This window comes from Trachurus trachurus (genome assembly GCF_905171665.1).
Source record: "Trachurus trachurus genome assembly, chromosome: 1".
NCBI classification, from domain to species: Eukaryota; Metazoa; Chordata; class Actinopteri; order Carangiformes; family Carangidae; genus Trachurus; species Trachurus trachurus.
Genome location: NC_139891.1, coordinates 5,130,067 through 5,249,829, shown reverse-complemented (window position 1 = coordinate 5,249,829; position 119,763 = coordinate 5,130,067). Strand labels below are relative to the sequence as shown.

Genomic DNA, 119,763 nt, shown 5'->3' with positions numbered 1-119,763 from the left:
GGAGCACCTCTCCTCTGGTGACATACAGGGAGTAGCAAGTCTCTTTTAACAAGGAGTCTCTGAAAAAAAAAAAAAAAAAAAAAAAACATCCCCACATCTCATCTCGGCCAGCAAGTTTTTTTTCCATTTGTGATGAATTTTTGTCTGTTTTGGCCCAGACTCTGTACTTCCTGAAAATAAATGAAATGCTACAAAGGCAATTGAAATATGTAGTAAGTCTATTTATTTTTGCATCTGAATTGATTAAACAGAAAATTGGGTCACAATAGACACACACACACGCACCACGCACACACACAAAACAGAACTTTCAGCAGCTCCCCTGCTAACACACACACACACATCCTCTCCCATACAGTTGGGACAACAGTCCTGGTGAAATTCCTTGGCACATTATCAGTGTGTTGAAAGTACCTGACTGGTATGTGACAGTGGCAGTTACTGACAGTTCCCCTTTAAAGTGTGGGGGGTGGGCAAGTGGTGGCTGTGGTGTGTGTGTGTGGGGGGGGGGCTAAAGGGTTGATGCATTTGATACGAGTCCTGCTGAACACTTTACGGGAGCTGTCAGTGAGCCGAGAGGTTAGGTGGTGCTTATCGATCAAACACCCCTCCAGCCCTCCGTCCATCCCCTATCTGCCTCGCTGACCTTCATGTCCTGGAAAGGCGTGTCTGGGTGGGGACATGGTGATGGTCTGTAGACGGGGGTGGACGGAGGGCTTTGTCCTGTGGTTGTCAATGCATTTTCATATCACAGATTCTGTGCAAAGACACTTTACTGTATCATGAGTGTATTTTTCTGAATGTGTTGCCACTTTTTAAAACTACTGTACTATCCAACCTGTGCAACTGGTGCCTGTGTAAGATACAAACTGATTCATTTAAACTTTATTATTATTATTATTATTATTAATCAATGAATTATTCTTACTTTTTAGTTCAGGAAAATAAAAGATAGAGAACTGTAGCCCTATATTGTAATAACACCAACATTATGTATTAAAATGTAATCAGTGGTAAAAAGAAAGAAAGAAAGAAAGAAAGAAAGAAAGAAAGAAAGAAAGAAAGAAAGAAAGAAAGAAAGAAAGAAAGAAAGAAAGAAAGAAAAATATCTGTATCTAAGTACTAGATTTATTGTTAACAACAGTAGTATAAAGTACAAAAATATCTCGAAAAAAAAAACCATTCCTGTTTTTGCAGCATTATTGTGACTTGTACCTGCATCGCTACAGCTATAATCAGCATTTAAAAACACATACAGTATTGTAGCTTTTTAAAAGGAGACAGTAATAAAAAGGACACTGGTGTTTATGTCCCTACACAGTCCCTACAAGGAATGCAACTCCTGAATATTTTTTATTATTGATTAACATCCTAATTATTATTTTTTCAGTCAGTTAGTATAGTATAGTCAATAAAATGTGTGAAAACAACTGTCTGAAGATGAATCATGCTTTTTACAATTTCCCTTAATCCAAGTTGTCCTTTTCAAACAGCTTCTTGTTTCGGCCCTGCAGTTAAAAACACAATAGTTACAATACAGCAAAGTTTTTGGCATTTTTCCAAATTTTCCACCACTGAGATGAAGCCTGAGTGTCAGTACTAACAATAGCCAGAGTTGCTGACTTTGTCCCAAAGTAATTAAATCTATAACAACTCAGCCAACATTAGTATTTGTTTACACTGGCTTCATGCTGTATACGAACTAATGTTGGACTGTATTTGTTAATCTTTACTAATTCTGAAAAGTAACTACAACTGCCAAATACATGTAAAAAAAAAGAAAAAAAAAAAAGATCAAAAATACCATATACAACATCTCCCTCTGAAACCAAAATCTGAATCTCTGAGTTACTCTACACATCTTTTCCCAGTGCTAACAAATTTGGATTTGAACCAATCACACGCCTGCTTTCCTGACCTCCACACCACTGCTGCCCCTGTTCACACGCTCATTGCGAATGAAAATCTCTTCACAATTAGCATAATCATTTCACAATTTCACAAAACAACACCAAAATTACGCTCACACTCAAATCACAGCACGCACACGAGTCCGAGCGTCTGACGGGATCTGCTGTTATCCTGAAAAACGCAGCTTTTTAAGTTATTCTTTCTTCAAATTCTGGCGCAGGGCCACAGCTTTTTTTTTTGCTGCAGAGGTGGACGCCGTGCATCAGACCAGCAGCATGCAAAGAGGCTGTGGAGAAAAAAAAAAGAAAGTGCGACAGAGGGGACACCCAGTCATCTTGTGGTTGACCGTAACCAGTGTTTAGCCTGGACAATCTTTGGCCACTGGTCATTACAGCACCATGCTGGGCCCGCTGTACTGCTGTCAAAACACTGTGCTTGGCAGCGACTGTGCATAACAGAATGTGACTGGAGAAAACGTGTGGAATTGATGTGGAAGTTTTGACCTATGAACTGATTGTTTTTGATGAGCCACTGACTGTCTTCTTTCTGCCCACTAGGTTATATGAGAAGCATTTTTTTTTTGCAGTCAAGTCAAAATGTATGAGTGTGAGGGAAACAGCTAAAAGTGAACACATGGGGTCGGATGTGTGGGTAACTGGCTCCCCCTACTGTCTCCTGGGTTTTTTCTCAACTAACTGAGGCCTCTGTGTTGGATGGATTTATATTACTCCAGAGGAACAGTTTACTTCATGTGTTCAAGCAAAAAAAAGTCAACCAAGTGCATTTGAAGACCTTTAGATAAATGTTTTCACATCTGTATGTGTGTGCATGCTCATCTTTACACACCCTGCACCCTTTTCCCTCCCTCTCTCCTTCCTGATCTATAAATACTCTCTCATCAGCAGAGGTTGGCTGCAAGAGGCGTCGACCCCGGCCTCTCTCCGTCCAGCAGAGCAGTGATTTATGGGGGCTCAGCCTGGCGCTAACCTTGCACTTGGGCCCTGGCAGTATAAATGATGGCAGGTCAGCGGCAGCGTGGATGGAGGGGAGAGAGACTCTCTTTCTCCACCTCTGTCTCTCTCTCTCTCTCTCTCTCTGTCCTGTAATCATCAGTGTGATGGAGACATCATCATCATCTCTTGGGAGTATAAATAGTGCTGGATCAGGTGACAGTGCCAGCCCTGGCCTTTGATGGGAGCTTTAATTTCATGCCTAATTTCTCTCGGCACAGATAGGATCGATGCTGCCCTGCTCGTGCTCCCCATCCCTCTGCTTCCCTCTGCTGCAGAGACGGAGAGAGCAAAGAAGGACGAATGCCCAACACTGACTGATGTGCACGCCGAGAACATTTAGCTTACCTGTAAACACACACCTATGTATCGACATCCTTCACGGGACGCGGCCGTGCTGACGAATACAGACGAATACCATAGGTGCAAAAAAAGGAACCACATGGAGAGTTCCCTTTCTGCATCCCACAGACGCCACGAAGAATCAATACAGCTGAAACAGATAGCTTTGGAAATAAGAGCAACAAGCAAAATATAGCTGCCCACCTGTGTGTTGTGTGTGTTACACATTGCCATGGTGATAAATATTAGCCCCCTGTCCGCAGTTGCAGCCCCAGGGAGGCATTGAACTCTAGCCCCTCCATAATGACTTTGTCTACCTATCGATCCGGCTATGATCCATGTACTGTAATTCTTATATCATCAGCCCTGGCCCCGGCAATAACTCCAAGTCATATTTCGGGGCCTCTCGTCCACTTGACAACTTAATGATGCAGGGGTCCTTGCCGAGTTTGGACTATTCCCCCCTCCTCCTCCTCCTCCTCCTTTTTCTTCTCCTCCTCCTCCTTTCTCTTTTCCTATACTGTTCCTTCCCCTGCAGGGCTCTAATTTCTCGTTGTTCTCTGAGACTAATATCAGCGAAGGCACAGAGAGGCTGCTCTCTCTAAGGACTTCCCACTCTGAGCCACATATCTTCTCCTTTTCACCTCTGTGTGTTAGCAGTATAGCAGAGGGTTAGTGTCTGGGACTGTTGTGCATCTGTCTCCGATTTGGAGCACAGCCCCTGCAGGCTCCCGAGGAGACTCAGGCGTCCCTCTTTAGATCCTGCTCTTTTTCTCCCTCTGAGTCGGGGCCATATTTCATTGTCATTTCAACCCTCTGTTCCTATAGCCTGGATGTAATAGCAGGAGATATATGGGCCCCTACTTCTGCAGGCTTCCCATAGCTTCCTCAGCCTTTTATAAAACACTGTCAGAGTGACAAAACAGCAGCCCTTGGGTATTGGGGCACAGATGCCCCCTCATCCCGAGGCAATTTCTCAATATCCTGCACTGATCCTTTTAGCAAAGAGATAACATCTGGGTCCTTGGACAGGATAAGTTGGAACAGTCATCCTGGAAAGAGTCGTAGCTCATCGCTATAGCTCTGTCTACCCGTAAGCCATAGGCTGTCTGTCAGCTCTGTTTTTATAAGAGCTGATTTAGGGAGCAGCTCTTTAATCCTGGGCCAGCAGAAAAACCACAGGAGCATGCCGGACCGATCCATACTGATACTGCTAATCAAGGAGCTTCAACCTGTCGGAGCAGGAATCTGCCCAGACATTTCATAATGGAGGGGTAAAGAGAGATGGGAGAGGGGTATGATTGGGGAGGAGGGGGGGGGGGGGGGGGGGGGGGTCATTCATGTCTCTAATGATGTTCCACCTGGCCGCTGAGACACATAACAACCCTGCACCTCTGAGACAGCCAGGGCCCTGATTGAGATGTGAGTGAGCGAGGAGGAGAGGGAGGGAGCAGATGGGCTCTGCAGACAATTAGAGCTGCATGTTCTGTTGTGGTTCCTCCACTTTGTTCCTGACACTCACTTCATCCTTAGTGACATCTGTCCTCTTTTTTTCTTTCTTTTTTTTAATGTGCCACTGCAACTACCTTCATTTTCCTTCCGGCTTTCACAATTCAATCTTCTTCTCATCTCCATCCCAGTCTCTCCTTCCTCTCTCCTGTGCTCCACATCTCTCCATCTCTCCCTCTCCCTCTCTCTCTCATCCTGCCTGCCACCACCACCACCACCCCTCCCTCCCTGCCTCCCTCCCTCCCAGCCTTAATTGGGAGTCAGGGAGAGCAGTGGAAATCGCATTAACGCGGGCCCTGCCTGGGTGTGCCATCCATCTTCTTTTTTATTACGCCGCGCCGGGGCTGCCTGGGCGCTGCCGTTCGATTTGTCACCGGCCTCGTTCGCTGATAACAGGCATTTGTCATCGCCTTGCCTCCCTGTTAATGTTATCATCTCCTCCCTGACAGCCGCCCTCCGTCGGGGAGCGCCGGCGACAAAGCACATCCGTCAAGCGAATATTTCCACGGCTAAGGGGACCGCACACTGCAATAAGCCACATTAAAGCACTTATGAAGGGTGCAGGCTCGTGCAAGCGCGCGTGTGCGTGCGCGTGTACCCGCTATGCGCACACACACCGGTGCCGCTGGCTTGTGCGCATACACATAGCGCGCGCGCGCGCAGGAGCGTGTAGTGCGCTTGTCGAGGCGAGGTGGGGGCCGACAGAGAGAGGAAGAGGCAATTTGTTGCAATTAATTACGCAGTGAGTGTGGCTTTGTTGTGTGGGAGAGCATTTTATCTGTTGGAATGCTTCTTTCGCCAGACTGTGATGCTATTTGTTTGATTTATCGCTCTTGCCTGCCCGAGGCGGAGTGAGCTCGCGTTGTGTGAGTGTGTGTTTTCACATGTGCACGATACTGTGGCATTATCCACAGAAATATACTGTAGTCTCAGTGACAGGGAGCCCTTTGTTTGGGAGTGACGTTACATATGAACAGCCACACTAGTGCCCGTATGCGGCCATATCTCTCAGGACTGAAACTCTTCTGACCATTTGTCATGCAGCAGCAAATCAAACAGCTCCAAAGGTTGACCTTCCATCACCCAGTTTGCCTGCAAAATGCTGTGACACCCAGATTTACTGTACAGCCAGGGCCGTTGTAAGGTGAAGATAATTCTAGGGGCCCAGCGCCCAGTGGGGCCCACAAAAAACCCCATTAGTCTAATCTTTGTATGACTGAATTATTCTGCATAAGACCCTGACTAATACTCAGTAATGCTGCATTAGCGTCAAAACAAAGTAGGCTAAATTAAAGCAGAAGTAAGCGATCCGGTCGTTTTGGCTAATGCTGCGTTCCAGGCAGGCTTTTGAAACCGTACCGTACCACGACTTTGTAGCGTTCCAGGCAACCCACTCGTGTTTTTCCGACCTGTTTTACCTATGAAAGTTCACTATAACGGCCACTCGTAACTTCCGACCCGTGAACTCGTACCAGATCGAACTGGTACGACTTCACAGGTCGGAAAAACACGAGTTACAGGTTGCCTTGAACGCACCATAACGTCTTGTCAGCCGATGGAGTTAGCAGCCCCCGCCCTCGTCATGGATCTATTGGTCCTCGTCCCTATAGACCTTTTCAGAGAGTATAAACAAATACAGGTGTTACCAAGGATACTAATTAAGGCTCCATTCCATTTAGTGTACCAGAGCGTTTTCTAATGAGCCACACCTGTCTTTGTTTATACTCTCTGAAAGGGTCTATACGTCACCACATTCACGCGCATCCCTTGGCTGCACACACAGCCCTTCATGCCGTTCTCTCTCATTGGATAAAACTTGTAGGATACGAGAAAAGGTTTCTCCTCGACTCAGAGCAGAGCAGAGTGACTGAGAGACCCGTGTTTCAGACCAAACACTCTATGTAAGTGATTGCTGTCGGAAGATACAACTATTTAAGACTTATATTAACACAAATATATCGCTTACTTCTGCTTTAATGTTGCACTGTATTTAAATTAATGTTGCACTGTATTTTAACTTTTAACTTATATCTAGGTTGCTCCTTTGTCGTGTATATTCATTGTCTAGACATTGCAGGATATATTTTATCATATATTTTCCTCTTTGTATCCTATTTATTTTCTTTAACTAAGTTATTTTCCTCTGGAGCGGCCTGGCCGAATAATTTCCTTCGGGATGAATAAAGTTATATCTATCTATCTATCTATCTATCTATCTATCTATCTATCTATCTATCTATCTATCTATCTATCTATCTATCTATCTATCTATCTATCTTTAAATAAGAAATGATAATACATACGTAGTCCAAAAAAAACTGGAAAAGTTAGGGGCCCACTTTAGTATTCTTTAAAGGGGCCCAGAATTCCTAGCAACGGCCCTGTGTACAGCACATACACCACACCCCCTAAACAATCCAGATGTGATATGCTGATGTGACCTGGTCCCTTCTCTTCTCTCTCTCTCTCTTCCTCTCTCTCCTCTGTGGTGTCAGGACGAGCAGGGATGTGACAACATTTATCCATCCTGCCTCAGTCGGGGGTTTGCCGGGGCCTTCTGCAGGGGGCTGACAGATGGATCAGCCAGCCTAAAGGCAGTGGGAACGGATGAGAAAGAGCCGAGTGCCACTTCTCCATCCTTCAACGTACTGTATGACTCCCAGATTTGCTCTGCACCATCACATGGTATACAGCAAATTTGCAACCTTGGCAGAGATCGACACAGTTGTGATGATGATGATGGCCCTGTCAGCTAGCAGTGAGGCAGTGGTGCTGTTGCTGAGACTCCTCATTGTGATCACAGCATAAGAGCAGGTCATAAGAAATGCACAAAAAATCATTAGTTATAACTCTTCCTATACTCTAGAAGACACCCGATACCTCTCCAGGGCAAAAAAAACATCACCAGAGACCCCTCCCACCCCAGTCACGTCCATTTTGAACTCCTGTCCTCGGGGAGGCGATACAGGTTCCACAAAAACACGCACCAACAGACTTTTGCACAGTTTTCTCCCCAAAGCCATCCAATCTCTCAACAAACACACACAACTCCACATATATCAATCCATATCATACATATCAACACTCAAACACACACATCTGCTGGCGAGTTATCCGTGATTTCCAGAATGTTCTCTCTCATGATACCACACCTTCCCACAGTGCAATAGGAAGACCTCTTACCTTCTGTGTTAGAGCTGCAGAGCATCTCCAAAAGCCATGTGCAATATAAAACATTAACATCTACAGACTTGGTGACTCATTAAAAAGCAAGATACCCAGGAGCATTTAAGAATAAATTCACATAATTTATCAATGCATTGTTATCAATAGGAGAGATATATATTTGCTTTCACACTCAGTAGCGATTCTGGAGCTTTCGATCAATTTTAATTTCATCAGTTGTTGTGGTTGGTTGTTGTTTGTGTTGGACAGTCGACACGACCAAACCTTCATCAGCAGATGAAGGTCATGTGATATGATTGAAAGCCTCTGAGCCTACTGAATAGACCTAGTGAGATCTGTTCTCTGAGCTGCCGTTTCCAATGATTATTAATTTAGCATGTTCCAAGTATGTGATCTATTAACCCTTAATAAAGCTGTCAGTTACATTACCACACATAAACCCTTTATAGAGTCAGGAGTGCCGTATAAGTGGTACCTTCATTTGCTTCCCCTTCTACAGTTTGAGTTCAGCTGGAATAAACAGCTTCTTCAGGCTTTCACTGTTTCTTCTACAATATTCTTTTATTACACCAGTACTGGGAATCATCGCGGCTGTGATTGTCTGAGGCCCACACTTTATTGGGGTATTTGTTTCCTGATATATGGGTATTTGTGCTGTAATTGCAAGTGTTATTTTTGTTTATGGTTGTTTTTGGTGAGAGGCAATAATGCCAGGTAATGATATTCCTCCATTTTAATTTTCTACGTTTGGAGCCAAGTTCCAGTTATTGGCGTCACAGATAAATGAATGAGAAGCAGATGCTGGCTAGCTTTTGTATTTGCAGTTACTGCGCGGTAAACTTATGTAGAGTATAGCCATGAACATTATTATTTTTAGCATGATTTGCTTATGAATACAATGAAGATAAATAAGTAAAAACAAAAGCAAAAGACACCCACGTTCATACCTCTACATTTTATGTAACATCTCTCATTGTCACTCCACCATATATTACACAGATTGGGCTTGTAAAACACATAACAGTTAAAAACACCTGAACAAACTTGTACAGCTATTTTGGTATATTGATATATTAGAACTCTTTGAAAAGCTTTACACATGCATATGCAAATATTTGTATAAGAAATATGAAATGACTACCACAGTAGCCACAATATGCAGCTCTCTTATGTAAAAAAAGAGACTAAAAAAAAAAATCACCGAAAGACAAAACATACACAGGCTCAAGCTATGGATCAAGACATTCACCTTGAGCTTAAGATAAACGGTTTTCATGTTACTGGATACATATATTCACTCTGTATCGAGCAACAAAAGGAAGTCATTCAACACTGAATACAGACAATAAAGTGATCATGAGACTTGTTGCAGAGGAAGTGAAACTAATACAGAGATTATAACTCACTGTGAGAAACCAACATAAAGTATACACTGTAAAATGCAGAGGAATGGATTAAAATGTCCTTCGTGGCTGATTTGAAATGCATGACTGCTTGACCTTCACCTCACATAATGTATAGAAGTTACATTTTGACCAGAAATTGACGGTCTAAAACATCATTCATGGTTTCAATAGAGTGTTGACTGTTAAGAATAAGCCCATCTTTCATTTTGTGTGTTTGCGTATGACGCATCCATGTAGGTGCATTGGTCTTAGTAGTTTTCACATGATGCAGCAGATCTCCTTGGAACCACAGTTCTTCCTTTTTCCTTTCCCATACTTCGAGGTGAAACCATCACAAACATGAAGGTCCACCTCCTCTTCCCTCCTCCTGGGCTTTTACTTCTCGTCATGCTGGCCGAGCGTTCCGTAGCCGTTCATCATGGCCAACTTCAAATGACCGTTGGTCAGCTCCTCTTCAAGTATGTTGTTCTTGGCGGCAAACATCTGGCTGATCTCCATAAATGTTTTGTTCTTAGTCTCAGGAACGACGAAGATGGTGTAGACGGCGACTCCCAGGCAGATCGCAGAGAAGATCAGGTAGCAGTAAGGACCTGTCGCTATCTGTAGTGGAAGGACACAGACAGTGCAACTGTGATTAAAAGAATACAAACGGTTGATCAAAGTCATTTCAAACTTTCTTCACAAAGTGTGAAAGAGAGGCAGAAGTCAGCTGACAGTTTCCATCTCAAAACAACTGAGACAGAAACAGGATCCACAGACAGTGACGGGCGACACTGAGACTAACGAGAACAAATTAAAGAAGAATTACAAGAACTTCAGAACATGAAAAGTAGGCCAGTGTTGGTTTTATACATCAAAAAAGAACTTTTGATTAATTTCATGGATTATCTTTATGGTCAAGGACCCAGATATGAACTCCTAATTGATTTTCGGCGTCTTGGTGAACATTAACTATTTGCTAGCTTTCAGAGTTGTTTGGACATGTGGACAAACAGTTATCTTTCTAAACATCCAGCAGAGTAGGTTCAACAAGTTCCCAACCTTTTTTGGCTCTTGACCCCATTTTGACATCACAAATTTCTGGCGAGCGTGTCAATCAAGATGAGCCAGCTCAGATATTTTTATATGTTGCATTTTATTTGAACTCGATTTATATTCGAGAAAGTGAAAGTATATACAGTTGTTTCAGATTGTGTGTGGTGATTTTAATCGTAATTTTAAAAAGAATAATAATTAGTTAAAAAAATATTTTTATCAGTAATTTATTTTAGCAATTACTAGACATTTCAGGCGACCCCATTTGAATTCCAGGCGACCCCACACGGGGTCCCGACCCCAAGGTTGAAAAACATTGAACTACACCATTCAGCCATGTTTTTAAAGCAGAAGTAAGCGGAATGTTTGTGTTAATATGAGTCTTAAATAGTTATATCTTCCGGCAGCAATCACTTATATAGAGTGTTTGGTCCGAAACACAGGTCTGTCAGTCACTCTGCTCTGCTCTGAGCCGAGGAGAAAACTTTCCTAGTATCCTACAACCTTCATCCAATGAGGAGAGAGAACGGCATAAAGGGGCGGTCCTCTCTGTGTGTGCAGCCAAGGGATGCGCGTGAATGTGGTGACGTAGGGACGAGTGCGGGGACTGCTAACTCCATCTGCTGACAAGAAGTTAGCCAAAACCACCGGATCGCTTACTTCTGCTTTAATCTATACTGACTGTGAGATGAATACCATGTTTTGCTCTGTTTACTGTAGGTCACCACCTACTGTTCTATCTGTTTCTTCAGCAACCAACTAACTGCTAATATCTGGGCAGGTAGCACAGTGATAAAAAGCTAAAAAAATATATATCTGCTTGTGTTGAGAGTAAACCAGGAGGGTTGTGGGAAAGTTATTGGACAGAAACAAAAGCTGAACGTTGCTGAAACGCTCTGTAAAGTGGAGGGGAGGTGCAGAGTTAGGTCACATTTCTGTGGGATTGTCACAAGATATTTGAACCACTGCTAAAAATATTGATTGGTGCAGCTTAAAGGAGGAAACGTAATATTATAAGGATTTGTTTTGGGCTCCCACTACTAGAGACAGTGCTGTTAGATTTGAGACCCACTGGTTTATTGACTAATATTGACTACAATAAATGAATAAATACAACTATGACAAGTTGAAATGTCTGCTGTGATTGAAAATGTAGGATTCAATTCAATGTTGTTGCTGTCGTAGTCTCTCAGATTTACTGTTCTTTCACCTTGATGAACTGTCTCTAATTATATGTCACAAAACAATTCAGAGAAATATGACTGGATTTAAATTGGAGTAAAAAGTACATTTTGCCTTCTGTCCATATACATGCAAGGATGTAATGGATCAATACATCCAGTACTTACAGAGTTAAATAAGAAAATTAAACATCAGCTCTTGTATGGATGATTTTGATTTGATCATATGCTGTTTTGGCAACAAAAAAGCAGCCAACATACACACCCTGATTTCCTCAATTAAATAGAACGTAAGAGATGAAAGCTTTACAAAGCCATATATTTCTATTTTTTACACAGGAACATTGACCTTGACATCTCATAGCAGCTACTAGTTAGAGGCTTTGATGTTGAAGGCTGTGTTATGGAAAACAGAGTCAGATGTGAAAATTGTTATCAGTTTTAGTACAAACGCAGATGGTCCAGGATAAGACATTTGGCCTGTAGCTTCACACTGAGACCAGAGGCAAGGAGAAACTGCAAAAGCCTGTGACATCTCTGAGAGTCTCTGTGTTTTTCATTTCTGCTGCCATGTAGATTTTCATCCACACTTCCCACATCACACATCATTGTCACTGAAGGACGGCTAGGTCGCAAATTTTAATTGGTCATTTTATTGGTATTTGGGGAGTCACCTCTCTTCAGACTAAAGCAGACAGCCCGTGTCATTATTGCGCCGTGTCTGACACTGCACGAGGAGCCACAACAGACCCTGAGGTGAAAATCCTGAAAGCTACTGTAACAAGGCTACAGATTCAAACAACCAAAATATTTGTTATCAAAATTATACCCAACAAGTCACATGCATTTCCACAAGATGCCTTCTTTGAATCATCTGATGAATGAATGAAACTAAAAGCAGAGTTGTTGTTTTTTTTTTCTCTGACCTCCAGGAAGGGAAAGACGAAGCCGATGGTGAAGTTGGACAACCAGTTGAGGCAGCCGGCCACGGTGTAGGCGGCAGGTCTGTGTGACTGCTTAAACAGCTCCGCAGTGATCAGGAACGGGACACCAGCTACGCAGAGGGAACAAAAAAAACAAACCGATTATTTCTGATATCTGTTATTTTGACAACAGCAACTTTTTCATCTGGTTCACCCCACATCCACTTCATCCATTGGTTTGATCTAACTAGGCATCCTATCAAGCTGTCACAATACAAATCACATTTAATCACTCAGCACAGTTGTATGAATCTATTGGGTGTTGTGAAATTAACATCAGCGTCTTCATTCATCAATTAGTTTATCAATATTCCCACGCAGGACTATTCTTTGGCAGTCATTCAAAATAAACAGAACATGAACAGAAATGATAAACATTCCTCAAGCCCCAGTGCTATTATATTACTCTCCTTTTTCTGCGTGTACTTCATTATGACTTCATTACTCAGCGATCATAGATTGACAAGAGAGGAAGACGTTTGTTAAGTTGGCAGAACTCCAAGTACGAACCACAAGTAACAGAACAGCTTCAGTCTGGACTTGTGCAATTCATTAGTATGATATATAGGATCTAGGAGATGTTGTCTTTGGCTTTAAACACACAATTCTTCATTGTTAGACATAAAAGCTATGCGGGAGAAATATACATTAGTAAAAGCTCTAATGACGAGCTTTCTGAATGATATCCTCATTATCTGTGCATGATAATTGCATGGAGGAAGGTTTAATATCATCAAGCCAATAACTAGGCCATAATTTGTCAACATCTGTGGTATGTATGGGGGGTGTCATTGTGCACGCAAGGTTTTCGTGTGAGGCGGATCGTATTCATCACGGCTAGCTTACGAACAATGAGCCATTAAAAAGTCTAATTGCAGCAACAGGAATCCTGGTCCGTGTGCCGAAGTATAGATTTTGCCGACTTGACGGATGATGCTATGTAAACCAGATTCATTCTAATTCATCTTCCTCGCAGGTCCACTCAACGTGGCTCCCAATGTTGTAAACTATTGCCTCTTAATTCACTTCATTCAACTCATCCAGAGTACAAATGACTGTGGGAATGGATGTAGTGTGGCAGTTATAATTTCCTAATTTACAAGACTAATGAAATACAATATCTCTTCACAGTCAGGAGGAGAGGAGGAGGGAGGGAGGGAGGGAGGGAGGAAGAGAGGAAGAGAGGGAGGGATGCTGGGGTTTAGGTTCGGTACATGCTATTGTGAAAGCGTCCAGCAGGGAGCAGTGTTACCTTACACACAGGAGCGCCCCACCATGTGAGCTTGGACAGTGTTTTCAGGTGGGATACAGGGAGGGTAGATTCACTAAAATGATTACCTGGGCCTATGCAGAAGCCAGCGATGATCCCAACTACACATCCCACGCTGATGTAGCGCATGAGGGCCATCTCCGACTGTGATTGGTCAAACACAAGTCATGAGTCTCAAGTCACGAGTTGTGAACATTAGTGAACAATTTGCACAGTTTTCTTTCACAATTATTCATTTAACCATACTTGATCATCCTGACTATATGTAACATATGAGCAGCATGATTGGTACCATGTGGGGCCCCTGACATTCACTTTGTAATTACACATAATTACATTCTTGTTTGTACTGTACTGATGGGTATAAGTCAATAGGGGTTTCCCAGTGTCACTTACAGTACTGTCAAGAAGGTATTTGGTAAATGTTTACTCTTATTCTTACAGTACATCCAAATTCTTAAAGATGTTTTTAACTGAATAAATGAAATTAAAAATGAAAATGAAGAAAACTAAAATGTTGACTCAGTGAGTTTTAAGGTTTTAGTTTGTGTAAATTATGTTAATTTGTTATTGTCCTCAGTCACATTAAAAATCATTGCACTCTCTGTCCTCCACCACAGTCTGAAAGTTAATATACAGTAATATATTCCTGCACCAGCAGGACATCAGGTGACACTGTACCTGGAAGAGGACGGACATAGTGATCCCAACACAGCACAGTCCCATGAAGAGGAAGCCGCCAATCATCAGAGGTCTTCTGCCCACGCGCTCAATAGTAAAACACTGGAAGGTGGACAAAGAGGCAGGAGCAGTTGTGATTGGCTGGCAATATTAAGACACCATTAAAAAAGAAGAAAATCTTTTATCCTCATTTCAGCTGGTTCAGTAGTAGTAGTATAACATACAGGTAATTCATGAACTTTTTGGAAAAATGTGGCTGACTTAAATTATAAAGATGCTAGTGTGATGAATAAATAAAGTCAAAGTAAGAAAAAGACATGCTAAGATCTTATAATAATAACAATTGTTACATAACTTTTATCTGTTTAATGTATATTGTCATAGGAACACCACAGACCAGAGCCACTACAGCTGGTCTATTCAAGTTTGCAGTGCACTACTTTCTGCACAACATAATAAAGAACAATAAAAAGACACACAAAACACTACAGGTCCATCTTTAACCATCTTTACTGTTTCAACCTGTTCCTGGAGTCAAAAATATGTTTATGTTTTGCCTGATCAAAGCTCGAAAACTTGGCGAGCAAATACTTGAAACTCTCCATGATGCACAAACATTTTCAATAACCCCCCATTGTTAATTGATAAGGTGCTCAAGCTCTATTCAAAATACAGACAAAGCGGTATAATAATGTTAAACTTGGCGTGTTTAAAGTGTATTAATGTCTACTCACCCCCAGAACTCCAGAGATGACCTCGATGGCACCAGTTCCCACTGTTGTGTACTGGATATAAGGTTCTGGGATTCCCGCGTTCTTAAATATGTCATTCGTATAGAACCAGATCTAAAATTGAAAGTGACATGAGGTTTTTCATTATTTTGAACACACTAGACAACTGAAAGATGCACACACACACACACACACACACACACACACACACACACACACACACACACACACACACACACACACACACACACACACACACACACACACACACACACACACACACACACACACACACACACACACACACACACACACACACACACACACACACACACACACACACACACACACACACACACACACACACACACAGCTGCCTCGAAACTCAAAGTTTGTCTTTTTTTTCCTTCATCTCAAGGAGCCACAAAGTCGCCCTGCTTGTTTGGCGTTTCCACGTGATTCATCATCATGATCATTATCATCAGGCCGAACATCACTCATGCATTTGAGATACAGCTTTTCATCAGTATGGACTCTTGACAAGTGCTCCCCTTGAAATTAATTTGTGTATTCTCATTAATCACACTTTGCTGATGCAACATCCATCATTTATGAGGTGTGGACAAGCTCGTGATCGGTGCAGTTAAATGCTGTCTTGTTGATTTAGTAACCATACATGGAGGATTTCATCACCATCGCAGCACATAACGCAAACAAGGAACCATCAAAAGCTAGAAACATACACAACAATTAGAGAAAGTTTAAAAAGTTGGGACAAGTTTTGAACATGTTTTAGCGGAAGAGTATATACAATAGTAACTCAAAGTGAAATCCCATATTGTTTGTATCAAAACAGCCATTTTGCACCCACACAAATGGACAGTCTCAGGAACACTGTGCTGTTTGACATCCATGATGGACAGATCGTGGATGTCAAACAGCTACATGGGGCTATTCTTCATAAGGCTTGTGGTGGGAGCACATTAAGGAGAGCAGCCCTGCAACATTTTCTTGGAGACTTCCAGCTATTTCAGCCCAAACACAACACAACTCAAAAAAGTCACAACTCATTTCTCAGGTCTTCCTGGTTTATTAGGCCCTTCTGAGACTGGCTAGCTAATCAAGTAATCTGAGACTATCTGTAACCAACTGGCAATTGACTTTACTCATTCATTTCCCACCAGCTTCCCATTTTCTGTCTGAAAGAAACATGTATGTTACACACCAAAGACAGGATCATAACTTTGCAGCCGCCCTGACTCTGACAGTGTCACATGCCACCACACCTACACCATAAGCAAAAGTATACACTCATAAAATATACACTCACGAAAGCTGTCAGGATAATCTGCTCTGAAAACAATCGTGCGACCAAATGCAAACAAATTATTTCTAAATTTATGAGCTTCACTTCCAAGAAATTAAAAAGACAAATAATTCTGGCAAAGAAGAGGTGTGACACTGTTTATGTAGGGAAGTTGGACAATATTTATTCCTAAAGGTGTAGGACATTCGTCGGCCTTCTTCATCAGATTTCAGTGGAACATAAAGGCCCAAGCCACGCAATTTCAAGTCCACTTTCACCCTCCACTTCTCAATATTGTTAGGACGGCACACAAAAGGAAGTGTTGCTGTTTAGAACAGAACAGCTGGCGTCTTGGGACTCGGCAGGGTGTAGCTTCGCTGGGAAATGATACTAGCATGTGAGCCAGAATGCCTAGAGCTTCCATCCACATGGAGCAATGAGTACAAAGATGAGTTTGACTTTGTGTGTGAACGGGTGGACCTTCTCATGTGGGCTAACACTGAGGGGGAGGACCAGGAGATAATGAGGCGTGGTGCTGTTGCCCCCTGCTTAGTCACTCAGTGGCTGAGTGTGCGACTGTGATGTATGAACAGGAGGAGGTGCAGATGGGAGGAGCACAGCTGGGAACTGCAGCAATAGGGGCTCTCACTCTCTTATGATAACTGCACGGTCCTTGTACCTCAAAATATTAAAGGGATACACCAACATTTTTTTTTCCGTGTCTTGCCTCACTCCCGCGTCCATGACCAGCAGATAGACACCATCCTTTTGACTGTGCGTGCAGTAACAAGGGAGATAGAGCCCGTATCGCCCGTAATTAGCTTAGCTCAAACGCTGGATGTGCATAGGTAGTGTTAGCCTGCCTCCTACCCGAGCCAAAATCAGCAGTCAGAAGCTGATTTCATTTTAGCTCTAAACTCTGTAAATATATCACTTTATCGACATTTCAAACATTTTTAGGTGAGAAAGTAGCCGTTTAGATCAGCAGTGTGTCGTTAATTTGTCTAAATACCAGCTGTTTACAATTTTGTTCGGACGAATTCGGTGCTACTCAAGCTAGCCGTTGTGACCAACACACTTCCGGTTACTTTCACAAAAATAAAACACCTGTTGCCCTTTACATACAGAAAACCATGACAATAGAATTTGTGCTTTTACTTTGAAACTCTGAGACGAAGATCGGCCCGCCGGTTTCCGTTTAGAGTTGCTGAAGAGTTTCTCTGATGACTTTAGGTGGAGGCAGGCTAACACTACCTATACACTTCCAGCGTTTGAGCTAAGCTAATTAGCGGTGCACCAGCTCTGCCCGTATCTCCCTTGTTACTGCACGTACAGTCGAAAGGATGGTGTCTATCTGCTGGTCATGGACTCGGGAGTGAGGCAAGACACGGGAAAAAAAAAGGTTGGCATATCCCTTTAATATTTTGAGGTACAAGGACCGTGCAGTTATCATAAGAGACACACACACACACGCAAGCACACAAAAACAAAACAGGCTGAGGCCCACAATACTTTTTTCACGCACCGCATCAATTCCAGAGAGCTGCATGCCGATGTTGACCACCACAATGGTGATGACCTGCCAGCGGACACAGCGGTCCATGAGCAGGCCCCGCACAGAGATGGTGGAGACGGAGGACAAAGACCGTTGCTCCTCCTGCATCTCTTCAACTTCAGCCTGGATGTTTCCTTTAGGACGATACCACTTCAGGGCTAGAGAGAGAAGGACACGCTTTTAAATGAGACAAAGATCAAATTAAGATGTAACTTTATGTTATATTCTTGACCATTTTAGCTTAAATTCTTGATCATTTTAAACCAGAGCAAAAGCCTCGACTGCCAAACCAGAGGTGGGGAAAGTACCAAGCTACTTTCAGTCAAAGTATAGGCTACTGTTCATAGATAGTACCAAATGCTCAAAGTCGTTCACTCAAATGTTTACTTGAGTTAAAGTAGGTAGCCTATTGGGTAACACTTTACAATAAGGGTCCCTTAATTAGCGTTAGTTAGTACATTATTAAGCTTTAATATATAAACTAATGTGTTAATTAATGCTGAGTAATGCATACATAATGATAACTAATTACATTATTCAACTTTTATTATTACTTAATAATTTATTAAAGCAGAAGTAAGCAATCCGGTGGTTTTGGCTAACTTCCTGTCAGCCGATGGAGTTAGCGGTCCCCGCCCTCGTCTCGCCGTCACCACATTCACGCGCATCCCTTGGCTGCACACACAGAGAGGACCGCCCCTTTATGCCGTTCTCTCTCCTCATTGGATAAAGGTTGTAGGATACAAGGAAAGTTTTCTCCTCGGCTTACAGCAGAGCAGAGTGACTGACAGACCCGTGTTTCAGACCAAACACTCTATATAAGTGATTACTGTCGGAAGATAGAACTATTTAAGACTTATATTAACTCATTGAGTGCCAACCACGTAATTTCTCGTTTTTCGTTCCCATGCGTTGAGTGCCAAAAACGCGATTTTTCGTTTTTTGCTTTTTTTTTAAATTATGAAAATAGACACTTTAATACACATTATATGTAAATTTGGGGACTCTACGACGAGGAGAACTGAAATAGATGACGATCAAAGTCACATGACAGCTCATGATCTGGAAGTTTTTATCATAACTCGGCTTTTGCAAATGGAGTTCTGCATGCAGATGCAGCGCAGCTGCTCTGCTCTCACCTGCGCTGCTGCTCTGCTCTCACCCGCGAGGCTGCAGCAGCTCGGAGCTGAACCAGGAAGCTCTCAGCCGACTGTCCCGCCCGGTCTTCACCTCGAGCAACACCGTGTCCTCCCAAAAGTCCCCCCGCGGTAAAATCTGATGGTCTCTGGGCCAAAGCGGTCTTCCCGAGGCGCTGTGGCCGACAGACCCTCACGTTCCGTGGCTAGAGGCTGTGACACGGCACGGTGCGTCTGTGTTATTGTTGTTTAGTGGCGCCCCCCCCCCCCCCCCCCCCCCGCCCCCGATGGTGGTTTTGTGAATAGAACAACAATTGTTGTATATATTTATCTTACACAAGCCCTTTGATCCAAAAATGCGAGTGTCAGAAGAGCGACAGACACAAACAGAGCACCTTTCATAAAAGACGCTCTATCTCCTTTTCTAGAAAAAAAGGAGGGATTTTGGTGAAACCCAGCCATGTTTAGCTTGACTTTTCTCAGGAACAGAGGCATGTAGAAACAAACGGTTTGTGGTCATTTGAAGCATAAAGTTAAACCTTTCAATTGAGCTACAGTATGTGTTGGTGGCAATAATATAGAATACACTATGGCTCTACATAAAAAGTCAAAAATGGTCTAAATTGCCGGTACACTTGACTAAAACTTTGGAAAGGAGCGCGGCACTCAATGAGTTAACACAAACATTCCGCTTACTTCTGCTTTAACTAACTTTGAGTAGTAAACATTAATTAACTGCTTACTAATAGGCTAAATTAATTAATGTGTTTCCTAATCCTAAGTAATACATAATAATGATTGTTAATATATCTGTAAACAGTTAATTAATGCTTAATAATGTACTAACTAATGTTAATTAAGGGACCCTTATTGTAAAGTGTTACCAAGTATTGCAGTGCTTGATTTTAAAAATACTCAAGGATTCAAAAGTTGCCTCCATTTTTTTTTTACAGGAACACATTGTTGCACAGAGGATTTACAAACCCTAATGACTATGAAACAACCTAATGAATACAGTGATGTACTTGTTGAACCTGTCAAATAAAAATGCTTGTAGGAGAACATACTAAGATTACATGTATCAACCTGCTTTTTTGGGGCAGTGGTGAAGTCTGGTCATCACTTCCTGATAAAAGTTGTTTTCCTTTACTTCTAAATGTTTCAAATGTGAACTTAAGATAATGCCAAGGTGCTCAGGTGAAGCATCCTCTTCCTCATCTATATCTAACATAGCATGATTAGGACAATGACAGGTTCAAGCGAGAGTTGGCTGGGATGGGTCCGTTTCAAAGCCATATGTACTTTATAGAAATGTAGCGGAGCCAAAAGCACAATATTTGTCTATTAAATATAGTGAACTAAAGCTTCCAAAAATAGGACACTCAAGTGAAGTAAACATATAAAAAAATAGCCTAATACTTTGTTACTGTTTATTTCTGGTTATGAGACAGTCTTAACCCCATGTAATAAAACAATACAATAAAAAATAAAAAAAAATTTGGAGGGAGGAGAAAACAGAATATACTTTCTAACCTGCGATGGTGGCATGGACATTTCCTTTCTCTATCAACAGGTACCGTGGACTCTCTGGAAACCATGGCAACAGCATCAGCTGGGCCAGCGTAGGAAACACCACCAGGGACAGGAGCAGAGGCCAGTGCTCTTCCTTTATGGAAAGAAAACATGACACTCTCATCTCAGCTTGAGGCAGGACTAAACATAGGATGGGCTATCTGAGTTTGGGTTTACGCCTCAATATCGTACCTTTCCCATCAGTTCATGGAGCCCCAGGACCTGAGCGATGAAGACCCCAAGACAAATGTGGATGCTGGGAACGAGGCCCAGGAAGCCTCGCAGGTTCTTGGGAGCGATCTCTCCGAGGTACATAGGCACCACACTGAGAGAGATCCCTGTTGGAAGGAAGTGTAATCAACATGGGCAAACACTGGCAAATACTGTATAAGTCATGAAATGGAAAAAAAGAAAAAGAAAATCAGACTTTATGACTGTATAATGGCTGCAAAGCACAAGGTTATGCTGTGAAACACTGTAAAAACATTGGTTCATAAGATTCAGAGTTCTATTGTATATTTCTATACTATGGCCAATGTTAGCATTAACAGCTGTTTACTCATCTTGACTAAAGACAAATACAGAGATAGAAAGCAATACTAATGTAAATTCTGTTTTGCTTCTATTTCCATCACTTCCTTTCCTCTGCTTCCTTTAAAGGGATAGTTCACCCAAAATTCAAATTTCACTCATTATCTACTCACCCTCATGTCGACTAAGGGCTGGGAGAATTTTCAGAGTCCTCCATGCCTTCTCTGAGTTACAGGGGGCTCCGCGCAGCAGTATTTGTACATAATGGTTGTGAATGGATACCAACTTTCTTCGTCCACAAAGACACACGAAAAAACATCCAAATACCTCCATACTGCTCGTCTGTAATGTCCCTCTTGTATTGAAGGCCTGACATGAGAAATTGTTCCGAAAAAAATGTAATAAGTCTATATTTTAAGCTTGTTTGTAGCGGAAGCTCCCTGTGTCTCAGTTCACTGCTCTTCCTGTGTCAGTGCAAATCTTGCGTGATTTGCACTGACCGGCGGAACAATTTCTCATGTCGGGGCTTCAATACAAGAGGGGCATTACAGACGAGCAGTATGGAGGTATTTGGATGTTTTTTGGTGTGTCTTTTTGGACAAAGAAAGTTGGTATCCATTCACAACCATTATATGGACAAATACTGCTACGCGGACCCCCCCGTAACTCAGAGAAGGGAGGGAGGACTCTGAAAATTCTCACAGCTCTTAGTCGACATGAGGGTGAGTAGATAATGAGTGAAATTTGAATTTTGGGTGAACTATCCCTTTAAGTACCTTCCCTAGAAGTACTGTAGCTCTGCTCAGGGGGCAAATCATAACTACTGTAAACACAGTGATGGCTGAAACTGAAGATAAGACTAGTGAATGAAAAGCTGTTAATGCTTATGCTGGCTAGGTAGCAATAACAAAACTTCAGGCTCCTTCAATATAAATATGCCAAATGGGACACAATGAAAATAAGTCCCAGATTTTATTTTTCATTTTTACACAAATGACAATCCAATTAATGAAAAATAGCTTACTAAACAAAATAATCTCATTTTTATTGTCTTTGAGGACCTGACACGTACCTGAGTGTACTCCTGTGACGAAGCGTCCAAATATAACCATTGCTGGCATCCTGCACCACCTGCTAAAGCCCATCAAACCTCCTCCTATAAACACCAGCACACTGGATCGGACCAGCGTCCCTTTCCTGTTTGGAAACACAGTGACCCGTCTTAACTCAAATTTCTTAATGAACAAGATGCTTAGAACTATGAGCAATAAAGGCATTAATGATGATGGCATTTTTACAGAAACATGGATTGAGCCTGAGTGCATATACTGTACAGTAAGAAGAAAAAAGAATCAGCCACACGTACTAACCTTCCATATGTGGTTACAAGTTTGCCCACCAGAAGGGCCCCCGTCATCCCACCAATAGCAAAGATGGAGACAGTGAGCGAGTACAAGACGGTGAGGTGCTCCTCATCTGGAGTCCAGTCGTATATTTCTATCATTGTTTCATTATAGAAGTCTTTGATGAACTGGTGGAGGACAGAATAAATTAGGTTAGTTATAATAGATATAGTATAATACCTTTATTATAATTCCATAGCCTACTGTACATGGGTATAATTTCTCATGGTGATATTTTTGTCACTGTCAAACATTCTCTTTTGTTTTTCCAAAAAATTCTATTTTGCCCTTTATAAGACAGAATTTAAATGCTATAATATTAAATGAATCCCCATGTTATGCAAAAACACAATACTGCAAAAAGAAACAAACAAACCAGTGTAAGTCTTGTAAGCCTGAGCTATTGCAGTATGTACATGACTCCAAACGACCTGGTGCACATATGAATCATCAACTACCACATCATTAATTATTTCCCACTGTGTCACACATCTAAATGCATTAGTTTTTCCTCAACACTGGATTGGAGCTGCATTGGGGGATGGGGTGAAGAGATGCGGGCATCTTCATGTGACAGGAAGTTGATCAAGCCCCCACCATCAAAGTCAAATCTAATTTGATGAGGAAAAAGGTCATAAACTGCGTGCTTGATAAAATGAACGTGGTTATCCCTGTGGTGTGACAAAAATGCTCCGTGAGAGTCAACAACAATACACATCAGTTTCCTTTCAGGTTGATCTGACAGTGAACACTCCACTGAGATCAGACTGGGCTGGACAATCTATTACATTTAATCCAATTCATCTCAGGAGACACAAGTCATTCACACTCTGAAGACTGAAAACAGGGGAGAAAAAGAAAGATCAGTTTTAGTATTACTACTCATCAAAACGCTTGCATTGGTTTGTATACTATAGTGAGAACATGTTCATATTTATTTATTGTTTTAATTACTATCTTGACAGGTCAAGGCTTCATTATGTTAACCAGCTGATCTGGTGTGTGTGATCCACCTGCTGTTTTATAAGAAGGCCATCAGGCCAAATATTTCCATTTAGAACAAATTAGAGTGAAACTGATGAGCACTGATGAGGAATGTGTGACCTTGTCTAGACAGCCAGTGGATGATACGATAAGACATGCTCAGTCCTGACACTAAAACTGCAGTGTGCTCCTGGATTTAATGGTGTCACCGATCCGATACACTGGATATCTGTATTGGCAGGAATATCAATCTTATTAAGACAATCCGGTTTGACATTAAAATCCATGTTAAATAGACATTGTTCACCTACCAACTACATTTTGTTTACTCTTGTGTGTATAGTCTTGCCTTATTTATCATAATTTTCAATTTCCTCTTACTCTACTCTGTTATTATCTATTCATTTATTGTGTCACAAAGAAAAGTAAAAAGGAGAGGTGGTACAATGTTCCTGCACACAAATATAGCCGGGGAAGACTCAAGATGTCACAGACACATGTGACACAGTAAAATAATCGACAAGTGCTCATAAGGAAAAAGGAGAATTCACATATGATCATCTGCTTTGTTTGTACTTAAAGATCATATGAGCTTTATGGAAATTTGTAGGAACAATACAATCATTTCATATTAGATCTTGACTTTCACTCTTGTGCTTGAAAGCTGTACGTAAATCCAGCTTCAACCTTTAGCCCAAAATTAAATTACCAGGCCAATATATCTTAATCAAGGCTTATTGAAACAAAATTATTTAAAAAGATTGCAGAGCAGATTGTTGTCTTGGTACTAAAACATCACTCCTTTGTTGTTGTGGCTATCTGCCATCATTTAACAGTAGAGAAAAGTTTAGTGCTCTGAAAATCTTATTACTACAACACACAAAGCCACAACATAAGCATTTCAAGTATACAATAAAAAACTACTTCAATTTTCTCCCAGCTGAGCTCCTCTCTAACTGATCCTTATGCCAGATCTTATGTTAGATTTGAGGACACAAAAACACACAGCAGTGAACCTAGCAAAGGGCACTGAAGTCACATGGACCATGGTTAAAGATTTGACCTCACCAGGCACCATAATAGTAGATTATTCAGATTATGTGTGACACAGAGGCATTGTCTTCATTTTAACTGTGATGATGCTATTTCGGCTGCAGCTATTTCTGATGCTAACACTGCAGTTGGGGGCAATAAATTACAGTAGGAGTTAAGATACAGATACAAACAAACAATTTCACATTTCTGTTGGGTAAATAGTTTGGGAGTGAGTAATACGTAAAGGGAGACAGGGTAGCTTTCCTTTGCTTCTTTGTGCTGAGATAAACAAAGTAAACAACTGAAGCTTAGTTGTAAACAAATGCAGCATTTTAAACTCTTCACAAAAAAGGCAAACACTTTTCTCAAACTGTCTCATTAGGTCTTAGTATATTTAAAATGTGAATTTTTCCTGTTTTGGACATGATATTGGACTATGAACACCATGGAAATCAACAAATGGCCAAGCTGAAGACACTGAATAGGTTTAACCCTCCTGTTGTCCTCCTGGGTCAGGGAAGGAAGGACGAAGGGAAAGAAGGAAGGAAGGAAAGAAGGCAGGAAGGACAAAGGGAAAGATTGGAGGAAAGAAGGAAGGGAAAAAGGAAGGAAAGATAGAAGGAGAGAAGGAACAGATTGGGTCAAAAAGGAAGGAAGAAGTAAGGACGAAGGGGAAGAAGGAAGGAAGGAAGGAAGGAAGGAAGGAAGGAAGGAAGGAAGGAAAGAAAAGGGGAAGGAAAGAAAGATGGAGGGATGGAGGGAACAGATTTGTTCAAGGAAGGAAGGAAGAAGGGAAAGAAGGGACAAAAGAAGGAAGGGAAAAGGAAGAAAGTTGGAAGGAGGAAACAGATCAGGTCAATTGGATCAAAGGAGGAAGGAAGAAGTAAGGACGAAAGGAAGGAAGGAAGGAAGGAAGGAAGGAAGGAAGGAAGGAAGGAAGGAAGGAAGGAAGGAAGGAAGGAAGGAAGGAAGGAAGGAAGAGGAAAAGGGTTGTGGAAAGAAGGAAGGGAGAAAGGTAGGAAAGAAGGAAGGATGGAAGAAGGGAACAGATTGGGTCAATTTGACCCAGAAGAACAACAGGAGGGTTAAAGCAACACACAGTGGCTCCTCCATGTTTTTGAAAAAATAAAAGCACAGAAATATTTGAAAAATCCTTAATTAGATGAGATTTACACATGGACTAATAGCTTTAAATGAGAGATGCCAAGCCCCCCCGGTTCTGCATCGATCAACTGGTTGAAAAAGGAATCAAAATGAGAACAACAAGTTGGAAACTGTCCATGTAAATTCTCCATCAGTGATAAAGAGTGTGAGGTGAAGAAAGTTGGAAAGTGATGAATGAATCACATGCTAACCAGACCCAAAGCAGCAGATGCAACTCTTTCCCTTCTTCCTCACACACCAGAGATGGGCTCCACACTGGACCATGTGAGCTTCAGTGTGGAGCCATCCATGGCCAAACAGGAATGGTTCAGGGTTTAGTCACTGTACTGTGACAAATCCAACATCAGAGGTACAGTACAGCAAAGAGCACATGATGGGTCAGAACTACAGAACATTGATGACATGGTCAAGTCCACATGACTCCACATGACAATGACATACAATCTGTTCTCCACTGGAGTCACTAACATCTTAAAGGGCAGTTACATCTTTGGGAAGATACTGTCACCCCTAGGGATGTCACGATTACTTGTTTTCACAATTGATTGCGGTATGGGCTTTATGCACAGCTCTACTACTTCCTGAATTAAGGCAGCTCCTTTATTTCCTGTCTTACATTGTTGGACCGACTGATTAATCCAGGTGTGTCTGACCTGCCAGCAATGGTCAGACACTAATCAGTTTGTCCAGTAATGTAAGACAGGAAACAAAGGAGCTGGCTTAATTTAGGAAGTAGTAGAGCTGTGCATAAAGCCTATTAAACGCCACAATTAATTAATCGTAAAGATTCCTAAATACCGTTACTTTCCAAAATAGATTATGTTGTAAACACGGAGGCAGATGTGTGCCAAAGTAAATGTAAATGTAAGAAATACTGGTCCATTTACCTAACATAACATATAAGTGGTAGGAATTTAAATGTTAGTGTGTAATTTGTGATAAAAAAAAACTAAAACAAACGAACAATCAAAATAAACTTAAACATTTGGTATAGATGACAATTGATGATTTGAGTATTTAAACACTTCCCCTGGAGGATTAATAATTGGTTATATATTAACAGTAGCTAATTAAAATATTTAGTATAAATAATTATTAATGTAATTATATTTCGGCTGTATTTGATTTTACACTTTCATATGTTGTGAAATGAATTAATGTCTATTGTGATAATCGTAATACCGTGATTATTTCTCTGACAATAATCGTACAAAGAAAATCTATAATCGTGACATCCCTAGTCACCCCAGTGTTCACTGATGCTACAAGAAAGTGGGTTGATGACGACAACAGCAATGAGAATTAGGATTATTATGATGATGATGATGTTTCAGTGACACAAACCTGCGCGGGAGAGTTGACCACTGCCAAGTTGTAGCCATAGAGCATGGAGCTGCCCAGGGAGGAGAGGAAGGCCACCGCCAGCAGTGACTTTGTGAGATGCTGAGGAAAAGACAAGGAAAGAGACAAGTGAGAATGAGAGGAGAAATGTCCAGAGGCCTCAGAAATAAAAACCTGAGCTTGAATTCAAAATGAGATCACATCAGGTGATCTGGAACGTATAGGCATTAAGTTAAAATATCCAAGTTTTGATACTAGTCATGGGATTTTCTTGTGTAACATACTTTAAACTGAATAAAATAAATAGCTTCATGGGTTCTGCAGATAAAAAAAAAAAGATGTACTGGGCTAATTTAATAATTAAGAAATAAATGTCAAGTCCCATTTCATTCTCCGGACATGTGTGTATAGCCTGCACAGCAATTAGCTCATTGTATCAGTATTTAACAGCACCGTACTAAGGCTATAGGTTACACTTATAAGTCTGTGAGCTTTGGACTCTGTAGCGGATCTGCACTGCCACCGAGCAACATGTGACTGAATCAGAAGAAGTGAAACAAACCCGTAACTGGACACAGGCCATGCAGATCGCATTTGCTTGCTCAAATTTTATCATAAGCACTAAGTTTAGCTCTGAGAGAGGGACATTGAAAGAGCTGAACAAGCCTCAGCTCATGGTCAGTTGCAGCCAGATTAACTATTCAGGCCCTTTTTGAGCCACCGTAAAAGAAATGATGACATATGGGGTTTCAACGGGCAAAATTGGGGACATACAAATGTTAAACATCACAATAAATATCCAAAATCACGTGAGTCCTGCTCAGACTCAGTCTACTGTATTTTCATTATGAATGGCCTGGAGCGAACCTCTTGGCCACCATCCTAAATTCCAGCACACTGAGCTTAGCTGACCTCCAAGGCAAAAAGGTCGGCAGGATTATAGTGTGTTTCTGAATGTCCATACCTTGGAAGGAGCATGAAGAAAAACTAACACAAACAACCACACAAATATCTGCACCCAAAACAACGTCTCTGACAAAGATTTACAAACCCACCCTGGTCTTTACATACTAAGATGTTGTAGGATGTTGATAAGCTCAGTCAGAGCAGAGGCTTCCTGCTCTGACTGAACAATGACAGCACAGATGCCTTCAAGAAACCTAATTTAGCCTGATGGAGAGAATTAGACGACTACACGTGAAAATAGCTCCTACCAGACAATGCTGCCCAGTCAACATCAATTTAGCCCCATTATCTGTCAGATGTGCAGCTCTTCACATGTGGTATCACTTTGGTCAAAACTCTGAGCAACAGTGTTACTCACTGAAGTCTTAGTCATGTTAGTTCATGTCACCTTACTGGTTTATTTCTAACAGCTTCAGATTCAATGACATGCAGGCTGTTTTGGATGTGTGAGTCTTGGACCTCCTGCCAAACCTGTTCATGTCAAAGATCTAAGACAGCCTCTTCTATGAGCAATAACCCTGCACCATGGCGAGTGGTTAAACACACTCTGAGTGTACTGTATTGCCTGTCAAAGTTGGGCCATTTAAAAAGTAGCTGCGGGACTAAAAAAAAAATGCATCATGCATCAGAGATTTGGTGTGAATTGATCACTCACCGAGTTGATTTTTGCATTGTTTTCCACGAGCAGTTCCTCCGCCATTTAATTCATAAATAATTCCCCCTCACGTGTGATGTGCTCGTTAGAGTCGAGGACCGGCCGCACAACTTTTTCAACTCTTCGCCCTGCATCCCTCATTTGTAGCTCTCAGCCATGCTCCTGACTCACAGAGGAGGCGTGTCGTGTTAATGGGCGGAATCAACAGGCTCGTCAAACTCCCCCAGTCTCCAATCGCCGGCGTCCCGGCAGTGCGTCGTTTTCCCCGCTCCATCAGCGATCACATGAGCCAAGAGGTTCATCCTGCGCCCCGAGGTGCGCACAGATATCATCAAATAGCCTCAGGCTAACAATGTTCAGGTGCGTTTCAAAGACTGGTGAACATGAGGGCGACGGCTGAGACCCAGGGGCACCCTCACCTAGGAGGGCAGGGGGTCTTCACCTAAAGTCTTCAGAAAGGCTTTATAAGTAAATATTCATTTTGAATATAACACATTTTACTATTTATTTATTAAATCATTTTCATTTGTGTTTGATAACATTTTAATAATAAGTTATAATGTGATTTCATTTGACATTACCCTACTGCTTCAAAAAAAAAAAAAAAACCCTCACTGGGACATTTTGCCACTAGCCATAGCATCACTAATTGGCTAATTACTTGTTAATTATCATGACATGCCTAAAGGTCATTGTAGCCAGTGAGGACAAATGTGCTGTATGGACTGTTTGCCTTCATTCAACTGGTGTCACGCAAGCTATTGTTCTCAGGGGTCACAGGATTCATATAGAATAATATAATAAAGTCTTACCTCTTCAGCCCCACATGGAAAGAACCTATAGGTTTTAATATAGGTTTGAATATATGTGACATACATAAAATTGGCTGTTTTCATATATACGCATATATGCTAATATACGTATATGGTGCATATTTGCACAGATAAACTGCATATAGGTTTCATATGCGCATATATCCTCATGAGGATAGGATATACGCACATATGAAACCTACAGTATATGCAGTTTATCTGTGCATATATGCTGCATATATGCACCATATATATTAGCATATGTGTATGAAAACGGCCAATTTTATGTATGTCACATATATTCAAACCTATATTAAAACCTATAGGTTCTTTCTGTGTGGGGCACCCTAAACCAACCTATTATAACATATTATATATTGGAACAATCTGAATAAAGAAATCACTTTTACAGATATTGCAGAGATGCAAACTGCAGCGAGGGGCCACAAGTACAGGGGTCACAAGCAAAAAAAAAAGAAAAGAAGGTTGGGAACCACGAGTGCCATGATAACCATATCTAATGTGCCAGTAGGACTTGTCAGGTCGAGATCTCATGGTGCCTGGATGCATAGAGAGAATATGACACTTACAACTGTAATTCTACTCTTAATTGTTCAACAATACATAAACCACCCAACTTCAACCTTCTCTTCAAGACAAATGACATGATAATTGATTTATTGATTGATGGACAGGGCCCAAGCTCTGTGATGCTAAAAGTAACCAAGGTTATAAAAGGATAGAAGGGTTAGATATGTTTTTCATTTCACTTTTTAATCCATAAAATTAAATATTGTAAGAAGGGGGAAAAAATATTAGGGTAGAGAACACACTAACACATTGAGTTCAGGCTCTTTTATCATGTTTCATGTATTTTCATACACAATATTTTAGTATGTAAAACAGTGAGAGATTGAGAGAGGTTTTATGAAATGTTGATGAGGGCCATGTTCCTGTTTTGTCCTAATTGAGTGGTCACATCACGATGGGATCCTTTGATCAAAAATCATTTTTTACAGACTTTTAGGTTCATCCTGGATTTTTTTTCTCATTTACAGTCTGAGCTATTTTAGCACTTATATCGCTAATGTTTCTTTTCTGTCTTTTGATTTGAAATATTCACAATGAATAATTCAAATAATGGAATTTAAACTTGCGAGAACAAAGGGAATGGCAAAGCCTCCACACTTATAAGACCTTTTTATCCCACATAAGGAGCAGGTTTTGTCTTGATGTGAAGACTGATAATGCTCTGCATCACTTCTTCACGCATGACTTTCTTGCTTGTGTTCCTGCCTGACCATCTCTTAATGCGCTTTGGTCACACTGTCTCCTGCTTCACATATGACTCCGGCACTGCAGTTCTTTGCTGATTTCATGGTATGATGAATTTTTGTTGTTTTTAAGGCATCCGCATGACACACTTGAGGGGGAAAAATCCCTACACTCCTGAATGGTAAATATTGTGAAAAGAGAAAAGAGACTTGCACTGTATACTCTGTTTTTCTGTAGAGCAGGTGGTGCTGGTGCTGCTCTGACACAACTCAGCAAAGACTAGTGTCTCTTTCAAAGGACAAAGTGTGGCTCTTGACGTGTATAACATACAGTAACTGCACACAAAAGGCTGAGATGTCATTTATCACAGGGATGAAATAATAAAAGGGTGCGATGATGATCGGCAGAATTCAGTGGCAGCTCTTTCTATTACACCACTAAAGTCCTCAAGTAACACATGCTAATGTCTAACCCCTGTATTGTATATCATCTGCCTAATGCCGCCTCCATTACTCTCCTCCCCTCTGCTGTTGCTACCTGTACAGTACACATTCATATACATGTGGCCTTCGATACACAGCCAATGGACCTTCAGACTTGTGCTGCTATAACTTTAACCCAACGAGCCAAGTTGAGACTATCATGCAAGTCAAATGGCTTGTGTCATATGACTTCTATCACTGTGAAATGTCTATGGCATCATGCTGCTTATGGGTAAAAAATCAATTAAACTACGAACATACCTCTGACACCATGCAGGAAGAGGAGTCGACAATCGCTGCAGTGCAACAGAACAAATCACTCAGAGGACAGGATGAGTGAATACAGAATGATCAATCTCTCCCATACATAACGACAAACTCATTAGTCATAACCTTTTAAAATATATATTTATTTAAAATCAGTGAAATTGTTATTGGGATTTAAGCTTGAGCATGTGTCGGCAACGTGTGTCCACCAACTCCTGGGGGAAATTATACCTGCTCTGTAGCTGCTCAATGTTCCAGTAATGTGTTCAGAAGCTAGTTGCTATCTGTCTATCATTTGGTTGTGGGCAGGTAGAGATCAGCTGCTTTATCTGAGCTTTTTGGCCAAAGGACTGTGGCTACAAACCACACCAATGAGAGCGGTGAGAGTGAACCGAAACTTTAAAGGGATAGTGGCATTTTTCTTAAAGTGGGGTTGTATGATCTACAAATAGCCCCTAAGTACTTTAATTGCAGTAGAAGACTCTCTGCACTCCTCCCCCAGAGATTTACAACATACAGTGTTGTGAATGGACCAAAGAAACGGCCTATTTTTGCGGCCTAAAAGAGTCAAAGTGCAGGAAAAACGCAGTTTTTATTTGGACCTAACCAACTCACATACCCCTCCGCCCAGGGTTAGCGCCCGCCGATCAGCAGTTGGTTAGGTCCAAATAAAAACTATGTTTTTCCTGCACTTTGAAGGGCTGGAAAAAATTATATTATAGCGAACAATGGAACTGTGTATTTTTTTTTTTCAGGTAAAACCTCTTTTAGGCCACGAAAATAGGCCGTTTCTTTGGGTCCATTCACAACACTGTATGTTGTAAATCTCTGGGCAGGGCTATGGGCTGGCGTTGCTAACGGGAGGAGTGCAGAGAGTCTTCTACTGCAACTAAAGTACTTAGGGGCTATTTGTAGATCATACAACCCCACTTTAAGAAAAATGCCACTATCCCTTTAAAGTTGAATCCAAAACACTGAGCTGAAAGAGCTTTGAAGAGCTCAGATGGACTGCAGCATGGTGATACATTCCTTCAACAAGTGACACATTTCACATCACAGAGATAGTAACCCATTGTTAAAATTGAAATATTGATTAGTGCAGCTTTAAATACTTCCTGTTGCTTCAGGTCAGGTGGTTGCATACAACTTGGTTTGGCTGTTACAAAATAAACAAAACAAAAAAGTGATGAAAATATTTCTGTGATGAATCATGTAAATAATTTATGTGCCATATCAGATGTTTGCATAAAATGTGACAAGGAAAAGGGCACAATTTTACACTTTTTGTGTCAGTGTTCTCTTTCTCAATAAAGACATTCTGTGAAGAAGTGAAACAGTTTATGGAGGAAATATTAGAGATAAAAATAAATTTAGAATCCGACTTTTCCTATTAGTATCTACCCTGTAAAATGAAAAAGAAACAACGATTATTCTTAGACATAGACCTGTTGTTGGCCAAAGAGTCATTGCAGTTGCCTGCATCTACATCTGGGGCCCTTCTAGACATGTTCTTGCAAATAAAGACTTATCCCAAATAATAGGAGCACCTGGGATGACCCGTAGGTAGCCCTCTGCAGTTCACTTGCCCGCTTACTAACATAAATGTGTAACGTGTACGAGCAGGGTACAATTAGTTAAAGCAGAAGTGAGTGATATATTTGTGTTAATATAAGTCTTAAATAGTTATATCTTCCGACAGCAATCACTTACATAGAGTGTTTGGACTGAAACACGGGTCTCTCAGTCCCTCTGCTCTGCTGCCGAAGAGAAAACATTTATCGTATCCTACAGTTTTTATCCAATGAGGAGAGAGAACGGCATGCAGGGCTGTGTGTGCAGCCAAGGAACGCCGTGAATGTGGTGACGTAGCGACGAGGACTGTTATGGTGCGTTCAAGGAAACTCGTATTTTTCCGACCGTGAAGTGGTACCAGTTCGATCTGGTACGAGTTCACCGGTCGGAAGTTACGAGTGGCCGTTATAGTGACTTTCACCGGTAAAACAGGTCGGAAAAACACGAGTGGGTTGCCTGAAACGCTACAAAGTCGTAAGTTGTGACTTGAAGCTGTAATTTACGATTTCAAAAGCCTGCCTGGAACGCAGCATTAGCGAAAACGACCGGACCACTCACTTCTGCTTTAATGTGTATACCCCCTTTTTACTTATTTATTATTTATATTATTATTTTATTGTGTATTTAAGTTGTATTTTTAAGTTGTTTTTATTTTCTTCCCTTTCTCTATTATTTACTTATGTGGCTGTTTAGTTGTTATGTCTTAATCGTAGGTGGGTGAAGGTATGGTTTGGGGCAGGAGCATTATGTCTCAGTGGTTGTGTGTTATTTTGTTTGGAAATACATATGAATATATTGTTAGGGGGCAGAATATGTAACAAATGTGCATCAGCAAAGTAACCAATTCCAACATTAAACATTGTATTTTAAATCATCAGACCATAAGAAAATAAAGATAGGTGAATCTACACAGAGAAACAGCCCAGATGCTGATTCCTCCTGCTGTAATACATCAGACAGAAAGGATTGCATCCTAGAGCAGGTTCACCAGTTAATCTGAATTGTTGAAATAAATGAGGAGGCTGAGCTCTGTGTCTCCTGATGAAGCTTAATCAATGTCAGGTCTCCACTCATTTGTTGCTCACAGGCATCATGGATCAAGGCCAAGATTGGAGGTTGTAACAGACACACTCACAATCAGCCACCAATTTCAATAACACAATTACAGCATATTATTTAAACAGTATCATATTATTATTATTATTATTATTACTATAATTCATTCATTCTGTTACCGACATATACGCCCCCTCACAGAAGACACCGTGGGGCTCATGTGATTTTGGTGTTTGTGCGTAGTCAATTTTCTACCTAAGAACTGAAAAAATAAAATTACATAATTCACTTCCTTTCTTGCCCAGACTCCCACAGCAATCTAAAGTCTTGATCTTTACATAGAAATGGCATTCTTCCAGCCTCTGTTCCCATCCTCACTATCTAGTTGCATCAGTTCAAGTGAGATGTGAATGAAAAAAAAAAAAGCTGTGAAAAGAAATGAACATATTACCGACTTAATTTACAAGAGGGACATCTCATGATCGGGATCAGGATTTGGAACTATGTGATTTAATTTCTCAACAGAGAATGAGATGCCATTTGATAAATCACCCATCAATGCCAAACAGTAGGGGATGCTGCGCTGGGAAACAGGATATGTGCACGTGCATGTGCATATGTATGTGTGAAAATTACAGTGTGTGTTTTTGTTCATCAGGCAGTTTTGGGTCTCTGTATGACTGAATTTTTATAGTGGGTATCCTCCCAAGCATTTGTGTGTGTAGCAAGTGCAGAATAACCTCACATTAGCAGCCCATTATTTCAATAAACCTCCTCCTGCATCCCGTTGACAGATCATCTGCCTAGAAAAGCAGATATTGTGGCCTTTAATCAGTCAGCCCCCTCCGAGCCGCCGTAGTCTCTTGTGCAGTATTTAAATTCCTCATTTACTCTGTTGCAGGCGGGACGTGCCTGTCCCCCATTGTTCGCTCTGAATAAACTGGGGAGCTGATCGTGTTAAGTGCGGCCATGATTGATGGCAGCTGATGAAATCTAATATACTCGCCCCATGCCATCGTTTAGCAGAAATAGGATTAGAGAGAAAGACTCCAACATGAGCTGATAAAAGGTGGAAATATACTTAATGTTGCTTTCTCAGATTTCGAAAATTGACCAGTTCTGGCTGTGGTCGAGCAGCTCCAACAGAAGCCCGGGACATTAACCGCTGAGTGATGGCTGTGTTTCTTGGTGTGTGTGATGAACACCAGTTAGGGAAATGAAGTGTGCATCTGTGTGAGAGTGTGCGAGGTCACTCGGCGCAGTTTATGCATTTAAAAAGCATGAAGTGGAGTGACTGTCATTAACCAAGCCGCGATTCTGTGCTAGTTGTTTTCACAATTGTTAACTCAGCTGTAGCAGTTTGCCTTGTGTTTGTTGCGGGGTCAGCTGCTCATAGCAGAACATTTTTAATGTGGTTTAATTTGCATGCATATTCAAGACCTGTGTGTTTTTTTTTTTAAGTGAAAAAGCACATGATAGTGTGACACCACAGTTTCATTGTGCTGATGAATATCTAAGAGGCGGAGAGCTTTGGAGGATTGTGGGACTGAGGAGCTGTGATTTTAGTGACCTCTTGTGGGATGTGAGTCTCAGTTCACAATGGCAGCGTGGCTGTGATTGTGAAATGAAACAAAAGACAAAATGCTGTGTAAGGTTTGGTTCAGAGTGGTGGTGTTTCTTGCTAAAGGATTAATGGGCACGGTGGCAGACAGACAAATGTGCCAAACTGCACACACGCTCAAGAGCCCACTTGAAAGAGCCATAAGTCTCGGCGACACCCTGTCATCCTCTCTCTCCTCTCTTTCTTCCTCTGCTCTGTGTTTTACCCACTTCACAGCTACATTAGCACTTGATTTGGGTGTAATGGATCTCCCTCCTCCCCTCTTGCCCCGTTCCCATTGGCTGCGGCTGGCCTCCAGCCCAGCCCACCTGCTCCTCGGCGCTCTCCTTAATGTGACTGGCAGAGGATGATGGATCACCCCCTGTCACTTCCACCTCCTCCTCCAATCAACAACCAGCCATGGAAATTGATTGTTCTAATTTGCTCTCATTATTATTATGATATTAAGCACAATATACAGACACAGCTCACTGTCAGATCTGGGCAACGCCGTCATTAGTTACAGGGGCTGGAGAATACGCCTCGGCGGGGTTTTCTCCCACAGACGCCAAGATGTAAAGGAATCACTGAGCGTTGGAGAAACACACTGCTTTTTCTTAATAAGATTTGCCATGCAGCCCCTCACTGAGGTGATGTAGCATCTAATTAAGTTCAATTCGGTGCATCTGGGAAAGATGGGGGGAAAAAAAGAAGATATGATTAAGTTCCTCTGTGTCGGATGCAGAGTGTTCACGTGCAGCTGCTGGATCAGAGGAAATGGGAAGTGCCAGCGTGAGAAAAAAAAAAATCTCATCCTTACATCTGCAGTAACTGCGAACGGTACAAATTACAGTAAAATACTATTAGGACTGCAAAACTGTACACTATGAGAGTGAATGGGGGGCTGGATGAGAGTGACAGGTTGCAATCAAGGGGAAAAAACACTGATAATATATACGACACTGTGAAGAGCAGGTTCGGTCAGTGACTTTGTGGATGACCTCTCTCATCCTTCATCTCCTAAATCTCTTTTGTGTTCATCATTAGGCCTGAAGAAGAACAACCAAAGGTCAGCAGTATTATCATTCAGAGAGCTATACCCCCCCCCCCGCCCCAACCCCCACCCCTCTGCTGTATTCACAAGCCTGGTTTGAGATGGTACAAATGAGACTCCAAAAGGCCAAAGCAAATACCATGGAAATCTGCTGATCCTAATATTACCACAGCAGCCCCTCCAGCTGTATACGACTCCTATGTTCCACAGACCAAAGTGTATCCCCAGCCATGCTGTTACCAGCCCAGACTATATTGGATAGTGCTTACATTAACACACAGTGTCTAACAAACCGCTTACGCTCCTTTAATTGGATTACAAGGAGAGCTGCATTCCCATTGGTGAGATTAGGAGGATCCGGGCACGGAGCCCACTCCCCCTCCTCTGCGTGAGCGAGGCATCTGATTCGTCGTCATCCCTAACGACCTGCAGATGCCAGGTGTTTGATTGGTGGAGTGGCGCTGGCATGGGTGTTTATTGGTTCATGACAGTGTAATAATGGGGAGATGCCAAGTCGACTGTCAGGGAGTTGAAGTGTCTACTCTGATCTGGAGGTGATTAATGAGGCTATTTATTTATTTACTGTCCTTAAATACAGTTTGTTGAGATACTTTCTAACTAGATTCAAAGGTCATCTTGGAAACACAGAAGAAACTCAAGCATCTATTGTTGGTGTCGTTCTTTTTTTGGTTATGCATGTACATATGACACACAAAAATGTTTGCAACAAAATAGAGAAAAATTATGTTGTTTTATTTTTTATTTTGCTGGTATGTTGCCATGCAGCCAGCAGTGCTGTAGCTACCAATGACAACATCGTGTGCTTGGGGAAGTCTAGATCCTGCACTGAAAACCTTCAGTGCACGTTTCAGCTGATTCCAGTATTTTTGACTTATTATACTGTATTTACATTTCACCAGACATGAACAAAATTGATGTAAGCTGTTTGCACCAGAAACGAATAACTTCATTTTACAGGTGATTAATTTATTACAATTTCCAGGGAGAAAGTAGTTATCAGCTATTCTTAATTTCTGGGGGGAGGTCAGGATACAAACAAGACATTTAAATAAAACTTGCAGAGAATAAAATTAAGCAGCAAATAAAATATAAAAAAAATAAAAACTTCAACTAATTAAGCATGGCAAGAAACTTAATAGTGATAATAAGAAATAAATGATCTGAACACCCCTATGAGTGATTCAAATAATATCGTAGGGCTACATGTGTGTTTAGTTATTTTGTTGAATGAACTGAAAGAGGGCAATAGATTTAAGGGTAACACTTTACAATAAGGGTCCCTTAATCACCGTTAGTTAGTACATTATTAAGCATTAATATATGAACTAATGTGTTAATTAATGCTGAGTAATGCATACATAATGATAACTAATTACATTATTCAACTTTTACATTTATTAACTAGTAAACATTAATTAACTGCTTACTAATAGGCTACATTAATGTGTTTCCTAACCCTAAGTAATACATAATTATGATTATTAATATATCTGTAAACAGTTAATTAATGCTTAATAATGTACTAACTAATGTTAATTAAGGGACCCTTATTGTAAAGTGTTACCGATTTAAGCGAATGCATCACAACATTATTCAGCATTAGCTTTCAACAGTTCTTCTGCTTGAATGTGAATGTGCGTGCGTGAGCTCGAGAGACTGCAGCATCCGACCTTCCACAGTTTGACCCCCGACCTCTGACCTTTGCTGTAAATCTTGTCTTTTTCTGGGCCTTTTCGTCACACATTACCCAAACCTCTGACCACTAACTTATGTGGAGTCCTCGGCACAAGCTGCTGAAAACCTGGCAGCTGCTGGCCTCCTGTGAAGGAGGACCCTCTCCATCATGACGCTGACACCTTAACTGTCCTGCTCTGGCTCAGTGAGGAAGGCCCCCTGCTACCACACACACACACACACACACACACACACATACATGCATGCACACACACACACTTTTGGTGGTGAAAGGACAAACACAATGACACAAACTATGTGCTGTCATTCTCTTTTCTTACCACAGGTGCAAATGTAAATGCATGCACTTGTGCACAAACTACAACAGACGCACACCCAGGAAGCCATGTGCACAAACAAACACACGCAACACAAACTGTGTTTGAATCACAGTTCCCACACAACACACACTCTCTATCTACACGATCGACAGAAACAATTCTCCTTTTGATACCCTCTTTCACTCACACACACACATGAATAAACAAACACACAGTGGAGCTCAGCTACTATGCCTTCATGTACTCTGGCCTGTCCCTGCAGGTGACCTGACCCTCACTGTCCTGTTTGTCAGGGAGAGAGGAGCCAATTCAGCCAGATGGCAGCAGCGCCGAATGGCTGCGAACAACAGGCTGAGTTAATATGTAGCTTTAACCATTGTCTCCTCTGCCTGACAATGGAAAGCGAGCGGGGAGGGATGAGCTTTCACCGGAGCTGCGGCTAAAGATGGACTCGGTGTGTATTCTTGGAGGAGTTCATAAAAACAGAAGTAAAACCCACTTGATTCATCACTGTCTCATTTGGGCAGGAAAGCAAACGGACAGCAGGGGGGATTCCTACACTGTGCTAGTGTTGTACCTCCATAGGGAGGTTTGAAGATGGAGTCAGCAGAGAAAAGCACAAAGCCACCTCATTTTATTTGTTTTGATAAAAACCTATTCAATTATGTATTGCAGCTGAAATCCAAGAGGTGTGTTGTTCGTGTTCAAGAGTAAATGTCATGAAATATATACAATCAATGTTATAATTATGTTCCTACATTCGAGTTAAATACAAAAACTGAGATCAAAGTACTTTCTTTCCTCAATAACTGCTGCAACAACACCCACTAACATCCCCATTGTCAGCCTCCGTTCCTTGGCGCTATCACTTTCCTAAAGATGAGGGTAATTTTCTATGCAAATGGGCCGCTGTCATTGTCCCCGCCTCGTTAATCTGGGCCTGGGCTCCTTTGACAAACCCCTCTCTGATTGATGAGGCCCTGACAGCTCCAATGTGTGCGTGCATTTTCACAGATTGACATCATCATTAAGGAGCGAGAGCAGGGCCTGAATCACTGCAGATTTACTCCCCATCACCTCCTCCCCTTCTCCCACACACACATACAAATTCACGACGCACACACACGTGCGCGCGCGTGCACCCCGTCTTAGCATGCATACGCAAATGTACAAGGGTTGATGCTTGTGTGCATGGAGGAAGACACACAAAAGCAGGCTCGCCATCCGTCTCGCAGCTGAGGTTTCCCTTCTGTGCCCACAGAGTTGGGCAGGCGGCAGAATGCAAAGCGCTCACTCATTGGCTGCCTGAATCTGTCATGTTGAAGTTAATTGGTGTAGGCTTTAAGCAAATTTCCAGCAGCACCCCCAGTCACCGCGCCACTTGATGGGTGAGCCACTGTCATATGGCACCTATTGATTCACCCAGGGGATGAGATGACTCCCACAATGCTCGCTATGTCAGTGTCACCCTCTCAGAGAGCGGCCGATAGCCCGTCTCCTCCCTGTCTGCTGATACAGATACCAGACAAAAGTATTTTAAATCACGCTTTATTCATATTCCTTCAATCTGGAGGGGATCCACAGGCTGGATTTTTAGTGTTTCAATCGGCTAAAGTCCATTTTAGAGTTCATTTGAAAATGGAAAAATCGTTACCTAATCCTATTCTGTCTCTTGCCCCGAGCTACAACAATAAGAAACATGGCGTGTGCTGGCAAAGCAGAAAAAAAAACACCCGACAAGAGACACAAACACTAACTGAGTGGAGGCAGCTGCAGATGAGCAAATAAAGCATTCAATATTTATGACTGAAATTAAAACCAGATAAAGATGTCACATATTACCGCGTCCCCGCCCTCCTCTCCTCCCTCCCAGGCCTCTGGCCCTGACTCTGGTGCTCACAACTCTCTACTCGCTCTCAGTGCGAGTGAAAGGGAAGCATTATTCCTTCCCAGGCCAATGTCTTCAAAGACAGTAATGAATGCAATGCAGTGACCCAGAAAATGGACTTTAGAGAAGGAGAGGGAGAAAAAAAAGCAATCTTGCGTTTGTGGCGGAGCATTATCACTTTACTCCCCTCCCCTCATCCTCTCCCCTCCCGGGCTGGTGTGTGCGTTTATGTGTCTGTCTCTGTGTGTGTGTGTGTGTGTGTGTGTGTGTGTGTGTGTGTGTGTGTGTGTGTGTGTGTGTGTGTGTGTGTGTGTGTGTGTGTGTGTGTGTGTGTGTGTGTGTGTGTGTGCACCTGCCATTATGTGTGTCTCCAAGGGCCTATGTGCCTGTGTGCGTTCATGTGAATTTGTATGAGTGTGCACACTTGTCTGTGATTGTGTGTGTTGCATGCATATGTGTGTGTGTGTGTGTGTGTGAGCTGAAGTCTTCATCAAAAGGGAATGGGCACAGGCTGACAGGCAGGCCCATTGTGGGGTTAATTAAACACTTCAGGTTTAACACCCCGTCCCTGTCGTTAACCCAAACACTGGCTCATCACTCATTCCCGCCACACTTCAGTTAGAGAGCAGGGGGGACAAGGAGGGGACAGGAAGGGAGGGGGACAATGGAGATGTCACTGTGGGTGGGGGGCGTGGTGGTGGTGGTGGTGGTGCTCGGGTGATGTGAGGGTATCGGAGGCAGTGGAAGTGGTTAGTTTTTTATCAGGAAGAATCTTTTTGAATGTTTTGATAAGACTGGCAGTGAATGTGTCATCTGTGTTTGATTAAAGAGCAAGAATGAGTGAAGTTACAGACAGGGGATTGAGCTTCCATTAAGGCCTACAACACTGTGATGAGAAGTAGAGATGGTAAAGTAAACCCATAACCGCCTGTCCACAATGAAAATAGCCAATGTTGCTGATGACCAAAGACTAAATTCAAGATTCTGAGGGCGCCAGAAATTTAGGATCAAATTCGAACACTTTGATCTTGACTACACCCCTTGTCCACTGATCAGCCAATCAGATTTCATAATTTTCATCATTATTATTATTTTTTACCATGCATTTATTGCACAAGATGACATACCTCAAATTGTAAAGTCTCACACAGATGTGACATGGCTCTAAATAAAACAATATGACCATGAGTGTTGCTCTAAAGGTGCCCTGACCACATGAGTTCAATATCTCTTCTCGGTGTTCAATTAAATTGAAATCTGACTGAGGAACCAAAGGCATATGGAAATATTCAACTATTGCGAGCCCTTGTGTCTAATACATAAACAATTTCATAAAAACTTTCATAAAAAGCCACAAAACCTATATCACTAGAAGAGATGTCCTATGTGAATGTAAAATCCAGATATGTGTCCCTGCTCTTCTCACTTGTTTGAAGCTCAAATGGAAAAAGATGATGAGACACTTTTCATCGCACCAATCAGCACTAGTCTGTAACAACATTTGGATCAAAACATGACGACAGCCGTGGGGTTGTTTGTGTATGTTGCCAAAACTGTTAATCACATCTGATGAAACCACACTCACGCAGTACTAATGAAACCAATCAGCTCAGTCTTTGAATGTTAAATGCCAAATGAGTAGCCTACAACCCAGGCATGTCTTGAACTTGGCAAGCAATTATTCAGTCACAAATATTTCATTGTTGATTGGCTATTGATTTGTAATCTTATTTTCAGGGGCTTTCATTTATCTGAATTAATTTATCCCTGGGTTTGAAGTCGGATCAAAGCAGACAAGATGCAATGAAGGATCCGTCATTTAAAAAAAAAAAAGTTATAACTTCTCTTTTGTTGCATATATACGTATATGCATATAAATAGTAGCAAAAGGAAGAGGAAACTAATGTACAGTAAGAAAAACATTTATTTTGCTCTTCTATTCCTCTGCAACACATGCAAGTGAGGCATTGGTGGCTCTGGTCATCTGTGGGGGAAACTATTCCCGCCTGCAGTGTAATGGACCCTCACACCACTAGATAGCAGTAGTTTACACCACAGACAACTTAACCAGTCCACTCAGTTACCGCATGGTCCTCAGACACAGTGGTGATCAGCTGACAGAGCCACTGAATAAATGAAATGATATATGAGTGTAGGGATTTCACAGTATTTCAGGCGGTATCTTACTTACTCAACTACATCAGCAGCTACCATTAAATAAATGAAAAATTAATGAGGTAGAATTAGTCTAAGGTAATTTGACTATATTACTATGTTTGCAACTATGAAAACGCACAAACCTTAATTATCTCTAATGATATGAGAAGCTTAATCAAGATCATGAAATATGGATTATTGAATTTGCTTGAAAAAAAAAGTTGTTGTGAATAACGCAGAACTTTCCTTCTTCCCGTCAATGCAAAATGAAAAACACAAGGCTAACAGAGGTACAATAAATCATTTATTTTTTTTTCTAATGTTACATAGATTAGTCTCCAGTAAAACAGTTTGGCTCTGGATAGGAGAGGATTAACCTTTATTGTCTCCCTTAGGACAGGAACACACAAACTCTCATTCACACACAACATTTAGCCTACATTTCGTTGCCTGTTCCCTCTGACCTCTCCGGGTTGCACCATGACGTTATGGAAAATCTAAATGAGAGGTAGGCTTTTTATTCATTTTATATTGATAATGGTAATTCATCTGCAGTCTATGTTGTGTGGTGTTTATCAATGAATGGATTTTGGTACAGACTGTCGGTAGCCTTTTCTAGAAATGAAGGTAGCCAAAGTTGGTTTTCACAACCCAGCAACCCTAATGCTGATGATATCAATGCCTTGGTATTGTGGCTTATAGTTAATCAATAAGGCGTTCAGCTGGACACACACACACACAAGAATCATTTTTCTAAATTTACAACCATTGGTTTCAATTTCGTTAAGAAGCTATCTGTACAAAAGCTAACTTTTATTTCACCAATACACAAGGTGTTTTTACAGCTGTAGGGGTTGTTCTTCTGGCCAATGAAGTAATGACAAAGTAAACTGGGAGCTGTAAACAAGTAAATTCATCAACCGAGACACATTTTGATGTTGTTTTGATGGACTTTTTCTAACATAATTAAAATTAGCCGGGCAGATGTTAGCGAAATAGGTTCATACGTCTAATTTTGGTATTCCCACAGATTCATTAATGATAGCGCAGTTTTTGTTGCCATGTTGTCATGTGTCTGTGTTATCGTGCAGGTTTGGTGAGATGGAGCCCATGATGCAGTCTTTCCATTAGCCATTAGCCCATTAGCCCGTTAGCACTCAGGCTGTTGGAACAGCTTGAACGTGTGATGCTAATGCTTCAGGGATCCAACCCAAACTGGAGCCTTGGCAAAAGGCCAAATAGGAGGAGTGGTGCTACAACTTCCTACCTCCCTCCCTCCCTCTTTCACTCTTCCATTATCACCTCACGTTTGTCAGTTGTTGTTTGGTCTTGTTTGTCTTCTGTGGATCCCTATGCTTTAGCATCTTTAAGATACACTTTTCATTGGAGGAGCAGCTCTGTTTTATCCCCATGCCATATGTTAGTAAGGAAGACTAATGAACATGTCTATCCAAATGTGGTGGAGACATTTTTCTCCTTCAATTCACTCGCTGTTGCCCACTGCAGTTTATCCACGGTTTGTTTTCCAAGCATTTCTCATAAAAGTGATTTATCAAAAACACTTAATACCGAACTGCCGATGTTTCATCCTGAATGATTCCAAAGGCTGAAGCTGGTGGTTTTTATGGCACAGGCTGGAAAGGGTACCTCTTGGGGCCATGTTGTGTTAGCCTCTTGTAAAGTAGTAAGACACACACACACATACACACTCTACCCCCATTGGCGTTGACTGGGGATGGGCGGCAGGGAAATGTCAGGAGGGATAGAGGTCATTGCCTTCCAAAGGGATAAACACACATTCCACATGGCTCCCCGCCGCGTTATCATTTACTGCCCTATCGGACACGTTTTGCCGCCTCTGAATGTATTTATATTTATAAACATATTCTTTATTTATTTTCTCCAAGGCCACTGTGCCGAGGAAATGATACTGAAATCTAACATTTGGAGAGCCATCGTGACTGCCAGGATGCAATTTGTGTTCCATCTCCGTGGAAAAAAGGGGGCCGTGATGCCCCGGGGCGGCCATTTCGTTCCCTGCAGTGACATTTTTAACTGGGTGCCTGCAGGACACTGGGACGCAGCCTGAGCCACGCGCTCCTCGTCATGGCAGACAGCCTGCGCACTGCACCGTGGACACACTGACTGTCTTTCTAAGGCTCTTAGTCTGACTCAATATGCTGGACCAAGGTTGGCTTCAAAAGGCTACGGATGCTGCAAAGAATCTTTATGGGTTTAAAGGATTCACAGGTCACTTTCCGTGCGTGTGTGTGGGTACATGCGGTGGATCTTTTATAAGTTTAGGGAGCTTGTTAAAAGTATAAAATGAAAGTCAAGTGAGTTCTGCACAGGCCGTAATCACATGTAGCTCAAAAAGCTCACTGAATCCATGAAAACAAACGCCCCTGATGCCCATTTTGCCAATTTTTCTCTGCAGCTCAAAAGGCACCGTTCATTTTTTTTTTTTTTTTTGTCACCTCGTCGTGTTTTCTGTCGGTAAACAGACCTCCATCAGCAGCCAGGAGACTTTAATGGCTGCAGTAGCTTCTTTTCATTAACAATGATATATACCACTTTTGTGTGAGTTCCCTGTTCCAGCCTGTATTTATCAAAGCAACATTAGGAGTGTATCAGCATCAATTTGCCTTCATGAAGCATGGAGGCTGCATTCCACTCATGTGTGACCATTATACTAATGAGGTTAATGGTTCAGCTGTGCTTACCATAAGATGGATGCCCCCCAGTGGAACCTGCCCCTTTGTGGATGTGTGTGCGCGTGTGTGTGTGTGTTGTTGTGTGCATCTGTGAGCTGAGCGAGTGTGTGTCTCTACTTTGGCGTTGCACAGAATGACAACGCTAGTGAAAAAAGTTTTTCGTTTTTTTATTGGTTTCCCGACAAACAGGTTTCTGCATCATGACATTTCATGGCCATCAACAATTCCTCTGCACACACACACACACACACACTTAGCTGGAGTCTCATTATCAGTCAGAGCTATGTATGGCTCTCCCCATCGTCCAGAATTATCTTTGAACTTTACAAACTAATGTGATGAACTAATGACTTCTTGTAGGCTATTACGAGAGGGCGAATTACTGGTGTCTATTTTTTGCTAATTACAAATGGTAAAACCAGCGAAGCCTTTTATAAGCTAGGATACTGTTTATGCCCTACCACATGCTATTCAGTCTAAAAGTGAAACAACCCTCAGGATTGAGATTGCACCATTTCTTTAACAGATGGGATGCCCCAGCCATCTGCATTGTCTCCAGCGTTTTAAATGTGTTTTGGTTTGAGAAATGCTCTATCTGACTTTACCTGCAAACATCCTCTTCAGCTGCTTTATAATAACACGAGGGACCCTTTAGAGATATGAGTCCCATAATTCAAACAAACTGAGTGGAAAGTGATTAAAGAAATACACACCCCAGTTATTGATTTTAACATTTCGACATAAATAATTATGAGGCCTCAGATTGGCTTGTTTTAGTTGAGTTTCTAATTTCAATTTCTACATCCACAATGGTGTTGTGGGCCAATAGTTGTTTGCACACAACCCCAAATCCACAGTATTGCTTCTTAATTAGATTTACAGGATATTAAAAACACAGTAGGTGCTCCTAAACGATGATCATTGGAGACAGTGCTGAAATAGCAGGCTATCATACATCTTTTTTATATTGCCAGTCGAACCGTAACAATATCTGTTTTTGTTTTTATAAATGTATTCAATTACCACCACCACCGCCCAAAATATGAAATACGTCAAATTAAGAGTGCGGATTTGGAAATACATGCGGCTGACTATTATCAATTGTATCATCTTCAGAATGGAGCCTTAATGAACAAAACGAAGTTGGCCTCATTTACTGTTAATGCAGTCAAATGCTTTTTCTCAGTGGGTGCTGCCCAATAAGCTGAGGAGAGGAAGGGCACTGGGTCTCTGGAGGGGTACAACTTTAATTGGATGATCTGAAAGTCCTTTCTCCCAATTCCAAATGTAAACAAGGCGTGTCATGGCACATCTAACACCAAATTAAGAAACCGCCCCAAAATGCCTTTCAGAAGTTTAACAGCTTCTCTCTCTCTCTCTCTCTCTCTCTCTCTCTCTCTCTCTCTCTCTCTCTCTCTCTCTCTCTCTCTCTCTCTCTCTCTCTCTCTCTCTCTCTCTCTTCCTCTTTCTCTCTGTGTGGCACCTAACAAACATCAGTGTGTTCAGTCTTTTGTTTTTTTCGTGGTAAAACAGAAGCAGGGCTGCTCAGAGCAGGACCATCCACACTGTCAGCCAAATGCCATTTTGAACCAGTTAATATTACCCTCAACTGGTTTTGATATTGGAAACAATGTCACACTGCCTACTTTTTCCATTATTGATTGACCTATAAATTCTATATTTATTCAGAGAACTAGTTATACAAGGTCTAAATATTGTGAAGAATTCCTATCACAACTCTCCACAGCACAGGGTGATGTCTTCTTCTGCTTCTTGTATCCCTCCAGTGGTGCAAAACCCAGAGAGGTTCAGTTCACAATGATGTAAAAAGAAAAGCTGTAAATGCTCTCATTCATGAAGCTTGAACCAACATGTCTTTTTTTCTTTCTTTCTTTCACTCTCTCTATTTTCTTAATCAATAATGTACTTTATAAATAATTGTTTCTAATAAATTGATAGTAAGTGATATTACTTGTTGATTAACTTTACTGTTACTTTGTTTTTTGTGTATTTCAAGACAAGCATGTTAGGATAGTCCACAGATGATAATAATAATAATAATAATAATAATAATAATAATAATAATAATAATAATAATAATAATAATAATAATAATAATAATAATAATAATAATAATAATAATAATAATAATAATAATAATAAAACATAAATCAATAAATAATTATAATAATAATAATTAGTTTATTATTTGCATATTATTGGTTTGGTCACAATATTACATTCACATGTGTAATTACTGAGGATTCTGAAAGTCAGATGAAGATGATTTGCCAACTGAAATGTATGTGAAACAGTACAGTCTTATAAACAGTAATAAAATGGGTAGTCGATAACATTTTTTTGCTTTGTGCCGTCATCGTGATAACTTCAATGTTCTTCTTAAGAAAATAAATGAATGAATGAACAAACAAATAAATGGGGCTATTTCTTTCTTACTTTTCTTTTCTTTTCTTTTTTTTAAACCAGAAATCAATAAAAGGGTAAACTAAGGAAAAAACTTGAAAATGCTGTTTTACAAATTGTAGCACAGGACAGATTTTTTTCTTTCTTTCTTTTTCTCTGATAAAGACTGTTGTTGCAATTGTTGACACAATATGTTCTTACTGTTCAGATACAACTTACCCACTTATGGCAGAGGAGACTATAATGGCAAGAAACCACAACAGCAGAAAATACTGCCGTTAACTAGCAGCTGGGTAATTTTATCCTAGAGCTATTTAACATCCGTGATGTTGATTTTTGTTGTTGTTGTTGTTGCTGCTGTTTGAGACTCAGACTTTCATTTGTACTTTGGGAGTGTTACTTCCTAGTTTATGCACTACAGCAAAGAATCAAAGTCTTGGCCAAGGACTGTGATTCACTTACTGTATTTGTTCTGTAATGCTGATCTCAGTGCATAAGTGAAAACACACTGTTCTTGTGCTGTGATAATGCTTTTTAAGCTATTCATAGGAGAAATATAAAAATGTTAAAGGCTACCCAGTTATATCAGATATAGAAACCTATATCTGATCTATTGTGTCAGTTTGTAGACCAACGCTGGTTCCAGAGGAGAAAACCAAATGTCTCCTGTGCTGTTGTGTTGCTCTCCTTGTCTACATATGGGTGATAATATTGGGCCTTTAAGTTTGTTTCCCAGTGCCTCAGCGAATGTGTTGAGGAGCTGAGCTAAAGAGTGCTGAGGCAGTGAGTTAGCTTAGCCGACCCTTGGGCCTTTAAAGCTGCTGAGCACAGCACAGCACTTTGTGCACACGCACACACACACACACACACACACACACACACACACATACACACACACACACGGCCCTGAAAGCACATAAAAAGTTTTCAACCCCTGAAAACACTCGTGTATGCACAGCTCTATCTCAGCTGAGTAATTTAACAAGACTTATATCAACGTCTCAAGGATGTGAAATATGCAATCGACAGACAACCAATTGTACAGGAAGAAAAGTGTTCCATAAAGTTCATGCTGGTGCCTGGTTTATTGGCTCTTTTAGGATCAGTGAAACTCATAGCCAATGGGAGGGCTGGAACACAGACGGCATATTAATTCATCGCTATTCGTTAGGACCTCCGCATGTGCTAAAGATGGTAATCTTAAGTAATTTGTTAGTGCTGCATCGGCGCTTTGACTTTTTAGAGAGCTGCTTGACAGCAGCGTTAGCCCCTGGGCTCCCGTCTTGCAAAAAAAAAAAAAAAAACGATGCTCCAATTTGCAATTCATACACATTGGGGGAAATGTTTAATTCCATGGCCGTTATTCAACTCAGTTCATTAATTAAAGAAAAAACGCTACCATTCTCTTCTCTGCTTTCCCGCCATCTTTTTGATGAGCTTTCTTCAGGAGTAATTGAGTCCGTTAATTAGACAGAATTAGGCTCTAATTATTCCAAAGGCCCAGTGCCGGGGGAGAGAAGAAACCAAATGTGCCATATTTCATCGCCTTGCCACTCCAACAGCTCTCACTGAATCCCCTTTAACTCTCTTTGATGTCCCCTACACTGCCGGTTTCACAGGAAATGGATTAGATATCAGGCCTCTTAATTCTGCCGCTCTGCTCAACAGGAGAGCTCTTTTGACATTTGTGCTCACTTCTCCCTGATTCCAAGCCTGTGCTGCAGTAAACGCATTTCATTACAATGGGGTGTTTTATTTTCTCTTGCTCAGTCTTTATGTTATATTAAAGGGGACGGGCATTCGTCTTGTTTATGTCCTCCCTCAGCCTCTCAGTCAGTGGCAGTCCTTTGCTATATCACATTTTTACAGCCTTACCTTTAAGCGGCTCTTTGTCACGCTGAGCTTTGGATTTAAAGATACGGAATTCATCCTTTGCAGAAATATTCAAAAGATAAGCTAGCTCTCTGTGTACATGACATACCACTGGTGTTGGAAGAAACCCTGGCAACTCATTTACTTAATAAACACTCACAAAAACCTGCACATGGTGGTCAAAATATATAAAAAAAAAAGGCTGTTTTGTTGACATCCTGTGTGTGCAAATAAAAGAACAGACAAATTCTGAGGGTTGTCAGAGTCTTATTTGCATGTAACATCTTCTAAATGTGCAAACCTGCCTTGGGAAAATGGTTATAAAGATGTTTTTTCTTAATTTGTGAAAATTGGAAATACAAAATCACAGAGAAATCAAATCCCAGTGGTCTTATTTTTACATAACTTGTTCTAAATGTTCGCCATCCATTGCAGGATGTGTCTACACTCGTGGAATTAAGTCCAGAAACCTGGAAATCCGTCAGACAAGCTTTGCAATCAGTCAGCCTTTGCTCATACTATTAATTCCCCACATTATAAATTGAAGGACACTAGAAAAATTAGACATTTCCATCCCCACTAAGTGTTCTCCCTCTTTCCTCTCTTCCTCTTGCATTAATCTAAGCAGTATGTTAAAAATGGTGAAACATTGTCTCCAGTTTCTACCCATTCAGAGGCTGGGCAGTAACAATGCAGCACTTTAGCACCAAAACCAACCAGAATACACACACACACACACATGAATACACACACACACACACCCGGGAGCATCCCCGTACACAGCTGCACTGCCGGAGTCTCTCATGCAGATGTTGAATTGGACAGACCACCCTGAAGCGCCGGGGCTCACAGAACCACAAGTCTCTACGCTGCCAAACCTGCTGTGATGGATCAGCCCGCTCTCATGCCAACTACGACGAGTGAGAGACGGCTCGCTCCCATTGGTCCATCTCCAGCCGTTAATGGTTGTTCCCAGATTGTAGCATGAAAAGGCCCTTTAGCTGCTCTCATAAATATGGTAAAGAGGTAAAAAAAAAAAGATGAAAAAAAAAATGAGACTGATCCATCACAGGAATTATGATGGTTTGCACACACATGAGCTCAGATTTTAATCTCTGGTTGTAAAAAGGAAAAGAATACAATAATAACAGTTGATAATAAAACAATTTACATAGTTTTATATTAATAACTTAACCTTCCAGAGTCAAAAGACTCACGATGAAGCTTCTATTTCAACTGTTTATGGCACTTTGGTTCTCTGATCCAAGCTTTCCCTTATGTTCAAGGGTAAAACTGTCGCCTTGTATGAAAACAGCCATAAACCAAGCATTGTTCAGAGGTATTTTCCTCTATTTTCAGATGCCAGATGCTGCATGTTATATGAAATGCCCCCGTCGTATTTTTCACCGTGACAGCGCCGCAGCTTACTCTAAGGGGACTGGGGTTAGTTTATCCTCAACTGGTGTATTACTCTTTGAATGTCTCTAAGTTAAACTGCTGGTGACAGCTTATCAGTCAATGTAATGCACAATGCCTCTATGTGTGCGGAGCAGGGGAGTAATTCAATATCCCTATATGATTCAAGGCAAAAAGAGGGAAAAAGAGATTTATGCCTCCAACGGTGGCAAGGGACATTAATGTTGGCGGAGTCTGAACTTCCCGCAAGAAAAATCTATCCCGGGCATCAGTCTTCCATTTGTAATTTATTCTAATATTAAATTGTGTTTACCAGCAAAGACAAATGGAGAGCTCAAACACATGCAAATCTGGGTGTGAACGGAGATAGAAAATAAGGACAGTAAATAATATTAACAGTTTTTACTTTTTTTCTGCTTTGTGTTGGACGCATTTCTTCTCTATTTTTTTTTGTCTGCTGTGATTTCTCTCTCGGCTGTGTTTGATGACTTCTCTTCGTTGAAAGACGGAACAAACAGTTTCTCTTCTCTCTGTGATGTCGTCCCCAGTTATTCCTCTCTGTTTGCCCAGTGTGACCATTTGGGACCCTCTTTGTTTTTGCACCTCTCCGAGGCCACGCTCTCTCACAAGTGGCCCAAGCTCTGTGTTAGCCATGAAATCCCACCATCGTGACCTCCGACCTGCGACTAAGCTCTTTCCTCAACACCAGCCATGATAATAAACATGAGTATCAGAGAGCACACCACCGTGGACTTCATGTGTGTGTTCGTGTGTGAGCGCATGCCTGCACAGCTTCACCTTTCTCTGGGTGTGTTTTCTTCCTTCTGCTGCTTGTAATCTGACTCAGAACTTTGCATGTGCATCTCAACAAAAAAGTGGCAGCGGACTGAAATAGCACGCGGGGGCCAAGTCGCACATACTGACACAAAGCACGAAAGACTTCTCCATCACTTCCAAACGTGAATTTTTGACATTTTTTCTTTTTAATCCGCGGAGACCTCGGTGTTTACGAGCCGGGTCATCATTGTTCATCTCATTGGAACGACCTCGCCCCCCGTCACCATTTCAGACTCTGAGGAAGAAGAGATCAGAATGGGCTGCTCTCGTTTGAAACGCTGCACCTGTTCCACCACATGTATGAACATAAAGGCCTGATTATCTATTTATACATTCAACGTATAGATCATTGGGGAATGTTTCGGTGGCCAAATGTTTACAGTGAATACCACATAACAGCAACGTCAAACAGTTTAAATCTGACCTCTGTTGCATGTCATGTCTCTCTCTCTCCCATGTTTCCTGTCTGCCTCTTCACTAATAGCTGATGCAATAATGCAAAAAAAGATGTTTCTATATGAGGCATTAAATGAGTTTTACCTTTGACCTAGACATTGTTGATAGTGTTTGTTGATGCTAATCTCTCAGATCTGTCTATTTTAATCATTCATGATTGAATGACTAAATGACACTTTAAAACATCACTGTTTGAATGGCTAATAAATCATTTATTAGGAACCACTTCAGTGCATTTGAACCAGTATCCAAACTGGCTTACCATTTAGACAGTCACTGTTTAATGTCATAAGCCTTCTTCTTCTTTTTTTATTTGTAGTTAAAGTCAATGACCTATCAGGTTGTCCAGTTAGTGAGTGATTGTTCTTGAGTTATTGTCAACAAATTATGAAAAGACTAAACCCAAGAATGCATTGATCAAAGTAAATAGCATCACCCTGATACATCTTATTTCTCTGTGCCGTAGGCCCCCATTAGTGAGCAAAAACTATTAAAACACATCAATGAGCGACACTGTTGCTCCGGGCGACATGTTTTTTTTTCATTATGATGAACATCTGCACTGTAGTTTATTTTGAGTCAGTCCTGTTCACAGCTTCTTGTTGCTGCAAAACCTCACTAGAGCTAAAGCACTATTGCTCCGCTGCTGGAAATAGATCCTAAATATGTTTTACTTACTTCTGTTTGAGTCATATTCCTTAGAGAGTGCCCAGCTGGAAGGAAGCATTTATTCTTTCTTTTCTTCTTTTCTCTTTTTAATGACAGCTATCTGTGACCCATCTCTAAAGAACCATTACTTCTGTGTCAATTAATGAGCTTAGAGTTGTTGATGTCAGTTTCACCATGACGTTTGTAGTAAAAAAAACAAAAAAAAAAAAAAAAAACAAGGGTTTGACTACTAAAACAATCTTCAGCTGTTAATGTTGATATTAATGCAGGCAGCTTCTTTCAAGAAATGATTAAATGCTCTATGAGGTCAGGCTGATGACATATCTCAAAGGTGATATGCTGCAGGCAAAATAATCATCACAACCTGACAAGTTGTTTCTATCAGTAGGTTGATTGTTCAATAGGAATAACAGGTATTAAAATGAATATGAGCTAAATTAGCCTTATAAAGCTTTTTTATTTTTACTGACTCATTATCATTACTTAGAAGATATGTGTCCTTTTTTCTACACTATCACATATTGTATGATTTGATAAATCTTCACTAATTTACGTAATCTCTTGAAAACATGAAACAATAGCCTGATATTTTGAGGATTATAGATTTGCTTTGATTGACTATTTGCTTAACTCTAACTCAACCCTAACGTTAAGCACCGACCCAAAAATTAGCCCGGGGGCCACGGCTTTTATCTCCAATCAGACAACATGTCCCCAATTAGCTGGTCTTTTGTCTGAAATTTGTCCCCAAATGTACAAAGGTAATCTCACACACACACGCAAACCACCCACTTGGGGGTGAGTATGCAGGTGTTTGTAAGTACAGCACCATAAGTTGTGTGGTTCCTCTGAGCAGCTGATGAAACACAGCCAGGCTCCACCATTTAGAGTCAGTAATGAACTGCACATAATCAGATTAGCTAGTTCCCCTTATCTAAACATCTACAAGTGTTACTAACCTAACCTAATGCCATCTTATAGCCTGAGAAAAATCAACACCAGGCTCATGCTCTTAAAGTGTCCATTGTCCATTTATAGGCCATTTAAAATAATAGTGGATAACACACGTTGTTTCCAATGGACTTTTTGGAGAGCATGCCCGAAAGGAAAGCAGATACTCTCTTAATCCAGCTGCTACAGAAGCATCATTAATTCCCTTAATGAACCTGTAACCTGAGAGAAGTTAACCTGTGAACTTGTCATCCCGAACACGCATTTTTCGGTGAATCACAAAAAAAAAAGGGCTTATCTCTCATTCGTAAGGAACTGGCAGTGGAGCAGATTGGTTTTCTGGGGGGATATGAGTGCGGTGTGGTCACGGCCGTTAGTGAAGGCATTAGCAGAGTGGCGCAGCCAGGCCGCTTCCTGCCACGCAGGGTTACGGTGTCACGCCTTGAGCTCTGATTGAGTTACAGTCCAGAGAGAGAAGGTCACGGTGCCTCTCCAGCACGGCTGCCACTCACATTTGCCACGACTCAGGAGGTACAAACACTCTCATATGTGGAAATTACATACACACCTTACAGTCCCTCAACGAAACCTGAGGTCATAAAGAAATTGGCATGTGTATAAGTTGTTTGTTTGAGGGTGTTTTATAGTGCTAGATCGCAGATTAGATAGTGTTTGGTAGGGCCTGGTTTCACACTTCCGTCCTGGGTAGGTAGCCTACCAACTTAAATGAATCTGTAGCTGTAGAACCAGTATAAAGCTGCTATCAAACACTTTGTCAGATTTGTAGCTATACCCTCAAAGGAACACTCTGCCCAGTACAACAGAAAAGCTATAAACGATACAATTTTTACAGAAATGTCTAATATTCAGTAAGTTCATCTAAACTCATTTGTTCAAAATTCACATTATAACAACCCATAATTAAAAGCGTGATTCACATTTGTCTCAAAGTCTTGTTTAATTCTATTACAAGAAGAAAAACAACCAGAAATTGTGTGGTGAAATGTGCCATCGCTGGCAGTTGCACCATGCAAGTAAAATCCAATATTACTGTGTAACTCTTACACACACACTGTTTGGAACTGGACTCTGTTTGTTAATGACGCACTTAGATATATGACACAACTAACAAAAGAAGCCTAGTAAAATGTTAGTGTCACACTTTTTGAGCAAATAACCAGTTTATCAAGAGGCAGAATATTTATGTGGCTGTATTTTGGCTGGAAATACGTGGAACATACCAAGCAAGCAAATGGATGTAAAAAGAGGATACGAGGATACATTTTAATACCATTTTCACTCAAGCTAAATCTAAGCTAAGGTTTTTGGGTTAAGTATTTATACCATCTGTTCATTATAATTTTGCAAATGTTAGACTATTGGATTTGTGGAAAGTTCTTTTGCAGCTGCTTTAAAGGGACAACGAGGAGTTTGGTTATAAAAAAGTCTCACGTTAATGTGGATGAATCTACGTTACCCACACTTGTTAATGGGCCCATTTTCGATAAATATATCGTTTTGTCTCTATCGTTATTTTGTTATTATTAGTGGTGGCGGAAATGCTGGTCGAGCCGACCAGCATTTCCTTACTTTCGGTTTTGTGGTGAGTCATGAGAATAACGCCGCCGAATCTCCGTTTATGGTCGGAACTACGACGGTATCTGATCGTCTTTGAACCTCTGACTTTAATTCTTGATGAATGAAAACATGAGTCTGTCTTGCGCCGGTCAAAGAATTTCACGGTGCGCGCGGAGGCTCATAAATGTAGTGTGAAAACGCTTCGCTTTTCCAAAACTCCTCGTTGTCCCTTTAAGTAAGACAACATTTACATTTGGAAAGTTTGACTAATTTTGGAAAATCAAATAAAGTAAACTAATTTGGTTTCAGGACTTTCATGCATTGTAATGGTGCTGGTATCAAAAATATATAAACAAAAAGTGTGGATTGTAAAATTACTGACAGCACAGCTCTGTGAGATTATTACTGGAGTGTGACACAATTTGTAGTAGGCTAGATGGGTTGTGACTGAACTGAACTGAACTGTCCTTAAATCTACAGTAACAGTTTCTCCTTTAACGGAGAACCTGCTGTTTCCTATATTAAAAGAAAAAACAGTTTTATTGCCTTAGAGGCAGTGATGATCATGTATGTGGGACAACATTCACAAATAATGTGTTGTCCAGTAGTTTGGAGGACTTGTTTGTTTGCCTAAGACTTTAAAATACAGCCATCAGCAAACGATGCATTATTCCACTGACAAACAAATATGGCATAAATCAGCTGCTGTGATCTCGCAGAAAAGGAGAGTGCTAATTCTCACTGTGGTGTAGATGCAGCTGCATCTCACGTGCATGCACATACACACACATATACATCCGGTGATTGAGTTCTCTTCTCTTAATAAACCACTGATTCAGCATAAATATAACCATTGATTGGTGACTTAATTCCCAATTCAAATTATCATCCTGGGTCCCTATCCAAGGTTGACATGAGCCTTGAGCTTCAGTGAGACTAAATTATACACCAGTCTGTGTTAGCCACCCCCACCCTACATCTCTCTCTCTCTCTCTCTCTCTCCCTCTCTGTGTGTGTCTCCCTCTCTCTCTTACCCCCCATCTCTCTCTCTCACACACACACACATGCACACACACACAGTTCCCAGTTCCCCCATCTTTCTCCCCTGTATACCTCTCTCTCGGTGCAGCCCAGGTGCTGATACAAGCAGAAATCCTCCACGCCCCATCGCTCCCAGAACACATACGCACTTACAGACACACACAAACACACATACAAACTAAGCGCACACACAAAAACCACCCACCCACTCACACAAACACACACACATATGCACACACAACTCCATTCCTCTTCAAGAAAAGCCGAGGGGAGGCAGCATTCGTCTCCTCTCTATTTGCTGTGTTAGCATGGATGCAATATGAAACACAGGAACACTGTAGTTTTTTCTGTTAAGGGATGATGCTGCTGTAAGCTGGCTGGAGTGTGTGTGTAGGTGTGTGTGTGTGTGTGTGTGTATGTGCGTGTGGTGGTAGAAGGGAGAAAATAAGAGATTATCACTGTGATGCATTGCCATTGGCGCCTGTAGTCTTAAGTCACCCAAGGTTGTGGCCCTTCTCCCTCAATGAGGATGTAGTGGCCAATAACAGCGCTTTGTCAGTCCAAAGACAGAGAGAGTAGAAGGAGACAGAGAAAAGACAAGTGGGGGGAGAGTGAAAAGTAGTAAACAAGAGAAAGGAGGAAAAAGAGGAAGAGGAGGAGTGGATTGAGTCTGCTATTGTCTCTGCTTCATCAATATCCTCTTATATAAATGTCAGCTGTACCATTTCCCTCATCACTGTTTCACCACCCCACTGGCTTTATCCTCTGGTACAAGGGGAGGGACATCACTCTCTCTCATCTCTCTTTATCGTTTTTCTCCCTCCCCACTCCCTAAATCGCTTTACTCTTTCTCCCCTCTTTTCCCCTCATTTCTCTCCGCCGTGTTTCTTTCCCTCCTTTCTTTCTTTCTCTCTCTCTCTCTCTCCCCCACTCCATGCGCCTCTCTCCCTTTATCATTCTTTATCTCTCCTCTTCCCTCCCTCTTTCCTGTCTCTTTGCCTCTCATGGCAATGCGTCACTAGCCTGCCCCCATGAAACAAGTCAATTTTCTGCCAGCTCGGCGGATGAATAAATCTCCCTGGCTCTGCTCAGAGCAATGGGGATATTTATCTAAGTGGAGTGTGTCCTCCTCGGCTCAACGCCACCGACTTCTCATCTAAGGCCCTGTTTAAAAAAAAAAAAAACAGAGGAGGAGGAGATGGAGAAAGCAACTGCTGAGGAGGGATGGTAAAAAGGTAAAAGAGGTGATGAAATGAAAGCACAAGAGAAGCAGAGAAAGTGTTGGAAGAGTGGGATGAGAGGACAGAAATAAAGCTGTGGAGAGAAAGAGAGAAGGAGGGAGAGCAATTAGGAGGTGAAAAATATGAAAAAGATGGATAGAGGGGGGGAAATAAAGGCGCAGCCTCGAACAAAGCCTATAAAGCAGCAGCGCGGCGGAGAAGTGAAGCAGGGGCATTAGTCGAGCCTGCTCGGGTTTAAACGGCAGGAACAGGCACAGATCTGGATGAATGGCAGCCCTTCTCCTCCAGGCCACACTCATCTGTTAGGGAGAGAGGGAGAGACACAGGTTTTTCCGAGGCTTGCTGTGACGAACACTGCATGGTAGTGAGACAAACAAGAAGACAGAAAAACTAGAGGAAGTGGGAGGATGGGTATATGAGACTGAAAATGATGATGGATGGATGAGGATGTTGTGGCATTTCTTTTTTTTTTTTTGCTCCATGATGATAATACCGATAAGTAAGAATAAAGGAGCGGCAGAAACCAGATTGCTCTGATTAGCAGGATAATCAGCCACAAGGAGGATGAGGAGTCTGAGCTCTACTCATATCTCTTAAATTTTTAATGCCACTGTTGTATTTTGCAGTGTAACAAGTCCAAAGATTTAAAAAGCTTAGGGCAGCAGCGGGGGCATTTGCAGGAAGGAGGGGGGTCTTGCTAGCTACTTGCCACAGCATTAAAGAAAAGTAAATAGCTGTTGTGTCTCATTACCATTCATTTTTAAAGGGGACTGTTAGTATAATGAATGCCTGTGCTATCTTCTCTGGGTCCTCCTCCTCTTTCAGTATTAAGAAGAGTAATACTATCTTTCACGCTAGATAAAGTGCTAGCAAATATTTCCTTGGCAATTAAAATGGTCAATTTTGCTTATGCACAACAGGCGCCATATAACACCAACTTTTGGACTTAATTACCTACAATAACAGTGTGATGATCTACTGGGTGTGTGCTTCTTTGCTGGGAGAGCATGATATGAAACAAGACGCTTTTAAAAAACTCATAAAGACAAGCCCAGGCCCTGTGGAGCATATAATGTGTGAGTGTGTGTGGGAGTGTGCAGTCTTTAATTTGTTTGCACACACACAAAAACAAGACTCGGAGACAAAGATGAGCACCTGCATCTACACACATACACACACACAAAAAGTCACAACAAGCCTGTTTTTAATTGTGAGATAAGCTCTGGTTTCTGAATGTGGCATCACTCTTAAACAAACCATTTTAAATTGCTGTGTAACCAACCAACACTGACATGCTTTTCAATTATATCAGGGTTAAAGGTTGAGAACCTGCCTCACCCCTCTCGCCCCAGGTTTTCTGCTGTTAATGTTCTTACCAATGGTTATTACCATGAACACTTTTATAGAGGATGTCATCCAATCCCTTTTAAAACCGGTTGTAAAATGAATGCTGATTCTGTTGAATCTGCCATGGAAATTGCTGAATTAACGCGTCATTTGACACAAATCAGATGTTTGTTTTTTTTTTCTTACATTGTAAAGAATGCAAGCACATTGCGAGTTAATCGTTTAAAGGGTCAGTTCGCAAATATTGCAAAAAAAAGATTGTGTTGCAATTTCCCACACCAAGGAAATGAGGGTGGATGGACTTTAAGTTACTTTTAAACTTTTCAGTGGCAATGTGTCCTCAGTGTGACCAATTCTTCTTCAAACTACTTTTGACCAAAGAAATAGTCCGTATGAAAACTGTTTAGTTTAGTTGATTATCTAATGTAATGTTTCTTGAAGTGAACTTTTCAACAGGGATCTTGCGGTGCTGCAGTTATAATTATAGCTCCATTCACCTCTGTTTTATTGGACAGAAGCATAAAGTTAACTCTAAAAATCTGTAAATGTAAAACCAAAACTGGATGTCCACACAGCAGCATGCTGTATAGCAACATTTATCATTATTATAGACATACGATTCTGCTGTTAATAAGTATATATATATATATATATATATATATATATATATATATATATATATATATATATATATATATATATATATATATATATATATATATATATACACAAAAAGGCCATATATATATATATATATGGCCTTTTTGTGTGTAAGCTTTCAACTGACCTACTGTAAATGTAGCCTACTCTTTTTCTTTTTCACTTTTTCTTTTTTCTGTATGCGTGTGTCTTCCTTATGATGTATGTACCTCGTCAGACTCACTATATCCTTTCAGCAGTAATAGACCAACTCTGTTATACTCTATATTATTATTTGGTGTTATCACTTTATTAAAAATACAAAAGACAACTGCTTGTTGTTTCATCATTTATTTATTCATTTCTCCTTTAAGGAAATACATAATTTCCACGACATGTGTCTTTTTGTGATGTGGGTGAATTGACGCATTGTTTACATATTAAAGTGAAATGATTGTGTGTTACTACACAGAGACAATCTGGCAGCACATATGTTTATGCACATTTTTCAATGGAACACGCTTAAGAAGGTGCTATAGGTCGCCATGTGTAATATTTATGTTGTCGCTGCATTAGCATGATGAATGCAGACACTTTTCATTAGAGACAAATGAAAGCTATTCTGACACAATTATGGCAAAAACAATAACAACGCTGTGTGAGCCACTCCATGATTGATAATACTGCAGGGGGGATTCAGTGGTGTTGGGCTTAACCAGGCTTTCCCTGAGGGGTTTTCCCTCGGCATTAGTCAGACAAATCCCTTTGTCAACCTCTCCCCTTGCCATTTTTATTCATAAGCGTTTGGCCCTAAGAAAGACATCAAACCAAGAATACAACAAGAGGTCAACATCGTCTTTGCGCAATGTTAACCTCTGCATTGATGAAGCTAATTCACATTTCCTCAGTCCAGCCTACGGGGGTTCAGGAGGGGAGGGGGAGGAGGAGCAGAGGGAGGCAGCATGGTGTGTGTGTGTATGTATGTATGCATGTGTGTGTGTGTGTGTGCGTGTCTGCTTGTGCCTCTGTGTGTGTCAGCGGCCACTTTGTAGTGAGTCTCCCTCTTGACCCGGGCCCCTCCACATGGGGTTTGTATTGATAGAGTTTGCTGAAAGGAGGGGAAAGTGAATGTTGTCTGAGCTCATTGAAATGACAATGGGGGCATATGGTTGAGTGTGTGTTGGTGTATGGTCATGGCAGCCACCATATTCCTCTGTGCAGGGTTGCCAGGTGCTTCATGAACGGACCCACTGAGAGTCGACAAATCATACACAAATGCAACAGACTGGCTCGTGGCTCTTCTGCCCAACAGGGGGCTGCTCTGTGGCTGTTTCTCTCTCTCTCTCTTTCTATCTCTCACTCTGCCTTTCCCTCACAAGCTATGATCAAAATTATCTGTTATAGCATTGCAACAGAAGCATTTAAAAAGAAATCACACTAAAGACGACTGTCAGAGTCACTATTCATTATCTGTTTATCCTCCTGATCAGAGCCCCCTTTCTTCGCCACCGTAAAAACCCCACAGAGAACAAGAGAATAAAGATAACCTGATGTAGTAGCATCCCCTCCCACACAAAGGCACTTCTTCTGTCATGAATAGTCAGCTCCACCCTAATGACTGTTCAATACAGTCTGCAGGCTGCAGATGAACGGCCAATCCACAGCAGCATCTGCTGCGGGCCTTACTCGCCAGACGCCAGCCTTGTAAGAGGGCCATTGCAGGCTAATTGAAAGACAGAGGCCATCTCTCAAAGACAGTGCGCGTGTGCGTGTGTGAGTGTCGGCTTGACGTGAAGAAGAGTGAGGAAAGAAAACGGAGGAAAATAATTGACAAAAGGATGGAGGGAATGAGGAAGAAGAAGGAAGCGAGGAGAAGAAGAAAGAGAGACATTCCTCTCGTCACAGAAAGAACAGCTGACCTGTCAGCATTTTGTTCCCATGCGGCCATATTGGAAAAGCCCCTATGGGCATTGAATTAACACAACCCAAAGCCACTTCATGTAATTAGAGTGGCCCCGTGGTCTTATCCTATTTTAAATACATGTTTGAATTATATAAGCTGTGGTTGGGTGAAAGATGGCTGACATACCTCTGCATTATTGATTCTCCTTTCTGGATTGGCTGAAGCCTGATCAGATATCCTGAATGATGATGGATCATAGGTCAGATGATGACACCGTGCGTTTGTTCAAGTATTACAAATCCACTTGGTTCCACAATGGTAATCAAAGGAAGTGCAGCTGGTATTTACACTTCTGAATGTGACTAATTGGATTTTCAGTTGTTTTCCCACCTCAAGGTTTCTTTATCCTCCTTTGTGAGACTTTGCATCAAAATAAATAAATAAATAGAATAAAAACAGCCTGCACCAACGAAAACTAAAGGATTGCTGTCATAATTCTCCCCAGTTCTCCTCTGGCAGTTTTTATTACCAAAGGCGGTGAATAATCTTTTCCACCCTGGCCATCCCAAATAACACAATCCTTCAGCATCACTGCTTACTGTGTTTTATGGTGAAGTGTAGATGAGAAAGAAAGAACATTTAAATGAAGCACTATCTGCCGCTGCGCTATGGCACTCACGGAGGGATTCATCAGCAGCCAGTGAATATAGAGAAGCACAGGGAGAAGTGTTCACTGAAAACATGTGGAAACGACTGTTAATCTGATGGCTTTTAAATGAAGAGGACAGATTGTGAAAAGACAGGAGGGAGAAAAAAAACAAACAGGGAAAAACATGTTTTCAGAGATGGGGTTGTGGTCAAAATTGCTCTGGCACAGACTCGTTTCCAGTGGCCACATATGTGCAGTTTCAAATGTGCTTTCTGTAAATTAGGAATGCTTATGTTCGGGATGCGCCAACTACAAGTGTACAGGCCCCAAACCACACCAGTATGATCAGGGGCATGAAGCCAGTCTGTTACTGGCTGGCAGAGGAGGGGGGAGAGCAGCAACTGTTCCACCAGGTAATACACAGGAAGCAGATTTTAGGTGGTGCAGGTTTTATTGCCATCATGAGTAAAGAGAAAAAAAAAAGAAAAAAGAAAAAAGAAACATGTTGGCACCCTCTTAGCATTAAAACATTAGTGTCAAGCTATTTATTGAGTCCATGGTGGTGAGTATATTTTGTACTACTCCAGCCAGAGAGCCGTGACAAGGTTTCTTTAAGCAGAGAGTAACTCTACATTATACACTCCCCATGTGGTAACTTCTGCACTTCTTGTATTTCCTGGGAGACTGTGCACCTGTTTTTGCTTTTCCTTGCATGGGGATAAGGTCGTGGCTTGTAATTTATTGACTGGTGTGTTTGACTCAATCTTTATGTTTCTTTTTTTTGCTTATTTCTGTGGTTTGTTTGTGGGGTTGGACACAATCAGTAAGTCAATGTTTTTTTTTTTAAAAATAACTATTTCTGTTCAGTTTAGGGAGAAATAAAAAAGTGCAGATCATTTTTCACAATTAAAGGGTCAGTTCACCTAAACCAGATATGGTCATAATCAAACAAAGCATACACATTCATTTATGTACTGAAGTGTAATTTTTACAAACTTGTAAGTTTAGTATTTCTGTTCTCACCTACTTCACACTTGTACTCCCCCATTATATCAATCTGACAGCTGGTTTCTTTGCCAATTAAACCTTAACAAATAAAAATGTGATTTTGTTGTGAGATCTGAAACATGTTTGTACAAGGTAGTTAAAATGTAATGAAAAATAAATGCTATTAATACATTTACAATCTTAAACGGCCAGAGTGTTATTTGCTGATAACATACGACTCAATTTGAGGACTTTTGATATTATTAGAGAATTTTTACATTACAATATTTATATCATAACTATTTATGTGCACTTCATTTAAGACTAATAATTTGACGCCCATTAGGGCTGCAACCATTTTTTTTTTTTTTTTTTTTTTTTAGATTTATAATTTCCATCTCTGGGATTTATATGGCCACTTCTAAACAATAGAAGTCAATGTATATATATATATATATATATATATATATATATATATATATACATATATACATATAGGAACTTGGCTTTGTATGACCAGTAGCTTATGATGCCATAGTTAATTAAAATGAGGAAGTGTTAGTGTTTTTTGAATTTATAGATTTAACATTTTATTTGTAAAAAAAACAAAAAAACAAAAAAAACAAATAGAAAAGACTAATAAGATATTTGATGTTTTTTCATTCCCTAAGAGCTTTTGTTGCACCCCCACCCAATGTGCCAGTGTTTTATCATTACTGTAACGTATTATGTTATTTGTAATTATGGTCTCCACTCAGTATAAATCAGAGTTTGAAGACACTGACACATACAACTATGATTGCTTCAAACCAATAGAGGTAGATGAGAAAATGTTTATTGCAATTGTGGCGAGCAGACCCCTTAACAAGACACATGTGAAAGTCATTGCACCCCCCACCCCCACCACTCTGGAGAAAAGTGTTTGGTGAGCGGTCCATGTGTATCACAGTGATAATGGTGCTGCTTATGATCCACTGTTCCAGCAGCAGCACTGGCCCTGCACTGCGAGGCAGAGGCAGAGGCAGAGGCAGGCAGAGCCGGGCCGTCAGGGATTTGTCAGAGGCCTGTTATTACATCTCTAGCCACATAAAATATGGCTGCCTCTCCAGAGATCCAACTGCCAGATAAATCCACTCTCCTCCAACCAGACTGGCCCTCGCGATGAAACCATCCAATGGTGTACCTCAGCCAGTGACCTCTGGTAATGACGTGTGATTTATACAGTACATGTTTTAAACAGAGAGACACATCCGAGCCAGGCCCTCTCTCTCTCTCTCTCCCTCTCTGTATCTATATCTGGTGTCATGTGAGATAACAGGCAGGCCTTTGGGAGACTAGGAGACATGACACCCATCTTTGGGGTCTCACAAAATGGCTACTATGTGGCTAGTTTCCCCTGCAGCTGTCTGATGGCAGTCTGAGCCTGCAGTGAGCGCTGTCCTGCATGAGGTCACTAACACATATTGCAGGATGGCACTTTAAGCTAACAGACCGCAGTGTGGAAGGCCTAAATCAACACCTGGTTGGAAAGAGAAGGAGCTGTTTTGTTCTGTAAATGCACGATGAATGACGAATGGCAGATCACATGGATACTGTCAATACATTAAACTAACTCCTCTGGATTACGGCTAACCAGAGATCTTTAGAGTTTATGACACGTTTGAATACCAGTCCAACAGCAACATCCAATCCAGCACACCTTCCAAACAAACCAAACAAACTCAACTATAGACCCATAAGCATCCATTAGACACGTCGGAGAGCAGAGATCATGAGTGATCATATGAGTGTTTGACAGAGTCAGTGATGTGGTGTGTCCTGTCCCCTACACAGTCTAGTAGCTTAAGAGATTAAGTTCTCTGGCTAAAGGAGAGCTGAGAGGCCGGGCCGTGTCGTTGACCTTGGCAAGCCGGAGACAGAGATGATGACACACCACTACAAATATCTGTCTTTAATAAACAGGGCTGGTGCAGCACTGAACACCACGACCCTCCATCTACAACCTGCCTCCACCTGGAAACACACTCATTTTGATGAACAGCGAAGAAACGTTGCCCTGGACTTTATAACGCCCCTGTGCACCACTTGATGTGTTTTATAGTTTGGTTATTTAAAAAAAGATAAAGAATAAAATTACAACATTTGTAATAAACCTTTTTTTTATTGTTTATTATTTATATTTTCATTCTCAATTACCAACTGGGTTATAAATGTGTTAAGTGGTGAGTGATGAAATATAATGGTTTTGTAAATATTCATTTTTGAAAGTGCATTGAATTGTCAGTTAGGTTACCAGTTATTATAATATTATTAAATGAAACTAGTTTAAATTAATCAGCTGATAATATAATGTAGAGATGGCCTGCCAAATATTATTGTCACCATTGTTGTTATTATTTAATCAGCCTGTTCATTTCTCCTGCATGGCTTTTTCAACAGTGTTTTTCTCTTTTTTTAGTTACAGTGGAGACATTTAGTGGGTGTTTGGGAAAGGTAAACAAAAGAAAAAAAAAATCTGTGACAAACAAATGTAGCGAGTTGTATTCCAGCAATACATCAGTTGAACACCTCCACTTCTAAAACCAGATCTCACCCCCCACCAGCAGCAAACACACACTGTGGAAGCTTTAAAGTGGCTGCTGCTGCTTTTTGCTTCCATAACCTAATAGAAAAAAAAGAATAAGAAAAAAAGAAGTTAAAACGGAGGCTGAATCTCTATCTCTTTTTCTCTTTCTTTTACTCATTCTCTCTTTCTTATTTTTAAACGACAAGTAAACATCTCATTAAAATTAAGGTCTTCATACTCATCCAATTGTTGTTTTAATCTGAATTAATATAATCGGGGGATGAGGGGGCAGACTGTCAAAATAAAATGTCTTTACATCACTTTTTCGTTAGTTTGTGTTTCCAGTGCTGCCCCCTCTGAGCCCTGTTCAGAACGTGTGGTCGGATAATATCAAATTAATTATATAAGATGCTGTGATCTCAAGCACAGGAACTGGATGGTAAAATACACATTTGACATAATTTAAAAAAAAGAAAAGAAACAACAACATTTAAAGCAACAAAAAAGAAAGAAAGAAAAAACAATCGGCAAAATCCAAATATGAAAATGTGACCATGCACCTCGCATCATCACCATCATCACCATCATCATCATCATCATCGTCCTGTTATTTATTTTCTCCGGCGCGTCCATTAGTGACGTGTAACTATAAACATTGCGATACTGACTTCCAGCCTCTGACATCATTATGAAGCTAAACAAATAAAGCTTTCTATCTATTGAAATGACAGCGGCAGCATTAACAACGAAGGACACCAAATACTGGCTGCTAATAATGATGTTAATAATAGTAATAATAATAATTACTATTACTATTATAGCCTACTCTTATGTGAGAGGTTTATAATGAGCAAAAGTTCATTTTTTTTCCACTTTGAAATTACCGACAATTTTGCTATAATAAAGATTAAATTCAAATTGAAACGACATGAGATGAAAAACAATCATTTCCTCCTGTGCGTTAAAAAAAGATCATTTTGTTTAAAAAAAAAAAAAAACACCACAGGCTTCAGAGCCCATAATTCGTCCTGCTGCATAAATTCGTTTTCTTATTCGATTTTTCAGAGCAGCACCAAAATAAAGCCATCATGTCAAACCTGCTGGAGGACGCGGGGAAATTTGAGAGGAGATGAACTATTTCTCGGATGATATAAAAGGAGCCCTTTCGCCTGAGTTATGGCCCGGATTTGGCGTTGCTGAGAGGGATGCATGCTGCTCCTTCTCTCCCGCCCCAGAGGAGGTATCATCAGAGCTGATATATGGCCCAGCTCTACATTACCTTTATAAAACAAAGGATCATCCACGCTTTGGGTCGAGGGAAATATCCTTCTAACTAGAGCTGCGGCACCTAAACTAACGCTTGAGCCGACCTGTCTTTTTTGACACCATCCGGATAATCCAAATAGTTTTCAATAAAGGACTAGAAACTCCTGCTGCTCAACTGAAACTCAAGTTTTACGCGTAAAAACGCTTAAATAGGCTACACGCATTGTGATTTCTCTCCCCCTCATCTCTCTCTCTCTCTCCTTCTCTCTCTCTCTCTTTCTCTCCCTCTCTTTCTGCTTCCCCTCATTTACCCCATATAGCCTACCTATTCCGGTATCTCACCACACGACTAAATTAGACCAAAGATGATAAGAGCACAAAGCATTATAATTCCGCCGGGCTCCTCCTCCTTCCAGCCATGCGTCCTAATTAATGGGACACCCCCAGTCGCAAAAAGCCCTGCACTGGACTGCAACATAGTCAAAGAGTGAAAGGGAAGAGGGCGAAAGTGCCACTGGAGATAATTGATTACCTACCAATCAATGATAACTTGTTAGTAATCGTCAGCTCTTTGGACCTCGCCATTTTCAGGGAGGCATCTCACTCCTGCGGACTTGCTGCTCCCGAGGATCGACACTTTGGAGACACCCCGTTTTGGAATAAGATTTTTCTTTTCTTCTTTCTCCCCATTCCGTGTCTTTTCTTTGTTTTATTTTTTCTAAACCCCCCCACCCTCAAACTGTTATGTGACTTTTCCCCCTCGTTTTCAACCGCTGAATATTTTTTCAACTTAAGTCCAGTATAAACTCTGCCGCACAACCAATGATGACATCCAAAGAGGTGGCCAAATGTGATGCAGTGGAAAACAGGAGGCGAAGTCCGCTGGACCACTTGCCGCCTCCTGCCAACTCCAACAAGCCGCTGACCCCCTTCAGCATCGAGGACATCCTCAACAAACCGTCTGTGAAACGAAGTTACACAATTTGCGGCACAGCTCACCTCATTTCGTCTTCTGACAAGCACCGATCGTCCAGCATCCCTCTGTCCAGCCGGGCTCTGCTCAACCAGACCTCCCCGCTCTGCGCGCTGGAGGAGCTGGCCAGCAAGACCTTCAAGGGGCTGGAAGTCAGCGTGTTACAGGCTGCAGAAGGTAAATCTCCATCCCACTGAAAACCATTGAGATATACTCCTTTTTTTAAATGCTCTCACCCCCTTTCTTATCCAAGGGCCTAAACCACACAGAAAATGACTTTTTGCTTGCTCTTTATATATTTTTTGCACTTTATGGGCTGATGGAATATATGAATTAGCCTAAATGGAGCAGCCAGAGATATTTTTCTTTTGAATTCAGGAGTGCTAGTTTTCATTTAGAGATGTCTAATCGGACAAAGGCGTGATTTTCTCTGCTGATTCCTCAGCAAAAATGAATCGCCACCGCTTTTATTTAATATTAAGGCCTCGTGTGTGATGTTCTATATTTCCCGGTGGTGCCTATGTAATATTCCTGTAATGTAATCACCTGTTCTATAAGAGCTTAGGGCTTTCTGTGTTTAACAGATCACATTCATGGTTATAATTTTTCGGTTAGGATCAGGTTTGCGCGCGTCGGTGCAGCAGTGCACCTGCATGAGCCGGTGATTCTGACTGAGCCCCCCCTCTCTCTCCCTCACAGGCCGGGACGGGATGACTCTGTTCGGCCAGAGGAGCACCCCGAAGAAGCGTCGGAAGTCTCGGACGGCGTTCACCAATCACCAGATCTACGAGCTGGAGAAGCGCTTCCTGTACCAGAAGTACCTGTCCCCCGCCGACCGGGACCAGATCGCGCAGCAGCTGGGCCTGACGAACGCGCAGGTCATCACGTGGTTTCAGAACCGCAGGGCCAAGCTAAAACGGGACCTGGAGGAGATGAAGGCCGACGTGGAGTCGGCAAAGGCCGTAGGCCAGGTCCCCTTGGACAAGCTGGCCAAGCTGGCGGACCTGGAGAAATGCGCCAACGGCACACTGGGCCACCCGCGAGGCGAGTCCCCCGCGCGGGGAGGCCAGCAGGAGCACGAGCTCGCTCAGAAACTGCGGTCGTCGCCGCTGTCTCCGTTCTCAGACCACACAACTAGTAAAGAGTGCTCAGAGGACGAGGACGTGGAGATTGATGTGGATGACTGATGGCGCAGCGTGAGGCTGAGAAGTCCATCACACAAAAGGACGATTTAAAACCCTCCCGAGGACTTGTATCTTATTGCTTATATTGTATACCATATCTCAGAACATGTACCAAAATGTAATGACTTTTATATCGGCACAGATAGACCTATTCATAGTGAAGCATGAACACAGAACAAGAAATATGCAGTGGTATTTTACAATGTATTCGTTAGCAAACTGTAACTTCTTGCAATCAAAGCAATATGGTCTGAAATGACATGAACTTATTATTTTTTTACACTATAGACCAACACACCCGCGCGCGCGCACACACACACACACACACACACACACACACACACACACACAAACACACCTGTTTCAGTGCTTTTCCTAAAGGCCTACCCCTCACACACACACACACACACACACACACACACACACACACACACACACACACACACACACACACACACACCACTATCAAAGTGCTCCAGTTTTCCATGTTTTTGCATGTAAATGCATGATTTGATTTGTGATCATTATCTATTTATTTTTACTTTATGATTATTACTTTTATTTTTTAATTTAAATGCTTTTGTGTTTCCTGTGAGCCAAGTCGCCATTGAGTCTTTTCTTTTTTTTTGTCACTGCCGGCTCTCCTTCTCCTCCTCTTCCTCCTCCTCTTCATCATCATCATCATCATCAGCACCTGACTGTAACCCTTGACTTCAGCTCACTAGGTTCCGATGCTGCGGTGCATGATGATGATGATGATGATCGGAAAAGGCAAACTGGGACATTCACAGCTCCGCGTTTTATGGGAATGCTCAAAGCGATGGCGAGAAACAACAATTCATATTGCGGTGATTTTGACAAGCTATAGGCTACTTTTTAGATTTATTGTTTGAATACAATAGATTTACAGTTATAAATTTGTTATGTTTTGTACACCTGTAAGTGCCTTTCTAAAATCAGGACATTATTTGAAAACCAATGCACAGACTGTAATGTATATAGGCTACTATGGGAATAAAATGGCTTTTCTGAATATATTTTTTTTCTGTTGCAATTCTTGAATTAATATGGAGGTTTTTATTCTGGATATAATAGCCTGGGGTCTTCTTTATTATTGCAGACAAAAAAATATTTTGAAAACACGCTCTCCTTGCCAAATGTGGGCGGGTAAGTGTATCAAAAGCGGCCCATTTAGAGTTATTATACTCAACTATTTTGTCCCTTTGTGTCTTTTCTACTAGGATGCTCTAAACATTTTGTGGCCGGGAATCTCACGTCCCCTTTCACATCCTAAATGCGTATCGTGGCTTCTTGACCCTTAGACGTGTTTCTCCATTCGTGACAAAAATTTATGTGAGAAACACAAATCTGGTGCCGGGGGAAAAAAGACGAGGATGCCACAAAAACACAAAGTTTTGGGCCAGTTTCTCCGGGCCTTTATAGACCTTTTTTGTTCTGCGGGACTGGGCCGTAATTTTGAGCGTAAAGCATGAAAAGTGGGGACAAATGAGCAGCGTTCCCTGATGGGACGAGCCACAAAGGAGCAGGGCCGGTCCCCCGCAGGCAGCAATACTGAGACAAGTGTGTCCCACCGCACAAAAAGGACGCAAACGTTTGGAGGCCATATGGTTTTTGAAATTTCCTCACAATTTCAGACAATTTGATGGATTGAGTTAACCCTCCATTTAAACAGTTTAACTGGGTGCGAACAAAGGCCATAATGCCTACATAGACTCTCCCTTCATGAGGGCATCTGCGGCTATTAATGTCTAGCCCTTTTCTTTGCCTGGCGTTTTGAACAAGTCAATGAATTACAATGAAACTGGCCCTTTTTGTAGCCGCCTGTCTTTCTCTGCTTTTTAGCTGTGGAATAATATGTTTGACTTCTGTCCAAGAACGTTTCCAAACAAGAAATGGATTTTGTTGCAAGTGTTTTTAATGTTAAGTAGGGAGCCATAAAGAGTTTAGACTGTGACATTTATGCCAAAGTCTGGTTAGGAGCCTTTTGTTTGTTTTCTTCTCATCTTTTTCTTCTTCTCCTGCCTCTTTATTTCTTTTGTCTTTAAGGAGTTTAATGAAGCTGAAAACATGGTGATGTGAGAGAGAGAGTCAACTCAAAAGGCTACCTCCCGTTTAACCCTCTTTGTTAACAGAAATGATAAGTAGAGCTGTCTTCTTGTGAGGTGTTTTATAGTGTTAGTGTTTTTGTTTTTACAGCTTTTGTAGTTTTACTTTAGTAATATAGCCTATAGAAGAATATAGTTATATAATTCCCTGTTGTATTTCTCTCTCTCTCTATATATATATATATACTATATAAACATTTAGTTAGGTGAAGTTAGCGTTTTATAACATATTACATGCTGTAATATGTCATAAAACGCTAACTAAATGTTTTTTTAATCAAACGACGTAAACTTTGATTCTATACCTACCTCAAAAGAAAACTAAATATTATTCTTTGAATACTATATTGATATTGCATGTGTGTGTGTGTGTGTGTGTGTGTGTGTGTGTGTGTGTGTGTGTGTGTGTGTGTGTGTGTGTGTGTGTGTGTGTGTGTGTGTGTGTGTGTTTCTGCAGCCTATTCTGAATCAAGCATATTTATGAAGGGAGAGAGTGTTAAGGCAGCCTAAGTTTATGGATTTCACTTGCTTATTTTATGAGGGCTTGTCAGGCGGGCCCGCTGATAAGTAATACTACAGTCTGAGGGACCACTTCGTGGTAATTAATCTGGAGGTCTTAAGTGTATTTCAGTATTTCACTTCAAGATGGAAAAAATCACTACTTCAATCGTCCGGAAAATTGAAGTTTGATGCATGAGTCCCTACTGAAACAATAGTACAGCCCTCTCTCTTCATCTCTCCCCTCCCCTTTTTATTCTCTCTCCCTCTCTCTCCCTCCCTCTCTCTCCCCCCTTCTATGTCTGTCTATTTTTCCTCTCTCTTTTATTATTTGCACCTTGTTGACAGTCTCAGGTACAAAGTGTAGATTAGACACTGGTCAAATGCATTTCAGCACGACATGGAATCAATTAGTTTAATGTTTGCAGGAAAACAAGAAACACAATAATATATATCAATATAAACTGTCTATTTTTATTTTTTTATTTTTTTATTATTATTATTGAATAAGTATAAAGAGGATGTCTGTAAATTACTTTATATTTGCCTGCATGGAGTTAAATCACTCTATATATCTAAATAGAGCTGAATTGTAGAGTTTTAATCATAGCCTTCCTGTGGAGCCAGTTAATACTTCAAACTTCAATTTTACGGGCGATTGAACTAAGCATGTTCCTGACAGAATTGATGTATGTATTAATTTCCTTTAACTGTTGATTAATTAGGCTGCGCTGAAGGCTCAAATGGAACGGTTTGTTCACAAATTTGCATATTAATCAAATTCTAGTTGATCATTCAAATAATCCAGGCTATGTGATTTTTTGGCTGAAGCTCTAAAACATATAACAGGAAAATCAGTAAATATGCACATTCCCCACTCATACTGCAGTGTGTCCTCCAGATTCAAACATTAGCTACTGTAAGAAAGTCAGCCTGGCTGTTTGGACATTGCTTCTCTAGTCGTGCTGCATCAAATCCACTGATAGATCAAATAACAGCAAAGTCATGTGTGCCTGTGTATTATAAATAAACAGTGAAAGAGAAAGGAAAAGGAGATGCAGACTGGCTAATGCACAAACATTTCTGTTCTGTTTAGTAGTAATAACTTTAATAGACTGCCAGCTAGTTCATGTGGAAGTTACTCTGCCGCAGTGATACAGTCTTTGAGGCAGCAGCAGGTTTCAGATCACAGGCGCCTGAAGTTTGTGGGATGTTAAATATTACAGAGAGGCAGCAGAACTATAAAAAAGATCAATTTTATAAATGCTGAAACAGCTTCCAAACTGACACTGTGAGATGTAAAAACCAAATAAACAAAAGGCTTCAGAAAACAACGTGCAGATCGATGTAACATGAACCATGCAGTTAATTCAGCCAAATAACTTAAATGCAAATGTAGGTTTCAAGTGTAGAATGAACAAATGTTATAATTCTGACCTTAGGTGGTAAAGTTATAAATAATAACTTGATAACTTGAAAACTTGATTTTATAGAACAAAACACTTATGATGATAAATGAACAGTGGGGGTGAACATGAGGCGTTTGTGATGTAAGTGGAACTGATCTGGGGGCACATCCCAATCTAAGTTATCCATCATTTAAATCAGGAGTCAGACCAAAATGCTGGTTGTGAAAAACTGGCTGTGACATGAAATGAAAAACAGGGGGGGAGTGGTGGAAAAAAAAACAAGGAAGTGCAGATGTTTAACAAGAGCTGCAAACTCCAGTCAGCTGCTTGGCCACTGAGGAGAGAGGCAAACAGAGACACCTGCTGGTGTTTATTTGACAGTGAACTCCACTACACTGAGCAGTTAATCAGCCATGGTGCCTGTGTGTGTGTGTGTGTGTGTGTGTGTGTGTGTGTGTGTGTGTGTGTGTGTGTGTGTGTGTGTGTGTGTGTGTGTGTGTGTGTGTGTGTGTGTGTGTGTGTGTGTGTGTTTTACAGAATTCAATAATTACTACATAAATATTTCATTTTGCAAACATATTTTGCAATGCATCATCACAGTTGGTCTGATTTGACAGGTTGTGGAAGATTAAAGCTGCTTTAGAAAATGTATGAAAAACAAGTCTCATGACGTGCTAACAAACTTAACTGCTGCTATATGGTTTCCCCCAAAGTAAATTTAGTCTTGTTCTGAAAATCTGCAAAATTATTGGCAATTAAGTTTGACTTGGGTGAGAGTTCAGTACAGTCTTTATAGGCTTAGTGGACAGTTTCTCCCTCTCACTCTTATTAAGAAATGTCTTATCAGACTTTGTGAGCCAGTAATAGCCATCTACCATATTCATGGAAATCTTACTCCTCTGGTGGCAGTTTCACCCTACTGTGCAATGCTGTATGACTGCCCAGCTCATTTGGACCCAAAAGGACAGTTTGTGCACACTCATTAACAGACCTTCACTACATGCTCCCTCTAACATCTGATGAACACATCCACACTGTTTTACAGGCTCCGTGAATACGACACTGACAAAAAAAAATTAACAGCATAATTCAAATAGTCATTGTGCCTTATGTGTACCTACTAGCCACAGAGTTGGATAACATCATTCAAGTTGTTAAACTTTTACTTCACCAGAGAAAGAATAAATTGTCAATTTAAATAGTTGCAAAATGGAGTTTGTTGGATTATTGTTGCTAAAGCAGTTCTCTGATTGGGAATGAGCTCATTTTACCTTTGGTTCCCTGTAGGATATAGACAATTTTTCAATCATGTAGCCTATTGTATAAGACTGATCTTCAACATAACTAGCCGACAGGCCATAGTAGAAGGTAGTGGGGATAAATACAGGATTTCTGCATTTCTGTAAAGATGCATCCCGTGTATTGTCTTTTACAGGTAGGGAAGCAGCAGTTCTGTACTGACTTAATCAGTTCCCCAGAAACTACAGCCTCAGTGGAAACCTGCCAGACAAATATTTGGCAGTGGAGTTTCAGACCTAACGTGCAAATCATACATGTAAACCACAGACTGTATAAACCAAGGCTATAAACACTGGTAACCTACTTGCTGGGTCCTGCGCAGCTTCAACGCAGCACTGAAGCGCCTCATCACTGCGCGCTGTCGCAGGCCACACGTCATCAAAGTTGGCGGTAATTTGAAAAGGAGGCGACTGTTGTTGTGGTCCGCTGGCTGAAGAGAAAATACAAGTTATGGTAAGACTACAGGGCCTTTTTCCAATTCACGTGATTCACACATGTATATAATAACATTGACTGCGATGTTTGCTAATTCATTACCGGAAATATCCGCTCTGTTAACTCAAACTCACACATTTTCATCGACCCACGGTGAGCTGAGTACGACCAACCAACCAGACCTGACCAGCCCACTGTGCCAACTTTGCCTGCGCTTTACTTGGTCAACATTTAAAAAAAAAAAAAAAAAAGGAAAAGACTTGAAACGGAGAGTTATTTGACTTGTTGTGTTTCTGTGTGGAGGCCGAGATGCAACTAGGCGGCAAGCCAGCGGCTGAGCTGTCGGAGGCTGCGCAGTCTGAGCTGCTAGAGCTGTGTGAGGAGCGGTTCGCTCAGCTGGAAAAGGTAAATGACCCCGCGTCTAAACCAAACCAGACTGTGCAGGCTGTCCTTTAGCCAAACACGAGAGGAGTGCATGAGAGGTATAAAGTGCAAACTGTGCGTCTCTGTGTTGCAGCTTCAGCATGAGATCATCGTGTGTGAACCAGATTCCTGCGAGAACACACAAGAGCAGGTGAGGTCACTGATCACTGCCTGCTCATTTATGAACTTCTCTGTCTCTGCAGTGTCCTCCTGATGGCACAGATAATGCATGGAAACCATTCAAATGAAAAGTTTTAACAAAGAAGTTGGAGTTTGCTAACACTTTTCTTGATTCATATGATCTGTTAAATTGCAGATATCAATGGAAAGTGTAGGCCTATGTTGTTATTATTGCAGCACAGTGAGATGTGTTTCAGGGTCATTCCATGAAAACTGTTAAGTTTGGGTCCCCAACATTCAAAGAGGTATAGGAGGCATAATAAAACTGTCAGTAATACTTTCAGTGTCTGAAGCCATTAATTAAAGTTTACTTTCTAGCATGAGGTAAAATAAAAGTAAATAATAAATATACAATTTGCACATATATAACTTTTTGTGTTAAACTACAGTCATTTTCTCATGTCCGCTCTGACCATTTTTCTCATTCATGTAATGTAAAACTTAAAAAACATCAAATAAATCTCAAACATTTATTGTTCTTATAGTTAGAAATACTTTCTTCTTTATACGAAATATGTTAATTATATTAAAATGTCATATTTTTTTATTAAAATAGCATAATTTCTCCATGTCCATCAATTTCATATTCCACCCCGTCACACCAATGTAATTTTGCGCCAAAATGCAATAAACTTCCTGTAAGGAAACAGGAAACAGGGAGTGACATCATTCAAGAGTTTGAAGGAGGGAAGTGCAAACAATGATGAGTTCTGATTTTTCTTTTAGAACATTTTTGGTAAATTTTTCTTTCAAAACCTTCTCCGTTAAGCATAGCATATCCACCCTGTCACACACAAAAAGTGGGGAAAACAATTTTTAAATCAAAATTTCAAATTACATTTGTATAAATCCTTAATTTTACGATGTAATTCCATGCTAACTGCAGTGTTAGCTTTTAGCACATCCAGGATTTCGGCCATATTGCTTTAGATTTTCCACCCCGTCACATTCCACCCCGTCACACACTAAAGTGACGGGGTGGAATCAGTGGCACTGTTCTTCATATTGAATTAGTATAAAATATTTAAATCTCTATCACTTTCACATTTCCCTCCCCCAGCATCAAATTAAACACTTTGTTCTGTGTTATCAGTATGTTCTTAAATTTTGTCCATTCCACCCCGTCACAATATTCCACTCCGTCACACATATATTCCACCCCGTCACAGTGTGATTTAACAAAAAAAAAAAGATTTAAAAAAAATAATTTAAACAAACTATTGGTGTTTTTGAACAAAAAGAATACTTCTGAAGTGAATAACTTTTTGTTTGTCTTATTTTAATCTAAAATTACTGTTCAATTTGTTAACCTTTGTCCTGTGACGGGGTGGAAAAAGAAACTCTGATTTCGGGATTTTAATGTGATAAAAGACCGTCAGAAAAGGGTGTCTGAGCTTGAAAAATATGTTTTTTTGCAAGTGTTACATGTTCTTCATGCAATGAAACAAAAAAAAACAAAAAACGTTTAGATCAAAAAACTCAAATTTCCAAAGCCCAAATTTAACAGTTTTCATGGAATGACCCTTCAGTGTTGTTTCATTCAATCGTCAGTCCAAATACCGGTACATGAAGTTTCAGTATAAATCATTACATTAAAGGGATAGTTCACCCAAAATTCAAATTTCACTCATTATCTACTCACCCTCATGTCAACTAAGAGCTGTGAGAAGTTTCAGAGTCCTCCGTTCCTTCTCTGAGTTACGGGGGGGTCCGCGCAGCAGTATTTGTCCATATAATGGTTGTGAATGGATACCAACTTTCTTCGTCCAAAAAGACACACCAAAAAACATCCAAATACCTCCATACTGCTCGTCTGTAATGTCACTCTTGTATTGAAGCCCCGACATGAGAAATTGTTCCGCCAGTCAGTGCAAATCACGAGAGATTTGCACTGACACAGGAAGAGCAGTGAACTGAGACACTGGGAGCTTCCGCTACAAACAAGCTTAAAATATAGACTAATTTAATTTTTTTCGGAACAATTTCTCATGTTGGGGCTTTAATACAAGAGGGACATTACAGACGAGCAGTATGGAGGTATTTGGATGTTTTTTTGGTGTGTCTTTTTGGACGAAGAAAGTTGGTATCCATTGACAACCATTATATGGACAAATACTGCTGCACGGACCCCCTTGTAACTCAGAGAAGGCACGGAGGACTCTGAAAATTCTCACAGCTCTTAGTCGACATGAGGGTGAGTAGATAATGAGTGAAATTTGAATTTTGGGTGAACTATCCCTTTAATGTAACTGCAGCCAGGGAATGTTTAATATTTCTGCTTTGAACGATAAATTAGCTGTCAAAAAAGTTTTCATTTAATTTCCCATAATCACCTAATCATTTAAAGCAGAAGTGAGTGATATATTTGTGTTAATATAAGTCTTAAATAGTTATATCTTCCGACAGCAATCACTTACATAGAGTGTTTGGTCTGAAACACGGGTCTCTCAGTCCCTCTGCTCTGCTCTGAGCCGAAGAGAAAACATTTATCGTATCCTACAGTTTTTATCCAATGAGGAGAGAGAACGGCATGCAGGGCTGTGTGTGCAGCCAAGGAACGCCGTGAATGTGGTGACGTAGCGACGAGGACTGTTATGGTGCGTTCAAGGAAACTCGTATTTTTCCGACCGTGAAGTGGTACCAGTTCGATCTGGTACGAGTTCACCGGTCGGAAGTTACGAGTGGCCGTTATAGTGACTTTCACCGGTAAAACAGGTCGGAAAAACACGAGTGGGTTGCCTGGAACGCTACAAAGTCGTAAGTTGTGACTTGAAGCTGTAATTTACGATTTCAAAAGCCTGCCTGGAACGCAGCATTAGCGAAAACGACCGGACCACTCACTTCTGCTTTAATATGCATTAGATATCATTTTAGAATACAACCTTTCAATTAAATGGTCGAAACTCAAGATGTCTTTTTTGGTCAATTATTTGGATGTAGAAGGAGGTGGAATTTGATATTTGTGTCTATCAATAACTTAATATCTCTTCAATACCTTCAGTGGTTGTCTAAATGTGTTGTGTTTTGTGCATATTCAACATCAACAGTCAGTAAATCGACTGACGGCAACAGAAGCTGAACGGAAGAATTGGCAGGCAGAGAAACCAAAATGTAAGTCCTCGATAAAAACACTGCGATGGAAGCTGTAACCATAATCTAATATGAATCTTTGCAACTGAGGTATGACTATCACAAATCATTACCACCAGATTTCATTTCAGATTTTGTGTCCTTATCATATTGTGATTTAATTGTTTTTAAGTCACTTTGAAATTACAATTGTTACATCTGCTGTATGCTGTGTTTGATATGACAAAATCTGCATTCTTAAAATCTATTTACTTAATTTGCACCGTTCAGTGTTGGCAACAAATTCAGAAGTTTTACTACAAGCTGGAAAAGAGGAGGTATGTTTATGTATTTATGCAAACTACATCATTGAATATAATATATCTCACTAAAATGCCAAATAAAAGTGTGTTGCTTTAGTTATGCAGTGCATTTGTCCTACTTTGTTTCCCACAGATGCTCAAGCTGTGCTCTGAACTTGAGCTGGTTCTTCCTTGCTGTGAAGCAAAAAGAGACAAACTGAGAGAAACTAAAGAACTGTACGTAACCTCCTGATTATACTGCTGCCTCTCCTTCACTCTACCATCCTGCCTCTTGCTACATATCAGCTTCTCAGATGTGAATGAACAGGCTTCTTGTCTATTTTGCTCTGAATGTTTCATATTTGTGTTTTGTAGTGAACAGAGGTGGCTGGAGGAGAAGAAGCAGGTGCTGAAAGCTACCACCGCTCATGTTGAAGGACTTAAAACGGAAAAAGAGAAATTATCAAACCATGGGTGAGTGTGATGGCAAAGTCTCCTGTAGAGCCATGGAGGCATGTGAAGACTGACACTCAATAATTAAAGGACAATTCCGGGCGAATTCAACTCGGGGGTGTATTTTCCTAACATTTTAGGTCTAAAAGAAGGAATCTGAAGATTTTCAGTTTAATCGCTCCTGTTTTGCGGTAGTTGTGTCTGTCCCCGCATCGCCACGGCAGAAATGAATGGGAGTGGATGCAAGTTCCGCTGCTTAGGCTGTTTACATCCCTCAAAGCTGCAATTGCATCATATGGCTACTCAAACATGCACCCAGAAGTTAATTTACTTCAAGCAAGTCGACATGTTTGTAAAACTAGATCTAATTCAAAGTCTCCCGGACCCGGAGTCTCGCGCGAGACCCAGTTGCCGTGCACGGTGTGTTCAGGTGCAGTGGGAAAGCTACCGTTTGTTTCATAAACACAGGAATATCAACTCTTGACTTGCTTCAAGTAAAAAAAACTTCTCGGCGCATGTTTGAGTAGCCACCTGATGCTGTCTGTGGAAAAAAATGTACACTTCAAGCAAGTCAAGAGTTGATATTCCTGTGTTTATGACACAAATGGTAGCTCCCACTGCACCTGAACACACCGCGCACGGCAACTTGGGTCTCGCGTGAGACTCCGGGAGACTTTTAATTAGATCTAGATCTGACGCTGGACGTGGAAAAAAATGTAAATGTAAACAGCCTAAGCAGCGGAACTTGCATCCGCTCCCATTCATTGCTGCCGTGGCGATGCGGGGACAGATACAACTACCGCAAAACAGGAGCGATTAAACTGAAAATCTTTAGATTTCTTCTTTTAGACCTGTTAGGAAAATACAGCCCCTAGTTGAATTCGCCTGGAATTGTCCTTTAAATAATGAAGTGTGTGTGAACGTGTGTTCCACAGTGTACTGCTTGACAAAAAGGCAAACATTCAGAAATTGAAAGTCTACCAGGACAGGTTGATGGAGACGCTGGGGGACGTCCTGGAGAACCATGCTCCTCTGCCGCAGAATGAATCCAGCGCGAGCAGGAAGAAGAAGGTACAGTGAGATGTGTTGTGTTTCATGGTTGTTTGTGCTTTTGTAGCCCTGCTTGCGTGGAAACGTGCGCTCACTACTCCAATGTTGCTTATCATTTATTCTTTTTCAGAACATTGAACCGGAGTTAAATGAGAACTTGATTCCACTCAATGAAATTCTGGAGGTGAGTTTCTTGCACCACATTATCACAGCTGATGTGGAATTTTTTAATTTTTTAATTGAAACCATCCAGTGTTTAGTTTTGTTCATCTAAGATAAAAGGTGACTGGTCTGCCAGTGAGGTTTTATGTAATGTTGTATTTTTCTTGGGAAGATGAGACTTTTTTTTTTTCAAAGTTTCCATTGCAAATATAATTCTCAACACAATACATTAAAACTTTTGTAATTCTGTCAGGATAAGAGTGATTAAAGGTCCACTTAGTCCCTAAAAAAAACATCCATCATCATGCATCATAGCTTTATTATCAGGATTTCTATCTACATCTATATGAATGTCTACTGATTGGTATGGTACAGTTCTCTAAACCAAATTATCTTTGGATATATACTCAACAATGGCTGGCTACAACTTATGTTTGTTGCTGTTCTGTTGTTATAATTATGACTAAGAAAAACAACCACTAAACTATAATTCATTCAAGTTACAATGAATAAGTGAAACTACACCTCATCACATTCTTTGAATTATAGGACTAGGTTAAAGGAGAATTCCGGTCATTTTTGATCCCTAAATCGTTGTCCTGATGGTCACCCAGTGACCCAGTGACTAAAATTGATGCAGGCAAACTGGAGTTACACCATGGCTAGACGGCGCTAGGGATGTTTCTTTACAAAAATAAACGGTGGAGCAGTGCAGTGGTAATGTCCAAAATATCTCAGACCGTTTATTTTTGTAAAGAAATCATCACAACAAGGAAAAAGTGTTAGTTTCTGTGGTGGGGAGAGCAGGCGCTCTGTGATCGGATAGTAAGTAAGTAGTAAGTAGTCTTTCCAGGATGTTTCAGAGTTCGGCTGTCTGAGATGAGTGACTACATGCAAAAACACAAAGTTTATACTGTTTATACTCAGTATAACTGTACAGTTTATGAGTTCAGTGGTGTCTCTAAGGATCCCAGTCATGTACCATAGATATTTGATTGTTTTTTGAGTGTTTGTTGTGGTTGAAAGAATTGCCCCCATACTTTAGCGTTGACGCTATCCCTAGCGCCATCTAGCCATGGTGTACCTTGTAACCTGGTTTACCTGCATCAATTTTAGACGCTTTATTGCTCCCCCCAACACTTGGTGACCATCAGGATAACAATTTAGGGGTCAAAAATGACCGGAATTCTCCTTTTAAAAAAAACAAACAAGATATTATAAGTGTGTGTCAACACCAACAAAACCGACTCTGCTCTGCTTTTTCTAGTCTTCAAGTTCAAGTGTATTCTTTCTCAGCCACAAAATAGTGTCCCATTCACAACTTCATATTGCATAAATGTGTAAATATTCTATCATGTAAACATTATTTAAGTTTGAGGCAGTAGCTTTGCCACATACCATCTCTCTTTTAGTCTTTCCTGTCTCAGTCCAGGATGTATTATCAAATAAGTCATCACCATCTTGAAAAGTGGCACTGTGACTGTGATGTGTTTAACTCCCATCTAACTGTCCTCTGCACCCCTGCAGGTGCTCATGAACAAGGCCTTGAACACACCACACGACCCCTATGTGACGATCGATGACACATTCTGGCCCCCGTACATAGAGATCCTCCTACGCTATGACATCGCAGTGAGGCACCAAGAGAACAACTTCAAGATCCGCTTGGAAAACTACTTTTAAGGCACTGGTGCGTTTTCCATCTCAAGCACCACTTATCTGCCAGTGTTAGTAATTCTGTTCTCTTGTGAAGTGCTATCAGTGCTGAACAATCAGGGAGATCAGTGATTCACTGTAATGACAGCATAAGTCTCTGTTAGAGTGAATAACTAAATTAGTTTTTTTATATGTTATCCATTTAGTATTTTTAGGTTATGTACAGAGTAAAACATTGGTCTTTATAAAAAACAACTCTGATAACATCGTAGTTAAAGTTATGGAAGTATTCTTATGCATAAGAGATACATGTTGACGCTTTTCCACTGTAAATTGCTTTGTAGTTCATATAAACTCAAGATTAATACTCACTCAGTATGGCTGAAGGTCTTCCCATCACTCTTAACTACTTATTTCAGGTCAAGTCAGTTTAAGTAGCAATGAGCAATGCACCCTCAGTTGTCAGTTTATTAGGAACACATAGGTTTAACTGATGTAGACTAAGACCTTAAAAAATAAAAAATAAATGTAACAGTCCTGTAAAATGTCCTTTTATAAAGGTTTAATGATCAGTTTTATTGAAACTGTTGAAGTGGTGCTGGCTCACCTGTCTTATTACTGTGGAGGCTACAGTTTGTGGTGATGTTGAAATGTATTGCATTAGGGGTGTCTGTTGTTTAGCCTGCCCTCAATTGAGACAGACAAAACGATAGAAACACCTGTAACATAACACAATATAAATCAACAGCACCACAGATTAAATCCATTCAACATTGTAGCCTTCAAGGAAAGAGGAAGGGTTTATTGCAGGACTGTATTAAAACATTGCAGTAGTTTTGTTATTAGTCTGGTAACTAATCTGTGTGTATGCTGTTTATTCTTTTCTATAAATTGCTCTCAAATTCAGTTTTATTTAAAGTTTTAAGAGCTGATATTTCTTAGGCCTTAACATACCCATGTATAGTCTTAAATGTTTGTATATTTGTCTTGTTGATGTCCAATAAAGGTGTGAAGCAGCTGTGGTGATGTCATGTTATATTGTGTTCGGATTAAAAACAAAATCATGATTATCACATTGACATGGACGAACAATATGCATGTTTCGATTTAAGATCATCAATGGGAAGTGGGGATAAACTTTGAGTGCATATGAATTTTTGATGAAAATGTAAAACTTGATTCATAAGAAACGTTGTGCGTCAGACGACGTCAGCACTCTCGTCCAATCCGGTGCGACCGCCCCGTCAGCTCTAGAATTCCTGTGGGCGGAGAAGGGATTCCGGTTCCGGGTGTTTTCATATCGCACTCGGAGGCGTTCATACCTCTGATTATGGTCTTTTACCAGAAGCATCTTTTCGATTGACGACTGATTTTAAGTGAAGATCTTCTCATTAAGCAAGACCCACAAAAGGCGCGATTATGGCGACTCGCTCGGAGAGGGAGAAGGCCCAGAAACTGAACGAGCAGCACCAGGCCATCCTGTCCAAAATGCTGAGAGAGGAAGACAACAAGTACTGCGCCGACTGCGAGGCGAAAGGTGCGACGTTCACACTGTCGACGTTTTTCATTGTAACATCACAAAGTTAACATTTTCACTCAGTATCCGCCGTTAGCGCCTAGCAACCATGTAGCATATGCGTTGGTTAGCTTCGCTAAGCTAACTCTTTAGTGTGTATCTGGCTTAGTCTAGTCAGCTGACACCTCTACCCTCAAGCTAAACTAAGTGGCTAACTAGCAAGCTAACTTCTCTAAATCTACATAAGCTCCTCTCAGCGCCTCTCCCTCCCTGACCGCCGCCTTCAGCTCGGTACCCGGTTTTTACAAGCTAAAGACAAACTGTGGCAGCTCATCCACATAAACCAGATTGCTCTTTTCATGTGAACTCATTGATAAAGAATGCAATGGCTGTTCTTGGCACTCTAAGTCACTACAAGATCACGCATGTTGATGCTTTTCCTCAGGCATCTCTCCATTTTCTGCAGCTGTTTGGTTCCTTTGGTTTGCTTCTTTTGGCTCATTTTGTTTTTTCTTGCTTTATCAGGTCCAAGATGGGCATCCTGGAATCTGGGAGTATTTATCTGCATCCGATGTGCAGGTATCCATAGGAACCTGGGAGTACACATATCCAGAGTGAAGTCAGTCAACCTGGACCAATGGACCTCAGACCAAATCCAGGTACTGTTCATACACAAAACGCTAAATTATACCTGGTTCTGTGCATTGTCAGGATCCAACCCAATCCTCAAAGCTGTGACAGTATCACAACTCAGTAATCCAGCACTACCTCAATGCAAAGTGGATTTGCATGTTAGTAATATGGTCAGATTCTGTGCAACAGAGGTCAACACAATCTGCCATTTACTCATTGGTGTGTATTATTCTATTAAAGAAAATTGTATCTAAATTTTCCATAATGCAACTTACATGGAGCAAGTCAGGCTGCTGCATTTGGGCATTTGGATCTCTCACCAGACCTCCAGTTTACAACACAGACCTTCAGTCAAATGATGATGAACCCATGATATGAAACATTATCAGAGTAGTTTTCTCATACATCAAAAACCTCCACGAACGCCAGATCCAACCACACTTTTCCCTGGCGTAGTCGCAATGCTCAGGATCAGCTAACATGTTCATCAATACAGTCACGTGCACTGTTGAATATTTCAGAATGCCTTCATGAATTGTTTCTGTCTCCTAATGAACCCCCCTGTCCTCCCTGTTTTCAGAGTATACAGGACATGGGCAACACCAATGCCAGGCAGCTTTATGAGGCTAACCTTCCAGATAGCTTCAGAAGACCTCAAACAGACCAGTATCCTTCACTCTAAGCTGATGCACTTGAACGTGACGTGACAAACTGTAGATGGTTCATTCATTTAGGTTTGTGTGACCTGCTCCTTTTTTCCTTAACGCTGACTTCAGAGCAGTGGAATTCTTCATCAGGGATAAATATGAGAAGAAGAAGTACTACAGCAAGAAGAGCAGTGTATGTATTGACCACAGCGTTACCATTTTCAATATAAAGTGCATGCGTCTGTGTCTGTCGTTGTTTCATCTGCTCGTGCCTGTGGTTCACGTGTGAGTTTTCCTTTGTGATTTCAGCCAAAAGATAATAAGAAAGAGAGGGAGCCAGACAGAGGGAGCAAGGTGTCACCTTACACCAAGGTATCACTCATACACTCCCTCATGAATAAGAGCTGTACAAACATGCTCCTCTCCATTGTTTATTGTCTTACACTTATTTCGATGTGCTCATTTGAACTATTTTGACTTTTTTAAAGAATGAAGAGTCCAGGCCAGTTCCCAAAATCAGTCCCTCTAAGACTTCAGAACCCTCTGTGAACCTACTAGTCCTTGGTGAGTGTCTCTCTCCTGAAAAAAATAAGAAAATAGTTTAAAAAGGCCATTATGATTGTGAGAACTGAGATATTGTTGATGGAATCCGGCTGAATATGGTTTCAACTTGCGGTTGTCCTCTGTCTATTGTTTATTACTACTGTTACTTGATTTAATGAGTGATTGGACCTTAAACTGGATGAGCCTGTAGATTAACTTTTATGAACCCTGGGTGCCGTGTTGTTTTTGATCACTGATATTAACAAGGATGTTTCCGTGTGTATATGGAGTTGGTTGCGGTAACCACTGTCGATGCTGTGTTTTCTATGACTGTACAGTATCTGTACTCTGCCCTCCCAGCAGAGGAGAACTGCACCGAGCGGAGATATTGTAGTTCAGGACGCAATCAGTGTTAAATCATGACTGTCTCCGTCCTCAGCTTGTGTTGTCACTGTGAACTTGTTGGCTTCATTCTGTACCAATCAGGCTGCGGACGTTAGAGAAAGTGACATCTTTAAATGGCTGGCTGTCTTCCCTTTTCACTTCTTAAGTTCCTGGCAGCTGTGTAACACAGGCATCGCTGTTACTGTGCTTTCTCTTTGGGCTAAAAGGCAGCCTGCCACTGATCTCGTATCTGCTTTGCCGTCTGTTGAGCTGTAGTGGAGTCTGTTATTCTTTTAAGTAGTTGTTAATGCAAAGTATAAAACTCCTCCTGCTGCTTTTTACACTGAATTACCACAAGGCTTTTTTTTTTTTTTTTGAGTTAGCTAGAGGAAGTGCTACTGCCATGCACCATTAGCAACTGCGTAGCAACTTCTTGTTTCACTTTAAAATCTAGATTTCAACACTTTGGTGCCTTTTTGAAGAATCAGTGCTAAGTATCACGCAAAAGACAGAACTAAGGAGGAGAAGCACAGGCACCTGAACCGTATGGAGAAGTGGCCAGTGTTGTTGGTTTTAAAGTAAAGGTTTGTTCATGGATCCATTGCTGCATCACTTAGAGTAAATCTTGCAGTGTGCAAGTGTCAGTTATGTGGACATTTCTGTCTCGATGTGGAGGTCGTTGTGAAAATTTGTAGTTTTTCATAATCAAATGTTGGGATTGAACTGCACTGCAGGTTATTGTTTATCTGCTCATTTGTGAGCTGTCTTTTCAATGCAACAGCACAGGCATTAGTAATTGAATGATGATACTTAATTATAGCAATTTCATTGAACAGTTTAAAGACGATGACATAGTGATGTTACCGAGTGGCTTGGAGGAGTGTTGCGTTATTTGGATGGAATGTTTACTGTTATGTTTGTGTTGTGGCCAACGGGTTACTATGGGTACGCTGATTAATTTTTTTTATTGTACTAACCACTATTCTCACTGTGTGGGCAGTTCTGCAGCTCTGGGAGGGCAGAGCAGTTAAATAAATACAAAGACAACATATATTCCACATTAGCAAACAGGTTTCTTGGTTTCAGACAGTTTTTTCGCAGCAGTTTATGGCTGTATTATGATTTTATTTATGATTTTTCATAAGTTCCGTGTTGATGCAGGTTGAATACTGTTGGGAAATTGTCAGTGAGTTATGCTGAGGGCTGTTTAAGAGGTCTCACACAGTGTTGTTTTTCCTAATGGTGTACACTTAGTTTCAGCCTGTAAAACCTGTTTTTTCACCTTCCCGTCACAGAAGCACCAGCAGCTGCATCAGCTAACAATGGTAGCACCAGCACAAGCCAGAACAACGACCTGGATATATTCGGCCCCATGGTATCCAACCCCCTCCCCGCATCCACGCCTGCAGCTCAGTTTTCTCAGGTAAAAACCGAGGCAGAATTCCCCAGCCCTGATTTAGCGCTAATGTCTAAATATTGCTCAGCAGGGCTAAACAGTAATGGTTGTCAGGTTGTCAAACAAAAATTAAGTGTGCAGTAAAAAATAAAATGTCAAAACGATTACCGTCGGCACCAATGGGCCACAAGACGCCAACACCAATACTCAGGGATGGAGAACTCAAATGAAAGAGAGGCAGGAACACACTTCACAAGATGAATGCAGCCAATCAGGCAATCCTGGCTAAACATGTACACATGACTGCAAATAATAATTCATTTGTTGATTATACATTTTCTAAAAATAATAATATAAATGGCCATAATGAAGATTTTATAAGCAAATGGTCCTGTCCTTTAAGTGTCTGGTTACCCAGTGGCAGAAGCCAATGTAACCCATGTTTAGGCTTTTAGTATTTATCGGTATGAAATGTTGTAAACAATATTTCTATTATTCAGATTTTTCTACTTATTGAATTATCATGGTATCATTTTCTTATGATTGACGATGCCATTTCTTTTAAATACTGTTGTTGTTGCACTGTGTAATACTGTGCTCCCAAAGACTGTGTCCAGCCTTCTGTTGTTTACACAGGACAAAAAAAACCTGTACTTTGCCTCTGTTTTTGTTGTCACCCCATTGCTGCAACACCAGACGAATGCACTAATGTCCATATTTATTTGGAATGGAAACGTATCTCTTTCCCTGGTTATTATATGTTGCCTGATTATCAAAGCTGAGCCTCTTGACTAGTATAAATTAGTATTAAATCATCATCAACACCAGCAACAGCGTCTCCACAATTTCCCTCCCCCCTCCAGGTGAGCTCCAGTAACGCGGCCAGCACTCCGACACAAGCTCCAGCAGCAGCGGTCGGAGCCAGCTCAGGGTCTGGACAGGGAGACCTCGATCTGTTCAGTGACAGCAGTAGCACCACTAAAACCGATGACATGGCCAAGAAGCCCCTGTCCAAGGACTCCATCCTGTCCCTTTATGGAACCAACAGCATGTCCCACCAGGCACCTGCTGGTGAGGACCACAGCACTTCAAAATGATTGAACACACAAGCTCTTATGAAATACCCCCTGACCTGGGTTTTTGTTGTTGTTGTTGAGGTGTCTCTTGTTTTTTTTTATTGAAAATTTGATTTTTACTTGAAAATGGTTTTGGGGTTGCAGGACAGGCGTCTTTTGCTCCCTCTGAACAAAACCAGTACTTTCATGAAGCAAAAGTGGACGTTCCCAATTGGCCAATGTCTTAACTCGAGTAACTATTCCAGAATTTGACTGTTTGAAATAATCCCAAATTGGCAAAACATACTTTCAGAAAAAAACAAACAAAGTATTGGATTTTTATACCCAGCCCCTGGGTCAATCTTAAAACCATCTTTCCACAAAATTGTAACCATTTATCATCAGTTTTTAGGGTTGGGTAAAACCACATTTTTCCCACAGTGATCACAAGGTGTTCAGTGCTCAGGGACATGGCCACGGCAAGGACGGATGAAACACAACCACCACTGAACAAGACTCAAAACATGTTATGGACATATGGAATGAGAGTAACTCTTGACGGACCAGATGGGTCACTACTGGTCACAGTAGTGATCCAGTGCTTGTATGGGCTCCTATTATTAAAAATGAGCTAGTTGAACCTTCTCTGGTTGAAGATGGTCTTAAAATAAACTCCCAAACGTCTACTGCCAGTTTTTAGATGTTGGTTTCTTCAAGCAGTGGTACAGGAAAAAGGCGCATTCAAAAACACCGTGATTGTTATACAGCACAATGCTCCACCACATGCTTCCAAGTACTCCAGTGCATCAAGTCTCATTTCATCTGTCCATAAAATGTTTGAAAAATCTGTCTGCAGATGAGGTAGAGAAATTGTCTATTATGCACACCTTAATATAGGGTGTTGATCACTTTGGCCACGCCCCCCCTCAATACACATCACCTCATTATGCTTAAATCCAACGGACATTCAAGTTTATATAGGTTGAAGTTGAAAAATATGTATGATAATAAGGTCAAAATACTCATTGTGCATGCAGTGTAGAACAGACTCACGGAGGAGCAAGCAGATACTTGTGCACATTTCCTGACTTCATGCCTCAGGGGATTTTCTAACATCTGTCTGAAATACAAACAGGCATCTGAGATATACAGGTAAAAGCCAGTGAATTAGAATATTTTGAAAAACTTGATTTATTTCAGTAATTGCATTCAAAAGGTGTAACTTGTACATTATATTTATTCATTGCACACAGACTGATGCATTCAAATGTTTATTTCATTTAATTTTGATGATTTGAAGTGGCAACAAATGAAAATCCAAAATTCCGTGTGTCACAAAATTAGAATATTACTTAAGGCTAATACAAAAAAGGGATTTTTAGAAATGTTGGCCAACTGAAAAGTATGAAAATGAAAAATATGAGCATGTACAATACTCAATACTTGGTTGGAGCTCCTTTTGCCTCAATTACTGCGTTAATGCGGCGTGGCATGGAGTCGATGAGTTTCTGGCACTGCTCAGGTGTTATGAGAGCCCAGGTTGCTCTGATAGTGGCCTTCAACTCTTCTGCGTTTTTGGGTCTGGCATTCTGCATCTTTCTTTTCACAATACCCCACAGATTTTCTATGGGGCTAAGGTCAGGGGAGTTGGCTGGCCAATTTAGAACAGAAATACCATGGTCCGTAAACCAGGCACGGGTAGATTTTGCGCTGTGTGCAGGCGCCAAGTCCTGTTGGAACTTGAAATCTCCATCTCCATAGAGCAGGTCAGCAGCAGGAAGCATGAAGTGCTCTAAAACTTGCTGGTATACGGCTGCGTTGACCCTGGATCTCAGGAAACAGAGTGGACCGACACCAGCAGATGACATGGCACCCCAAACCATCACTGATGGTGGAAACTTTACACTTTACTTTACACTTTACACTTTCCTGAGATCCAGGGTCAACGCAGCCGTATACCAGCAAGTTTTAGAGCACTTCATGCTTCCTGCTGCTGACCTGCTCTATGGAGATGGAGATTTCAAGTTCCAACAGGACTTGGCGCCTGCACACAGCGCAAAATCTACCCGTGCCTGGTTTACGGACCATGGTATTTCTGTTCTAAATTGGCCAGCCAACTCCCCTGACCTTAGCCCCATAGAAAATCTGTGGGGTATTGTGAAAAGGAAGATGCAGAATGCCAGACCCAAAAACGCAGAAGAGTTGAAGGCCACTATCAGAGCAACCTGGGCTCTCATAACACCTGAGCAGTGCCAGAAACTCATCGGCTCCATGCCACGCCGCATTAACGCAGTAATTGAGGCAAAAGGAGCTCCAACCAAGTATTGAGTATTGTACATGCTCATATTTTTCATTTTCATACTTTTCAGTTGGCCAACATTTCTAAAAATCCCTTTTTTGTATTAGCCTTAAGTAATATTCTAATTTTGTGACACACGGAATTTTGGATTTTCATTTGTTGCCACTTCAAATCATCAAAATTAAATGAAATAAACATTTGAATGCATCAGTCTGTGTGCAATGAATAAATATAATGTACAAGTTACACCTTTTGAATGCAATTACTGAAATAAATCAAGTTTTTCAAAATATTCTAATTCACTGGCTTTTACCTGTAAAACTGATTTTTTTTTTTTTTTTTTTTTTTTTTTTTTTACAAGTTCTGGAAATCACACCACACCTCACACATAAAAATACTGGAGTGACGGTTATTAATGTTCTCCTCCTTTTCTGCATGTCTCCATCCCTCCTCAGCTGGCATGTTCATGAGCCCCTCCCAGATGCAGTTTCCTGTCCAGGCCCCTGCTGGTTATCAGGCATTCCCCGGCATGGGCACCGCCATGCCACCGACCACCGTCATGGGCGCCATGATGGCTCAGAGCGGGGCGGCCATGATGGGGCCCAGTCCAGGCATGATGGTTGGGATGACGATGCCCAACGGCTTCATGGGAAACGCGCCCGCCGCCGGCGTGATGGGCATGGCCCCGAGAATGATGGGACCCCAGGGCGGCGCGATGCCTGCAGGCATGGTGCCGGCTCAGGGCATGTACGCCATCCAGCCTGGGCAGCAGGCTCAGTGGAACATGGGTCAGGTATGAAGCCGCTTTCATTTATGACGTAAATGTCGCTCCGAGCTTTTCTTCATGTAACAAGCCCCACAATAAGTCTTGTATTGTTAGGCTGTGTCAAGTGTGTGGCCTTCCTGACAAGGTGTCGTTTGTTTTTCTATGGGACCACACCCAGCTCTGATGATGCATTGCACAAGAACGAGAGGTCGTTCTGTGAAGTTGTGATGCAGAGCATTTCTGAACCACTAGATGGCAGCACATACGTAATTTTAAAGTTAGGCTTGTCACAAATCTGCACAGGATTCTGCACAGACCTCCACCAATGAGGAATCCTCCTCACTGTGTAATATTATACAGCAGGACGTGGGACATCTCAGAAAAGAAAAATTAATAATTGATAACACTTGGAAAAACTTACTAAAGCTGCAGTTTAACTGATGTTCAGTGGTGCGTATGGTTTCTCATTGGCATAAAAAGGAAAAGTTCACTAAGTGAGTAGCTTTTTGTGTACTACCTGTAAATAATGCGGATTACAAATATTGCATACAAAGGGCCACACAATCAATCATTTCAGCTTTGTCATTGCAAGTTAACCATATTTGCCATATTTCTGCAGCTTGACACAAAGGAAATTGAAATAACATGATTTTCTTTTACCTAATGGTTCTTGGATACACAAAAGTAAACAACCAATCAGAATCATTCTTGATCAGTTGATCAAATAACCAAAGCAGGCCCCACTCCCACCTGTTGTCATCACAACCTGAGAATGATAACACATGATGCATATTCTAGCAGCTTCTGTAACCAGTTTGTGAGACATGGACGATGTCAAAGGCAAAAGGATTCTGCTGCAGGCATGCTGCTGCCAACCAATCAACATTAGGCGTTGATATTTGGTTGAATGTGGTTTGTGATGGTGTGTGACTAAAACTCAATGTCAACGTCAATTAGAGGTATAATATTGACGATGGGCTGACGTTGATATTTTGTTGATTTTACGTTGTCAAGTAACAGAAAACACTGACTAAATGTCACATGCCATTGGCCTCTTGACATATAAAAATGCAACCTTCTGCCTGTTAAAACATGTTGGACTTACACAAAATGGGCTTGAAACTAAATTCTTCTTCCTGATACCACATTTATGTCCATTGCTGATTTGTCAGCTCATATCTGTAAATAAGCACCCTTCAGAAAAGGATAAGGACTGGTAAAATGATGTCTTAATAAACCTCAAGACAGTTTTTCTCGATTTGCTAAGATACATTTCTCGAAAGCTGCTCTCCTTTTCTCTAAACTGTGAACACAAACCCCAATTTTCAAGCTACATTCACAAAACGTCAGACTCTTCTTGCAAAACCAAACTTTCACCTCAAAACAGTTTAATATGTGCTCAAAACTGAACCATGTTGTCAAATCGTGCCCAGAGTCAATCAAAATTAAAAACACTACTGAGCAGTCACTAAACACTACATAGAAAAATAGAAAACACAATGCTCAGGACATGAAGCTGTAGAAATAAATGTTTATTGTTCATTGTAGGCTAAATGCATGTTGCAAAACAAAAAACCTGTGCATTTAGTACTTGTACATACTAGTAAAAAGCAAAAAAACAGAAATCCTGTGCATTCACACGTAGCACTTGTACAGTACAAAAATAAACAGAAATCTTGTGCATTTAGCACTTGTATAGGAGTAAGCCTACGTAAAAATAAAGTACAAAAATATAGAAATGAGAAGTGCATTACTCAGCCACAGCATCATTTCTCTGTACTGAGTCAGGCCACAGGACTTCATCCTGAACTGGCTTATATGTTCCCTCACATCATTAGCCACAAGTGTGATCAATTTTGAGTTGTGTTCAACCGGTGAAACCTGTGCTTTAAGTGTGTTTGACTTTTGCCACTTGTGCTTACCATTATGCAACACAGGTGCATCACAATGAAAATGTGTTGGCAAGTTGTGTCTAAACAGGTGAAAAGTGCTGATGGTTTTGCCAAAAGAGTGACTGGTTCAATCAGTGGGTTCAGGCAACTGAGCACTTGGTTCAGACAATAGGGTTTAGTGTTTTAGCAATTGAGAAAAACTGTAGTATTTGTTACTTACTGTTACTCACACCCATCTCTCCAACATCCTCAGATGAATCAGCAGATGTCAGGAATGACCCTGAATGGTGCGGGCGGGCAGATGGCCTTCGGTCAGCCTCCATCAGCTATGGGTGGTTGGGCCGCAACTGGATCGGGCCAGACTCTGAGCACACAGCTATGGAAGTGAGCCTTGGAGCGGGTTGATGGTCGGGCAGAGTAAGAGTCGAGGCTGCAGAAAGCGCAAAAATATATGTTGTGCTTCTCTGTTCTTCACTATGAACTGATGCCCCTCTCCATCACGGACCAGCCTTCGGAACATGAAAATTGTATCTCTCTTTTTCTCCTTCTCCCTCTCTCTGTCTCTCTTTCTCTCTATTGTGTGAGTGAATTGGGAGTCATGCAGGATTACAGCCTGGCAGTTTCTGCCTGTCGTATGGTTTTTGATCATAACTTTTATTTTCCTTTTTTGGGAAAAAAAATTACAAGGAAATAACAGTCCCAACAAAAATGATATCGACATATCAGAAAAGCTGCAGGACCAGTTACACAAGCTTTTATTGTATCACTGTATCATTATAAGATTATAGATTACATTTAAATGAATCGTATTTAAAGGGAGATGATATGACTATCAAGTCTGTCAGTACTGCTCCCAGATGTACAGCGCTGTATAACCTTCTTTTAAAGTACTTGTGGTTCCCCTATAAAAATTAAAGTGATAATAAATAATTTGCTTTGATGTGTCTTCTGTTGTTCATTTTGTAAAAGCTCAAAACTGGGAAACATTTTTTGTTTTTTAGTTAAATTCTTCAAAGGCCTTTAGAGGGTCTTGACTTACATCAAACTTAATAGTGTATTGTTCTAATATTGGTTATATATATATATATATATATATATATATATATATATATATATATATATATATATATATATATATATATATATATATAGCTTAATCTTTGCCTTAGATCATAAAATGTGGCTGCAGTCAGTTGGTGGAAAATATAGAGCTCACCACTGTCAAAGGAACAGCTAACGTATGGATGGACGGACTCACTTTCATGCCATCTGACATTCAGGTTTCCTCTGAGGTTCAGTTTAACACAACACATTGTGTATGTACACAGGGCCGTTGCTAGGAATTCTGGCCCCCCTGAAAGAATACAAAGTGGGCCCCTACCCCCTGACTTTTCCACTTTTTTTCTTAGACTGCGTATGTATTATCATTTATTATTTAGCCTACTTTGTTTTGATGCTAATGCAGCATTACTATGAGTATTAGCCAGGGTATAAGCACAATAAATCAGTCATACAAAGATTAGACTACTGGGTTTTTTTGTGGGCCCCACTGGGCACTGGGCCCCTAGAATTATCACCTTTCTCCCCTATACAACGGCCCTGTATGTATATTTAGTCTGGAAATCAGATCCACTGTCTAAAATTCATATTGGTTCATTAAAAACCAATAGAAAAGCCACAAACCAACTTTATCTCCACTTTGGTGTTTTAATGTTGGAGATGATGTGTTATATCATCTGTGTTGGTCAACACAGTCATGTCCCACTGTTGGACACATGGAGATTATATTAGTGTTCCTGCCCTCTAGGTGGCAGCATTGTTGATGGAAAATGCTTCACAGCACAATCACACTTGGTTAGTGGACCCACACTAAAAACATGGTGAGCACAGAAAGTCTCGGTGGCCAGTTAAGTAGTGAGGCCTGTAAACCTGAGGAGTCTCTCAGCAGTGTGTCACACTTGAATGCTTGCAGAGGATGGCGTGAGAGACATTTGATTTTCAGGGTCACTTGACTTCAGGGTTGTTTAATTTGTTCTTTGTGCACATATATTATATATATATAAGAAGTCTTCCACCTAAGGTGCTGCTGCTAGCAGCGCCAAAACAAAAAAGCTCCTTAATCTCACTTCAAGATCTTTTATTAGGTCGATTCTCATGGTATCATCAACTACGCCACATGTTTTCTTCAAATTTGCACGCGAGCTAAGTTTCTGTTGATCACCAAATGTTCAGTAACGCTAATTTGTGTTTGTTTGGCACTTGTCGTGCATATTGAATCAGCTCCGCTTCACACATTAATCACTGTGTGGTTTTGGCTTGGGTTTTGGTCTCAAGGTGCAACATCTGACAGTGTACAGGTGTTAGTCATGGTTTCATTGGGAGAAGACAAACACCCGACTGTTAGAGCACAGAGTAAACCTGCAGGTGGTGGCAGTGTTGTATTGACTTTTGTAAGAGAGAGGGGAGGTGCCCTGTGAAGTCTGTGGCTAAAGCAACCAACACTCCATATGTTGATCTCACTGTCCCAATAATCATGTACTATGTTTGTTTTTTATTTGTATTTTATTTATTACTAGTCACAAAAGTGTAACTGGTATTATTTTCTGTGTGTGTGTGTGTGTGTTTGTTTGTGTGTATCATCATGGAAAAAACTTCCTGCAGTCACCTACTGTCGTGGGAGTATCCACAGAGGAGGTGTTGAGGACTTTGGTCAGTGATTATATGTCTGAACGTCTCTGTCTGTTGTGGACAGATTTGTGACTTTGATAGTGTCACAGATGTGTCACAGCTGTGTTAGATACAGTCATGGATCTTTACAGGTGTGTACATGAGATCAAAGTGAAGGACAGGTTTGTAGACGGGTGTGGTAGTGAGTACTCATGTAATAATAGTAGTAGGCTATTTGTAATGGTCAGGATGTCACCATGTTGACAGGCATTGCAGCTGATGTGATCCCATCACTGGATGGTCTCTATGATCTAATTTATTCTTCTTCTTGTTTTCCCCTTCCTGCCCCATTTGTTGATCATCAGATCCATTACGACAGCTTTCTTTTTCTTTTTCTTTTTTTTACGCTGGTGTAATGAATGCACTTTTGTTGAAGTTTATTGTGAGCCCTCGAGGCCCATTTGCACAAACATACAGAATTTGGAAAATCAGAGTCATGCTGCAGTAGCAGCAGCAGTAGCAGCTTTGTAGGGAAAATGTGCCTCATTCTACCTCTGAGTAGTTTTCATCAATGCTTCTTTCTTCTTTCTTTTGGGGTTGTTTCTCTGTGAGTTTTGTGTGTCATAGAACAGATTTCAACAAAATGTATTTTTTAAATCACACACTATATGCCTAGGTTTGGCTTTCCCCACCCAGTGCATTCTGGGATATTCTCCAGTACAGATACACCCACCCCATGGGATGCTTTGAAAGTGAGTATTGTAAGAAAAATCTCTTTTGACCGTCACTGCAGAAAATTGCCACAGCATCAGGACTACACTGCAAAAACTCTACATCTTTCCAAGAATATTTGTCTTATTTCTTGTCAAAATGTCTCATTTCTAGTCAAAACTCATTTCTTTTCACTTAAAATAAAAACTTGTTTTTAGATCATTTTCACTTGTTTCAAACTAATTTTCACTTGAAATAAGTAGAAAAATCTGCCAGTGAAAGCAAGTTTTTAGTGCTTGTAATAAGAAAGAAAAACTTGCTTTCACTGGCAGATTTTTCTACTTATTTCAAATGAAAATCTGTTTGAAAGAAGTAAAAAGTGTCTAAAAACAAGTTACTTTTAATGTGATGAGTCTTATTTTAAGTAGAATGAGATTTGTTTTGACTAGAAATTAGACATTTGTACAAGAAATAAGACAAATATTCTTGGTAAGATTTTGAGTTTTTGCAGTGTATTCTTTGCATCAGCTCACTCTTTTATAACAACATGCGCTGTATGTAGAACACTTTGAGCCACGCCCAAGGAGGTCCATCCTGGTCTTCGTGCTCTAGGATTTGTATACGAGGTGTGGTTCCTCAGACCAGACCTACCTGTTAAACCCCCACCTTGGAGCCTCCCTGCATACCCCACTCTGAACCTCATGCCGTCTTATTCAAACAGTACTGGTTAAACACCAGGGCATGGTAGGCTACTGAAAGTCGGTAATAGACAGTGACTGTGCCTGCACAGCACGGCCAAACTCACAGCCATGCAAGTGGATGAAAAATCGCATCTGTCTCATGCTTGGCAGAGTCTGAAAGCCCCTGAAATGTATTTGGTTTCGTTCCACTCTCTGCCTCTCAACTGTTCCTACGCCTCGCTGCTGCTGCTCCGGTACAGTTTGAAAACTTTCACAGTAACATCTGATGCCATACGGCGTCTGAGACCTTTAGCGAAGAGGTTCGGCATTCCTGTAAGCTTGTGTGTCAAACCTAACACTGCTCCAGAATAGAGTCCGCCAGCCGAGTGAAGAATGTTCCCTCTCTCTCTCTCTCTCTCTCTGCCTCTCTCTCTCTCTCTCCCTCTCTCTCTCCCCAGCCCCTTAATGGACTTTCTGACCCTGAGACAGCAACATTCCTGCTGCTGATACGGGCGTCCGCCTCTGGTTTAACTGTTGCAGACATGACTAATACTAAACTAAACATTTCACTGATATGAAAGCTTTAATGTCAGTTTGTAAAATACCACAATGAAATATAACAGGGCTGCACTGAAATGACCTAGGTATCTGATGGGACCTTTTAGGTTTTTCAATTCAGTGAAGCAAGTGTTTACACTCAGCAAAGGGTATTTCCCAAAACTACTCCTCTAATTAGTGCTATTCTCTGGGTAGCTCGGAGCCCTGGACCACTTGTTACAGTAACTTGGCTTACAGCTAACAGATTTAGTTGCAGGACGAAAAAGGATCACAAACATCGTGGGAAAGTTACCGTTACTTCTACATCAAAGTACCTAAACAACAATGGCTGCCATGTTCTAGGATGAACTCATCTTCAATTGAACTGAATAGATCTCTTGTGCAGGCCAAGTATTTCATGACATCAAGTGAATAACATCTAATTTTCTTCTCTCATGAGCTCACTCTTCTAGCCTCGGGCTGGCGTGGATGGCAGACAGCCATGACATGGAGAAATGACTGTTGGCAGCTTGGCACTGATTTCTAACATGTTGCTCTGTGCAGCCACGTGTAGACGGTCTTTTCATGTCATTCTTGTCTGTCTTGTCCTTATCTACTAAATCCTTCATTAAACAGAACTTCATGATCATGTTTTTTTTTTTTTTTACATTGACAGCTCAGTGCTAAGGTGGGGCTCAACTACAAATTGAAGCAAGCTCCCATTTCCAGTTCAGTTGCCTAGGTTGTAGGCTATTGTAATCATTCATAAAAGTTATAAAAGTAAGGTGCAGTTGTAGCGCTACTTTGTTGTTTGTGCTGCTCCACTGAACATGTTTGGCCTAGAGCAAATTTGAGATTATTAATGTTTTGATCATGATCCCCAGAGGATTAGCTGGATTTTCAGTTTCTGATTTGTCTGCTCAGAACTCTGAGACTCCGTGTAAGTATTAGATAGGCCTAACTTTTTAATTAATTAAAGCAGATATCAGTGGAATGTTTTTGTTAATATAAGTCCTAAATAGTCCTATTTTCCGTCAGCAATCACTTACATGAAGTATTTCAGCCTAAACACGAGTCTCTCCGTCACTCTGCTCTGCTGTAACCCGAGGAGAAAATTTTCCTTGTGGGATACAAGTGTTATCCAATGAGGAGAGAGAACGGCATGAAGGGCTGTGTGTGCAGCCAAGGGATGCGCGTGAATGTGGTGACGTAGCACGAGGACCAATTGATGCCTGACAAAGGCGGGGGCTGCTAACTCATGGTGCGTTCAAAGAAACTCGTACTTTGTGTTTTTCCTTCCTGTGAAGTCATACCAGTTCGATCTGGTACGAGTTCACGGGTCGGAAGTTACGAGTGGCCGTTATAGGGAACTTTCACAGACAACAGGATGGTAAAAACACGAGCTACGGGTTACCTGGAACGCTACCAAGTCGTAGTTGTGACTTGAAGCTGTAACTTATGGTTTCAAAAGCCTGCCTTGAACGCAGCATTAGCCGAAACGGCCGTGAAGCTGATATCTGCTTTAATTAATTATTTTTTACTTTTTTTTGCTGAGAGTAGGCAATGACATGATGATTAACACCACTCTGATATTTGTTGACCAGCTATAAAGCTAATGTAGCCTATACAGTTTATTTTTCATTCATTTCTGAAATGAGGACATTTCATTTAAAGAGAGGGAGGAATGTAAGATAAAGTTGGTTTGTGAAGTGTTTTGTGTCTTGTTGTGGGGAACTACTTCTGTTGTGTGGTTTGATTGGGCGGAGCTGTAGGTGGTACAGCAAGGTGATGTGTCAGGCGGTTGTCAGAGTGTGTAACGATGGTGGCTAGCACCACAGGTCTGTTAGCTTAGCAAAAGTAGCTACTCAAGATGGCAGAAACTGCTTTTACTTTTCTGTACAGGTTAGATATAAGATACATTTGTTGAACTGTGAATTTAGATTTTTCCTTTTTCCTACCTTTACACCAAACTAACAGTTTTATGCTATGCGAAGCTGCTGGCTCTAGCTTCATGTTTGGTGTATAGGCTATGTCAGGATCTCATCCAGCTCTCTGCAAGATATATATTATTTACAAACCCTTAATCTAAATTAAACAACGGCTATTTGCACAAAATCTCATCTGTCAGGTCTACATTCTTATTTAACAATTACACCTATAGTCACATACTGGCATATAACCTAAAGATTTGGACAGAGTCCATAATGCATATTCAGAGATGTTCCACATTTGACTATACAAACTAAATATAGCCTACTATACAAACACTGAAACTAAAACCACCAAAAAGTGATGGGAGAGAGAGAGACAGTGTGGGACACGTTAGAGGCAAATGAACGCCTGACATTCAAATATTAACAGATAGTGATATCTTTGTGGAATTCATCATGTTTGACTTCAGCTTGCTTATAATTGAATGCTTAGTTATGGTTTTGCACAGTTTTCCCCTTTTTTGCCCCACTGGGTTTTAACACTGATGTGGGTAAAACGGTCTGATGTTGGTGTAACATCTCTTTATGACCTCTGCTTTGGATTTTCATATCAAATTACAAGCATTACTGGAAGGGCTTTGTCATCAGCTATCATTATAACAGTGTGGAAGAGACGCTGATGTGCAACAAACGGGTCCAAATATGGGTGAGCGAGGCTCCTCGGAGGGGGTTGGCTTCTCTTTCTCTCCTCCAAAACCAACATTACGCCATCATTTGAGAATTATGAAGCTTTCACAGGATTTCACTGTAATTTTAAAAGGCTGCAGGCTAACTGCTGACCTGTGCAGAGCCTCAAAGCCTACTTCCACTCCCTCTCTCCCTAACACACACAAACACACACGCACAACACATGGATGTAATAATTCTCCTCCCTTCTTTCGCACCAAACATACATTTAGTCACCAGCAGCTAAGTAACCCCACCCTTCACGATGCTTTATCATAACGGCTCTGTGGTCAGGCACTATCAACGCAGGGTCATAAAGGTGGCCAAAGTGCAGCACCGATAGCACCTGCTTCCACAATGACCCTCTTTGTTCTGTTAGTCAGTGTTTGCATTCCCACTCAGTGTTTCTGTCCTGAGCTACATGTGTTCTTGTTACTAGGTGACAGACTTCATGCAACACGCTGTTGAAAAGTCTCCAGGGCAAAGATTAGTCAACCATTTGGGTGTGTCTTGTTTGAAAAACCTCTTTGGTCAAACTCTGGGGTCACTCTCTTTGTTTGGTCACATAACTTGCACTTTTCTGACTGTTTTCTTGTGCCGTTTGAGTTTTCAGAGCTTCCAGCTCAACACGGCGCTCTCACTTCTTTTTTCTCTGACCCCTAATGCTTTCCACACTGGAGCTGTAAACCATTGTTCACCCTTTCCTGACAACAGCCCCTGTTACGTAACTCAGATTTCCGCAACCCTATATCCCACCTCCCAGAATGTAATGCCGTTACCATGACAACTACATAAATAGAGCGATGTTATGGAAAAATGAAGACCCGAAAGAAAGAAAGAAAGAAAGAAAGAAAGAAAGAAAGAAAGAAAGAAAGAAAAAGACCAGCTAAGTCACAAAATAACACAACTCTTACGTTCACCAGCAGATTTATTTTTCAGACAGGCCACACACACACACAAACACAGTGTGTCAGACTTTCTTCTGAGTTACAATTGTTGTTTCATACTTCAACTTTAACACGGGCTTCACTTATCTCAGTCCTTTATTCAGTACAGTTTCACTTATCTCGTGTAACAGCTTTCATAAGTCATTGTCTGTGTGTGTCTGTGTGTCCGAGAACAGCTTGTCCTGCCAGTTGGACCTTCTAGCTGGAAGAGCGCACAGTGGTGGTTGTGATTGTGGTCTTTCCGCCTCCTGTAAAAAAAAACGAAGGAAAAAAAGATGATGATGGCAGTGCTATGAGGTTTTATTAGTCTGACTACACCGTGGTTGTGTAATGTCTTGTTTAAACAGACGACACTTACCTGTAGAAATGGGTCTATAATGAGTGAGAGGGGAGAAAAAGAGAGAGAGAGAGACAATGAGAGGCATGATCTCACCTTATTAGCATTAGCAGAGGTCCATGCTCGTGTGTCACTGTGTCTACCTGGACTCTTCTGTCTCCAACAGGCTTCTGTAGGTTGCGATCTCCTGCTCCAGCCTGGTCTTAATGTCCATCAGCATCTTAAAGTCGTGGCCCTGCTGTTCGATGCTGGCGCGCACGTTGGCTAGGTCTTGTTCCAGCATGTTGATTGTGTTCTGGTAGCCGGCGAGCATGGAGCTGTAGCGGGCCTCTGTCTCTGCTAACGTGTTCTCCAGAGCCCCTTTCTGTTGGAGAGGGGAAAAGTGGCTGAATCCATGCACACACAAATCGCAACACATACACTGTTGTTCACGTTTACAAGCTGGCTTTGCCGTAATGCATCTTTTGTGACAGTTCAGACAGATTTCAGACAACCACCGGCGGCCACGCCCTGGATTATATATATCAGACAGGTAGGCTACAGTAGGATGTCTGCGTTCCTTTATGGAGGCCTTTGTAGAGGTCTTTGATGCTGCTCCTCCACTGTGAGGAGGGAGGCAGTGGGCAGAGAGTGTTGAATGATTAACTCCAGCTCGCCACAGATAATACATGGGAGTATAATCCAGTTTGGCATTCCTGCAGCTTTCTGTGCAAGCTTTGAGCAGATGTCTGTAAAATGTTTTCCTCAGCAGGAGCACCTCCCTCCTCTTCTCCACAGCTCCCATCACTCTTATTGCTCTATCTCTCTCTCTTCTCTTTCCCTCCCTTCCTTCTTTCTTTCCTTCTTTCTTTCTTTCTTTCTTTCTTTCAACAAAGCCTCCTTCTTTTTTTACCCTCCCTTCTGCTCTTTACCCTCTATCAGTGTGTGCTTCTCCATTTCCTCCTGACAAGACAGGGATCTAGGGATTTTGCTCATATAAGGCAAGATCAGTGAAATGAGAACAGATGGTTTGGGTTTAAGGTTTTTTTTTTTCCTCACCATGCTGAGCTGAGACTGCAGCTCGATCTCCAGGCCCTGCAGTGAGCGCCGCAGGTCATTGATCTCTGTCTTGGACGTCTGGATTGTCTCTGTGCTCATGGCCACCTCCTTGCTCAGGGTTGCCGACTAGAGCGAGAAGCAAAGTCACAGTTAGAAGTCCACTTTCACACAAGATTATGTTTAATTACATGTTAGACCTGCTGAGAAAGAGAACCCAGTCATTTGCAAAGAGTAGGATATAGAGCCTTTGTTTATAAGGAAGTCTTTTCACCTTCTCATTGAACCAGGACTCCTGGTCGCGACGGTGTTTGTCAGTGATGCCTTCGTACTGGGCGCGGATCTCCTCCAGGACTTTGTTGAGGTCCTGCTGGGGTGCGGCATCGACCTCCACGTTGATGGTACCTGTAAGCTGTGCGCGCATTGCTTCCAGCTCCTAAACAACCAAGGGGAGAGAGAGAGAGGTCAGCATGGAGATTTTTTGGGGGGGGCAGGGAAGCCGTTTTCATTATATTTGAAGGAAGTGCATCGGTCACCTCTGCGTGATTCTTCTTGAGGTAGGCCAACTCATCCTGCAGGCCTTCGATCTGCATCTCCAGGTCAGCCTTCGTGAGGGTGGTCTGGTCGAGCAGACGGCGCAGGTTGGCGATGTCAGCCTCGACCGACTGGCGCATCATCAGCTCGTGCTCGAATCTAATTAGTTTGGAGTGGAGAACAATTATCAGAAACAACTGGAGCTTCATTTCTTCATTCTCGTTTGACACATGATAAAGATGCGTCCACAGACAAGGAGATGGTTCACACTTACTTGGTCCTGAAGTCATCGGCAGCCAGTTTGGAGTTGTCAATCTGGAGCAGGATGTTGGCATTGCCGATGGTGGCGCCAGCGATCTGAGAAGAGCAACGACAAAGGGAGTGGGTTAAAATGCAAACATTTACATTGAATAACTACTACTACAAGCATAGATTGGTTTTAAATTTCAAACTAGTAACCTCACATGTTTTAATTGCCATACACAACATTTGACCACTTTTTCTTGTTTAGAAATCTTAATAAGAAAAATATTTAAGGAGACTTTATTGGCCAAAGGACCACCAAGGATTCAGGAATACAACAGATCATGCAGTCTCTGGGGAAAGCTGTTACGTCATGGTTATGGCAGGAGAATTTATGGTAACGTTTGAGCCCTCTTAAAATCCTCCCTTGATAATTATTAACAGAACTGCAAACATTTGACTTGTCTGGTGTTAAAACTACTCAGGCTGGCACACACTATACCTTGTCCTTCAGGTCATTGATAATGGCCCAGTATTTGCTGTAGTCCCTCTCTGCTGCTGGTCCCTTCTGCTCGTAGTACTCTCTGATCTGTATCTCCAGCTTGGCATTGGCCGCCTCCAGAGATCGGACCTTCTCCAAGTAGGAAGCCAGGCGGTCATTCAGGTTCTGCATGGTGGCCTTCTCGTTACGATGCACGGCGCTTTGGTCCAGGGCGCCGGACAGGTCAAAGGCGGCGCCACCGCCCATCCCCATGCCACCTCCATACCCGGAGGAGTAGGTGCGCACGGAGCTGGCGGAGGAGATGCGAGGGCCTCCTCTGAAGCTGAGGCCGGACACGCTGTGAGCCTTCTGGGCAGGAGCGCTGGATGTGTAGCTGCGGCTCTGCCTGGTGATCATGGGACCAGTGGCGATGCTCTGGCTGTAAAACATGATGGCTGACTGCCTGCTGGTCAAGAGAGGACTGGAGGAGAGAGGACTGTGATACAGCTGTACACTGTAGCAGGACTGTGGGGTTTGATAAAGGGAGGCAGGCTCTTGATATAGTGCTGGACCAGGGGCGGGTCTGACTGGGAGGAGGGAGGTGGAGGGAGTTTTCCTTTGCACTTCAGCCACAGGCTTGGCAGAACCTCCATTTGTTTTCCTTTAAGGACCAGGATTGGGTTTCTTTCCACTCCTGTGAGGAAACTGTGATGGAATGTGTGTGTGTGTGTGTGTGTAGCAGGGGGGGCTTCTATTGGTCTGTGGGGACCTCATTGTGGGAGTGTATATGTGCAAGTACAGTATGTGATGGTCTCTGTATGCTTTCATCAACACCTGCAGCTCTCGTCTGGATCACGCCAGTCATGCTGTATCCTACTGTAATACAAACAGAGGAGGCTGCAGCGATACCGTTCGCCCCGCCATGAGTCAACATTCGCATCAAGCACTTTGCAAACAATAACCTCTAGTAGTGTCAAGAAAAAAATTATCCATGGTGATAAAACCGAGTCACAGTCGAGTTAATCCTAAGGAAACATTTCATTGGATTCATGATGCATTGGTTTTGCAACATAATTATTTGTAGCATCAGATGTTTGTACCAGTATTCTGTTACCATAACAGATTTTAGACTACTCTTACTTATACAGTCTGGCTCACATCGAGACTTGTTATTTAATAAAGTGATTGACAGATCATGAAAACTTTCTAGCCTTGAAAAAACAAACTGCTTTGTTTTCAGTATTGTCAGTCAAACCCATTTGAGGCAAGTCGTCATCACCCCCATTGTTCACCATATCATACATAACATCCCCCCTCAGTCCTGTATCCTGTGATCCTGTGTGTGTGTGTGTGCATGTGTTCGTGTGCTAACTCCTAACTTGGTTTTGTCCTGGGTTTAAAGCTGTGTGAGGGAGGCTTTTGTGTGGGTAGTTGAGTGTACTTGCGTGTGTGTGTGTGTGTGTGTGTGTGTGTGTGTGTGTGTGTGTGTGTGTGTGTGTGTGTGTGTGTGTGTGTGTGTGTGTGTGTGTGTGTGTGTGTGTGTGTGTGTGTTTCCTCCTTATCTCAGAGTTGGGCTCTTGCCAATTTTGGTCCTCTTGTGGTTTAACATCTGATGTCAGCTGGGGGTGGGGGATAGGGAGGCACGGTGGGGTCACCACTCAGTCAGAGGGAGAACTGAATCATGCTTCTTGTGTACTGTGTGTAAGAGCAGGGTTTGGTTGCTATGTACTTAACTTTATTACATAATCAACCCTAAAGAAATAGTGCTAGTCGAGTACAGTAGTAGTTGCTTATAGGTACTTGTGGACTGATCAGAGGATTATCTCAGCACAGTACAGATCATTTGTCTTTAGTATAACTTTCTATGCAAACCAGAACTACATTTTCTCAACCTTAATGCCATTATACTGCACCATTAGTTGTTCTATGAGGATCAGAAATCACTCAGTAGGCTATACAATATTGTGTCGGTTTATCACTTACATTACAGGCAGTTTTTAATGAAATAAATAACTTTAGGTTTAGATTTTACTGGGGAAGTTGGACATTTTGGAAAATATGCTTATTGGTTTATGAGTTTATATGAGAAGATCAATACAATCTAGCTTGGTAATGTGACGGTCCCAATTATTTGTGAGAAATAATGTTGTGTGTATCGTTTTTGCATGGCAGAAAGATAGAAATACAAAAATACTCATGAGCTTTGGGCTTGGTTGCTATGGAGAAAAAGCCAGTCAGTTCATGGGTTTAGATATTCACAAAATAAACTGTGGCAACAACAAAACTGACACAGAATTCAAAAGTAAATCGATTTGAGCCGTGTTAAAACATGTGTAGCCTCAGTAAACAAAATATTGTGTTTCTGAGGTTTGTACCTTTGACTTTTAAGCAATGATACTTTTTAATCCAGTTATTAAAGAAAGAGTTAATCAAAAAATGAAATTTAGTCATTAGTGACTCACTCTCATGCTGATGAATAGTCCGGAGTAGTTTTTTATACCTCAAAGTGCATCTGGAGACTCGGGAGGGGGGTTCGTAGTCCAACGAAAACTTTATATGAGATTAATAGGGCCCGACAAAAAAACGTCCATGAAACTACACAAAAACCCTCTAATAGTCCTCCATAGCCTACTGCTCGTCCGCTGCAATCCAAGTGTCCTGAAGGGATATATGCTGACTCCATGGTACGGGTGGTATTTTCCACTTGTGACCTGGTATTTACCAGTGCGTTGTGTTCATGTGCTTTTGTTGTTGTACAGAGAAAATAAAGATGGTGGACACATAGATTCAGACTTGGGTAAAACCATAGATACTGTATACACATGCGGCATCTACATGTATGGGGTAAAACAATCTTGGATTGCCTAGTTCATTTCTTACAGCAAGAAGATGAATTATCAAAACTCAAACGGTAAATAATATTCATGGAGATTTAGCACTGGCTATTTGGCTAGCTTTTTAAAAGCGTTTTTTTTTTACTGTACATGCACGCATACATAAAGTGAATAGCTGTTGATGTTGAAAAGGTCAAGGTTATTCTCATCTTGGCAGCTCGGGCATCAAAAAATTCTACGAGTTGCCCAGTGGAAAATACCACATGAGAGGGTGTTCATGTGCAATTTTCACGTCGTCTTTTGGTATTTACCATAATTACCATAGCACATGAAGGCACCAATAGTCCAGAGTTTACTTGAAACAACGTCATTTAGGACATTTTACAGCCTAAACAGCCCTGTATTGAATTTGCCTGGGACATGCTCTTTCGTTCACGCAATGCACGCGGACATGACCGGACTTGCCTAAATTACGTTGTTTTGAGTAAACTCTGGACCAGGGGTCGCGTTAACCGAATATTTCCAGGCATTGACCGTTTTTTAAAAACGGTGATGGAAAAATTTTGAGGCCATCCGTCATTTTGACAGATTGCAATTCACACCCATGGCGTCTGGCCATGTGCATTTGTTTACAATGAAGCCGGCGGATAATCAATAAATGGAGTGGTGGATAACGACAATGTCACGAAGTCACTACGGTGAGAATTAGATTAAAAAAAAAATTTTTTTAAACCTCACAGCTGGCTGGTGGACATTCAGTCGAAAACGCTGTAGTAGCTACTCCAGGCCTGTGTGGAGTGTGTGTGGCGCTGTAGCGCTGCTGCCAAACATAAACACCAACAACAGAGAAGAAGACAGACAGCTTCCCCGCAGTATTCAAACTCCAAACATTATAAGTGGGTTAAATGTTGATGAGTCGTGTCGGTGTAAATATGACGATCGATAATGATATAACGGGCGAGATTCAGCTGCAATGTCCGAGGGACCGACAGTAGTCAAGACGCTGAAGTTACGTCCATAGACTGTTGCTGTAGGCTACCGGTGTGTCTCCGTACAGGTAGAGCGGTCGGGTTATGACATCATCGTTTCAGAAAAGATCCGTTTTGGGTGTTTTTGGAATGTTTTTGCAATGCTTCATAAAAGTAAGGTCCAGACGCTTCAGCTGGACTTTGAGAGAGACTTGACCCGAAAATGTCCAACCCAGTGGAAAGAACTTAGTTTTGGTGGCCACACTCGCCGCATACAACTCTTCCAAAGGTAACGTTAAGCCTTCTTTTAATGCATTTTGCCCGCCGTGGCATTGTTTATAACACTTAAAGCTGCGTGGGGTTTTGTCCTGTCAGAATGTATGCTGTATCTGGCTGTGTGGTCTAGTTGCTTCAGTTGTTTCAGTGATGCGCAATGGCTGCCTCTGTGCGTAAAAGAGAGATGAGAGGCACATTGTGCGTGTGGGGGGGGGCTGTAATTTTCAGACAACTCAAGTGCACTATGCGACTTGATATGAATTAAAATTGAATGCTATTGAATATGTCATTATTATCATTTTAAAAAAATGAAGTGACCGGTAAAAATAGATTATGATGGAATTTTTATGACCCCGTCAGTCAAAATGACCGACAACGAAAAAGTCTAGCGCAACCTCTGCTCTGGACTATATCCTTCAGGACACTTGGATTGCAGCGGACGAGCAGAATTGAGAATTGTTTAGTTTTATGGACCTTTTTGTGTCGGGCGCTATTGACTCTCATATATGTAAGAATTTTTGTTGGACTACGAACCCCGCTCCCGGGTCTCCAGCACTTTGAGGAATAAAAAACTACTCCGGAGTATTCAGTATTTTTTGGTGAACTGTTCCTTTAATCATCTGGACTGATGACTAAACCCAGCGTTTGATTCTGACCCAAGTCGTACACTTTCTCTAGCTGTGAGTGCTGTTTAACGCTACAGTGGGAAAAATGAATGGCCCTTTCTCTCAGAACCAGGGTTCACTCCATTTCACTCTACGAGCTTCTTCGTTGTTAAAGGGATAGTTCACCCAAAATTCAAATTTCACTCATTATCTACTCACCTTCATGTCGACTAAGGGCTGGGAGAAGTTTCAGAGTCCTCCGTCCACATGACGGTTGTGAATGGGCCTCACTTTTCTTCGTCCAAAAAGACACACCAAAAAAACATCCAAATACCTCCATAGTGCTCGTCTCGTCTGTAATGTCCCTCTTGTATTGAAGCCCCAACATGAGAAATTGTTCCGAAAAAAATTAAATAAGTCTATATTTCAAGCTTGTTTGTAGCTGAAGCTCCCAGTGTTGCTCTGCCAGAATCTCGCACGATTTGCGGCGCCGTGAACTGGGTGTCAATGCAAATCGCGCAAGATTTGCACTGAAACAGGCAAAGCAGTGAACTGAGACACTGGGACATGCAGTGCCGAGCCCCGTTGTAACTCAGAGAAGGCACAGAGGACTCTGAAACGTCTCCCAGCCCTTAGTCGACATGAGGGTGAGTAGATAATCAGTGAAATTTGAATTTTGGGTGAACTATCCCTTTAACACAACATCCTCCCATACAGACAAGCTAGCACGACTAACAAAAACCCTCAGAATGACACCTTTGCAGAGTGGTCCTTCCCTGGTGTGTCTTAAGGGTTAACTTAGCGAAAAGGAAAGATGTAGAAGGAAATGGCCTGCCACTAGGAGTTAAAAACAAAACAAATTCACCATCAAACTTAAAGATTAACACTTTAAATCCCATTTGTATAATTCATCTAAAAACGAGATGCCTGAAAAGTTGTGATTTTGTTTGTCAGACTTTTCGTTGACCAAGTGCAGAAATGGCCAAAGAAGTCAGCAGGAGAGCAGGTGGTGACTGAACTTGGCCTTCATGCTAAGATAAACTAAGCCAAGCCAAGTTAGCCAGTTCTGTCAGTAGCTTCAATATTATAGTGGCATCAATCTTCTTATCTTACACTCTGCAAGCAAACAAACACACATATTTCTCCAAATGTTGCATGAGTCATGTTAAAGCAGATGTAAGCGATCCGGTCGTTTTGGCTAATGCTGCGTTCCAGGTAGGCTTTTGAAACCGTAAATTACAGCTTCAAGTCACAACTTACGACTTTGTAGCGTTCCAGGCAACCCACTCGTGTTTTTCCGACCTGTTTTACCTGTGAAAGTCACTATAACGGCCACTCGTAACTTCTGACCCGTGAACTCGTACCAGATTGAACTGGTACAACTTCACAGGTCGGAAAAACACGAGTTACGAGTTGCCTTGAACGCACCATAACAGTCCTCGTCCCTACGTCACCACATTCACGCGCATCCCTTGGCTGCACACACAGCCCTTCATGCCGTTCTCTCTCCTCATTGGATAAAAACTGTAGGATACGATAAATGTTTTCTCCTCGGCTCAGAGCAGAGCAGAGTGACTGACAGACCCGTGTTTCAGACCAAACACTCTATGTAAGTGATTGCTGTCGGAAGATATAACTATTTAAGAATTATATTAACACAAATATATCACTTACTTCTGCTTTAAGTGACCTACAAAAGTATGAAGACCAACTGCTTTCTCTGTTATTCATTCCTGACCCTTTATAGCTACTATGTCTTAACATAGTTTGCTTCAACAAATGTCAGTCTTTAAAAAGGGAGGTCACTTTTATAACAGGAACTACACAAATATAGAAGTCCTCTGTGGTTTGAGAGTTTGAACACATTAAATATATTTCAAGTTTAAGACCAAAATGTTCAATAGTAGCTCCCAGGTTGCTCTTGATTTGATTGGAGTTAAAAACAAGTCAAGTCAAGTTTATTTGTGTAGCCCTAAATCACTGTTATGCATAGTCTCAGTGGGCCTGTCAGAACCCAGTGGAAACACTAAGACCCTCGCTGAGAACAAGAAAAACTCCCACTAGGAGCTCACAGGGGAAAAATACACAAAACCAGAGAGTGGGTAAAGATACACCAGAGACTGTTGAGTGAAAATGTTAACATCCAGGTGAGTTTACTGCACACCATCTGCAATGAATCATGCAATCGAACCCTGAATCCACAACATGCTGCGTAAATGAATAGGATCATAGCATTAAGCTGCATTACAACTAATCAGTGTCAGTCTTGGCACAGCTACTGACAAACAGGTAGGGCAGCTACACAGCATGCCGTCTGGGCTGTCTACTGAAACACAGCTCTGTGTGCGGAGACAGATCATTGCTTCACATCACGTCAACCCAAAGGGGAATGACTTCATGGCCACTTGGGCTGGAGACCATAGATGGGTGTTTTCACTAAAACCAACCTTATGACTCATGCACACGGCTGACTGAGAAATCTCTTCTACAATTTTAAAAGAAACTCTAACACTTTTTCTTTTCCATCTATCTTATGTAAAGTATCAATGCCGGCTATTTTTGGCTGTGTTCTGGTAAATGAGTAAAGACTGACTTTGTTAACAGCTTCTCCTGAGAGCTACAGACCCAGATTAACCTAGCTTTATGGTGTCTGGCTAAACAGGACTGGGAACAAAACAAACAGGACCTGCCAGACTTCTACCAACTTCAATTAAACACTCATATTTAAGTCTGTGATTCTGTAGTAAAGCCCTATAAATCTTTAACAGCTTTTCAGACATTTTATCTCAAACTAAAGGTGTCTCCACTTGTCCTGCATGGGAGTTTTTTTATTCATTATGTGTAATAAACTGCATGACTCATGGAAATGCTACTCCACCTCGTCTCCTCTACAATTCAGACAGGCACTGTGTAAAAGGGAAGATAAGGACCCTTGATAAACAGACTTCAACCTTTCGAGGACTGGTATTCAGGCTAGGAGATTGTGCAATATGTGCAGATAATTTATTCACAAGCATTGCTTGACAACTTTTGCAGTGATTGCATTCTTAATTAGTGTGCTACACTGCACTGCTATGGTAATTAAAATCAGTTGTGCTGCAGGCAGCAATGTGTGTCAAATTTCTAAGGAAAGGACAATTACAGTCCTATACCTTTACAAGGGAAAATCAATTAAATATATGGAGGTCATAAATCTGTCTCAAATCACCTGTGATAAATGGTTGATATACACCGCAAAATTGCCACCCGCTGAACTATGACAGGGTAATTTCCTCCGGCAATAACACATTAGTAGTTCATCTGTTCTGCTTCGGCCTAGGTTTTTGTCTTTCAGCTGTAAAGAAATGGAGGGATGGTTTCTATTCAGTGTAAAAACAAAGACTCAGGGTCCGTAGAGACATAACAGGATGTCCATTGTCCTGTTTCTTCGCTCAGACGTATCACCTTAAAGTTACCATAGACTCAAAACAGCATCAAAATAATCCGCTGTTTGTGTGCAGCATAGCAACTATGTGTCACCACTCCTGCTTGAATCTTGTCTATTGTTTCGGAGATCTGGACGGACTGGATTCCTTCACCTGAGTGTAAATAACTACAGTGTCTTTCCCATCATCTTGTGGTGGGAATGAGATGTGTTCACAGGCCTGTCACTTCCTGTAAGAGCAGTTGGCACATCACAATTTGTCATATTTATATGGGGCATCAGTGCACTGTTTGTCATAGCCCTGTGAAGTCACTGCTGAGGGCTCACGTACTCATACTTTCACCAACACTACACAGCTGTTATTTCCCTTGGTCATCCTGCAGGTTACAGTCCAGCCCATGCCTCATTACCAGTTTTCCATCAAGAGTGCAGATATCACACAAGATATTGATACACGAACAAAGTTTTTTTTTTTTTCATCTTTGGTGATTATTAAGACAAACAGCACTGCACTGAATTTGAGTTGGTGCACCGCCTCTTCAGAGAGCTGCAATGTGTTTGTTTTATTGCACTTTAGCAGTAATAAAACAAGGGAACATGTCACCTACTGCGCTTATCATGCTGGTGATTTATAAGCAATGAAATGACAAATATGCAGGCATATAAGGTAGCAGCATGGCTCTGTGGATGGTAGCCCACCAGTGTAGTCCAGACTGAAATATTGCAGCAGATGTCATAAAAGTCTGCATAGACAGTCATGGTTCCCTGAGGATTAATCCTCAAATCTTTGGTCACCCCCTGACTTTTCATCTTGTGCAATTATCCAGTGAAATTTGGTAGCGATCTAATCTTTTTGCTTTATGGCCACATGCAAAATATTGTCTGCGCTTTACTTTGTGCTCAGTGCTCATTGTCAAATATTGATGCTGAAAAGATGATCAACATGTAACAACATTTTGAGCCTTTTAGCTGTGCTAGGGGAAGTATAAAAATCAAAAATCTAATTTGATGATAGCAGTGGCACTATCTTTGTTTTTGATCTGTTATCACTGAGCAGCTCATTACGCCACATTCTGGAGAAATTAGTAGAGCAATTAACCAGAAATGACCTCTGTAACTTTGTGTATTTGTGCCAACAATGGAGTGTTTGATGGAGCTCTGTAAATCAGTTCCAAAGTTATATGACTTAATGAAAAGCCATACCCAGCTTCTGTGAAGAGCTTTATCAACACTGTCTTGCTCAACAGTAAACTGCTCTACCGAGTTTTAAGTACAGCTCTTCACTGTCTTTTGTAATGTCTTGCACAGTCAGACAGCTGTAATGGTTCACAAAGCAGTCGGCTCTAGGTTGATAACTATGAATCACAGATGTGAGGCTATGTGGAGCAACAATCGTCCTTAGAGCCTCCTCGAAAATGTACCACACCCCTCCACAGGTATTATCACATCCTGCTCAACTATTCAAGCCTGCACTGTGCTGAAACATCCCAGCATGCAACATCTCTGACAGCGATCCAGGAATGAACCTGATGACTGAACATCATCAGGAAAATATACTGTGTATGTGGGTGGGTGGTGGGTGGGTGGGGGAGGTTGTGTTCACTCCATATCAGACAGACAGTTAAACATGCACAGTTCATTCACCTGCACATTGTATAGTGAATCACCCGCTGTGCATATAGACTCTATCATGCCCATTCATGCTGTGTAAACAGACCCACCCTCTTTCAAGCAGGTACATTAGGATAGCTTGGTCTGTGTGAAAGTGTTTATTCTGTAGTTGAACTACTACTTTACATTCATTTCATCAGATAAAGCGCATATTATGATATGGTGACAAAGGTGGATGTGCCAAAGAAAGGTGTCACAGTATGTTTCAAGTTTACGCTGAATTTCCTATGTTCGCCCTGTGTATTATTCCTGCATAAGAAACATTAGGTCTCTTATTACTATTATCTTTTTTCACCCCTCTCTTGTCCATGGGGGGTTAATGCCTAATGTTAATGGTATCGACTCTGAAATACTGTACTTTGTTTGAAAAATTTAAATAAATAAATTGTTAAAAAAAAGAAAGAAAGAAAGAAAGAAACATTAGGTCTCTTGTAATCCCATGCTATAGAGAAGTGATGTTTTAAATGAAGATGGAGAGTTCCTGTAAGTGATAGAAATGTGATGTTGTAAAACTGGGTTCATAAGTCAAATTGGAGAAAGAGACATTGTAATAAGGTCCTCGGGGGCTGATGTGTCTCTCCCAGTGCAGCTGGTTATCACACAGCCACACCCGTCCGGCAAAACTGATTTCTGAAGGGTCCAGGTGAGGCTTGCAGTCAGAGTGCACCACCTAGTGCTGGTCAGTGCAAAAACTGCTCGCATGTAAACTGAACTTGCATCATTTCGGTGTAGTGTAAGTGAATCACCCTGCCACACCCTAGGAAGCTGTGAAAGTTGTAGAGAGTGAGTGTCAGATCTGGTGTATGAGCTTTTTCTTTGATAGTTTGACATTGGCACTTCCATTTATTGATATATTGTCTATCAGATCGGACCATTGCATGTGTGTTTAATGTCCAGATGAGTTCCAATTGTTTTAAAATACAAATGAAAGCTCCCCCAAAAACACAGACACATATTCTTCACAATTATAGACACAAAGCATGCACACACAGACGAACACAGTTGCCCACATCTGTTGGCAGTGAACAGCTGCAGAATGTGACTTTGTGAATGCAGCAGAAAAAATGAGGAAATGCAGTTGTTCATGTGAGCAGATAATTAGTGTCCACTTGGATCTGTGTGTTTCTTACAGTGAAACAAAGGGGGTGTGGAGGGCTGAAGGGAGGAGTGAGCGTGTGCTCGGTCTGGATTGGTCCACGTTCTGAAACTTTTTCTTTTTTTTCCCCTTTCTCAGGGCAACATAACCAGCACCGTTTTATTTTATTATATAACCCAGAGAGACTGTATATCATTAAAGACATACTGCTGGTGTTTTCATTGTGATCTGCAAGAAAGTCTATTAGGATTGAACATGCTGTAAACGGCCGCAGACAGACAGAAGGTCCATTCTCTTCATACAGTGTTAAATCTACTAGTTCTGTATCATCTGTGTTGCATGGGGAGTTTTCACTTTAAAACGATAAATGTAATTTTCCAGTAATTTAAGTCAATTTGTACCAGCTGGTTGTCATAGTGAGGTGTAATTCATCACTGTAGAACACATGCAAAGAAAATCATGTCAAGCAAAATCAGTGTTTTATGTAGGCTACTAAATGAATATCATGGGTAACACAGAGAATAATCCCACCATGTCCTGGTGATGTTCTGTGACTGTTTGTGTTTGCAGCTACAATATTAATTTATCACATTGATCAATAATACATTTACTTCAAATGTCACCATATGACTGTGACTGTGACTGAAACAGATGGAGTTCAGATTCAGAAAACCTTTATTGTCCCCTGCAAAAAGCAGTGGAAATTCTTCTTTGACATGTGCATAAAAGAAACATAAGTTAAAAACACAGTTTAACATAAAACAAACAACACAGATAAATACAGAATAACACATCATTACTTCGCCACAGCTCAGTTCTGTGAGCAAAATAACACAGAAAGGTTTTTTACATAACTACTAACTGTCTTACAAAAATCTCCTCTTCATGAGAACTTCAACACTTCTCATGAATGAGTACTTATTCAAACACAAATGTGTGTTGCTTCACCTGAAATGTCTGTTAGCACATGCGATCAACATTGCTTATCTTTTGAACTGGCAGAAACACACAAAGGGTATTCGTGTGACACAGATAAGGCAGGCAGAGCAGCATTACTCAGTGTCTTACAGAACAAAAGAACTTTTCTGCACTACGCCGAGGATTTCTTTTAAGAGTAAAAATCAAGAGAGCTGTTTTACAAGCTAATAATCATGCATCATCAGCTTACTGCATTAGTGGCGCACTGTGAGGCCCACAACGGTGGGTTAAGTTGGAAAACCTATTATAAGTCAAAAGACTTGACACACTGTATAGAAAACCAGATGAGATTCAGCCGTGGGGTTGATCTAAACCTTCTACAGGAGGGAAGGACTTCAATTTACTTTGCTCATGCTGTGTGTAGCTTTACAAGATCATTTCTCTTTGCATATCAGGAAAGCATGTGTCTGACTATCTGTGCAGCTCTGAGCACTGTCTCCTGTCTTACTGAGACACTTGGACAGTGGAATGCTTGTTAATATGTATTTATACATTTTCTATGACAGGTCAAACTGTCAAAGGAAAACTACCTAAAGCACCTTTTTTGTGATCACATTCAAGTTTTTTTAGTTAATAATTCAAAGCTACATTACAGACTAAACCCTGAGTTGACATCTTTACACAGACATGGATACAAAATCATTGCCCACTGATATTTGTTAGTAGTATTTTAAAAAATCGTAAAAAAAAAAAAAAAAAAAAAAACTGTATTGTGGTCTAAAATTTGATTTTCCATGGCACGCTATGTAAAAAAAAAAAAAAAGACAAAAACAAATTACTGACATTCTTCAGATGCAATCAAACCGTCAATCATCCATTTTTAAACCTCGCCCTGCTTATCAGTGAGACTGCTGACTGAAGTGGTTGTGAAATGATACAGAGGAAGTCAGTGACTGGCAGCTACTTTTCCTCTAGGAGATAACCTGAAAACTATAATAATTTAAAACAGCTAGTGGCATGGCACGGGGGTGATAAAAACCATAAAAACTAGCTTGTTTGAATATGCCAACATCAGACTTTGTTGCTAGGGGGGTAGGGCTGTCTCCCAGGCTGTTTCACAATGTTTCCCAATAACACAGTGCCCTCCATTGTGACAAAGGCGAGTGGCGTTTCACCAGTGAAACAAGTTTGAATTGTCATTTTTCAGGCACATCTTAGGAGGAAATCCCAAGGGTTTAGTATAGTATTGAATGTAATATTTAAACACAACTATTAGAGTCCTGGTCATGCATTACTTTAATACAAATTAAAGTTGTTCAGTCAATTTTCTTGAGTTGAAGTACTCAAAAGTACATTTTCATGTCAAACTATTGTTTTATTGTTCCATGTTTAGGCTACATGAAACAACTAAGTGAATGAGTTGAAAAGGGACTCGGTCAGAAGAAAGGCCCATAATAATGAAACTAAATCATCAAAGGGACCGCTGTTGTCATTTTTGTTTTTCTTTTTTCAACAGTCAGTCATAAAGTTTAGCTGTGGAAAACAGAGCCAACATTTGAAACAAAAGGAATCTTAAAACATCAAACATGAACTTAAGATAGAGCCATAGAGTTTTCTTTATCAAATATGTCATTGTTGGGCCACTGCCAAGTTCAAGCAAGCAATGCGCAACATGACTGACAGTGTGGGAGTTAACTATGATTGTTTGTTGCTGTGATGTAAACAGGTTGGGTTTATCACATTTTACAAAACAAATGTTACAAAATGCTGTACAACAATAAAACCAATAAAATGACAACCAATACAATTAAATGAAATCAGGAAAAGCTCTCCGATAGAAATTAGTTTTAAGGAGAGATTTAAAACAGAACACTGATGTAGCTGACCCGGCAGGTCATTCCAGAGCCTTGGGGCCCGAACTGAGAATGCTTTTCCCCCTTTGTCATCAGTGGGGCCCCAGGGATAAAAGACCTGTAAGTAATGAGCTTTATAAAAAATATAGAGTCAAAGTGTATGTGTTTTTCATTATCCATGTTGCAGTGCTGGTGTCAAATTAGTTTTTGTGAAGAAGAAGGAATGAGTAAAAGCTGATTGTGTACTGTAAGACAAATAATGTATTAGTCATATTAATTGTAAGTTAAGTAACAATGACGCACATTGATGTACACAACCTGTATTTTCTGTTTGTATGAGGTGCATAAGGATAGTATCATACAATGTCACAGTACTTCCATAGGTTCAAGTGTGTGGGCTGGAGCTTATGTGACAATAAAAAAAAAAGAAAGACATGTTGGAAATGTGGAACAGGTTGGTTAACATACGACTGAACAAATCTTTTGAACTGAATGTTCAAATAACTATTTATGGGGAGGAAAGCCCGAAGAGATATTTTCAAAAATCAGTTAATAGTTTGTTGGCTGCCTTATAATTATTGAATAACTTAAAGTCTGAAGTGGATGAGATTGACAGCCGTTATGGTAATATGTGTCTATTTGACACGACAGATCAAGGCAGTTTACAGCGCATTTACATTAAAGGCGTTTAGTTCAAATGAATGGAAGTGTATCTGAAATGTTTTTGACACACATGGATTCACAGCTGTGTGCTCTGCTGACAGTTGTCCGGTAATGTAAATGGTAAATGGACTTATATAGCGCTTTTCTAGTCACTCAGACCACTCAAAGCCCTTTACACTGTTTTTGTCACATTCACCCTTTTACACACACATTCACAGAGGGCAAGTGTGGGTTCAGTGTCTTGCCCAAAGACACTTCGACATGCGGACTGGGGGGGGCCGGGAATCGACCCATCGACCTTCTGCTTAGTGAATGACCTGCTCTGCCTCCTGAGCCACAGCCACCTAATGTAAGTGGTCCAGGTTAGCTTTGCACCTTTGCATGTATATCAGATGAATACGAACTCAAATTTATCCATACATTTATATCCTCATAAATTATGAATATTAATTAACAAGCTCTTTAGCATCATACCTACAAGCTAGTGTGACAAAAATAACCATGGCTAACAAAGAAATGCCTTGCCTTCAACCTTTGGCCCCATGTTTCACCAAGGTGAAATTGTCACTGGTATATGTCATTTCTGTCACTACTGTGAGCTATTCAGGACAGTAAAATAGCTACACAT

General features: G+C 41.1%; 5 protein-coding genes across 8 annotated transcripts; 3 read left to right on the top strand and 2 right to left on the bottom strand.

The window, feature by feature from the left end:
• Positions 1–8,931: 8,931 nt before the first annotated feature.
• slc2a15b (solute carrier family 2 member 15b) lies at positions 8,932–75,864 on the bottom strand. Of its 3 annotated transcripts, none has more exons than XM_083975231.1 (13): positions 75,675–75,864; positions 75,442–75,567; positions 27,276–27,374; positions 22,716–22,876; positions 22,418–22,542; positions 21,007–21,152; positions 20,776–20,908; positions 18,077–18,264; positions 15,249–15,359; positions 14,515–14,616; positions 13,902–13,977; positions 12,507–12,634; positions 8,932–9,964 (listed from the first exon to the last, which is right to left on the bottom strand). In XM_083975231.1, exons 1-13 carry the CDS (start codon positions 75,714–75,716, stop codon positions 9,740–9,742), a joined length of 1,662 nt encoding a protein of 553 aa, XP_083831357.1. In that variant the 5' UTR covers positions 75,717–75,864; the 3' UTR covers positions 8,932–9,739. The 3 variants fall into 3 exon arrangements, with proteins under 3 accessions (XP_083831357.1, XP_083831358.1, XP_083831359.1); XM_083975232.1 differs by having other exon boundaries at positions 75,709–75,864; XM_083975233.1 differs by lacking the exons at positions 75,442–75,567; positions 75,675–75,864 and adding an exon at positions 68,648–68,758.
• lbx1b (ladybird homeobox 1b) lies at positions 68,471–69,808 on the top strand (the record flags this gene model as incomplete). The annotated part of the gene is made up of 2 exons (XM_083975397.1): positions 68,471–68,798; positions 69,321–69,808. 2 exons carry the CDS (start codon positions 68,471–68,473, stop codon positions 69,806–69,808), a joined length of 816 nt encoding a protein of 271 aa, XP_083831523.1.
• Positions 75,526–83,885, top strand: cenpk (centromere protein K). Its single transcript, XM_083975385.1, has 10 exons — positions 75,526–75,590; positions 75,876–75,977; positions 76,090–76,146; positions 79,223–79,286; positions 79,536–79,582; positions 79,701–79,783; positions 79,922–80,020; positions 80,935–81,070; positions 81,180–81,233; positions 82,739–83,885. The coding sequence occupies exons 1-10, from the start codon at positions 75,588–75,590 to the stop codon at positions 82,892–82,894; spliced, it is 801 nt and encodes a 266-aa protein (XP_083831511.1). The 5' UTR covers positions 75,526–75,587; the 3' UTR covers positions 82,895–83,885.
• Positions 83,886–84,135: 250 nt separating this feature from the next.
• Positions 84,136–94,930, top strand: LOC311006622 (stromal membrane-associated protein 1-like). Its single transcript, XM_083999477.1, has 10 exons — positions 84,136–84,404; positions 84,909–85,042; positions 85,597–85,682; positions 85,793–85,856; positions 85,973–86,035; positions 86,152–86,227; positions 87,886–88,013; positions 88,850–89,057; positions 91,796–92,133; positions 94,252–94,930. The coding sequence occupies exons 1-10, from the start codon at positions 84,287–84,289 to the stop codon at positions 94,384–94,386; spliced, it is 1,350 nt and encodes a 449-aa protein (XP_083855603.1). The 5' UTR covers positions 84,136–84,286; the 3' UTR covers positions 94,387–94,930.
• Positions 94,931–102,160: 7,230 nt separating this feature from the next.
• Positions 102,161–105,346, bottom strand: LOC310988654 (keratin, type I cytoskeletal 13-like). 2 transcript variants are annotated; one of them, XM_083975331.1, is made up of 8 exons: positions 104,849–105,346; positions 104,378–104,460; positions 104,106–104,262; positions 103,844–104,005; positions 103,573–103,698; positions 102,678–102,898; positions 102,556–102,569; positions 102,161–102,445 (listed from the first exon to the last, which is right to left on the bottom strand). In XM_083975331.1, exons 1-8 carry the CDS (start codon positions 105,275–105,277, stop codon positions 102,396–102,398), a joined length of 1,242 nt encoding a protein of 413 aa, XP_083831457.1. In that variant the 5' UTR covers positions 105,278–105,346; the 3' UTR covers positions 102,161–102,395. The 2 variants fall into 2 exon arrangements, with proteins under 2 accessions (XP_083831457.1, XP_083831458.1); XM_083975332.1 differs by lacking the exon at positions 102,556–102,569 and having other exon boundaries at positions 102,631–102,898.
• Between the last annotated feature and the right edge of the window lie 14,417 nt (positions 105,347–119,763).

Coding starts and splice junctions, on each gene's coding strand:
- cenpk (XM_083975385.1), top strand. Junction 75,978..76,089: donor GGTTCGCTCAGCTGGAAAAG/GTAAATGACCCC, acceptor TCTGTGTTGCAG/CTTCAGCATGAGATCATCGT. Junction 79,287..79,535: donor GCAGGCAGAGAAACCAAAAT/GTAAGTCCTCGA, acceptor TGCACCGTTCAG/TGTTGGCAACAAATTCAGAA.
- slc2a15b (XM_083975231.1), bottom strand. CDS start 75,716: ATGAAAATGTGTGAGTTTGAGTTAACAGAGCGGATATTTCCG. Junction 18,265..20,775: donor TGTCCATGCCACCATCGCAG/GTTAGAAAGTAT, acceptor TTCTCTCTCTAG/CCCTGAAGTGGTATCGTCCT. Junction 14,617..15,248: donor TCATCTCTGGAGTTCTGGGG/GTGAGTAGACAT, acceptor TCCACCTTCCAG/TGTTTTACTATTGAGCGCGT.
- LOC311006622 (XM_083999477.1), top strand. CDS start 84,287: ATGGCGACTCGCTCGGAGAGGGAGAAGGCCCAGAAACTGAACGAGCAG. Junction 85,683..85,792: donor AGAAGACCTCAAACAGACCA/GTATCCTTCACT, acceptor CGCTGACTTCAG/AGCAGTGGAATTCTTCATCA. Junction 89,058..91,795: donor GTCCCACCAGGCACCTGCTG/GTGAGGACCACA, acceptor ATCCCTCCTCAG/CTGGCATGTTCATGAGCCCC.
- LOC310988654 (XM_083975331.1), bottom strand. CDS start 105,277: ATGTTTTACAGCCAGAGCATCGCCACTGGTCCCATGATCACCAGGCAG. Junction 104,263..104,377: donor GCCGATGACTTCAGGACCAA/GTAAGTGTGAAC, acceptor CAAACTAATTAG/ATTCGAGCACGAGCTGATGA. Junction 102,899..103,572: donor TGCAGTCTCAGCTCAGCATG/GTGAGGAAAAAA, acceptor CCTCTCCAACAG/AAAGGGGCTCTGGAGAACAC.